General features: G+C 44.4%; 1 protein-coding gene across 1 annotated transcript; it reads right to left on the bottom strand.

Moving 5' to 3' along the window:
* Window positions 1-5,801: 5,801 nt before the first annotated feature.
* LOC124648474 (cysteine proteinase inhibitor-like) lies at window positions 5,802-9,837 on the bottom strand. The gene is given in 3 exon segments (XM_047188236.1): window positions 5,802-5,975; window positions 5,978-6,010; window positions 9,670-9,837. Coding segments are annotated over 3 exon segments (375 nt in total).
* Window positions 9,838-144,179: the final 134,342 nt, after the last annotated feature.

Here is a 144,179-nt window from a genome sequence, read left to right as displayed (position 1 = left end):
TAATTGTCAACATAGAGTAATATAACAAGTGCAATATGCAAGTATGTAGGAATCAATGCACAGTTCACACAAGTGTTTGCTTCTTGAGGTGGAGAGAGATAGGTGAACTGACTCAACATAAAAGTAAAAAGAATGGTCCTTCAAAGAGGAAAGCATCGATTGCTATATTTGTGCTAGAGCTTTTATTTTGAAAACATGAAACAATTTTATCAACGGTAGTAATAAAGCATATGAGTTATGTAAATTATATCTTACAAGTTGCAAGCCTCATGCATAGTATACTAATAGTGCCCGCACCTTGTCCTAATTAGCTTGGACTACCGGATCATCACAATACACATGTTTTAACCAAGTGTCACAATGGGGTACCTCCATGCTGCCTGTACAAAGGTCTAAGGAGAAAACTCGCATTTTGGATTTCTCGCTTTTGATTATTCTCAACTTAGACATCCATACCGGGACAACATGGACAACAGATAATGGACTCCTCTTTAATGCATAAGCATGTGGCAACAATTATTATTCTCATATGAGATTGAGGATATATGTCCAAAACTGAAACTTCCACCATGAATCATGGCTTTAGTTAGCGGCCCAATGTTCTTCTCTAACAATATGTATGCTCCAACCATAAAGGTGGTAGATCTCTCTTACTTCGGACAAGACGGACATGCATAGCAACTCACATGATATTCAACAAAGAATAGTTGATGGCGTCCCCGAAACATGGTTATCGCACAACAAGCAACTTAATAAGAGATAAAGTGCATAAGTACATATTCAATACCACTATAGTTTTTAAGCTATTTGTCCCATGAGCTATATATTGCAAAGGTGAATGATGGAATTTAAAGGTAGCACTCAAGCAATTTACTTTGGAATGGCGGATAAATACCATGTAGTAGGTAGGTATGGTGGACACAAATGGCATAGTGGTTGGCTCAAGGATTTTGGATGCATGAGAAGTATTCCCTCTCGATATAAGGTTTAGGCTAGCAAGGTTATTTGAAACAAACACAAGGATGAACGGTGCAGCAAAACTCACATAAAAGAAATATTGTAAACATTATAAGACTCTACACCGTCTTCCTTGTTGTTCAAAACTCAATACTAGATATTATCTAGACTCTAGAGAAACCAAATATGCAAACCAAATTAGCAAGCTCTAAGTGTTTCTTCATTAATGGGTGCAAAGTATATGATGCAAGAGCTTACACATGAGCACAAAAATTGCCAAGTATCAAATTATCCAAGACATTTTAGAATTACTACATGTAGCATTTTTCAATTCCAACCATATAACAATTTAACGAAGAAGAAACTTCGCCATGAATATTATGAGTAAAGCCTAAGGACATACTTGTCCATATGCTACAGCGGAGCGTGTCTCTCTCCCATATAGTGAATGCTAGGATCTATTTTATTCAAACAAAACAAAAACAAAAAAAAAAACCGACGCTCCAAGCAAAGTGCATAAGATGTGACGGAATAAAAATATAGTTTCAGGGGAGGAACCTGATAATGTTGTCGATGAAGAAGGGGATGCCTTGGGCATCCCCAAGCTTAGACGCTTGAGTCTTCTTAGAATATGCAGGGGTGAACCACCGGGGCATCCCCAAGCTTAGAGCTTTCACTCTCCTTGATCATATTGTATCATACTCCTCTCTTGATCCTTGAAAACTTCCTCCACACCAAACTCGAAACAACTCATTAGAGGGTTAGTGCACAATAAAAATTAACATGTTCAGAGGTGACACAATCATTCTTAACACTTCTGGACATTGCATAAAGCTACTGGACATTAATGGATCAAATAAATTCATCCAACATAGCAAAAGAGGCAATGCGAAATAAAAGGCAGAATCTGTCAAAACAGAACAGTCCGTAAAGATGGATTTTATTAGGGCACCAGACTTGCTCAAATGAAAATTCCCAAATTTAATGAAAGTTGCGTACATATCTGGGGATCACTCAAGTAAATTGGCATAATTTTCTGAGTTACCTACAGAGAATTAGACCCAGATTCGTGACAGCAAAGAAATCTGTTTCTGCGCAGTAATCCAAATCTAGTATTTACTTTACTATCAAAGACTTTACTTGGCACAACAAAACATAAAACTAAGATAAGGAGAGGTTGCTACAGTAGTAAACAACTTCCAAGACTCAAATATAAAACAAAAATACTGTAGTAAAAACATGGGTTGTCTCCCATAAGCGCTTTTCTTTAACGCCTTTCAGCTAGGCGCAGAAAGTGTAAATCAAGTGTTATCTAGAGATGAAGCATTGACATCATAGGCTCCCCCATCCGTAGTGGTACTAAGGGCTTTGTCAATTTTAGGCCTATAATAATATTTCTTTGGTTTAGGCACTTTAGAGACATACATAAACTTTTGCTCCTTTCCCACATAAGCTTTCTCTCTAAACTGTAAAGATGAAAAGGTTGAACCCAAGGTTCCCATAGCTTTTTCAAGTTCGCCAATCCTATTAATTTGATTATCATGGTCAACATGAGTTCCTAGGACACTAATTCTTTCATCAATTCCTCCTAAGGATTTATCAAGTTCATCAGTTTTATCAAGTAACATCTCCAACTTAGTTTCAACACTAAATTTTTTCTCTATGGTTTCCAATTTCTTAGTGCACCTATTATGGGCATCACTAATTCTATACCAAGCATCTTTTAAACATTCTCCCCCTTGTTGCTTAAATGAACGAACTTCAACTTCAGGATTACTCATTTTAGCAGTAGTAAATAAAACAAACTAGATAAAATAAATGCAAGTAACTAATTTTTTTTGTGTTTTTGATATAGCAAACAAGATAGTAAATAAAGTAAAGCTAGCAACTAATTTTTTTGTGTTTTTATATAATGCAGCAAACAAAGTAGTAAATAAAATAAAGCAAGACAAAAACAAAGTAAAGAGATTGGGAAGTGGAGACTCCCCTTGCAGCGTGTCTTGATCTCCCGGCAACGGTGCCGGAAAATATGCTTGATGGCGTGTAATTCACACGTTCGTTGGGAACCCCAAGAGGAAGGTATGATGCGCACGGCAGCAAGTTTTCCCTCGAGAAGAAACCAAGGTTTATCGAACCGAGGAGGAGCCAAGAAGCACGTTGAAGGTTGATGGCGGCGGGATGTAGTGCGGCGCAACACCGGGGATTCCGGCGCCAACGTGGAACCCGCACAACACAACCAAAGTACTTTGCCCCAACGAAACAGATGAGGTTGTCAATCTCACCGGCTTGCTTGTAACAAAGGGTTAACCGTATTGTGTGGAAGATGATTGTTTGCAAGAAAACAGTAAAGAACAAGTATTGCAGCAGATTTGTATTTCAGTATAAGAGAATGGACCGGGGTCCACAGTTCACTAGAGGTGTCTCTCCCATAAGATAAAAGCATGTTGGGTGAACAAATTACAGTCGGGCAATTGACAAATAGAGAGGGCATAACAATGCACATACATGACATGATAAATATAGTGAGATTTAATTGGGCATTACGACAAAGTACATAGACCGCCATCCGAGCCGCATCTATGCCTAAAAAGTCCACCTTCGAGGTTATCATCCGAACCCCTTCCGAGTATTAAGTTGCAAAGCAACAGACAATTGCATTAAGTATGGTGCGTAATGTAATCAACAACTACATCCTTAGACATAGCATCAATGTTTTATCCCTAGTGACAACAGCAATCCACAACCTTAGAACTTTCTGTCACTGTCCCAGATATCAATGGAGGCATGAACCCACTATCGAGCATAAATACTCCCTCTTGGAGTTAAGAGCAAAAACTTGGCCGAGCCTCTACTAATAACGGAGAGCATGCAAGATCATAAACAACACATAGGTAATAACTTGATAATTAACATAACATGGTATTCTCTATCCATCGGATCCCGACAAACACAACATATAGTATTACGGATAGATGATCTTGATCATGTTAGGCAGCTCACAAGATCCAACAATGAAGCACAATGAGGAGAAGACAACCATCTAGCTACTGCTATGGACCCATAGTCCGAGGGTGAACTACTCACTCATCACTCCGGAGGCGACCATGGCGGTGAAGAGTCCTCCGGGAGATGAATCCCCTCTCCGGCAGGGTGCCGGAGGAGATCTCCAGAATCCCCAGAGATGGGATTGGCGGCGGCGTCTCTGGAAGGTTTTCCGTATCGTGGCTCTCGGTACTGGGGTTTTCGCGACGGGGGCTTTAAGTAGGCGGAAGGGCAACGTGGGGGGCCACACGAGGGCCCCACACCATAGGTCGGCGCGGCCAGGGCCTGGGCCGCGCCGCCCTATGGTGGCGGCCCCTCGTGGCCCCACTTCGACTCCTCTTCGGTCTTCCGGAAGCTTCGTGGCAAAATATGACCCTGGGCGTTGATTTCGTCCAATTCCGAGAATATTTCGTTACTAGGATTTCTGAAACCAAAAACAGCGAAAACAAGCAATCGGCTCTTCGGCATCTTGTTAATAGGTTAGTTCCAGAAAATGCACGAATATGACATAAAGTGTGCATAAAACATGTAGATATCATCAATAATGTGGCATGGAACATAAGAAATTATCGATACGTCGGAGACGTATCATTGCTCATGTGTTAGCCCAAACCCCACTGAATATTAGTTTCAGACGTGCACTGCTGGGGAACAGATGGACTTTATGGTTGCAGTTATGCCAAAACCTAATGACGGTAAATTTAAATGATGAGAGTGATCGCTTTGTTTGGGGATTGACATCCAATGGTAATTTTACGGTAAAATCTATGTATGAAGATCTTGTGAGCGATCATACCCCATATTTGAGAAAATATTTGTGGAAGGTTAAAGTTCCTTTGAAAATTCGGATATTCATGTGGTTCCTTGGTAATAAGGTTTTGTTAACTAAAGACAATTTAGCTAAACGGCATTGAAATGGTTGTATGAAGTGTGTTTTTTGTGGTGAACAGGAAACCGTTGAACATCTCTTCATTCACTATCCTTTAGCTAAACTGCTTTGGCGTACGGTTAATTTCACTTTTGATCTTCCACCTCCAACCAATATTACAAATATGTTTGGAAATTGGTTAAATGGAGCAGATAGATAATCTAAAGCTTTCATCCGTGTTGGGATTTCTGCTTTATGTTGGTCTATTTGGAGGGCAAGAAATGATCTTATCTTTTAACAAAAAACAATCTTTTCATTATTTGCAGGTTATTCACATGATGGCTCACTGGGTTCAGCTATGGGCTCTCCTTTCACCGGAGGGCTTACGGGATGCCAAGGTTTCTGGATGCACACGGCTCCTGACGGTCGCTCAGGATATCTTGTGTCAGGCTGGTTGGCGTCATACTAGTAGCAATGATGTGTAGTTTTACTATGCTCTTTTTATTCCGCTGGTTGATTTTTGTATCAACTATAGACGATGTTTGAGATGTGTGAGGTGTAATACTTAATACTACTTTGATCTTAATAAAAGGCCGTGTGCATCATCATGATGCAAAAGCCGGGGTTAAACTCCCCATTTCGAAAAAAGAAAAAAAAATGATGAAGCAATTGTGCTAGTCGCGGTCCAAGAAATCTGAAGTTTTCCTCTGTTTCGTAGCTACTAGCTAGCATGGCAATTACAAAGACACTGCTCTGTTCAGCTACAACTGCTCGATCGACTCGTCTGTGTATGGTATGCGTTGTGGTGAACCGGCAATCGACACTGCACATTTCTCTGTGCGTATGTGCGTTGTGGAGTACTGGAGTACTAGCTAGTGAACACTGAAAATAGTAGGACAGTATAGTCGTTTCGAGTTTGGATCGTCTGAGTGAATTACCTGAGGCGTTGGTAGAGTGTGGTGTCCCCGACGGGCTTGAAGTCCTCGAGGCCCCTATACTTCTCCCACGCGCTCTCCCACACGATGGCCTTGTACAGCTTCCTGGCATCCCCTTCCTTGGCCTCGATGGTGAAGTAGTGCAAGCTCCCGGCCACCATCTGATGCCTCACACCTTCAGCAGCCTCTAGAACTCCACCGCCGCGTTCTGCACCCGTACACGTACGCATGCACGAGCAGATCAGCCGATTGAACGCATCATCTCGATCGATCGATCAGACGGCCAACTAAACTAGAGAAGTCATCGATCGATCGAGGCGTGTGCATTTTTTTTTTTTTTTGATATGGGAGCATAGCCCCGGCCTCTGCATCAATCGATGCACACAGCTATTTATTAAATAAAACGCCAATGTCAAGTACTTATTACATAAAGATAGACTGGTAGCCGAATAGAACTAAAGATATTAAAACAAAACATCTGTAGATGGAAAGTGTGCAAAAACTATCCATCTAGAATTCTGCTAATGTGCCGCCATCCAGTAGCCCGGAAATAGCAATCCTGAGTGACCTCCAGGAGCCGGTTGCATCCAGAAACCATGGTATCCCGCTGGTCCGCCAGGAGCAAATATGCCCATAGTTGTATCTAATGCGCCGCACGAAGAATAACATGCAAAAAATTTGTACCCTTTTGTTTATTAAAGATGATATCATTCCGGCTAGTCCAAATCGACCAACAAATTGCCGAAACACCAATTCGAATATATGTTTTATCCTTCTTATTCACTCCATTTAGCCAATTACCAAACATATTAGTTATATTGGAAGGAGGTGGAATATTATATGTAAAAAATATCATTCTCCAAACAATCTTCGCAAAAGGACAATGAAGAAATAGATGATCAACAGTTTCATCATTATTACAAAAACAACATTTTTGACATCCAGTCCATTTCCTCTTTGCCAAATTATCCTTAGTAAGCAATACTCTATTACTTAAGAACCACATGAAAATCTTAATTTTTAGAGGAACCTTAATCTTCCATAAGTATTTCCGTAAAAATCTTGTATGGCCATTCATAAGATCAAGGTACATAGATTTAACAGAAAATATACCAGATTCATTTAGGTTCCAAACAAACGTATCCGGTTCATTAGAAAGATGAATAGACATAAGCCTCTGACATAAGTGTAACCACAAATTGTATTTATAATCATTAAAAATTCGTCTAAAACCAATATTCAGCGGTGTATTTGCTAATACCGTAGAAACCAACTCATTTTTCCGTTGGACAATATTATATAAAGATGGATATTGTAAAGCTAGAGGACAATTACCCAGCCAAGTATCCTCCCAAAACCTCACTGATAGACCATTACCGACTTTGAACCTCCCCTCTTAAAGAACTCCGGTTTAACCCGCATAAGCCCCTTCCAAAAAGGTGAATCTGTGGGTTTAGCCTCTACCTGAGCCAACGTTTTGTTTTTGATATATTTATTGTGAAGTAATTGTTGCCACATCCCTTCCTCCTGCAGCAATTTGAAAAGCCATTTGCTTAAAAGACATAAGTTTTTCAATTCAAGCACCTCAATTCCCAAACCTCCCTGATCCTTAGGCCTGCAAACTATATTCCATTGAGATAATCTATACTTCTTCTTATCATTCTCCTCTTGCCAAAAAAACCGAGAACGATAATAATCAAGTCTCTTGCGTACCCCTTTAGGAATTTCTAGGAAAGATAACATAAACATAGGTAGGCTCGTAAGAACAGAATTTACAAGCACTAAGCGATCCCCATAGGACAACATTTTTCCTTTCCAGCATCCTAATTTTGAGGCAAAACGGTTCTCCATCGGATTCCATTCAGAATTACGAAGTCGTCTGTAGTGTATAGGAACCCCTAAGTAACGTAGAGGTAAAGTCCCAGATGTACACCCAAAGATAGTTTTATATTGATGCTCAAAGTCTGTAGCTTTACCGAAACAAAACAGCTCGCTCTTATAAAAATTAATTTTAAGACCAGATAATTGCTCAAAAATACGAAGAATGAGTTTCATATTAACAGCCTTAACTAAGTCGTGTTCCATAAACAAAATGGTATCATCAGCGTACTGCAAAACTGAAACCCCTCCCTCGACAAGATGTGGAATGAGGCTTCCAACCTGACCCTCCTCCTTAGCCCTAGCTATCAAAATAGCCAACATATCGGCAACAATATTAAAAAGGATAGGTGATAACGGATCCCCCTGCCTCAATCCTTTTCGTGTTTGGAAGTTATGGCCCACATCATCATTGACCTTAATCCCCACACTACCCCTCTCTACGAAACTTCTAATACGCTCACACCAAACGTTATTAAATCCCTTCATCCGAAGTACCTGCTGGAGGAAAGGCCATTTTACCTTATCATATGCCTTCTCAAAATCAATTTTGAAAAGGACTCCATCCAGCTTTTTACTATGTAATTCATGAATCGTTTCATGTAACACCACTACGCCTTCTAAAATATGTCTACCCGGCATGAAAGCAGTTTGGGATGGTCTCACTACCGTGTGTGCAACATCTGACACCCGGTTAGTAGCTACTTTAGTGAACATTTTGAAGCTGACATTTAACAGACAAATAGGTCTATACTGTTGAATTTGGACGGCGTTTTCTTTCTTGGGAAGCAACGTAATAATCCCAAAGTTTAATTTAAAAAGGGGGAAGCCACCATTTTGGAAGTGTCCAAACATGGCCATCAAATCCCCTTTAATTACATTCCAAAATCTTTGATAAAACTCCGCTGGAAAGCCATCAGGTCCTGGTGATTTATTGTGTTCCATCTGGTTGATGGCATTAAAAACTTCATCCTCTGTAAAAATTTGTGATAGAAGCTCATTTTCCTGAACAGACAACTGTGGGATATCATCATTGCGATCCTCCATCAAGGTGAAAGAATTCTCATCAGGTGCTCCGAAGAGCTTCTTATAATATTCAGTAATAAAAACTTTTAAATTGTCATCGCCGACAATGGTCCCTTCTTCCTGTTCAAGTTGGAAAATTTTCTTCTTTCTATGTTTTCCATTAGCAATTAGATGAAAATACTTCGTATTATTACCCCCCTCCTGTATATGTTTTATTTTAGCTCTTTGTGCCCATTTCGTCTCTTCATCTCTCCTAAGCTTATTTAATTGTTCATTTGCCTTCCTCAATTCAGCCCTTTCCACATCATCTAGAGGACAAGACTCAGCCTGAATATCTAGGAAATCTATTATATTAAGCAACCTTTCCTTCTCCTTCTTATACTTTCCACTTAAATTCTTTGCCCAGCCACGTAAAAATCTCCGTAAATGTCTTATTTTATTCTGCCAAGTTACAATTGGTGATTTTCCAGCGGAGACCGCCGCCCATTCCCTTTTAACCATATCATAAAAACCCTCTTGTTCGAACCAAGAAAGCTCAAAAGAAAATCTCGCTTTATTCCCAATACGAGCATGATTGCCCGAATCAATTAGAAGAGGGGTATGATCTGATCCGGCCCGAGTAAGAGCCCTAACCGAAACCAAAGAAAATTTCTGTTCCCACTCCACACTCGTGAGAACCCGATCAAGTTTTTCGAAAGTAGGATTAGCCCTTCTACTAGCCCATGTGAATTGCCTACCCGAGAGCACAATCTCCCTTAGATTCAAATTTTCAGTAATGGCATTAAACATAAAAGGCCACCTAGGGTTAAAACTATCATTGCTCTTCTCTTCTGGTCTACGAAGGATATTAAAATCTCCAACTAACAAAATTGGTTGAGTTTCATTATCACACAATCTCACTAGTTCCGATAAAAATTCCGAGGCGTGTGCATGTAGATTGGATTGGATCGATATATGTCTTACAGTCTTCCTGTTGTGCTCGTCGACGGCGAAGCGCGCGAGGTCGACGGCCTCGGGGTGGTCCTCGTATCCCGGCGGCATGGTGACCACGCCACCGCACCGCGGCTCATGCCGGTCGTCGCTGTCGTGACTGTGGGTGTGGTGCGGCACGTCCTCGTGCTCGTCCTCCATGGGGCGGCCGAAGACCAGCTCGCCCAGCACGACCTCCACAATATATATCGCCGCTATACTCCACGTGGGACAATCGACGCAAATTCATTGACATGTGAAGAAATTTATTTTGTTGACCATGCTATTCTTGTGAAGGCACCAGTGGAATTCTTTTGCTCAAAGTATGAAGCCTCAAATACGGGGAAAAGGTATTCTGTAAACTAGCCCAATAATAAGATGTTGCCATTCTACCTAATTTCCTGGCAGAAACGAAACATTGACAACAGATTATGCTAGGGGGGCGATTTTTTACTGCCTCGCTTGTCCGTGGAAAGTGCGCAGATGCTGAAGAAGTTGAGATCGATCCTTGCAGACTGGGAAGCTGCTATCTCTGATGGCACCGTATTGACAAGCAAATGAATATCGAAATGGACTGCTAGAAACTTTTATCAAGAGCACCTGACAAATCCGTTGTTATTGTTGAAATTCGCGATATGATCCGGGATGCGTGATCGCAATGCCTCGGCCTCTCTCATATATTAATACACAAATACAATTGCACATTACACGTATAGAAAGCATATTTAGCTAGGTTCCTTGGAGTGTACTACAAGATGATGGCCGGCCGCCTCCTTCTCTTTGAACAGAATGGTAGGTAGACCCTTGGTGAAAATGTAAGCACACGGTAATGTAGATGGAACATGTAATACACGAACAACGCCGACAACCACCTTCTCCCGAACAAAATAAATATCAAGCTCAATGTATTTGGTGCGTCGATGATGAACTGGATTTGCTGAGAAATAAACAGCGCTGACATTGTCACAATACACGATGGTAGCAATCTCGATAGGACGATGTAGCTCCTGCATGAGTTGCCGAACCCAGCAGGATTCCGCGGCAGCCGTAGAAACAACACAGCTACAACACTAGAACAAAAAACCATTGTCTTGCGGCGAGACGACCAGCTGTTCAAATTATCTCCAAGATACATGTAAAAACCCGACGTAGAGCGGCGAGTATCTGGGCACCCAGCCAGGGCCGGCTCTGGCCCTAGGCGACCATGGGCAACGTCTATGGGCCACTGCCTGGGCAGGGCCCCATCAGCACATCTCTATTATATACCTTTGTGCTGGAAAAAAATGTGAGAAAGGGCAAAAGGACCATGCGGGAACGGAAAGAAAAGAGGCCAGGACGGGAATGGACGGAAAGACACGGAAAGAATCAAAGAAGCTGTCGAACCGATCGCCTCTCGCTCGGCCTCTGCCTCCGTGTATCTCCCGAACCAATCGCCTCGATGCCTCTCGATCCTTCATCCGGCGATCGCCTCTCGCTCCGCTCGGCCTCGCCCAAGACTGGCCAGATCGCCAGCGGCCAGCGCATGCCGCCACCCGCCAGGCCCTGCAGGCTGCAGCTGCAGATCACCATATCCGTCTTCTTTTCGACCGACTGCTTGTCAGGTTGGAAATATCATCGGGCTGAAGAAGGGAAAGAGAGGCTGGTTGCCGAAGGGGTGGCCGAAGCGTTGTCGACTCGCCTTTCATCTCATTGCGTCGCCGCTCCGCCGTCTTCTTACTTACAGATCGGGAGGGATGGAATGCGAGGAGGAGACACGCACAAATCTTTTCTTCGGTATGAACACACCACAGTTGGCCTATGAGCAAACCCTCTCCTCATGGTAAAGCCCACGTTGGCCCGATCAAAGGATCAAAGGTCGCAAGCTCAGGTTAGCCCGATTAACCACATGACATAGGCCGGCCTGCGGAGTAGAATCCCATACATGTTGGATTGACCGTTTAGTGTGGTAAAGCATCGAAAGAGTTCTAACAGATGTTGTGGAAAGGTTAGGGTGATCTAAACCGTTTGTTCACAAGATCGGACGACTCCAAATGTCAAATCGTTGTGAGAGGGCCATGGTGGTTCCATTTTACTGGTACTCAATAATCGTGCCACCTTAATTCAGGTGTTGTAATGTATAATTATGCCACCTTACTTTATCTACCTTCACAATAAGGTTTGTTCATAGTTAGAAAGCCGCACTTTTCTACCTAGTCTACACTAGAATTATCGATCACGACATTTGTTAGACCGTACACATTACAAGCTTCCACCAAGATATTTAAGAATACAAAAATATATGTGGAAGCATGTATATGCATGCATTTCAATTTATGCAAGTACCATAAGTTAATCCATAAAGGCTTGTGATTGCTCCAATAAAAGTAATAAAGGTCGTATGCATCTTATCGATGCAGAGGCTGGGGTGTTTTTCCCCATTTCGAACAAATAAAGGCTTGTGATTTGCATTGAAGTAATTCAGTTCAAAGAATAATCCTTCCAAGGGCCAATGTATTGAAAAAAAAATACTCACATAACATTTGCCAATTTTTTTGATTTACATTAAATGTAGTTGTTTATAAAAATAGAAGCTGAAGTTCTTCAAAAAAAAAAAAAAATAGAGGCTGAACCGGCTAACAAATAACACCACAACGTAACATAAAATGTTTTGTTATTTTTTATGCTAACCAAGCAGTAGAAAAATACTATTTAACGAAAACTAAATAATAGGTTGATCATGTTTCTTTAAACTAAGGAGACGAGCGAATACATTACATGTTTCTCCCACACGCTAATGACCTAAACAGGTCAAAAACACACTGTGGGGTTCATGGATGTGTAGCTAAAACCGCCCCGGCAATTGGTGAACAGCTATTTTTTGGAGCGTCCGATATGTGTCTTCTGTCACAAATCTCCGCGTGTTGTGTCTGTTTTTTTTTTGTTTTTGGTTTGGGCTTAGTCAACGTACCTTTTTGGGGTCTTTTCTTTATTTCAGGAGAGAAGGGGAGCAAGCACGCGCCATGGTGGAGAGTTCAGCGGCAACCCCTCAGCCGGTGCGGCCAGCGACGTAGGGAGTGGTGCTTTCGCAGGCAGCCGCCACCGCCTTGGAAGGCACAGGTGTCTCCGCAGCCTGCTCGGGCGGCATCGGCAGGGGGCGTCGGGGAGCGCTGTGGGTCGGGAGGTTGTTCGATCCGTGCCGGAGAGACCAGCGATTCGCAACCTTCGAAGATAGTGCTGCTGCTTGCGAGACGGGTACTCCCGATTCCTGCTTTTTGTTCTACATCGGTGTCCTCTGATTTCAGTTTATCTCTAGCTCGATCATACGCGCTTTCATTTTGGGCAGCCAGTGATGATTCAGTGCCTTGTGGGTAGCTCGATCCGTGCCTTGAAGGATATAATTTTTGTGCCTTGTTGGCGCCAGATCTGCGTAGTCAATGATAATTTTGTGCCTTGTGGGTAGCTCGAATTTTTGTATGAGGTAGCATTGATGCTGTAGTTGGAGACCCGATGCCGCCATTCGCTTCACCATTATGGTAAGCATGTAGAGTGATGTGTTAAAGGCGGAGGTTGCTGTGGGGAGTAGGACGCCAAGCTCTATGGTTTCATGTTGAGGAGGTGACCGAGCTCGCTCAAGTTGGATTAGTGTTCATATTAGGGTCATCTGTTTTGTGTTCTCTGTTTGTGTGAGTTCCATCTGAACTTCAGATTTCAGGTATGGGTAAGATCGTCTCATTATATTAGGGTTTAGTTAATTTTCAGGGTATGTTATTGTTACTTTGCTTGAGCTAATTTTTCATGTCTTCTAGTGTGCTCACAGCTTGAATAAGTTAGGTTTTACTTCTGTGGTTTCAGCATAATTTTTTCGTGATGTATGTTTTTGTCACTTAGGTGATTGTTGTTGATTGTGGGTCAGTTCCACACGTTTATTATTATTGATATTTGTGTAGGTTGTGAGCATAGGTTGTCACTATTCAGCTACTAGATGCTCGTGTTGAGTATTTTGTTTCTTTTACAGGAGGATAGTGTTACCATTTTTTTTTCCCTTTTAGGAGTTTCAATGCTCAAGATCCTTGTTCTCCTTGGAACATTTTTTGATGAAGTATGCCTTATCGGTTCACAGAGGTTGTTAACAGTAACGCTGGAGAACTACTTTTGTTTATTCTTGTTGAGTATGTTGAAGAGCAGGTTGTCACTATTCAACAATATGTATATGATCACTATGAGGCAACATGGATCTTGTTTTTTAATCTTGTATCTTGTAGGTGTTTTGGTGGTGCTTTGGCTGGTGCTCATGTTGTTTGTTGTCCATTTTTGTTACTGGTTTTGTTGAATTTTGGGTTTTTCCTGTGGGGTGCGGTAGATGATCTTTTAATTCACTGCAATTTGTCGGTGCAGTTAGCTATGTGCTCCATTGTTTTCTCTATTTTTTTTTTCAATCACTCTGTTATCTTCATTCTTCTGTTCATTAGTTATTCATTCCTGCAATCCCTCAGACTCTCAGTTTCGCAGCGTCTTAGTTTCTCAATTAGCCTTTGTTTTTCAGCTATCAGTCCCTCTTTCTTTTGCTAGTTAGTTTGTCATTTGTTCAGTATTTTATTATTGCTATCTTTAATTCCATTAGTCCTCAGTTTTGTGGTCTTTCGGTCCATCTTAATTAGCTCATTCAATTTATTTGCTTAGGCCTCTCTCTTTCAGTCTATCGTATTAGCTCAGTCAAGTATTCTTTCAGTCCTCTTAATTACCTCTGTCATGCAATTTCTTAGTATATCTTATTAGTTCAGTCTTGTAGTCTTTCAGTCAATCTTAATTAGCTCTGTCAATGTTCATTTCTCAGTTTTGCATTCTCTTAGTCCATCTTATTAGCTCAGTATGTTACTCTTCCAATCTCAGTTTTTCCCCATTCTTTAGTCTTTCAGTTTGAATATCATTTCTGTTGTTCATTTCTTTTATTTTCTCTCAGTCATTCTTCAGTCCCGGTTCTTCTTTAGTTCCTGCTGATGTTCAGGTCCTTTCAGCAGTTCTCAATCCTATCCTTCATTATTTATTCTTCATTTTTCATTTTTTGATCATCCAGTTTGCAGCTGCCCAGTTCGAGTTATTTTGTTCTTTCTCGATCCTCTCGGTCTTCGGTCTTGTTCTTAAGAGTGTAGTGTAGTTGTTTCTTTTTTCGTTGTTCTTAAGACTCGTAGTCTTGTTCCTCTCTTTCTTGTTACTTTCTTCGGACTTTATTATCTACATGTTTTCCAGTCAATTTTCGTTAGTCATCTCTCAGTATCTTATTGCCTCAAAGTTCCTCAATTCTTCAGTCACTAAATCTTTGGCTTTTCTTTTTTCAGTCATATGTTGCTTTCTTCGGCCTTTATCTTCGGCCTTTCTTTCTTCTTTCTTCAGCTGAAGTGTTCGGTCAAAATGTTGCTATATTTTCTTATTCTCTTATTTCTTCTTTCTTTCTGTTTTTCTACTCTTCGTTCAGTTCATTTTTTCATGATCATTTTGTAAGTTCATGTTCATGATTTGTTCGTCAGTTCGTTCACATTTTACATTTTTTCAGTTCCTAAATATTATTTCCATTTTTTAGCTTGAATTCTCCACTTCTATTTCTTCAGTTTTGAGTTATATTTGTCCTCACTCTTCAGTTTTGTCGTAGAACGGTATCCTTGTTTTACATGCAGGTTCATTACACAACGGGTAATCCACGGTGGATCGAGGTGGCTGGAGCAGTGTCTATAGTGTGTTTACGTTAGTCTGATTCTTCCTCTAGATTAGTGTCATTCTGTTAGGAAAAATAAGCCAAGCAGCCTGATGAATGTTTCCAGCTTGCTCGTTGTGTTTGTTTTCCGGTAGAATAGGATGTCACTGTGATCATGTTGTGTGATGGCATGAGACAACGGGATCATGGTGGCTTAGTAGTGCGACATATGATTGAATTTTTGATGGTATTGTCCACTAACTCAGTCCTGGCCTGTTGAATAAGTAGTTTTGTAGTTAAGTCTGTAATATCACATCAGCATTTATTCAGTTCAGCTAAGTTTGCAGTTTCCCTTACTCTTTCAGTTTGCATTACTTTCAGTAAGTCTCTGAACGATTTTATTTGTTTCTACCTGCAGGCTTTTTACACACATGGGGGTTAATTCTCTCATTTGTTCAAAGAAGAGCAGCTTTGTTAAGCCAGGGGTGGAGTAATGTGGGTGGATTAGCGGCTGTAGCAAGTCAGTCTTATTCTTCTTTAGTGAAGATTATTATCAAGGTATCATTGTCTACTTCAAGTTCTTTTTTTATTCTGATGTGTTCCACATTTCAATGCTCATATCATTTTATTCAGTCAAAGCTGGGAATAAGAACGAAAGTTTTTGACACGCACATATATATAGGACGAATTCATATATCACGAGCACCACTTTATCCAGCAGAGCATCCGGGCTAGTAGTGTATATTGATGCTTCTTTACTTCTGCTTAGCACACTTTCGCTCTGAAATGCACTCTTAAAACGCCAAATACTGTCATTGCTTTCAGAAGATGATGACTAGCTCCTGCCTTTGTTGCTAAATCTGCCAACATGGATTTCCCCTACTCTTTTCTTTATATACAGTGTTTGCGAAGAGTTGATAGAGCACTATCTTAGCTGAGGTGGGTGGAGCCTTTCTGCCTATTGATGGATCGTCGTGGGTTCTAATCTGGCATATTTTTGAAAAAAAGGGTGGTGAGGGAACTTCAACGCGCGAGCTATTATTTAGCAACAAAGGCTTCAGCCACCTCAGCTAAAATAGTGTTATGTTATTTCTAGATAGACATTGTATTTAAGAAAGAATAGTGCATTTTCATTGGATATTGTGACGTCCCATGCTAAGGACATGTAAAATGGTGATATCTTAGCAGTGCCATGTAGGATAACGCTGAGTGGAGGAAAGAGAATGTAAAAAAAAGAGTTTGCCTTCTCTTAATTAAGAGATGATCTCTTAGCACATTCTCTTTCACCATAAATTTAGAATATTTGATTGCCGGACTAAAAAATAACCTATTGTATATTATGGTTTGTTTTATATCTAAATTATGTGGTAACTTTAAGATAAGAAGACTTTATCAACCATTGCACATGCCCTAAGGTGTTACCAAAACGTCCCTATGATCCGCGTGCCAAGTTGGCAATATTTGTAGCGTCATTGACAGATGCATACACTATTAAGCATAGCTTCTTTGCCACTGCGCTACTCAAAAAGGCAAAAGTCAGCAGAATTCTGTCGCCAGGAATTTGTTTTGTAAATTTGTTAAGCTTTTAGGTTAGTTCTGTGTGTTTCGCCTAGATAAAGCGGGGCCTAGCCCCCTACTAGCTACGTGAAGATGACCAGCACTGGTAGCTTTGTCAAACTCAGCTGGAAGGAGAAGAAGGTCGTTGGGAGGTGTCCATCGGCGACTAGTAGCTCCACACCTTCCGATGGAGCCGTCTCCGGCCGTCTACGTATGGCTCCAACCTCCAGGCCCCACTTCCGCGCGTAGAAGCCGACCCGGCGCTGTCACCCTGTCACGAATCGGTCTTTCCCCGGCAAGCAGCGACGTACTTCGTCGGGCAAAGTCGCGTCGTCCCCGACGGTGCCACCCCACCAAACTGCACCGAACAACCAGGGCGGCTTGGAGCTTTTCCACGCGCGCGAGCGTAGCTACGGGTCAACTCGGTCGGGTCGCGCTCGTATCGTAGGCAGGTTAGGTCGGTTTTGGCATGTGTTGCCAGGACGAGCAAGCGACCTTTGTTTGGCTCGTTATATGTGTTATTAGGAAATAAAATATGTGATCAATTGTGTATGGGAGGAATGCCTTCTAGGAGGTGTCTGTTGGGGAAGAGGTGTCTTCCCAACACACTCCTTCAGCCTGTATATAAGTGGATCTCCCACATTGCAATAAAACAAGAGAATCATTTGTTTCATTCCTTTGTGTCTCTTCTCTCTATCTTTTAATACGTTATCAGCACTACCTCTACCGAGAGCACGTAGAGATTGAAAAGAACGGAAGAAAAACGCACCAGGACAATCGATGGCGGCCGGCTCCACGCCAAATCCGCCGGGCGGCCGGTCCTTTTTCCGACGACAGCGGCTGCTGCGCTCCTCCGCCGTACAGTGACGGAGACGGCGGCCTCGCTTCACGCGCCGATTCAATAATTAGAGCATCTCCAGTCGCGTCCCCCAAACCGTCCCCCAAAGGGATTTGGGGCGCGCCGGATAAAAAAACGTTCCCAGCCGCGCGCCCCAAAGCCCATTTTTGTCCGGCGCGCCCCGATACGGTGTCCGGCGCCCCGAGCCCGTCCCCGTCCCACAGGGGACGCTCCGGGGACGCCGGACACAACGAAAAGCGAGGCCAACCGACGCGGGCCCGACGCGTCGCCGGCACGGAAGGCTAAAACCCCGTCGCCTACCTTTGGTCAAGCGACGTTAATGGCGTCCCTGTTTTCCCAGGCGACGCAGGGACGCGTCTCGTCGTGCATGGCCGCGTGGCCGTCCGCGCCGGAGTTATTGCATGCAACCACCCGCTGCCGCCGCTGTTTTAAGACGCCCTCCAGTTATCGCCGCTCATCATAATCCTTCTCGTCGCCGCCGCCTCCCCCTTCCCGGATCCTCTCCTCGCCGCTCAAAAATGTCGAGCTCGTCCTCCCGCAAGATCGCCGCGGCGAAGCGGCTTCGGCCGCGGCAGCCTCACCGTGGCGGAGGCGTGGGCGCCGTACCACGCCGGTATCCGGTCCCGCCGGACGTGCGGGCCGCCAAGCGGCGGCGGGCTGGAAGATGGCCGTGAACGGCATTGGCATCCCGCCGCCGCCGAAGCCAGACACGCAGCAATGGCGGGACGCCATCAAGGCCCGTCGGGCTCAACTCACCGCCGAGGAGCGGGCGGATCCGACATGGGCGGCCAAGGACAACGACGACTGGTGGACGACGTACTTCAAGGCCAAGTACGACGTCGAGATGCACAGCACCGACGGGCTCATCCGCGGGCCCAACAGCTGGAACGAGGAAGGCCGCGCCACGTTTCCGGGCGTTCGGGCGCGCCCTCGAGAACGTCATCCGCGGCCTCCGCAACGGCGCTCCGCGGCTGGAGATGCGCGTCGTCGCCGCCGCCGTCTCCTCAATGGCAGCCGAGGAGGACGACGTGCTCGTCCTCCTCGCACTCTTCTTCCTCGGGGCCGGCGCGATCGACGCCGTCGTCGTCGTACCGGTCGGCGCCGTATACCGTTCCCAAACGGGAGGTCAAGGAGGAGCCGGCGACGCCCGTCAACACGAGGCGTGGCGGTAGCGGCAGCGGGCGGCAGCAAGGGAGGCGCGGCGGCGCCCTCCTCATCCCGAAGCCGGAGGTGAAGGAGGAGCCGGAGGAAGCGTCGCAGGCGGCGCCGCTGGCGGAGTACGAGCGGCAGCGAGCGGCTCATCGCCGGCAGCGACGACCCCGAGGACTGCCCGGGGCTGCGGGCGGCGTTCCCGGCGTCCATGGACGACAAGGACGCCTGGAGGGGCAACCTGGACGCGGCGATCGCCATGTCCATCCGCGACTCCGGCAAGCCGCTGGTGGACCTCACCGACGACGGCGAGGCAGGACCAAGCGGCTTGGTGAAGGATGAGCCCGTGGACGAGCCCATCGACGAGCGCGGCAAGCAGGAGGTCGTCACCGACGAGATGTACAACTTCCAGCAGATGACTACGACGCCTCCGGCCGCCGCAAGCGGTTCTAGATTAGGTTTAGTTTTAAAGTTAGTCAAATTTCGTTCGAATCTATGTAAATTTGGACGAATCTAATCGAATCTAGTTAAGTTTAAAATTTGCGAAATTTTGTTTGGGGGACGCGACTGGGGAGCGACGTCCCCCAAACGCGGCACGAACGAAACACGTCCCCCAAACGCTCAATCCGGCGTGGTTTGGGGGACGGTTTGGGGGACGCGACTGGAGATGCTAACGCATCTTGTTCAGAGCACTATTGCTTGCATGCTATTTCATTAGCCAAGATCAAGAGAGAAGTAAATGGGCGTGGCGGCATCAATCTCGCCAAACCAATGAGAATCGATCCCTATTGATCATTTGGCATTCACCGTTTGGTGATTGCATGAGGCATATATACCTACATGAAGAATAATTGATCGGGAGATTGCGAATTTATTTTGTTCTTGCATTGATCAAAGAGAACTAACTGTTTTCTTTCCTATGCATGCCGATGCCTGGAAGGCGTGGCGTTCTGGACGCACGGCGAGCCCGTTCGCAGAGTTGTTCACGGCAACGTCGTCCCTCCTGCGCGCAGCGATATCAACCTCGGCAGTTGACTCGTCAAGGACGCACAAACAAGCACTACCTCACGTGCCGGTATTGCCGGCACATTTCTTGCCGGCACTTTAAAATATGCCGCTGATGCTAGTGATTAGAGGCACTTTTTTGACGAGTGCCTCAAATTATCATCTAATTACTGGCATATGTTAGGAAGTGCCGTTAATGTTGATGTATACTGGCATTTAGTAAAAATGCCGGCATTTTCCCCTCCCCAAATATTTTCTGAAGGGCCTAAGTGCAAAATTCGAACAGACTTTCCCGACCCAAATCAACTCCTCTCCCGCACCTACCTCTCTGTCGCGACCTTGGTTCCTCGGTCCCCGCCGTCTCTCGCCGTCGTGCCGTCCAACGCCGCCGCATCCTCCGCCTCCACGCACTGAGCAAACTTCTTCGTAGGCCCCTCCACCGGATACCTACCAGCGCCCCACCTTTACGCCCCGAGTGCGGCATGGCGGCTAACCCTAGGTGTGGGGTTCGGCACGGTCGCCGCCGCGGTACCGCGCCGCCGCTCCCCATCGACGAAATCGAAGCTTCCGGACCCCACGCACGCGGCGGCGACCCGCGCCGGGAGCGGAGGGCATGGCGGAGCCGCGGAGGGTCTCGTTCGGGGCGGCCGCCTCGCGTCGCGGAAGGCGGAGGAGGCTGGTAAGCGCAGATCCCTCGCTACCTCCATCAGGGCGCTAGCTCCTCCCGTTGCCTGATGGATTCACTCCCCCTGCTATGCTGTGGCTTTGAGATTTCCTGGCCTCGTTTTGGTTGGGGTTTGGATGGGTTTGCGCTGCGGCGAGCTGCAGGTCATCGCCGGGACGTTTCTAGCGGTAGTACTAGTAGTAATTTTTGGCGGACTGGTCGCGAGAATCGCGCGCGTGGGAGGTCGTAAATCACGGCAGTCCCCGGCGTGGTTACTGCGCGATTTGCTGAAATTAACTCCTGCTTTGCTTACTGCTTCTACTGCTACTATTGGTGAAATTAACTGAGTCCCCGGCGTGGTTACTGCGCGATTTGCTGCGCAGCTATATCTTTTCCTACTGCTTCTGTTGGTGAAATTAGAGCATCTCCAACAGGCGCGCTATATCGCGGCGCGCTAAAACCAAGAATCCGCGCGCGGTAAACAGATATGGCGCGCTGTGCCGTTTTTTCCTCCGCCGGGCGCGGCAAAATACAGCGCGTGCGCGCGCAGGAAAAATGGTCCTCCGCCAGGCGCTGCAAAATACAGCGCGCGCGGGCGCGGAAAACAGATTTCTAGTCTATTTTGCATTCACAATTCATGAAAGAAATGACACAATTCATGAAATAAATGACACAAAGTGCAACAACATCACATAGTTCAACAAGGACACACAAAATGACGTAGTTCAACAATGACACACGACATATGGTTCAAATGGACAAAGTGAAACAATGCATATCACAAATGCATATCACACTTCCGCATTTTCCAAGTCAACACCTTCTTCTTCGTCCTCTCGGATAGGTATGCATCTAAACCACAATTCGACAAAAAAGAAGTGTTTTTTACCTCTCGGGCATTTCACCATCCACCATATGTGCGCCCGCGCGGTTGCCGGACGGAGGCGTCGGCTGGGTCGGCGGAGGAGGAGGAGGAAAGGCGCTCGGTTCGGCGCGCGGAGGAGGAGGCTGTCGGCGGGGACGGGCGCCTTCGCTTTCTTCGGTGGCGCGACGGCGGCGGGGCCGGCGTGAGGCCGTTTCGTTGACGGCGCCTCCCCTCCTCGGCGCGGGCCGCGCGTTGCCGGTGCCTGCGCGGCCATCCGCGCCGCGGCGGCGCTGCGTGTAGTGCCCGCGCGGCGGGACGAACAGGCGCCGCGCAGCGGCGGCCGTTGGGTTCCCGGCGTCGGCGCCGCCGCTAGGGTTTGCGCCGGCGCGGCGGAAGTGGCGGCGGCGGCGGAGGGTGTGACAGAGTAGGGAGGGGTCGGCGGGTTGCCGGAGGGGTCGTCCATCGTCGGGATCGCCGGCGGCGCGCGGAGACGACGGATTGGGCTCGGGGCAGCGACGCGGGGAGGAAGTTTCAGCGCGGGGGATTTTTCGCGGTTGGACGAGCGATGCCGCGCGCTGCAGCCGACCGCGCCGGATATGCCGCTCCGGATTGTGCAAAACGCCGCGCGCCCTAAAAATTTTACAGCACCGCGCCGTTTACCGCGCTGCCTGGAAGCGCTCCGATTCTGTCCCGCGCGCGCTATATCGGACGTTTTTATGCCGCGCGGCCTATATAGCGCGCCTGTTGGAGATGCTCTTAGCAGTGTCGTACTCTACTTCTTAGCCGAATGTTCGATGCAATGTTTTTCTAGAGGATATTGTGGTCTGTGGCGCCCAGATTACCACACGGTTCGATGTGAGTTGAACCTCGATTCTTCAAAAAAAAAAAAAGTTTTTACTGTATTGTACTTCGGTTATTCCTGATACTGCCACTCTGTCCTGCTCCAAGCACTGAACATTCGTACACAGTAGAAGAGAGTGCAGGTTTAGTTTCGATGACGATACATGCTTTAATTTCTCAACTAAAAAAACTTTAACCAGCTTGTCCAGTTGGATAGTTCTACACTTCGTCTCTAATCCCAAAAAAAACACACACGCTCTTGCTGCTAGATTACTGCGTTTCCTTGCATATAAAGTCAATGCCATGTCCAATGTGCAGCAATTTGCAAATACTACATCAAGTCGAGGTCTGTGTAAATTTCTTTGGCTGATTCTACTTTTTTGTTGCTTTGCTTTCTGCAAGCATGGAGACGGCACCAGGCCGCAGCCACGAGCATCGTCCATTCCCATCGACGATGAGGGGCACTCATCATCTGGTGAGTCCACTAATGTGTTTGGGATTTGATGTTCAGTTGCATACATGGATTAGTCTTCAAATCTAGCCCCTATCGGGCAGTTCATTAGTTGATCCATTCAACTCTGATTTGGGGATAATTGTTGCCCACGATGTATTCGTTAAAATGCCTACACCCACCATTGATTTGTTCGTTAAAATTCCCATACCCACCATTGATATGTATTTATGTTCAAATGGTGTGATCTTGTTATCGAATTTATAGTTGCCATGAACATGATTCATTATTAGTTGATATGAGGCACAATCTCTAGTTGTTACAAACTGTATATGCAATATGTAGGTTTTGAAGAACAGTAAGCATTGCAGAGCGTGCTGATGGCTTTGATCAGCATTGCAGAGTAAGATACATTTTCATTGCTTGTGTATTCTTCATTGCTTGAGCATCACATTGAAGTATTTTAGTATTGCTTGACCTGGAATTGTCGCATTGTTCTCAGAATGTGTTACGTGGACAGTCTCTCATTATCTACTTTGCATCCAGTTGCAACAAAAGAAGCGTATGTGCTCGGCTTTCTACCGGTTGACTAATGATCTGTATGAGGAACACTATTATCTCTGTCTCATTCTTTCCTCTGAATCAAGAGAATACCATATCTCAGGCTATATCGGATTCGGTATCACTACTAAAAAGGGAGGCAACAAGGGCATTTTTTCTAAGCAAGCAGCAGATGTCCAACATTTGCTATCAAGGTAAACTATTCTCAGTTATATGGTTAAACTATTTTCAGTTATGTATCCATTATTGTGATGAACAAGTCAGTTTTCAGGATCTTAGTCTAAGCACTTCTACGATATTACCATAACAACGGTCAGGTTCGATTGGCTTATTTTTCTTTGGTGAGGGCTTCCATTGTTATTACCTAGATGGCTATTGTCAAGCTCTTATTTTTATTTATAGCAGTTTCTTCGGTTAGTAGCTTAGTATGTTTGTATACCTACCTATAAATATGACAGCAAGTTCCAGAATTTCCAAAAGCAATTTTAGTCCACGCCTTGATTATAAATTATCGATACCGACTTGTGTTGTTTATGTTGGGTTCATAGGTCAGGTGTTACAAACCTGCTCTTATCCAGTTCTCACACATCTTTTTCTGTGGATTTTGCTATCAAAATCTGTCCTCGTGGCCCTGGATTTCCTTTGTGTTTCTTTTATATAGGTGGCAGATGTTGAATTCAATATAGCCAGTGAGAAGTTCATGCTAAAAAGGTGTACGGGCTCTACATGTGGTATTGTTTACTCCCACTGGGACCTCAATTTACTCTTGGTCGCGATTTAGTGTGATACCAGCAGACTGAGTTGTATTTGTGTTTGGCTAAAAATGTGGAGTTTTCCTATGTGTTACTATACACAATATTGCAACTTTGGTTTATTCATAATTTTGGAAGTGGCCTAAAGTTCTTATACCTTGGACTTATTCCATGGGATGTTGTGTTGTCCGCTTGCGTAGAAGCTGTAAACTGAATTGTAGTGATTAAAAATGCCGGAATGAGTTCGATGCGGATGCAAGACCACGGAGGAGGCAAGCCAAGGGAACCCGTATTGGGCGTTGAATTATTTTTCATTGGACTGGGATTAGATCGCACATCTCTAGTGAGGAGGGAATGCAGTTGAGGTCGAAGAATGCCGTTGGAGAGACCGAGAGGTTGCCGTGGTGGTGCTTGCCGGAGATCACGGCGAGATGCTCTCTTGGGAGAGGAGACCTTGCCGGCGAGGTTGGGGACGAGCTGCTGGTTAAAGATCATGTAATGATTTTGTAATTTAGACGCTACTTGCAAATGTTGGTTCCATATCCTATAATTTAGATGTCTGGCTACAATTTTAATGCATGATCAGGTTACTTGTGTTTGATTAAAATACCAGTGCAATATGATAATCGCATATATTTGTGCAAGCACTATGATTATTGCTTTGTTTTGAATAGTGCATGTAAACATAATCAAAGGCATTGTTGAAAACAGCCTTCAAATCTAATATAAGGCATCATTGAAAAGTGTAGTCAATTTTTTTTATGGCATCTTGAAAAGTGCCACCAAAAAGATTCAATGGCATTTTAAAAAATGCCAGGAAAAAGATTTCGTGACATTTTTTGAAAAGTGCCGGCAAAAAGATTCTATGACATTTTCGGAAAGTGCCATCAAAAAGATTCCATGGCATCTTTCAAAAGTGCCGGCAATACTAACTAGCGGCATTTTTGGAAGTGCCTTAATATACAATTAGCGGCACTTTTTTTAAAATGCCGGTAAAGACCTACCTCGACTGGAATAAACGCATCACTTTTTTTTGTGCCTTGAAAAATCTTTGCCGGCACTTTTGGTGTCTTTACCGGCACTTTTTTGTGCCGGCAATCTGGGTACCTGACGCAGTGAAGCGCGCGGCGATGCGGAGCCAGTCGGACACGCGCACGACAGAACAACGGCGCCTGCGACCGCAACTGCCGGCATTATGGACGACGACTACCGACAGTGAAACGGTGCCATCCATCAGCGACGGCAGCCGTGATCGGAACTTCGCGAAACTTAAACCGTCCGTTCACTCCAGCCCGACGCGGCCTCATCTCCAAGAGGCACGCAGCGAGGCGATGGCGGACAGCAGCCCCGACTCGCGCTCTCCTGGCGCGGCGGTACCTCAAGTTCCTCGAGGCAGCGGCGGACGTCAGCGACCATCAGCCCAAAGGCGACGGCGGACGACGAGCTCCTAATTCGCATCTTTTTGATGCGGCTGCTCGTTGCCTATGATGTCGTACAGCCAACCTTGGTCGCTCCGTGCGGACTCACCGCAGCGACGCCTCGGCCTCATGCGTGTTGGCGGCGGTGACGACGATCCACGTACGGCGACTGGCGGCCAGCGGTGGAGTGGCCGGCAGCCACGGCCGAAGGGGATCGTGGGGGAGCGGTTTCCCTTATCCGTTCCCAGGTTCCCAAGAGCGGTGGGGCTGGGCTGGCCAAACCGGCCGGATGGGCCAAGGCCCATGTGCTGGCCTGCCTAAAAAAAAGCAGAATCGAAAAAGAGTGGCCCCAGTCATCGTATTGGGCTGTAAATTCGGCCCAGTATACTATATTTTTCGTTTTCTCTTTTCTGAATAAGCTTTCAGTTGTTCAGCTTTTGTATATAATGTGTTTGTTAGAAATTTCAAACACGTCGGCGGAACCGATAGCATCTCCGTTATTCGAATAGAATATGGAATTTGCTTGCAAGTTTGGGAAATATCAGGTAGCAAAGTGTATGATACCTGCATAACTATCTCAAGTTTATACTTGTGAATTAGAAGGTAATTGATAAGTGGCATCTACTACTTAACTGTAGATTATGCACCGTTACCTTGAGGTCTATATTGTGTCATTCAGACATAACGACCCCTTCAATTTTGCACACAACTTATGGATTGCATTACAAAGAGGATTAACTTCCTTCCCAACTGTGAGGTCTACGCCACCATGAGTGGTGATTACCTTCAATGTGTTTTAATGAACACAAGGTTGGAAAAACTCCATAAGACTGAGATCTACACTACTTAGTAGTGATTACCTCCATGTGTTTTAAGCAAAAGTGAAGGCACAATAGTTATGGCATGGGATCATAGAAACGGAATAATATTCGTTTAAAATTATGATGTCTACACATGTGGTGACTACCTTGATGAAGTTTTTCCAAATGCTTCGCAACTTCATAGTATTTGTCATTGGTTGTGACTTTAGTGTCACGTACTCCATCAAATGTGGAACCAAGACATTGGCGACGATAACAACACCATGTTATGCTATGAAGAGAACTATGCAAAATACTTGCATAATTTGGTGATTGCCTTCCATGCAAACACAACTTATGAGACGCCATCATAGCTACGAATTAATTTTCAGGCACAACTGAGAGGTTTAACACCATTTTGTGGTGATTACCTTCATGTGTTATAAATAGCATAAGGTTGTGGAGGCTATGATCGATGAGAATGTCCATAAGAGTGAGGCACCACTAGGTGGTTGACTACCTCCATGTGTTTGGAAATTAAAGGTTTATCCATTTTGAGGCGACTAACTTTAATTTGAAGATCTACACCACACTGTGGTGTTCTTATGGAAGGCTTGACCTATGGGTCATTAAGAATCACCATTTCCATGAATATGCTTAGCCATAGCATTTTCATCCTACCTAATTTACCGATGGTAAATTAATGCATATTTCATGCAATATATGGCTGACCTTTTCTCGAAAGGTAGTGCGATGAGATGACATTATGTGGGAGTAATCATCTAACATGGGTCCTGGACATTGATGATTTATGTCGACCCGTGGCCATGTCGCCACAGAAACTCCACATGTAGATAATACCATGGCTATTTATAAGATAGCATAATCGCAATGACTCGATTCTCAAATTGAGTATTTAAATGGATGGTGAATATCCATTGTCCCTTTTGGGACCCCCGTTAAGGAGATATATTGTTATAAGCATCACACGAATGACTATTGATTCGTGTTTGGGACCGCAAGTCCGTTAAGGCTTATAAGTCTTTTTGTCTATAAATCAACAATGGGTTGAGATTATATGATAAGGCAATTTTAGATACATATCTGATTGTAAGCCCTTACTGCACTTTACATTCTCCTATGATGGTAAATATGAATACCATTTTTTATTTCAGGGCGGAGATATGATGAACTTTTTATAAGGAATCGTCATGTTCAATAAGTGTTTTACCATTGCCTGAAATTCATGCTTGCGCTCTTAGTGCTAAGAAAGTTAGTGGTTAAAAACCATGGAGATTTGAATGTAAAGTGAAGACAAAATAACAAATAAAAATGGAGTATATATCTCAAAAGGGAATGAATCATTTAAGAGAAATGATCGCTATGACAACTCTCAAGTTTGTCAAAGGGGTGGTAGTACGAAATATCGTACCAATGGTTACCAATCTGTCAAGTATTAGATTGAACCATATCACCAACTCCTTATCGGAGAAGGCAAATGATTTCAATGGGATAATATTGAAGTTCAACTTCAAAGAAACAACCAGAAATATTCTGGTACTGTAGAAGGAAAATTAAGCTCCGCTACAGTGATGATATACTTGTGGATGGTTATTCCCAAGATGTCCTGGAGATCTCGTGTAGTCTCCTGGTTATCCCAAATATCATTAGCCTATAATTGTGCTACTACATGTAGTATAATTCGCAACATTATGTCCCGAGGACATGATAGTTGAGAAAATTGAGTGTATGAATCATTTCATACTCAATTTTGTTGCGTACACAATAAATTTTCCTCCTTTATCACCAAAGTATGGGAAATTGGAGAAATTATTGACAATTCTGTTGACCAATACTTAACTGTTGAAAATTCCCAACAATCATAAGATTTTATGTGCACTAGACGTGCCATAGGGGAATTAATTTTAAGGCACTCTCACCTTAAAATTCAGAATGAGCCACACATTACTCTTGAAAGCATTCAAGAATGTATGTGGATTACTCAACCATTGTGTGGGTTATGTTGGTGCTTCATGGTTGCACAGATGCATCTTGAAAATGGTCTTATGTGTGTATCATTCACACAAAACCATGTGAATACTAAATTAAGTGCTCAAATTGACGAATTTAGAGCAGAGTGTCCTAACGTGGGATAATGCCATTGGAATGGAATTATCGATGAATTTGGTTCATGAACATTCAATGGTAATATTCAGTATATTTTGTACATACCCACAATGGTTTGGCTAGATCTCTTCTGAAAGAGAGTCAAAGTTGCATGGCAAATATTACAGAATTGTGACTTGCCAACATTTTGTTGGTGGTAACATGCGGAATCACACGCTGCATGTTTAATACTGCGTCCCCTTGCAGTTTGTACGTGGAAATATGATTTCCCATCTGCGGGGAGTTAGGAGTCTATACGCTGATTGCTTTTGCAATAAGGACATTTTCTGGCATTAGGGGGAGATGTGTACCACACGGAATGCCAGGAAATGGCTAAGAAATGTCGTTGACATTTGATCCACGTACTTAAGAAACTGAACTAGAGGTTCAGGTTATGATTAATTTGCATTTTATTGCAAATAATCTGCCAATATATTTACTAGTGACAGAGGTGTTATTTTGGTCATGTATCGGATTGAGTGGAGGTACCTAATAAACCACTCGTCTCCCCATATGAGAGCAAGAGGGGAGAATTCGATCATATGAGACTAAGTTCTCTTTGTTTTTGTTGAAACAAAAGAGATGGTCTCCCAATCACTAAATGTGGTTCAACCTGAGGTTGAATGACACCTGAAGGATGTGTATCATCCAGGACCCAGCACAGTGCCAACACATTTTTGTGTGCTGGGACATCGAAACACCTTGACTCTGTTGTTATGGGAAGTCACAACGAGTTGAGAGGCACAATGAGAATTCCACAAATGATACTGATTCATGAGAATCGTATATGAGAAAGTATACATATGTCGACATATAAATCTTCCTGGAATTGCTAAAATCCTTTTGGGTCTGAACCAAAATCCATGGAGAGTGTTGTTGCACTTATATTGGTTCAAATGAAAGGAAGCAATTGAGGAAGAATAGCGCTCGCTCATCAGAGAGAGGTATTTACGATAGTAAAACCTTCTCCTCATAAGTATCTCCCATTAGGGAAGAGAGAATGAGGTGGTGATAAAGCGAGGCTTTTGTAGCACAAGGGTTCTTCGCAGAAACCCGACATCAGTCATCATGTGGTATACCATCTTGGTATGAGTGGACTTATGTTTCGATACTAAATGTCATTGGTAGTACAGATCCATGTGGTTGATGTATGTAATAGTACCTGTATACTCCCAAAGGTCACTCAAATTGGATTTATAGATTGAAGTCCTTGAAGGACTTAATATTCTGAATCCAAAGAAAAATCGCAACATGTGTGTGGGAAACTTCTGGAGTCATTCTATGACTTGAAGTAGTCGGAGATAATATTGTGGTACAACCGACTGTGTGAGTTATTCCATGATGAGGATAACTCTAATATCAATGATTGTTGATGTGTACTCATGGATAAATCCTTAATTGGATTTTACGTCACCTAAGTGATGTTGATGATCTTATTATCAATGTTTTTATGCGAGACATTTGAGATACACACAATCATTTTAAGACGGAGATTTGGGTCAAACCAAATTGTGCTTAAGTTTTAACTTGAGCTTGTTCCCCCAGGAATAAATGTATAACAGTCTTCATATATCCCAAAATATTGAATAAGTTCAATATGGATATATAATATCAGAGACATATATGGTCATATTATACCTAATATGGGATACCAATCCTTGGAAAGGTGGGAAGATGGTGAAGTGATAGATGGAGCTGAAGTTCTATATCTACCATCGGATCACTGAGATATCTTGCAAAATACGTCAGGCCTGACATTATGTTTGTTAGCAATTTATTGAGAGTGCAATCCCCCGAAAGGTATAAGGTTTGTGTATGGATTATTCTAAGATATATCCAAGGCAAAAAACTCTTGATTAATTCTAGTATGAAAATCAAGATGGGACCAATGTGTGATATATGATAGTGGCTAATTATTTGATCCCAACAGTGCTATATCAAAGACTGAATTTACTGGAAGGGTATTCAGAAGGAAGTCTTCAGAATAGACTCTAAATGAGTCCTTCTGGTGATCATTCTGCAGAAATTATATGAAACATCACAAGATGTGTATGAATTCGCAGAATGATTGGCCACATGTGAGTTCATGTGGAGATTCATTCGAATCACCCATCATTATCTACCAAGATAATGTCACTTGTATTGCTTATGAGTTATATTTATCCTCATAAATTACAGAAATGTAAGAGGGTAATTTGCAAACAAAATATTGTGATATTCACAGTATCTCTACCAATAGTTGTATTCCATAATTAAGTTTGTGGAATTGGTATGAGACAACTTTTAGGATTGCAATGTTGAGGGGGGGGGTAAATTCCTAGTTATAACTCATTGATGATCTTCCGATCACTGATATTGTACTCTTTTTTCCTTTATGAGTTTTTCCTAAGGTTTCTCATATAAGGTTTTTAACGAGACAATATAAATACAAGTGCGGACGTATGACACATGGCTTCTCCTTAATTTTTCCCACTGGGTTTTAAAGGAGTTTTCGGTGGCATATCGTTACAATATTTCTCCTCAATTTCCCCCACAGGGTTTTTTAGGAGGAGTCTTTGGATTGCAATATACAGACGACAAATTGATCAAGGGGGAGTGTTAGGAAATAAAATATGTGATCAATTGTGTATGGGAGGGATGCCTCCCAGGAGGTGTCTGTTGGGGAAGAGGTGTCTCCCCAACACACCCCTTCAGCCTGTATATAAGTGGGTCTCCCACATTGCAATAAAACAAGAGAATCATTTGCTTCATTCCTTTGTGTCTCTTCTCTCTATCTTTTAATAACTAGCAAAAGTGCCCGTGCGTTGCACCGGGTAACCAAATATTAAACGCTCCAAGAAACCATATGTGTGATATTTTTCCTCTTTGTCATCATCATCGATGGTGATCAGGTTTACTTCTATTCAATCAACCCGAGTAACCTGAGTAAAACTTTAAATTTTGAGAGGTTCATATTTTGCTCCAAATTTAATCAACCCGAGTAACCCCAGTCTCAGTTTGTCCTTTTGTTATCATTGAGAGATGTGCATGTATTAAAGCCCACTATGTTGAAATGATATCCACATGATCTTATGGTTCTGACTCCACTCCGCTCTCTATAGAGGAAAGTGATCTTACGAGATATAACCGTGCAAACAAAGAATATGTAATGAGAAATAGGCTAATAAAAATAATTTTGCTAACAACTTTTTTTCATAGGATGTGCTTTGCTTGGGTCAACCAACAAGTATTGATATGCATGTAACATCGGGTAATGCTTTTTCGCAAAACAAATCAGGTAATGCTCTTAGTAATATAATCGATCATCTCGTCGAACTTCTCCATCTGCCCCATCTGCGCCGGCAGCCTATCTGATGCACCAAAATTACCACTATCATCATCTCATCCTATCGATCATCTACTCCAACACCAATAAAGCTGAGACCTTTGTCGACAAATTTTCTAGACCACATGTCAAATGGATATTACTACTACATTTCATTTTAGACCCAATGTGAGTTAGGTTTCAAGTATAAATATTATGTTGTCATGTATGAGTGTCACATTTACTCAATGATCTACACATACGGAAGCTAAGAGCATCTTCAGTCGCGTCCCCCAAAACGCGCCAGATTGAGCATTTGGGGGACGTGTTTCATTCGTGCCGCGTTTGGGGGACGTCGCTCCCTAGTCGCGTCCCCCAAACAAAATTTCAGAAATTTTAAACTTAAGCGAGATTCGATTAGATTCGTCCAAACTTACATAGATTCGAACCAAATTTGACTAAATTTAAACTAAACCTAAATCTAGAAGTACATGCGGTGGCCGGAGGCGTCGTAGTACTGCTGAAAGTTGTACATGTCGTCGGTGACGATCTCCTGCTTGACGCGCTCGTCGACGGGCTCGTCGACGGGCTCGTCCTTCACCAAGCCGCTTGGTCCTGCCTCGCCGTCGTCGGTGAGGTCCACGAGCGGCTTGCCGGAGTCGCGGATGGACATGGCGATCGCCATGTCGAGGTCGCCCCTCCAGGCGTCCTTGTCGTTCATCGACGCCAAGCACGCCGCCCACAGCCCTGGGCAGTCCTCGGGGTCGTCACTGCTGGCGATGAGCCGCTGCTGCCGCTCGTACTCCGCCGACGAGCGCCGCTGCGCCGCTTCCTCCGGCTCCTCCTTCACCTCCGGCTCGGGATGAGGAGGGCGCCGCCGCGCCTCTCTTGCTGCCGCCGGCTGCCGCTGCCGCCACGCCTCGTGTTGACGGGCGTCGCCGGCTCCTCCTTCACCTCGCGTTTGGGGACGCTGTAGGGCGCCGAGCGGTACGATGAGGATGGCATCGATCGAGCCAGTCCTGAGGAAGAAGAGTTCGAGGAGGACGACCCTCGTCCTCCTCGGCTGCCATTGCGGTGGTACTCCTCGAGGAGACGGTGGCGGTGACGACGACGTCTCCAACCTTGGAGCGCCATTGCGGATGCCGCGGATGACGTTCTCGAGGGTGCTCCCCGGAACGCCCCAGAACAGGGCGCGACCGTCCTTGTTCCAGCTGTTGGGCCCGCCAATGAGGCCGGTGGTGTTGTGCATCTCGACGTCGTACTTGGCCTTGAAGTACGTCACCCACCAGGCGTCATTGTTGTTGGCCGCCTATGTCGGATCCGCCCGCTCCTCGGCGGTGAGTTGAGCCCGCCGGGCCTTGATGTCGTCCCTTCATTGCTCCGTGCCTGGCTTCGGCGGGGGCGGGATGCCAATGCCGTTCACGGCCATCTTCCAGCCGCCGCTGCTTGGCAGCCGCATGTCCGGCGGGACTGGATATCGGGCGTGGTACATCGCCCACGCCTCCGCCATGGTTAGGCTGCCGCGGCCGAAGTCGTTCGCCGCAGCGATCTTGCGGGAGGACGAGGTCGGCATTGTTTGGAGCGGCGAGGAGAAGATCTGGGAGGGGCAGCGGCGAAAAGAAGGTTTGGGAGTGGTGAGAGACGAACCGCAGGGCGTCTTAATGTACAGCGGCGACATCGGGTGGTTGCACGCAATAACGCCGGCGCGGACGGCCACGCGGCCATGCACGACGAGACGCGTCCTTGCGTCGCCTGGGAAAACAGGGACACCATTAACGTCGCTTGACCAAAGGTAGGCGACGGGGTTTTAGGCTTCCGAGCCGCTGACACGTCGTGCCCGCGTCGCTTTTCGTTGTGTCCGGCGTGACCGGTGCGTCCCCTGTGGGACGGGGACGGGCTCGGGCGCCGGACACCGTATCGGGGCGCGCCGGACAAAATTCGGGTTTGGGGGACGCGGCTGGAATCGTTTTTTGGTCTGGCACGCCCCAAATTGCTTTGGGGGACGCTTTGGGGGACGCGACTGGAGATGCTCTAAGGAGAGGCGATTGGTAGGTGACCACCAAAACCCATGTTGAGGCGACAACTACGTCATGAAGTCTGAATAAGGTCATCCCTGCTATATCCTATAGGATAACGTAGCATAGAAAACAAAAATTTTCCTACCGCGAACACGCAATCCAAGCCAAGATGCAATCTAGAAGACGGTAGCAACGAGAGGGTATCGAGTCTCACCCTTGAAGAGATTCCAAAGCCTACAAGATGAGGCTCTTGTTGCTGCGGTAGACGTTCACTTGCCGCTTGCAAAAGCGCGTAGAAGATCTTGCTCACGATCGGTTCCGGCGCCACGAACGGGCAGCACCTCCGTACTCGGTCACACGTTCGGTTGTTGATGAAGACGACGTCCACCTCCCGTTCCAGCGGGCAGCGGAAGTAGTAGCTCCTCTTGAATCCGACAGCACGACGGCGTGGTGTCGGTGGCGGTGGAGAACTCCGGCGGAGCTTCGCTAAAGCACGCGGGAGCTATGGAGGAGAGGGGGCGGCTAGGGTTTGGGAGGGGGTGGCCGGCCTCAAGGGGTGCGGCCAACTTGTGGCTTTGGTGTGGCCGCCCCTCCCCTATGCCCCTCATTATATAGGTGGATCCCCAAGAGTTGGTCTCCAAGTCTTCGAATAAGACCCGAACCAAAAACCTTCCATAGAGAGGGAAACCTAGCCTAGCTAGGACTCCCACCAAGGTGGGAGTTCCACCTCCCATATGGGGGGTGGCCGGCCCCCTAAGGGGAGTCCACTTGGGACTCCTCCCCCACTAGGGTTGGCCGGCCATGGAGGTGGAGTCCCATGTGGACTCCACCTTCCTTGGTGGTTTCTTCCGGACTTTTCTAGAACCTTCTAGAACCTTCCATAGAACCTTCCGCGACATTTTATTCACATAAAATGACATCCTATATATGAATCTTATTCTCGGACCATTCGGAACTCCTCGTGATGTCGGGATCTCATCAGGGACTCCGAACAAATATTCGAACTCCATTCCATATTCAAGTACTACCATTTCAACATCCAACTTTAAGTGTGTCACCCTACGGTTCGTGAACTATGCGGACATGGTTGAGTACTCACTCCGACCAATAACCAATAGCGGGATCCGGGAGATCCATAATGGTTCCCACATATTCAACGATGACTTTAGTGATCGAATGAACCATTCACATACGATACCAATTCCCTTTGTCACGCGATATTTTACTTGTCAGAGGTTTGATCTTCGGTATCACTTTATACCTTGTTCAACCTCGTCTCCGACAAGTACTCTTTACTCAGTACCGTGGTATGTGGTCTCTTATGAACTCATTCATATGCTTGCAAGACATTAGACGACATTCCACCGAGAGGGCCCGAGTATATCTATCCGTCATCGGGATGGACAAATCCCATTGTTGATCCATATGCCTCAACTCATACTTTCCGGATACTTAATCCCACCTTTATAACCACCCATTTACGCGGTGGCGTTTGGTGTAATCAAAGTACCTTTCCGGTATAAGTGATTTACATGATCTCATGGTCATAAGGACTAGGTAACTATGTATCGAAAGCTTATAGCAAATAACTTAATGACGAGATCTTATGCTACGCTTAATATGGGTGTATCCATTACATCATTCATACAATGATATAACCTTGTTATTAATAACATCCAATGTTCATGATTATGAAACTAATCATCCATTAATCAACAAGCTAGTTAAGAGGCATACTAGGGACTCTTTGTTGTTTACATATCACACATGTATCAATGTTTCGGTTAATACAATTATAGCATCGTATATAAACATTTATCATAAACATAAGATATATAATAACCACTTTTATTATTGCCTCTTGGGCATATCTCCAACGATCTCCCACTTGCACTAGAGTCAATAATCTAGATTACATTGTAAGGAACCTAACACCCATGGCATTCGGGTGTTGGTCATGCTTTGCCCTAGGGAGAGCTTTAGTCAACGGATCTGCTACATTCAGATCAGTGTGTACTTTGCAAATCTTTACTTCTCCATCTTCGATGTACTCGCGAATCGAGTGGTAACGCAGCTTGATATGCTTCGACCTCTTGTGTGACCTTGGTTCTTGTGCATTGGCGATGTCACCCATGTTGTCACAGTATATGACTAGTGGGTCCAATGCACTAGGAACCACACCGAGCTCTACAATGAACCTCTTCATCCATACCGCTTCGATGAAGCATCCGAAGCCGCTATGTACTCCGATTCTGTTGAAGACTTCGCCACCGTGCACTTGCTTCGAGCTTGCCCGACTCTACTGCAGCACCATTCAATATAAACACGTACCCGGACTGTGACTTAGAGTCATCGGGATCGGTGTTCCAACTTGCATCGGTGTAACTTGTTACAACGAGCTCTTGGTCACCTCCATAACAAAGAAACATATCCTTAGTTCTTTTCAAGTACTTCGGGATATTCTTAACCGCTGTCCGGTGTTCCATTCCTGGATTACTTTGATATCTCGCTAGTCAAACTAACGGCATGCGCTATATCCGGTCTTGTACATAGCATGGCATACATAATAGAGCCTACTCGCCGAAGCATAGGGGATCTGATTCATCCTTTCTCTTTCTTACGTCGTAGCCGGTCCTTGAGTCTTACTCAAGACCTTGCACAGTAACATAGGTAAAAACCCTTTCTTACTTTCGTCCATTCTAAACTTCTTTAGAATCTTGTCCGAGTATGTACTCTGTGATAGCCCTATTAGGTGTCTTGATCTATCTCTATAAATCTTGATGCCTAATATATATGATGCTTCACCAAGGTCTTTCATTGAAAAGCTGTTATTCAAATAACCTTTTACCTTTGCTTAATAGTTCTATATCATTCCCAATCAATAATATGTCATCTACATATAATATCGGGAATGCTACTGAGCTCCCACTCACTTTCTTGTAAATACAGGCCTCTCCATGACACTCGTATAAACCCAAAGTCTTTGATCACTTTATCAAAGCGTCGGTTCCAACTTCTTGATGCTTGCTTCGAGTCCATAGATTGAACGCTGAAGTTTGCATACTTTGTCGGCATTTTTAGGATCGACAAAACCTTTGGGTTGTACCATATACAACTCTTCCTCAATGTCTCCATTAAGGAACGCCATTTTGACATCCATCTGCCAAATCTCATAATCGAAAAATGCAGCTATTGCTAACAAAATCCTCACAGATTTTAGCTTCACTACGGGTGAGAAAGTCTCATCGTAGTCAACTCCTTGAATTTGTCGGAAACCCTTTGCGACAAGTCGAGCTTTATAGACAGTAATATTACCATCAACATCTGTTTTTCTTTTGAAGATCCATTTATTCTCTACAGCCTTTCGGCTATCAGGTAAGTGTACCAAAGTCCATACTTTGTTATCATACATGGATCCCATTTCGGATTTCATGGCTTCTTGCCATTTGTTGGAATCTGGGCTCATCATCGCTTCTTCATACGTCGCGGGGTCCTCATCATTGTTATCCACAATCATGACATTTAGACAAGGATCATACCAATCAGGAGTGGCACGTTCCCTTGTCGATCTGCGAGGTTCGGTAGTTTCCTCGTTCGAAGTTTCATGATCATTATCATTAGCTTCCTCTGTTGCCGGTGTAGGCGGTACAGGTACAACTTCCGGTGCTGCGCTACTCTGATCAACGAGTATAGATTCATTAATCTCATCGAGTTCTACTTTTCTTCCAGTCACTTCTTTAGTGAGAAATTCTTTCTCAAGAAAGGTTCCGTTCTTAGCAACAAAGATTTTGCCTTCGGATCCGTGATAGAAAGTGTACCCTATAGTTTCCTTAGGGTATCCTATGAAGATGCATTTCTCAGCTTTGGGTTCTAGCTTGTCCGGTTGTAACTTTTTTACATAGGCTTCGCAACCCCAAACTTTAAGGAACGACTGACTTAGGTTTCTTATTAAACCATAATTCATACGGTGTCGTTTCTACGGATTTTGATGGTGCTCTATTTAAAGTGAATGCGGTTGTCTCTAATGCATAACTCCAAAAAGATAACGGCAAATCAGTAAGAGACATCATAGAACGAACCATATCTAAGAGAGTTCGATTACGACGTTCGGACACACCGTTTCGTTGTGGTGTTCCCGGCGGTGTCAATTGTGAAAGTATTCCGCATTTCTTTAAATGCATGCCAAACTCATAACTCGAGATATTCACCTCCGCGATCAGATCGTAGAAATTTAATCTTCTTGTTACGTTGATTTTCTACTTCACTTTGGAATTCCTTAAACTTCTCAAAAGTTTCGGATTTATGTTTCATGAGATAGATATACCCATATCTACTCGGATCATCCGTGAAGGTTAGAACATAACGATAACCACCACGCGATGCTACACTCATTGGTCCGCACACATCGGTATGTATGATTTCCAATAAGTCGGTAGCTCGCTCCATCATACCGAGAAAATGGAGTCTTAGTCATTTTTCCCATTAGACATGCTTCGCATCTATCAAGTGACTCAAAGTCAAGTGATTCAAGTAATCCATCGGTATGGAGTTTCTTCATGCGCTTCACTCCAATATGACCAAGACGACGAGTGCCACATAAAAGTAGAATTATCATTCAATTTAATTCGCTTAGCATCAATGTTATGTATATGCGTATCACTACTATCGAGATCTAACAGAAATAAGCCATTCTTTTCGGGTGCTCGACCATAAAAGATATTATTCATAAAAATAGAACAACCATTATTCTCGAGACTTGAATGAATAACCGTCTTGCATTAAACAAGATCCAGATATAATGTTCATGCTCAACGCGGGTACAAAATAACAATTATTTAGGCTTAAAACTAATCCCGAAGGTAGATGTAGAGGAAGTGTGCCGACAGCGATCACATCGACTTTGGATCCATTTCCAACGCGCATCGTCACTTCATCTTTCGGTAGTCTTCGTTTATTCTTTAGTTCCTGTTTCGAGTTACAAATATGAGCAACCGAACCAGTATCAAATACCCAGGTACTAGAACGAGAACCGAGTGAGATAAACATCTATAACATGTATATCGGATATACCTTCTTTCTTCTTCTTGACAAGGCCGCTCTTCGGATCCGCCAAATACTTGGAGCAATTACGCTTCCGGTGTCCCTTCTCCTTGCGGTAATAGCACTCAGCATCGGGCTTAGGGCCGTTCTTAGGTTTCATAGGAGGCGTGGCAGCTTTCTTGCCACCCTTCTTGAATTTTCCCTTAGACTTGCCCTGTTTCTTGAAGCTGGTGGTCTTGTTGACCATCAACACTTGGTGCTCTTTCTTGATCTCAATCTCGGCAGCTTTTAGCATGCCAAAGAGTTCGAGTAACTCCTTGTTCATGTTACGCATATTGTAGTTCATCACAAAGTTCTTGTAACTTGGTGGCGGTGATTGAAGGACACGATTAATCCCCGATCTGTTAGGAATCACTATTCCCAAGTCACGAGTTTCTTTGCATGCCCGGTCATGGCGAGCATGTGCTCACTAATGGAGCTGCCTTCTTCCATCATACAGGTTGAAGAAATGTTTCGATGCTTCATAGCATTCCACGGCCGCATGAGTCTCAAAAATAGCTTTCAGCTCATTCATCAACTCATGAGGATCGTGGTGCTCAAAACGTTTTTGAAGATCGGATTCCGAGACAGCACGAGGATGGCACACCGAACTTGAGAGTACCGAGTTTTCCGAGTCTCGTAAACAGCTTTTACTTCATCGGTTTTAGTTTCGCGGGAGGGTCACCTAGCGGTGCATCAAGCAAATATAGCAGATTTCCGCCGGAGAGGAAGATCCTCACATGACGGAACCGATCGGTGAAGTTGCTACCGTTGCTCTTAAGCTTTTCTTTCTCTAGGAAGCTGGTTAAAATTGATTGGGGACGCCATCTCTACAACATATATTTGCAATAGTTTAGACTAAGTTTATGACAAATTGAGTTCAAATTTTAATTCAACATAATTAAAAAATCTAGGTGAACTCCCACTCAAAACAATATCCCTCGCATTGTCTTAGTGATCACACGAACCAAATCCACCACACCATAGTCCGATCATCACGAGACAAGGTGTAATTTTAATAGCGAACACTCAAAGTGTTCATCATATCAATCATATGATTCATGCTCTACCTTTCGGTATCACGTGTTCAGAGACCATGTACGTACATGCTAGGCTCGTCAAGGCCACCTTAGTATCCGCATGTGCAAAGCGGCTTGCACCCGTTGTATGCACTTGTTGATTCTATCACACCCGATCATCACGAGATGCTTCGAAGCGACAAGTCTTGGCAACGGTGCTACTAAGGATGAACACTTTATTATCTTGAGATTTTAGTGAGGGATCATCTTATAATGCTACCGTCGCGATCTAAGCAAAATAAGATGCATAAAAGGATTAACATCACATGCGGTTCATATGTGATATGATATGGCCCTTTTGTCTTTGCGCCTTTGATCTTCATCTCCAAAGCATGGACATGATCTCCATCATCTTCGGGCATGATCTCCATCATCGTCGGCGAAGCACCAAGGTCAATGGCGCCGTCTTTATGATTGTCCTCCATGTAGCAACTATTACAACTATTTTGAAATACTACTCAACATGAAATTTAAAGACAACCATAAGGCTCCTGCCGGTTGCCACAATACAATAATGATCATCTCATACATATTCATCATCACATTATGGCCATATCACATCACCAAACCCTGCAAAAACAAGTTAGACGCTCTCTAATTTGGTTTGCATATTTTACGTGGTTTAGGGTTTTCGATATACATCTAATCTACCTACGAACATGAACCACAACGTTGATACTAATGTTGTCAATAGAAGAGTAAATTGAATCTTTACTATAGTAGGAGAGACAGACACCCGCAAAGCCTCTTATGCAATACAAGTTGCATGTCGAACGAGGAACAAGTCTCATGAACGCGGTCATGTAAAGTTAGTCCGAGCCGCTTCATCCCACTATGCCATAAAGATGCCAAGTACTCAACTAAAGCTAACAAGAGCATCAACGCCCACAAACCATTGTGTTCTACTCGTGCAACCATCTATGCATAGACACGGCTCTGATACCACTGTAGGATAACGTAGCATAGAAAACAAAAATTTCCTACCGCGAACACGCAATCCAAGCCAAGATGCAATCTAGAAGACGGTAGCAACGAGGGGGTATCGAGTCTCACCCTTGAAGAGATTCCAAAGCCTACAAGATGAGGCTCTTGTTGCTGCGGTAGACGTTCACTTGCCGCTTGCAAAGCGCGTAGAAGATCTTGATCACGATCGGTTCGGCGCCACGAACGGGCGGCACCTCCGTACTCGGTCACACGTTCGGTTGTTGATGAAGACGACGTCCACCTCCCGTTCCGGCGGGCAGCGGAAGTAGTAGCTCCTCTTGAATCCGATATCACGGCGGGCGTGGTGTCGGTGGCGATGGAGAACTCCGGCGGAGCTTCGCTAAAGCACGCGGGAGCTATGGGGGAGAGGGGGGCGGCTAGGGTTTGGGGGGGGGTGGCCGGCCTCAAGGGGGTGCGGCCAACTTGTGGCTTTGGTGTGGCCGGCCCCCTCCCCTATGCCCCTCATTATATAGGTGGATCCCCAAGAGTTGGTCTCCAAGTCTTCGAATAAGACCCGAACCAAAAACCTTCCATAGAGAGGGGAAACCTAGCCTAGCTAGGACTCCCACCAAGGTGGGAGTTCCACCTCCCATATGGGGGAGTGGCCCGGCCCCTAAGGGGAGTCCACTTGGGACTCCTCCCCCACTAGGGTTGGCCGGCCATGGAGGTGGAGTCCCATGTGGACTCCACCTTCCTTGGTGGTTTCTTCCGGACTTTTCTAGAACCTTCTAGAACCTTCCATAGAACCTTCCGCAACATTTTATTCACATAAAATGACATCCTATATATGAAGCTTATTCTCCGGACCATTCCGGAACTCCTCGTGATGTCCGGATCTCATCCGGGACTCCGAACAAATATTCCAACTCCATTCCATATTCAATTACTACCATTTCAACATCCAACTTTAAGTGTGTCACCCTACGGTTCGTGAACTATGCGGACATGGTTGAGTACTCACTCCAGACCAATAACCAATAGCGGGATCTGGAGATCCATAATGGTTCCCACATATTCAACGATGACTTTAGTGATCGAATGAACCATTCACATACGATACCAATTCCCTTTGTCACGCGATATTTTACTTGTCCGAGGTTTGATCTTCGGTATCACTTTATACCTTGTTCAACCTCGTCTCCTGACAAGTACTCTTTACTCGTACCGTGGTATGTGGTCTCTTATGAACTCATTCATATGCTTGCAAGACATTAGACGACATTCCACCGAGAGGGCCCGAGTATATCTATCCAGTCATCGGGATGGACAAATCCCACTGTTGATCCATATGCCTCAACTCATACTTTCCGGATACTTAATCCCACCTTTATAACCACCCATTTACGTAGTGGCGTTTGGTGTAATCAAAGTACCTTTCCGGTATAAGTGATTTACATGATCTCATGGTCATAAGGACTAGGTAACTATGTATCGAAAGCTTATAGCAAATAACTTAATGACGAGATCTTATGCTACGCTTAATATGGGTGTATCCATTACATCATTCATACAATGATATAACCTTGTTATTAATAACATCCAATGTTCATGATTATGAAACTAATCATCCATTAATCAACAAGCTAGTTAAGAGGCATACTAGGGACTCTTTGTTGTTTACATATCACACATGTATCAATGTTTCGGTTAATACAATTATAGCATGGTATATAAACATTTATCATAAACATAAGATATATAATAACCACTTTTATTATTGCCTCTTGGGCATATCTCCAACATATCCTTACTCCGGTGGTGCATCTGGCGTCACCAGAGGGCGCGTGGAGTCATATGTCCAACAGATCTCGTGGGATAGGTTGGTTTTCATGTTTGGTGTGTTTTCAGTCCAGTCTCTTTCGATCTACGGTTGTCATCAATAGCGATGGTTGTTGCTCTCGTGTGATGTTCCTTCGTGGCCTTAGCCCGACGACTTGCCGTCTGTCTATTACAATAAACTCTACTACAACAAGGTTTGCCCGATTTTGGTGATGAAGGGGCGATTACGGCGACATGCCTTCGGCTTGCGCTAGTGTCAATTTGTAGTCATCGCTAGGTGGTCCAAAGATCTATTTGTAATTTCTATTACTTTTAGATCTCTTTGTACTATTGTTGATGATTTTTAATTAGATCGGTGTAATTTGGCAAAAACAAAAATACTACCCTATCTATCTGGTTTTACTCATGCGTTCATGCTAAGAACAATATCTGACACAGCAATAGTAAAATAAACGTCTGGATATTTAGTTGCTTCAAATTTTAGTTCGGCATGTTCTACTGAAAACAAAATACAATGTACAGGCTGTAGTGCAGCAACTGAATAAGGGGCACGATTTCAAGAGTGCCTGGAACAGCGATCTAGTATGCTAAGAGCATGTCTAGTAGAGCCCCTAAACCCCTAAATCTGTAAAAATAACCGTTTTTTGACATTTTTTGACGAAAAAATCGCAAAGACTAGAGCCCCTAAAACTGTAAAACTGTAAAAAAATTCCCAGGTCGGACCTGGGAATCCCTTCTTGGCCTGTAGAAACGAGGGTTGGGCAATCCAACCCGTCCCCGACCTGTAAACGTCTCGGACACGCGCGGGAGGGACATTTCAGCTCGTTCCCTCGGGTGCCCTCTTCCTCCCCCGATCCCGCCGCCGCCGCCGCCCTCCAGCCCCGCCGCCGCCGCCCTCCAGCCCCGCCGCCGCCGCCGCCCTCCGCCCCGCCTCCGCCGCGTCCCGCCTCCGCCCCGCCTCCGCCGTGCCCCGCCTCCTCCGCCCCGCCTCCGCCGCGGCCCGCCTCCGCCATGGCCTCCTCCCGCCCCGGCCTCCTCCCGCCCCGGCCTCGCCTCCGCCGCGCCCCGCCTCCGCCCGGCCTCCTCCCGCCCCGGCCTCGCCTCCGCCGCGCCCCGCCTCCGCCCCGCCCTCCGCCCCGCCTCCGCCCCGCCCTCCTCCCGCCCGCCCTCCTCCCCGCCTGCCCCGCCGCGCCCCGGCCTCCTCCGCCTGCCCCGCCGCGCCCGGCCTCCTCCGCCCGGGTATGTTCTTTTTTTCTTCTTTTGTTTCATTTTTTTTGTTTCATTTTGTAGCACTAATTGATGGTTGATTTTTTTGCAGATGGAGATGAACAACAACGTTGTCATGGACTCGATGTCGGATTCGTCGGATTGGTCGACATCCGACGATTCCGACATTGATGAGTTGTTGCAAGACGATGATGTCGAGATGATGAGCCTCCTCGTCGAGGTGCAATCGTTTGAAGACCGCGCGAAGCTGATGGATCAGAGGAGAGGGTCGACGATGGGGCGAACCACCATCTACCGGAACCGCGCTCTCGGACACGAGCATTGTTTTATGTGAAATGTGATGATATTTGTGATATGTGAAATGATGATATGTGATGAAATCTGTGATATGGCATATGACAGTTTTAGGGGTTGGGGTTGAGCCAAAGACTAGAACCCTCAAACTGCATTATTTAGGGGTTTAGGGGTTCTACTCTTTACCCCTGTTTTTCAACCTGTAAAAATGCACAAAAATGGCTATTTCCAACCTGTAAAACTGCTATAGAGGTTTGAGGGTTTAGGGGCTCTACTAGACATGCTCTAATTGTAGTAACATCAAGACCAGTCCTTACTGAAAGGTGTTCACTCCGCACAAAGCCTCCCGGACGGCGAACATTGAGAGGCTGACAGGCTGCCGACAGCCGTGCCGTGTCCAGCACACGGCCGCGGAGGGCAAGGGCCTCCGCATCAATCCCCTCTGAGCATCACATAGATGCCGCACTTGCATACCTCGTGGCTGCACGTCGAGGCACCCACTTACTTGCAGCGATTGCCGCCGGCGGGGGAAATCCCAGCTCCAAGCTCTGCCGCCGCGTGCGCTCCTCTGTAGCCACCTCCCCGCACCCGAAATCCACTACTCCTACCCGATTTAGTGCTGCTCGAGGTCGCAGCGGCCAATTGACCGGAATTCCGTCTGCACCGCTTCCGCGGCTGCACAGTCCCACTGCCTCCGCCGTTCCATCAAATTCGCCCCTCCCCGGCGGCTGTCTCCTCTGCTCCCTCAGCCTGTGAATCAGCCATCCGTACTGCTCCTCTTGGGATGTATCCCTTAGCCTTTATTTCTGAAGAATAACAACGCCAGCATCGGATAGATCCAATTCCGGCCCCAAAAAAACTGCAAATCAAGAAGTGCTCGTTGGATAAGCTATCCTGCAGTTTTCAGGCTGAATTCTCCGGCGGCGGCAGCGGAGTTACCCGTATTTTTCTTATCGTGGCGATGGAAGAGGAGATCTTGTGCCAGAGCTTCGGGAGGATGGGGCGGCGCGGAGAACCTTCTTTGTGGTACCGCTAGTAATTTCGCGGATGCCAGCGGCCAGCGGCCGACATGCTAGGAGGGTCGAGCGTTCGAGCCACCCCTCCACAGGGTCGTCGCCCGGGAGGTCCCGAGGTGGAGCCGAAGGGCAGGGGAGGCGCGTGGTGCGGCACGGAAGAAGAGGGTAGCGGCGGAACAGGGCAGGTGTGTTACTGTATTTCATTTGACCGGTACATGGCATCTGTCCGTATTATGTATTTCGGTGGGAGGGCAAAATCGTTCAGAACAGAAAGTTGGACGAAATTTTTGGCAGAAACCTTAGCTCCTTTATTATTAGGTATAGATATAGATATGCACAACACCGTCCCCTAGCGTGCCTGCACCACGCCTACAGCCGACAGCCCCACCCCATCGCGATGCCGTTGGTACAATGCTTTGGTCCCGTATGTTTATCCTCGAGGCGCATATATACCTCATACTAGTAATTCTTTTCGTACGTTGTGCAGTACGTGGAGATTTTCTGTATACACAAAAAGGTTGTCGACGTCGGCAGGCGGCAGATTGGCTCATGTCCTGTCCTCGATGGAAATTAAAGAAAATCCAGCGGTCAGGGTGTCAGCTATTTTGTAAAAGAGGTAATTGCACACCAGTACACAACCTTGTTATTCAGGTGCAGATTATTAGTACTCTCTAATTCAAATTTATTGCCTCCTCTTTATCTAGATACGGAAGTATCTAGATACATCTATATCTAGATAAAATGAAATTAATTAATTTGAATCGGTAGGAGTATAAAAACTTGTCACGCGTGTTACCGTGGAACACCAACTTGTGTTTCGCATGCATTTTATTTACAAAACAACCACAAGAAGACACATGGCGGTGCCACGTTGGAAAAAGAGAACGGTCTGGCTCGTGGGAGTTCTGCAAAAAAGTTCCAGTCTTCTTCTTTTGCTTGTCCGTGCTCCCAACACACCGGTGTATGGAAGCCAGCCCACGAACTGCGCGGCGTGGCTGATTTCTTTCCTTCTCTCCACCTTTACTCTGTATAAGAGCATCTCTAGTGGAAGGTGCAAATTTGGACGTGTGTATCTCTATATACACGTTTATATACACATTGCTAAATTTAACATCTCCCAGTTTTTCAGTGGAACGTGTATCAGGACGTGTAAATCAGGACGTGTATATTCGAACGGCTATATTTTCAAACAGCTATATTCCAACGGCTATATTTTCAACGGCTATATTTTCAACGGCCATATTTCTGGTCTATATAAACCACCCCGACCACCTCTCTTCGAGCATCTCTACATGTGACTTATCTTCTCACTCTTAGATTTCTTTATCGTCTCTCACGCAACACAATGAACACATCCTCTTGGGACATGAGTTCTTCGTCATCTTCATCTGGCAACGATGAACTCATACTTGCAGCATTTGCCGAGCGCGAGGAGGAAGAGAGGATGAACGCTCGACGCCACGGCGGTTCAAAGCATGGACGTCGAGCAATCGATCGAGGAAGAGATGCTGGATTTGTTCTTCTGTGGGACGACTACTTCAAAGAAGTTCCTCGCTATCCCGAACATTTGTTTCGATGAAGGTTTGTAACTAGTACACTTCTCTGCGTTCGCCCATTTTTCATTTCCCCGTCTCATTTACTTTTTATACACAGATTTAGGATGTCCCGTGATTTGTTCAACCGCATAGCTGATGGTATACTTGAGCATGACTATGATGGTTATTTTACGCAAAAAAGAAGTGCTTCTGGAGCTCTTGGGTTACATCCTCTGCAAAAGATGACCGCGGCAATGCGGATGCTAACATATGGAATAGCAGCTGATGGTGCTGATGAGTACATCCGGTCCGCTGAGGCTACTAATTTAGAGTCTTGCAAGAAATTTGTGATCAAAGTTTGTGAAGTATTTGGGGAAAGGTACCTCAGATCTCCAAATGAACAAGACATTGATAGGTTACTTGCAATAGGGGAGGAAAGAGGATTTCCTGGTATGTTAGGGAGCATAGATTGCATGCACTGAGGTTGGAAAAATTGCCCCAAAAAATGGCATGGCATGTTTAAAGGCCATGTGAACGAGCCAACTATGATCTTGGAAGCGGTTGCATCACAAGATCTTTGGATTTGGCTTGCTTATTTTGGTTTACCAGGGTCTCTCAATGATATAAATGTTCTTCAACGTTCTCCTGTATTTTCAAAGCTAGCCGAAGGTCAAACTCCTGCAGTGAATTATAGCATCAATGGCCATCAGTACACAATGGATATTACCTTGCAGATGGTATCTATCTACGGTGGGCAACATTTGTGAAGAGCATACCAGCTCCAGATACAAGAAAGCATAAAACTTTTGCGAAGAATTTAGCGGTCTCTCTGTTAATCAATGTGTAACGGCAATTTATTGCATTGGCATTACGCTCAGGCCATGATGATTCCTTGTGTGCGTTGTAGTACTATGAAATTCTAGCCCAATAAGTTTCTCGGTTTTGATCTGTCCCGACAATATCCATACTTGTATTTGCCCATGCTGCTATGAGAACCTTATCCTCATCACTAGACCAATTTTTACCTTTGTTGGATTTTCCTTTCTCTGTTATTGCAGAACGCTGCGTTAATGGTGTTGCTTGATGCTGAGTTGATGGGGTTGCTTGCTCTCCAATTGGACTTCAGGTTGTGTTTGTGAGAAACCAAAACCAACCGTGTCCAAGAAACTTTGGTCACCATCCATCTGCAAACAATGAACACATAGCCAATCTCTATATATCAGACCACAACGTAGCAATTTCTACATAAATCAAACTCTATATATCAAAAAATTGACACTAGCAAATCCCCAATTCCTTGCACGCAGCCACCAGCAACCAGCAATCCAACTCGTCCCGCACGCTGGTGACCCGCTCGTCCTCCACTCTCCAGGCCTGGTGACCCTTGCGTCCAAGCCGTGCGCCGCCCCGAGCCCCTCCCTCCGCGGCGGCCCCTGTCCAGGCCGTGCGCCACCGCCCGCCGGGAGATCCCGCGCCCCCAGCCGCCCCAGCACTCCCCCTCGTCCTCCCCTCTCCAGGCCGGGTGCCGCCCAACTCGAGGCCGCCCCGAGCCCCTGTCTCCGCGTCGGCCCCTGTCCAGGCCGCGCGCCGCCGCCGGGAGATCCCGACGACCTGCGGCCCGACGACCTGCCGCCCCAACCAACAACGGGAAAAAAGGGGGCACAGGAGTGCATACCGGAGGAGGGAGAGGGAGAGGGCCCTGGCCGCCGGCGAGCTGCGATGGCCTCCGGCCGGGCGCGGGTCGAGGGACTTGTCTCCTTTTCCTCCGTTCACAAGCGTGGCTCGCTCGTGTTTACTTCCACGCCGGGTACCCACGTGGATAGGAGGTGTAAATATCCATGCCGTTATACACGAGCCGTTGGGAGGCGTTTTTGGACTCAAACCGTGTATATTTGGCATACACCTCCATATACACCTCCCACTAGAGATGCTCTAACTGATGGAGGTCGCGACGCGAGGATGGCATAGTTGGACGTCGACGTAGGCAGCCATGGCCGACGATCCGCACCTCTGGAGATGGAAGGAAGATCCTCCGCATTATGATGAGTCGAACCCCCTTTTCCTCTGTTGCTTTTTAGCTTGCCTCATCCGTGCCCGCGCCGCTTCTGTCGACTGCAAGGTTACGGTTCATGGGTTCATGATCTCGGACATGGAAGGCCATGAACTCGAATGTTAGGTGATTAGGAATGGTTTTGGTGGATTGGGAGGCATGATTGCTTCGATTTTGAGGTTGTCCAGTTTCGATGTCCGCTAGTTTTAGTCAGAAAGGGACGCATTTTACTGGATGATCGAGTGAGTTTTAAGCATTGGCTTATGAAGCAGCGCAAGTGTATGTATTATGTTTGATGCATTAGTGGAAAATTTCCCATGATTTGGAAACTTTACCATAGAATTGAAGACATACAAGTTCGTTGGGTAAAGTGTGTCACAATCTTAACTCGAGATGTCACTATCAGTTACACTCGCTAATTATGAAGTTGTACATGAACTTGAAATTTGCAGTATTGTTTTAGGTAGTGAAAGGTAATATGAGTATTAATTTAGAACATTGCATACTCTTGTTAACATGAACATCTGCAGTAGCGACAAGCTTGACTGCAATTTGTGAAAAAAAATCGACAAATGCTAATTATTTTCCTTTTTGTGCAATGTAGATGATCCTAATTAATGGAGCATAATGCTTTGTTGTGTGGCCTGCCTATGAACTCGTGATATGTTAGTGGCATAGCAAGATTATTTTGACAAATGAACATACATACAATTTTCAGTGTACTACTGCAGTACATATTTTCTATATAAAAGGCTGCCGACCTCGACAGGTGGGAGATCGGCTCTTGTTCTGGATGGAAATGATGTTTTTCCTAGAAACGCGTCGAAGACTCCAAGTACCGTGCTTTCTTGTCCCTCTTTGTTCCGATGGAATTGCTATGTTATGAAGTTGTACATGAAGTTAAAATTTGCAGGATTGTTTTAGGTAGTGAATAGCAAAAGTGTCCGTGCTTTGCGACGCATCTAAAAATAAATTAAATATTTTATATTTGAACTGTACCCTGATTTCGGTTGTATCATTGGTTTTGAAATATGTTTGTTTTCACCCAAATGACTTAGATGCCCCCTATACTACAATTCCGACAAAAGTATTTCAAGAACTCACCACTTAGTTTTTAATTTTCTTTACATACATCATGTGTATTCAATTACGAAATCATCGTGCAGAAAATCACTTATTAAATTACGTGAAAAGACACTGAATTAATTAAATCTTGTTTAATTGCTAAATAATTGGATTACATGGAAAAACCCATTCAATTATTAACAAACTCGAAAATCCAAATAAGAAGATCAAGGTTGCATATGGTTACATGTTTTAGCCGGTCTACGTTGCATGATTATTAGGTATTGTAGCCTCTTAACTTCAACAAATTTGCAGAGATGGAAATAACGCTGAAGCTATATCTTAGACACATCTACTCAAAGAACCGAAGGTACCTAGGCCTCTTGTAATGCAGCAGGTGTTTGTTCACCATAGAAGGAAATATATCAAAAACAATTAGCCTTTCAAGTACACATAAATTCATTCCAGCAACGGGAAAATTGATTCAAAGAAGAAAACCAGAACACGGCCAATTCAAGTAGGGCGCGTCTGGTTGTCTGGGCCGAAATCGTGCACCACTAGCGCAGCGAGATGGGCTCTCCTGCGCGTTGCGGACGGGCCACCGACCACGTTTGCCCCCTCGTTTGGTAGCCTGTGCTGCACCGGCCCGAACAGAGTTGCAAATTGTTTGGAACAGCATTCCATCTCTGTTCAGCCACAGCACATGTGTTTAGTTGTCATTTTGGGCACCATGCCAAGAGCTTCTCCACACCATATTCAAATATGGTGACATTACCATCATATAACGGCACACAAACAGCTTAAACACGATCATAATCACAACAGACACTTATACACAACGAACGGAGTACTTCACAGGTCCTAATCTAGCGTCAGAGTGGTAGGACGCTTGCCTAAACCTAGGGGCAGACTCCCCGGGTCCAAAAGCAGTGTTCAAACGTCTCCTAGAGGCCAGCACAACAGTGAGATATGCACAAAAGTAGTGTTTATCAGCCTCCTAGAGGCCAGTACAAGTAACATGATCAGACATAAACATAGGCAGCGATGGAGCAGCAGCACCTTAATGGCGAGGATCAGCAAAAGGGCCCTCGCGGTGCCTCTTGCAGCCGAAGACACTGGAGCAGGATGTCTCCTTCCTGAAGACGGCGACCTTGAAGCCTTCGTCCTGAGGGGTGAATACGAGCGTGTCGTCGACGTGCAGCAAAATCCTGGCGCAGAACTCGCTCCATGACTTGATGAACCCGACGCGCTGCCATGTCCACTGCAGCTGCACCTCCCACTCGCAACGGTCGCCCAAGTACAAGCAGACTTTCACAGGGGGCCATTGTTCTTGAGCTTGTCCTTCCTGATGAGGGGCTGCTCCATGTACGGCGGGACAGCAAGGACACGAAGGTCCTGGCTCTCCACCTGGACGAAGAACGCCGGCAGACGCGGATTGGCAGCGTGCCCCAGGTCAGCAGGACGGCCGGCGTGGCGCCTCGGCTCTGTGATCTGCTGGTGGGCTTCCATGAATGCTTGGGATCACGCAGCTGCACACGGACGGCATAGTCGATAGCGTCCAGTATGGGCCCGTCCGAGAAGTATTCCAGGAAGGGCCAGTTCTGCACAAGCACAAGGAAGCAATATCAAGCTCAATCAGGGAATGGCATGGACAAGCACAAGCAAGCAATGGCATGGACAAGCACAATCAGGCACTGGCATGCACAAGCACAATCAGGCAATGGCATGGACAAGCACAATCAGGCAATGTCATGCACAAGCACAAGCAGGCAATGGCATGGACAAACACAAGCAGGCAATGGCAGTGGCATGCACAATCACAATCAGGCAATGGCATGCACAATCACAATCAGGCAATGGCATGCACAATCAGAATCATGGTGCTTGAGCTTGGCATTGCCAGCTGCTTGACCTTGGCATTGCCAAGCTCAAGCAATGTCATGGACAATGGAAATGCCAAGATCAAGCAGTGTCATCGACTTGACACTTTCAAGTCCATGATGGTGGTTGAGCTTGGAATGGCAAGCATAAGCACATTGCAATTAATCCTATGTACATTCACATCTACAATGTCATCTAGTCGACGTAAACAAGCGACAAGGAGATTGAGTCAAGGTACTTACGATTGGGTGGATCGTCAGCGCCCCCGCTCTGAGGAGGAAGAGGAGAAAATCCCGGTGGAGGAGGAGGCGGTGTAGCCGGTAAGTAGGTCCTCAGCTCCGGCTGCGGTGCAGCGGTCGGGAAGCGGGGCGCCGATGGTGCTGTCGTCTAGCGCCGAGCATGAGGTCGGGTGAACCCAGGCGGCGGCGGGGCGGGAGGCGCGCCATAGGGGGCAGGTGGACGCGGCATGCCCCATGGCATCACCGCCTGCATCGGGGTGGACGCGAACCCTGGTGGGGGCTCCATCTCCCTGCTGGAGCCCGGTGCACCGCCCGCCATTGCGGCCGCCCTCGCCGTCGGAAACCCTAGTGGGGACGGGGCAAAAAAAAACCGTCCCCGATTGATTCGTCGGCTGAATCCCGGCGGCTTGAAGAGCGAGGACGGCGGCGCTCAGGGTTGCGACGCCGATGGGCCTCGTGCTCGCGAACGGCGATGGTCGATTCATCACCGGAACGCGATCGACATCGATTTGCGCGCCGAATCGCCGCCTTCGGCCTCGTACTCGCGATGACGGAGGCGGAGACGGAGGAGGCGAGGAGGCCATGGCGGCGGTTGATGGGACAGGGCGATGTTGTCTGTGCCAGGAGTGAATGGGGAGAGAGAAGAGCGAAGCGGTGAGGGGAAGTGGGGAGCGAGGACCAAGACTACGCGCTGTCTCCCGCGCTTCTCCACGCGTGCCACCGTTGAACGCAGGTGTGCCAAATGGCACAACAACAGGCCTGGCCCGGAGAAACTGCCGATTCGGGCATTTCTCCAGGGCCTCTCCCAGGGGTGCTTTGAGAACCGGTTGGGCCAAAAAGCGGACCTCTTACAGGCAACTAAACGGATCAATTTTTGCTGGGCCGATGCGAGCCAAAGGCCTCACCAAACACGGCCGTAGCAGCAGCAGCTCAGCTCTGTGTTTTACCAGCAGGTGGCGAGCTTGACACGTCCTTCTGTGGCTGAACGCTCGCTGTTCAGCCTCACGCGTCCTGTTGCTACCTATCGACCTCTCTTGGTCTAGCAGCTATAGGCCTCCCCGAATTCTGGGTTCTTTTCTCTCTCAAAAAAATATCCTCGGGGTTCTTTCATGCACATCTTCTTTCTGCTTTCAACCCCATGGTATGATCCCCATCTGAATAATTTGCAACCGATGTCGTGGACGGTGTCGCGTCGCGGATGCTTGGACTGTAGAAGAAGCCGAGGTGCTCATGCGAGGTGATAGCCCTTGTGCCGATGTCGAGGTAGCCGAGAGCGTGGGTGCTGCAACCATGGTCGGGGTAGCCGCGCGAGGGGATGCTGTGGTCGATGTCGTGGTCGGGTGCCAGTGTCGAGGTAGTCGCACATGAAGCCGCAAGCGCGTAGTGCGCGAGGAGAGTGACGGAGACGCGTCGAGGCAGTCGTGGAGGTTGTCGATGCCGAAGTCGATGCAGTCCGAGTCGTCGAGGACGAGATGCTGCCCTAGTATTGCCAGAACTAGGCGCACATCGGGGACGAAGGCATACTCCGGTTTTGCCAGAACCGAGTACGCAAGACGAAGTCGGTGACGCAGTCAACGCAGTCGTAGAAGAGTCGATGCCGATGAAGATGTTGTCGAACCCGATGAGGATGAGGCGCCGATCCGAGCTTGCCAGGCCCGGGGACGCATCGGGGACGAAGACACGTACCAGTGTTGCCAATACCGGGCGTGCGAGGGCAGGGACCATCATGGACGGAGACGTAGAAGGCGGCGGTCGCAGCAGCGGCCTGGAGTGGTCATGCTTGACGCCTAGATGGGCGTGGAGGTGGTCGGTGGGACCCGCAACGGCCAGCAGTGGCCATGCTGGTTACCTGTGGAGACGCGGCGGCGGTACTCGAAGTAGGCGATGAAGAACCCGGCGGCGTGACGAAGACCATACGCGGACGGAGGCGACCCGCGCCGAAGGGGAGGCGCGGTAGTAGCCTGGAACGTCGGTGCGCAGGGAACGGCGAAGTAGACTGGCGCCGCGGTGACGTCACGGCCCAAGGGCCCGGCGTAGCTGCAGGGCGCGAGTCGGTGCAGCGGCGGGAGGCCACCAGCAACGTACACGGCTGGAAGGCGCGTCGGAGGCCAGTGGCGTGGACCGAAGGCGGCGGCGCTGCGGGCCAAAGGGCGATGCAACGGCAGCCCGTAGCTCGATCGGTGGTAGGCGCGTGCTCGGGGATGTGCTTGGCGGAGACGTGCGTGCGGTCGTTTGATCAGACCGACGGCGGCGCTGTGCGCGCCATGGCGTGGACGACGTGCCGCAGATTGGAGACGTTGGCGACGTTGTCGGTGATGTCCCGGGCGATGACGGCGAAGACGGACCAGCGATGGAGACCGCGTGGGCGAGACAGCCTGCTGCATCGCACGTCGGCGTCCCGTGTGTGACGCATGCGGCTGTGCCGCGCGGTTGATGAAGATGGCCGGTGCAGTCGACGCCGAGGTTGGAGTAGAGGCGCGTGATGACGACGGCAGTGGGCGACTCAATCCGATCGATGATCGGCAAAACCAAAAAAAAAACGTCGGTCGAGCGACCGATGGAGCAAAAAGAAAACCAATCTACGGATTGGAAAAAAAAGACTCGAGAGCAGCGGATCAACGGATCGGCAGACGAACACTCATACGGATTGCGCGGCCCCCGGAGTAGATCATGGAGATCGACCTCCCCGGGGGCGGCGCGGCGCGGAAGCTTGGGCGGCGGCTAGGTTAGGATCGGCGCCGCTCTGATACCATGTAGAATTATAGAGAGGGAGAGAGATTGGTGGAATATGTTCGATGATATTATTGAGCCTCATGGACGAGTATATATAGGCGTACAGGGATCATCTTGAAGTGCAAGACAAGACACGAGAGTTCTATCTCTATCCTAGACTATCCATTTATACGTACACGGAATATATCTCTAACGATGCAGCGAGGACGGGCTCACGCGGCATGGGGTAGATCGGTAGATGCGGGGAAGACTGCCCTCGCCGGCCGCCGGGTCGCTCATGTAGTCCTTGCCTTGTTCAGGGAGATTCCACGCAAAACAAAATCAGGAGCAAGATCCGAGAATCGGTACTGCGTGACCTACATACTGCGAACCAACGACTCGAGGACGGGTGCTTTTGCAACTGAGTCGACGGCTATCTATATGTTTTATAAAGCAAAATCTCACTAGAAGATCAGTCAAGTTGTCTATCTCAACATGCAAGCTATTCACATCATCCATTCGGTTAGCCATCCATTCATTAATACTCTACATACAAGTCACATCATCTATTTTTTAAGCCATCTAATTATCCACATCATCTACTTTTAGCAGCCAACTACAAAACCATTTCAAGTCAGTTTTTATAAGTTAGCCTCTTGAATATTTACGCATCCTGCATGTTTCTACAAATAATATCATATTCCAATCAACTTATACCTTTTGTTTTTTACAAAATAGAGTTATCGGAGAAATTCCCGCTGCAACGCGCGGGGTATCCTTCTAGTTTTATAGATGATGGATGGATGAGGCAGGAGAAGCATATCAAGTTATCAACGCGTCTATCCAGCGGTTTTTAAAGATTTTAACTTATGGGTGGTAGTGATGGGTAATTTGCACCAACTTTTAGTGCAGTTTTGAATTGGACGAACAACCAAAGAAGAAATCCTTTTGTTTTTATTATTAGGTAGTGATAATTGGTGTAATATAAGTATTGATTTAGAACATTGCATATTCTTGTTAACATGAACATTTGCAACAGTGTTCTTTACTGAATTGGATCGCATGGGTTGTTCTTTACTCAACTTACAAGCCTAACTGCAATTTGTAATTTACTAAGCAGATCATAGAAACAGCAATTTACAAAGCTGAAATGATTTCCATAACGAGCTGACTCGTGGGCTCACTAATGGCCTCAAGTTCAAGGATGTCATGCATGGCCTCAACGTGAGTTTGAGTGGCTTCAAGTACTCAAATCCATCAGGACTCGCCCCGCTTGATTTCAGAGTACTGATAAATATATTTTGTTCATGTTCGTGAAAACAAAAGTTCGGACTCAAGAGGGTGACGCCAATTTTAATATCTTCGGGTTTTTATTGGATGTAGATGAGCTGCAGCCCAATAAAACAGTCCATATAGCTTCCAATAAATCAGTTCATATAGCTTACAATTTCTGAAATCTCAAGACCCATCACATTGGCAGGTTGAGGATAGACTTGGGAGACAAAGTTTAGTCCCACATTACTAGCTGGGAGAGAGTTGGAGTGGTTTATAAGGGTTGCTCTTCTAGTCCTTCCAAGTGAGTGAGAAGAGAAGGAATCCTTGCCCACTCGTCCTCTCCGCCGCCCACGTCGCCTCGTTCTACTTCGTTGGTTCGACTGCTTCCTCGAGAAATCTAACTACACCATGTGCGACATCAACGGCATCCATGGTTGTGGTGCTGCTGGAGCAACCTTTCCAGTCGCGATGTATGTGTGTTTTTCCTCTCGTATCTTGCATTGCTACTTGTTTCATGTTAAGATCTGATGCCTGTGCTCAGTATGATGTGTATGGTTAAGTATTGCTAGTGCATCTGTAACGTTATTTTCGGTAATTAAATTCACTTGGAAATTTCCTAATATTCTAACTATTTCATGAAGGTCACCACACCGTAGGGCCTTAGGTCCTGGCAGTCATCGCATAGCTAGATACAACGTTGTCTGTTAAGAGTTTTGTGACCAGTTCACCACCTCCCTTTGAGCATCCACTTGGTGAATGTATGGGAGTAGTCCCCAATCTATGTTTGGGTGCTTGCCGCCGATCATAGGTTCAGAAATTTTTATCCGAAGTTTTTTTAACTCAAAATTTCTTTTGTCGACTAGACTCTTCTTAACCCAAAGATTTTTTTCCTTCCGCGCATGACGTCATTGCTACCGCTGATGCCGTGCCAGAGTTCGTCTGAAAAGACTTTGATTTGATGCAGCATATGTGGGGCCTTGAAGCAGTATGACGAACGCGTGCCAACGCCCACGATAGTTGATTTGACCACAGAACCGCATGAAAAACAAGGTGCGTGACTACGACGGGATGGGGATCCCTCCCGCGCTGAGCCTCCCATCAACTGGTGTGCACATGTCTCACGGGACCATGTACCCCGCCTAATACAGCACACGGTCTTCCCCTTCGTGCAGGGTGCAGTGACCAAAGTCGTTCACGGCGGCGCCATCTCACTCGTACCGCTCAACCATGGCATGGTCTGGTGGCAGTTTTGGTGGGTATTTGGTAGAGAAGGCGACGGGGTCGAGGCTGGAGCGATGAGAGATCGGTTGGGGTAGAAATAGAGAGAGGGGCAGGAACGGGCGGGGACCATGTAGAATATGCGCGGGAACGAGCGGGTGGCAGCACATTGACACTATCGCGTGCCATTGATGCGACGAGACGCCTGCTCCTCTGTCGCCACTAGAAAGGTGCGGGGTGCGGGCGATGAGGCATGGACGATGACTCTCTATCACTACCAAGTGGGACCCACCGTGGACGTACGTCTAGCCGGTGGCCCCGCTATCCCCCAAACCCGTGGCTTGGGTGCATTCTAGAAGCATCGGATGTGAAACCGACCATAAATTGGGGGGTGGCCTGGCGTGATTTTTTTTCCAACCCTCGCCCACCCAAAGCCGTTTGGGGGTTGATGAGCGCAGATTGCACACCGTTGGAGAACCCAAGAGGAAGGTATGATGAGCACAGTAGCAAGTTTTCCCTCAGTAAGAAACCAAAATTTAATCGACCAGTAGGAAAAAGGTGTGACTTCTGAAGGTGTTGCTAGCTGACTAGTGGCAGGGCGCACAACCAGCGTCAGCAACAACGTGGAACCTGCACACAACACAACCAAAATACTTTACCCCAACTTACAGTGAGGTTGTCAATCTCACCGGTTACACAGTACACAAAGGATTAAATGGATCGAGTGGAAGGACATGTTTGCAGTAAATAAAGAGAACAAAGCTTACAACAAGTAAACAGAGCAGGATTGCAGTGGTTGAATTTATCAGTGTAAAGAAAAGGACCGGGGTCCACAGTTCACTAGAGGTGTCTCTTCATAAAGATAAATAACATCCTGGGTGAACAAATTAAAGTTGGGAAATTGACAGAATATCGACCATACATGACAAGATGATTACTATGAGATTCGTTTAAGCATTACAACATAATACATAGACCGTAATCCAACTGCGTCTATGACTAATAATCCACCTTTCGGTTATCGTCCGAACCCCTTCCAGTATTAAGTTGCAAGCAATAGATGATCGCATTAAGCAATGTGTGTAAAGTAAACAATGAAATTACCCTTGGATAAAACATTGTTGTTTTCTCCCTAGTAGCAACGGCACATCTACAATCTTAGAAGTTATTGTCACTCTTCCAGAAAACTAGAGCCATGAACCTACTATCAAGCATAAATACCCCCTTTTGGAGTCACAAGCATCTACTTAGCTAGAGTATTTACTAGCAACGGAGAGCATGCAAGATTACAAATAACATATGACAACAATATTTAATCGATCTCAACATAGCAGTAAATATTCATCGGATCCTTGCAAACACAACATGTAGCATTACATAAGGATGATGTTGATCATGTAGGGCAACTCACAAGGTCTAAACATGAGGCACAAATTGGAGAAGACAATCATCTAGCTACTCTATGGACCCATAGTCGAGGGATGAACTACTCACGCATCACTTCGGAGGCGACAATGGCGATGTAGATGCCTCCGGCGATGATTTTCCCCTCCGGCAGGGTGCCGGGAAGAGCTTCAGAACCCTCCCAAGCTAGGGTCTGGAATGGAGGCCGTGACGGAACTTTTCGTAGATGGAGGCTCGGCTATTTAGGTTTTTCCCGAGATCGTGATTAAATAGGCAGAGAGGCGATGTCGATGGAGACCAGGGGGGCCACACCACCCCTAGGAGCGGGCTAGGGCCAGGCCGCGCCTAGGGCTAGCGTGGACGCCTTGTTGCCTCTCTTCGACCCCCCTCTGGACTCTGTCTTCGTTACGGACAAATATTTACCTCGCCATTTGTTTCGTCCAATTCCGAGAATATTTCCTTTACAACTTTCTGAAATACAAAACAGCAGAAAACGGGAAACTGACACTGTGGCATCTTGTTAATAGGTTAGTGCCGGAAGATGTATAAAAGTGCAACGAAGCATCAGGAAAACATATATAAATTGGTGTAAAACAAGCATGAAACATCAAAAATTATAGATACGTTCGAGACATATTAGGGGTGGCCTAGGAGGGGTGTGTGTGGAGATGCTCCAATGAAGCAAATAGTGTGACCCTAGCTAGGAACGGACCATATATTTTTATATTTGTGCCAAAAATCACTCACTAATTAAAAAAATTATGTTATTTTTCGACAACTCCGTACCTCATGTCAACAAACCTTCTGTAAGTCTGATTCCTAAATCGGTGAGTACATGCCTCCGATGGATGACATTTTTGGAGGTAGTGATATCTGATGTTGTGTACTTCCACTAGATATGTTGTGAATATATGTGCATATGTTGCGAAAGTACATGCAAGATGTTGTAATGTTTACCTGAGCGGTTTAGCATAAGTTGTTTTTCCTCTATTTTGAATGTTACAGAAGTTATTTAAAAAGTAACAAACTAGTATTAGTTATGTTGGGACATCATACGCGAGGTGGTGCAGTGTTATTTTGGGTGTTTACTACAAGTCGTGTTTTCTCAGCTTTTTTTTAAATGATGCAAACACATTTTGTGGTTGCAAATGTTTCTGATTTTTGTTAAAATGGTTGATTCTTTTTGTTAAAATTGTTATTGGAATATGAGTGTTCCATGTAAAAAAAGGATCATGTAATTGATAATTATCATTTGTTTACATATAATCATATACTTCCTCTTATTCATATTAATTGACTCTAATATGAATGGATTTAGACATATTTTAGTTCTAGATACATCCATACCAAAGTCAAGTAATATGAATCGGAGGGAGGACTAGAAAGCCCGTTCACCATATATATTTTTTAGAACATACACTACATTAGAAAAACTTCTACTAAGATATTTAGGTTTACTAAAATATATCTGGACACATGTATATGTACTATAATATATGCGAGTATTATAAGTTATTACGTAAAGGAATGTGAATTTTCATTAAAGGGGTTCGGTTAAATCATGATCTTTCCAAGGGACAATGTATCCACAAGATATACTCACATAACCTTTGCCAAAAAAATATGATTCTTTTCAATAGGAGGGTCTGAAGGGTATAACAAAGAACACCGCATCTAAATATCTAGCGACATTTTTTGTTTGTTTATTACACTAACAAAAGCAACAGAAAAATAAACCGCAAAAAAAGAATAGGTTGAACATGAACTATAGAAAGTATAAAAGTTTTATATAAAAGCTATTTATTTAAACTAAGGGTCCAAACCAATATATTAACTCACTCTGTTTTATGTTGCTAACCAAAGTGGGGGGGAAGGATACAAGTACATTCACGAATGTCCTGGTAAAGATGGCTTCACAAAGAGCGAGTAAACCGATGACGATGTGCACGACTACACTTAGGGTCTCCATCTTCATTCAGCGCGCATGTTCTTCATTATGTTTCAGTTGTGTTGTAGATAAGCAAAAGTAATATTGCATGACATCGGTAATTTTCTTCACCAGCATGTCGAATAACCGAGTGTGTTCTTTAGATGAAGCAAAACAGTCCACAACCATGCGTGTAAGTACAAAACTATTACCTAGCAAACCAGTTTGTTATTTTTTAGATGAAGCAAAATAGTTTGTTAGCGTTACATATTAACGATTTGAAGCAAACTTCGGGCCGAGAAGGGAAAATATGGGCCGCTAATGAGAAATAGCACTATTTGATTGGCCTGGTTTTCCCGTTTTTGGTGCTATACTAGCTCTCGCAGTGGTGATGTAATCCATGATGTTGGTGTTATACTAGCTCTAGCCGTTTTTGGTGCTATACTAGCTCTAACCGTGGTGATGTAATCTTAACGTGAACGAACGGCGATGTATGTATTTTCTTCTGTTAATTTTCACTTGACTTCTTTCATTCAGATTCTGTTAATCTAGCTTCCAGTTTTTTTGTATTTGTTTATTAATGTATTTTTTTCTTCAGATTGTTGTAATGTCCAAGCTGATTATGCACCGTGATAAAGATAGACAAGGAATCGTTTGGTGTCATCAATGAAAAGTTGTTGTCCCTAAGAAGGAAAAAATCCCTTGGTGTCTGCTCTGGAAACCTATTGTCCGTGAGAAAGAATCGGTTGGTTCCATCTCCGAAAATCCGTTGTCCAAGTCTTATGTGTAGTTATGTTTAGTTTTGTTGATTATACCTATGAACTTTGCTCTCCATCTCTGAATTTTGATGCAATTATCTTGGTCATCTCTTCTTTAAGTCTTGTTGCATGTGGTCCAAGTCCATTGTTATTCAATTTTGGAGAAATTTGTTTGGCTCATGAACTAGTGTTGGAATCAAAGAATGCTTTTGTGATTTGGAGAATCAACTTGTTTGTCATCATTTGCGTTAGAATAGAAGAATCTTTTGTCATTCAGAGATTTATCAATTGCATTTAATTTTAAATGTAATGATGTATGCCAAACAACGAGCTTTTTTAGGCGCTTAAGAGGAGGAGGAGAGAAAGGAAACTAAGAGCATCTCCAACATAGCCCATAAACACGCGAACTGAAAACATCGAGTTCAGTTCACCGAACTCGTGTTTACGGGTTGGAAAATTGCTGGCGCATAATAGATCCCGTAAAACAAAACTTTCAGCTTCTTTTTTTCTTTTTTTTCCTTTTTTACCTTTTTTTTCCCTTAATCTTCTTCTTCCCAGGTTGTTTCTTCCCAGGCCCGAAGCTCGCTCACCCCACGCCGCGCCGCCCCACGCCACGGCCCGCCCTGTGTCGCCCCACGTCGGCCCACCCCACCCCGCCCCGCGCCGCCCTGCTGAGCGCAGATTGCCGTGGGAGTTGGCAATCTCTTTGGTGTAACTTTTCTTTAGTTCCCCCGCAACGGCGCCAGAAAATCTTGATGGTGCTCTGGTGATGGCGCCAGACAATCTTGGTGGAGGTTGTTGTGGAAGCGGTTGGGAAACCCCAAGAGGAAGGTGTGATGAGCACAACAACAAGTATTCCCTCAGTACGAAACCAAGGTTTAATCGACCAGTAGGAAAAAATGTGTGACTTCGGATGGTGTTGCTAGCTGACTAGTGGTAGGGCGCACTCCCAGCGTCAGCAACAACGTGGAACCTACACACAACACAACCAAAGTACTTTGCCCCAACTTACGGTGAGGTTGTCAATCTCACCAGTTTGCCGAACACAAAGGATTAGACGTATCGAGTGGAAAGAGATGTTTGCAGTAAGTAAATAGAGCATGATTGCAGTAGATGAATTTATCAGTGTAAAGGAAAGGACCGGGGTCCACAGTTCACTAGAGATGTCTCTCCATAAAGATAAATAGCATGTTGGGTGAACAAATTACAACTGGGCAATTGACAGAATATCAACCATACATGACAAGATGATTACTATGAGATTTGTTTGGGCATTACAACATAATACATAGACCGTAATCCAACTGTGTCTATGACTAATAATCCACCTTTCGGTTATCGTCCGAACCCCTTTCAGTATTAGGTTGCAAGCGACAGATTATCGCATTAAGCAATGTGTGTAAAGTAAACAATATAATTACCCTCGGATAAAACATTGTTGTTTTCTCCCTAGTATAAAGAACACATCTTCACTATTCCAGAAAACTAGAGGCATGAACCTACTATCGAGTATAAATACCCCCTCTTGGAGTCACAAGCATCTACTTGGCCGGAGTATCTACTAACAACGGAGAGCATGCAAGATCACAAATAACATATGATATGAATATATAATCGACATCAACATAGTATACAATATTCATCGGAATGCAGCAAACACAACATGTAGGATTACATAAGGATGATCTTGATCATGTAGGGCAGCTCACAAGATCTAAACATGAGACACAAATTGGAGAATAGAACCATCTAGCTACTGCTATGGACCCATAGTCCAGGGATGAACTACTCATGCATCAATTCGGAGGCGGGCATGGCGATGTAGATACCTCCGGCGATGGTTTCTGATACGTCCCAAACGTATCTATAATTTCTTATGTTCCATGCTACTTTATTGATGATACTCACATGTTTTATACACATTATATGTCATTATTATGCATTTTCCGGCACTAACCTATTGACGAGATGCCGAAGAGCCGATTCTGTCGTTTTCTCGCTGTTTTTGGTTTCGGAAATCCTAGTAAGGAAATATTCTCGGAATTGGACGAAATCAACGCCCGGGGTCCTATTTTTCCACGAAGCTTCCGGAAGTCCGAAGAGGAAACGAAGTGGGGCCACGAGGTGGCCACACAACAGGGCGGCGCGGCCCAAGCCCCGGCCGCGCCGGCCTCATCGTGTGGGCCCCTCGTGACGCCTCTCGACCTGCCCTTCCGCCTACTTAAAGCCTTCGTCGCGAAACCCCCGAGCACCGAGAGCCACGATACAGTAAAACCTTACAGAGATGTCGCCGCCGCCAATCCCATCTCGGGGGATTCAGGAGATCGCCTCCGGCACCCTGCCGGAGAGGGGAATCATCTCCCGGAGGTCTCTTCATCGCCATGATCGCCTCCGGATCGATGTGTGAGTAGTCCACCAATGGACTATGGGTCCATAGGAGTAGCTAGATGGTTGTCTTCTCATCATTGTGCTATCATGTTAGATCTTGTGAGCTGCCTATCATGATCAAGATCATCTATTTGTAATCCTTCATGTTGTGTTTGTTGGGATCCGATGAATATTGAATACTATGTGATACGTCTCAAACGTATCTATAATTTCTTATGTTCCATGCTACTTTTATGATGATACTCACATGTTTTATACACATTATATGTCATTATTATGCATTTTCCGGTACTAACCTATTGACGAGATGCCGAAGAGACAGTTGCTGTTTTCTGCTGTTTTTGGTTTCAGAAATCCTAGTAAGGAAATATTCTCGGAATTGGACGAAATCAACGCCCAGGGTCCTATTTTTGCACGAAGCTTCCAGAAGACCGGAGAGGAAACGAAGTGGGGCCACGAGGTGGCGACACACCAGGGCGACGCGGCCCAAGCCCTGGCCGCGCCGGCCTGTTGTGTGGGGCCCCCGTGACGCCCCTTGACCTGCCCTTCCGCCTACTTAAAGTCTTCGTCGCGAAACCCCCAGTACCGAGAGCCACGATACGGAAAACCTTACAGAGACGCCGCCGCCGCCAATCCCATCTCGGGGGATTCAGGAGATCGCCTCCGGCACCCTGCCGGAGATAGGAATCATCTCCCGGAGGTCTCTTCATCGCCATGATCGCCTCCGGATCGATGTGTGAGTAGTCCACCCCTGGACTATGGGTCCATAGCAATAGCTAGATGGTTGTCTTCTCCTCATTGTGCTATCATGTTAGATCTTGTGAGCTGCCTATCATGATCAAGATCATCTATTTGTAATCCTACATGTTGTGTTTGTTGGGATCCGATGAATATTGAATACTATGTCAAGTTGATTATCAATCTATCATATATGTTATTTATGTTCTTGCATGCTCTCCGTTGCTAGTAGAGGCTCTGGCCAAGTTGATACTTGTGACTCCAAGAGGGGGTATTTATGCTCGATAGTGGGTTCATGCCTCCATTAAATTTGGGACAGTGATAGAAAGTTCTAAGGTTGTGGATGTGTTGTTGCCACTAGGGATAAAACATCGATGCTTTGTCTAAGGATATTTGTGTTGATTACATTACGCACCATACTTAATGCAATTGTCTGTTGTTTGCAACTTAATACCGGAAGGGGTTCGGATGATAACCCGAAAGTGGACTTTTTAGGCATAGATGCATGTCTGGATAGCGGTCTATGTACTTTGTCGTAATGCCCTGATTAAATCTCATAGTACTCATCATGATATATGTATGTGCATTGTTATGCCTTCTTTATTTGTCAATTGCCCAACTGTAATTTGTTCACCCAACATCTGTTTATCTTATGGGAGAGACACCACTAGTGAACTGTGGACCCCGGTCCTATTCTTTACATCTGAAATACAATCTGCTGCAATTGTTCTTTACTGTTCTTCGCAAACAAACATCATCTTCCACACAATACGTTTAATCCTTTGTTTACAACAAGCCGGTGAGATTGACAACCTCACTGTTACGTTGGGGCAAAGTTCTGTGATTGTGTTGTGCAGGTTCCACGTTGGCGCCGGAATCCCCGGTGTTGCGCCGCACTACACTCCGCCACCAACAACCTTCAACGTGCTTCTTGGCTCCTACTGGTTCGATAAACCTTGGTTTCTTTCGAGGGAAAACTTGCTATCGTACGCATCACACCTTCCTCTTGGGGTTCCCAACGGACGTGTGTTAACTGCACGCATCAAGCTCTTTTTCTGGCGCCGTTGCCGGGGTGATCAAGACACGCTGCAAGGGGAGTCTCCCACTTCCAATCTCTTTACTTTGTTTTTGTCTTGCTTTGTTTTACTTTATTTACTGCTTTGTTTGCTCTTATATCGAAAACACAAAAAAATTAGTTGCTAGTTTTACTTTATTTACTGTCTTGTTCTCCATATTGAAAACACAAAAAAATAGTTACTTGCATTTACTTTATTTAGTTTGCTTTATTTACTACTGCTAAAATGGGTACTGTTGAGAATACTAAGTTGTGTGACTTCACTAGCACAAATAATAATGATTTCCTATGCACACCTATTGCTCCACTCGCTACTACGAGCAGAATTCTTTGAAATTAAACCCGCTTCACCGAATCTTGTTATGAGAGAGCAATTTTCCGGTGTTATATCCGATAATGCTCGCTGCCCATCTTAATAATTTTGTTGAACTATGTGAAATGCAAAAGTATAAGGATGTAGATGGTGACATTATAAAATTAAAATTGTTTCCTTTCTCTTTAAGAGGAAGAGCTAAAGATTGGTTGCTATCTCTGCCTAGAAATAGTATTGATTCATGGACTAAATGCAAGGATGCTTTTATTGGTAGATATTATCCTCCCGCTAAAATTATATCTTTAAGAAGTAGCATAATGAACTTTAAGCAATTAGATAATGAACATGTTGCTCAAGCATGGGAGAGAATGAAATCTTTGGTGAAGAATTGCCCTACCCATGGACTGACTACTTGGATGATCATCCAAACCTTTTATGCAGGATTGAATTTTTCTTCGCGGAACCTATTGGATTCAGCTGCTGGAGGTACCTTTATGTCCATCACTTTGGGGGTGACAACAAAGCTTCTTGATGATATGATGATAAATTACTCTGAATGGCACACGGAAAGAGCTCCACAAGGTAAGAAGGTAAATTCTCGTTGAAGAAACCTCCTCCTTGATTGATAAGATTGATGCTATTATGTCTATGCTTGTGAATGGTAGATCTAATGTTGATCCTAATAATGTTCCTTTAGCTTCATTGGTTGCCCAAGAAAAACATGTTGATGTGAATTTCATTAAAAATAATAATTTCAACAACAATGCTTATAGGAATAACTCTGGTAACAACTATAGGCCATATCCTTCTGCTAATGGTAATAGTTATGATAATTCTTATGGGAATTCTTACAACAATAATAGGAGTGTACCCCTGGTCTTGAAGCCATGCTTAAAGAATTTATTAGTACACAAACTTCTTTTAACAAATCTGTTGAGGAAAAGCTTGATAAAATTGATATTCTTGCTTCTAAGGTTGATAGTCTTGCCTCTGATGTTGATCTTTTAAAATTGAAAGTTATGCCTAATAAGGATATTGATAATAAAATTGTTACTACAGCAAATGCCATCCAAGTTCGAATTGATGAGAATATTAGATTGATGGCTGAATTGCATGCTAGGTGGGAAAGAGAAGAAAATGAAAAACTAGCTAAAGAGAATAATGTAGCTAAAGTTTGGACTATTACCACCACTAGTAATGTTAATGATTCGCATGTTGCTACATGATACGTCTCCGACGTATCGATAATTTCTTATGTTCTATGCCATATTATTGATGATACCTACATGTTTTATGCACACTTTATGTCATATTCGTGCATTTTCTGGAACTAACCTATTAACAAGATGCCGAAGTGCCGTTCTCGTTTTCTCGCTGTTTTTGGTTTCGAAATCCTAGTAACGAAATATTCTCGGAATTGGACGAAACAAAGACCCGGGGGTCTATTTTTCCACGGAGCTTCCGGAAGACCGAAGAACACACGAAGTGGGGCCACGAGGTGGCGACACCACAAGGCGGCGCGGCCCGGGGGGCCCGCGCCGCCCTATGGTGTGGCCCCCTCGTCCGGCCCCCGACTCGCCCTTCCGCCTACTTAAAGCCTCCGTCGCGAAACCCCCGATGCGAAAAACCACGATACGAGAAAACCTTGCGAGACGCCGCCGCCGCCGATCCCATCTCGGGGATTCGGAGATCTCCTCCGGCACCCTGCCGGAGAGGGGATTCATCTCCCGGAGGACTCTACACCACCATGGTCGCCTCCGGAGTGATGAGTGAGTAGTTCACCCTCGGACTATGGGTCCATAGCAGTAGCTAGATGGTTGTCTTCTCCTCATTGTGCTTCATTGTTGGATCTTGTGAGCTGCCTAACATGATCAAGATCATCTATCTCGTAATTCTATATGTTGTGTTTGTCGGGATCCGATGGATAGAGAATACCATGTCATGTTAATTATCAAGTTATTACACATGTGTTGTTTATGATCTTGCATGCTCTCCGTTTCTAGTAGAGGCTCGGCCAAGTTTTTACTTTTAACTCCAAGAGGGAGTATTTATGCTCGATAGTGGGTTCATGCTCGCATTGACACCTGGACGAGTGACGAAAGTTCTAAGGTTGTGTTGTGTTGTTGCCACTAGGGATAAAACATTGGCGCTATGTCCGAGGATGTAGTTGTTGATTACATTACGCACCATACTTAATGCAATTGTCCGTTGCTTTGCAACTTAATACTGGAGGGGGTTCGGATGATAATCTGAAGGTGGACTTTTTAGGCATAGATGCAGTTGGATGGCGGTCTATGTACTTTGTCGTAATGCCCAATTAAATCTCACTATACTTATCATGTCATGTATGTGCATTGTTATGCCCTCTCTATTTGTCAATTGCCCGACCGTAATTTGTTCACCCAACATGCTTTTATCTTATGGGAGAGACACCTCTAGTGAACTGTGGACCCCGGTCCATTCTTTAATACTCGAAATACAAATCTGCTGCAATACTTGTTTTTACTATTTTCTCTCGCAAACAATCATCCTCCACACAATACGGTTAATCCTTTGTTACAGCAAGCCGGTGAGATTGACAACCTCATCTGTTTCGTTGGGGCAAAGTACTTTGGTTGTGTTGTGCAGGTTCCACGTTGGCGCCGGAATCCCGGTGTTGCGCCGCACTACATCCCGCCGCCATCAACCTTCAACGTGCTTCTTGGCTCCTCCCGGTTCGATAAACCTTGGTTTCTTTCTCGAGGGAAAACTTGCTGCTGTGCGCATCATACCTTCCTCTTGGGGTTGCCCAACGAACGTGTGAAATACACGCCATCAAGCTCTTTTTCCGGCGCCGTTGCCGGGAGATCAAGACACGCTGCAAGGGGAGTCTCCACTTCCCAATCTCTTTACTTTGTTTTTGTCTTGCTTTATTTTATTTACTACTTTGTTTGCTGCATTATATCAAAACACAAAAAAATTAGTTGCTAGTTTTACTTTATTTAACTGTCTTGCACGCTATATCAAAAACACAAAAAAATTAGTTTACTTGCATTTACTTTATCTAGTTTGCTTTATTTACTACTGCTAAAATGGATACCCCTGAAAATACTAAGTTGTGTGACTTCACTAGCACAAATAATAATGATTTCCTATGCACACCTATTGCTCCACCTGCTACTACAGCAGAATTCTTTGAAATTAAACCTGCTTTACTTAATCTTGTCATGAGAGAGCAATTTTCTGGTGTTAGTTCTGATGATGCTGCTGCCCATCTCAATAATTTTGTTGAACTATGTGAAATGCAAAAATATAAAGATGTAGATGGTGACATTATAAAATTAAAATTGTTTCTTTTCTCATTAAGAGGAAGAGCTAAAGATTGGTTGCTATCTCTGCCTAAGAATAGTATTGATTCATGGACTAAATGCAAGGATGCTTTTATTGGTAGATATTATCCCCTGCTAAAATTATATCTTTGAGGAGTAGCATAATGAATTTTAAACATTTAGATAATGAACATGTTGCTCAAGCTTGGGAAAGAATGAAATCTTTGGTTAAAAATTGCCCAACCCATGGACTGACTACTTGGATGATCATCCAAACCTTCTATGCAGGACTAAATTTTTCTTCGCGGAATTTATTGGATTCAGCTGCTGGAGGTACCTTTATGTCCATCACTCTTGGTGAAGCAACAAAGCTTCTTGATAATATGATGGTTAATTACTCTGAATGGCACACGGAAAGAGCTCCACAAGGTAAGAAGGTAAATTCTGTTGAAGAATCCTCTTCCTTGAATGATAAGGTTGATGCTATTATGTCTATGCTTGCGAATGATAGGACTAATGTTGATCCTAATAATGTTCCATTAGCTTCATTGGTTGCCCAAGAAGAACATGTTGATGTAAACTTCATTAAAAATAATAATTTCAACAACAATGCTTATCGGAACAATTCTAGTAATAACTATAGGCCATACCCTTATAATAATGGTAACGGTTATGCTAATTCTTATGGGAATTCTTACAACAATAATAGGAATACACCCCTGCACTTGAGGCCATGCTTAAAGAATTTATTAGTACACAAACTGCCTTTAACAAATCTGTTGAGGAAAAGCTCAATAAAATTGATATTCTTGTTTCTAGAGTTGATAGTCTTGCCTCTGATGTTGATCTTTTGAAATCGAAGGGTATGCCTAATAGGGATATTGAAAATAAAATTGTTACTACAGCAAATGCCATCCAAGTTAGAATTAATGAGAATATAAGATTAATGGCTGAACTGCGTGCTAGGTGGGATAGAGAAGAAAATGAAAAACTAGCTAAAAAGGAAAATGTAGCTAAAGTTTGGACTATTACCACCACTAGCAATGTTAATGATTCATATGTTGCTGCACCTCCTACTATCAATGGTAGAATAATTGGTGTTGGCAATGCTTCTACTCCTAGTGCAAAGCGCGCAAAATTACCTGAAACTGCTAAAACTGCTGAAACTGCTGGTGATAAAACTGCTGAAATTTTTCCAACCTTGGGGATGATAATCCCATTGCTTTAGATTGTAATGATTTAGATTTTGATGATTGCCACATCTCTGAAGTTATAAAGTTCTTGCAAAAACTTGCTAAAAGTCCCAATGCTAGTGCTATAAATTTGGCTTTCACAAAACATATTACAAATGCTCTCATAAAAGCTAGAGAAGAGAAACTAAAACTTGAAACTTCTATTCCTAGAAAGCTAGAGGATGGTTGGGAGCCCATCATTAAAATGAGAGTCAAAGATTTTGATTGTAATGCTTTATGTGATCTTGGTGCAAGTATTTCTGTTATGCCTAAAAAAGTCTATGATATGCTTGACTTGCCACCATTGAAGAATTGTTATTTGGATGTTAATCTCGCTGATAATGCTAAAAAGAAACCTTTGGGGAAAGTTGATAATGTTCATATTATGGTTAAAAATAACCTTGTCCCCGTTGATTTTGTTGTCTTGGATATTGAATGCAATGCATCTTGCCCCATTATATTGGGAAGACCTTTTCTCCGAACCGGTGGTGCTACTATTGATATGAAGGAAGGTAATATCAAATATCAATTTCCTCTCAAGAAAGGTATGAAACACTTCCCTAGAAATAGAATGAAGGTACCTTATGATTCTATTATTAGAACAAATTATGATGTTGATGCTTCATCTCTCGATGTTACTTGAGTTACACTTTCTGCGCCTAGCTGAAAGGCGTTAAAGAAAAGCGCTTATGGGAGACAACCCATGTTTTTACTACAGTATTTTTGTTTTATATTTGTGTCTTGGAAGTTGTTTACTACTGTAGCAACCTCTCCTTATCTTAGTTTTGAGTTTTGTTGTGCCAAGTAAAGTCTTTGATAGAAAAGTAAGTACTAGATTTGGATTACTGCGCAGTTCCAGATTTCTTTGCTGTCACGAATCTGGGTCTATCTCCCTGTAGGTAGCTCAGAAAATTACGCCAATTTACGAGCATGATCCTCAGATATGTACGCAACTTTCATTCAATTTGAGCATTTTCGTTTGAGCAAGTCTGGTGGCCTAATAAAATCCATCTTTACGGACTCGTTCTGTTTTGACAGATTCTGTCTTTTATTTCGCATTGCCTCTTTTGCTATGTTGGATGAATTTCTTTGATCCATTAATGTCCAGTAGCTTTATGCAATGTCCAGAAGTGTTAAGAATGATTGTGTCACCTCTGAACATGTGAATTTTTATTATGCACTAACCCTCTAATGAGTTGTTTCGAGTTTGGTGTGGAGGAAGTTTTCAAGGATCAAGAGAGGAGTATGATGCAATATGATCAAGGAGAGTGAAAGCTCTAAGCTTGGGGATGCCCCGGTGGTTCACCCCTGCATATATTAAGAAGACTCAAGCGTCTAAGCTTGGGGATGCCCAAGGCATCCCCTTCTTCATCGACAACATTATCGGGTTCCTCCCCTGAAACTATATTTTTATTCCGTCACATCTTATGCACTTTGCTTGGAGCGTCGGTTTGTTTTTGTTTTTTGTTTTGTTTGAATAAAATGGATCCTAGCATTCACTTTATGGGAGAGAGACACGCTCCGCTGTTGCATATGGACAAATATGTCCTTAGGCTCTACTCATAGTATTCAAGGCGAAGTTTCATCTTCGTTAAATTGTTATATGGTTGGAATTGGAAAATGATACATGTAGTAACTCTAAAATGTCTTGGATAATTTGATACTTGGCAATTGTTGTGCTCATGTTTGAGCTCTTGCATCATATACTTTGCACGCATTAATGAAGAAATACTTAGAGCTTGCTAATTTGGTTTGCATATTTGGTTTCTCTAGAGTCTAGATAACATCTAGTATTGAGTTTTGAACAACAAGGAAGACGGTATGGAGTCTTATAATGTTTACCATATGTCTTTTATGTGAGTTTTGTCTGCACCGTTTATCCTTGTGTTTGTTTCAAATAACCTTGCTAGCCTAAACCTTGTATCGAGAGGGAATACTTCTCATGCATCCAAAATACTTGAGCCAACCACTATGCCATTTGTGTCCACCATACCTACCTACTACTCCCTCCGATCTTTTTTAATTGACTCAAATTTAGTATAAAGTTGTACTAAATCTGAGTCAATTAAAAAGGAACGGAAGAATACATGGTATTTATCCGCCATTCCAAAGTAAATTGCTTGAGTGCTACCTTTAAAATTCCATCTTTCACCTTTGCAATATATAGCTCATGGGACAAATAGCTTAAAAACTATTGTAGTATTGAATATGTACTTATGCACTTTATCTCTTATTAAGTTGCTTGTTGAGCGATAACCATGTTTCTGGGGACGCCATCAACTATTCTTTGTTGGATATCATGTGAGTTGCTATGCATGTCCGTCTTGTCCGAAGTAAGAGAGATCTACCACCTTCATGGTTGGAGCATGCATATTGTTAGAGAAGAACTTTGGGCCGCTAACTAAAGCCATGATTCATGGTGGAAGTTTCAGCTTGGACATATATCCTCAATCTCATATGAGAATAATAATTGTTGCCACATGCTTATGCATTAAAGAGGAGTCCATTATCTGTTGTCCATGTTGTCCCGGTATGGATGTCTAAGTTGAGAATAATCAAAAGCGAGAAATCCAAAATGCGAGCTTTCTCCTTAGACCTTTGTACGAGCGGCATGGAGGTACCCCATTGTGACACTTGGTCAAAACATGTGCATTGCAAAGATCCGGTAGTCCAAGCTAATTAGGACAAGGTGCGGGCACTATTAGTATACTATGCATGAGACTTGCAACTTGTAAGATATAATGTACATAACTCATATGTTTTATTACTACCGTTGACAAAATTGTTTCATGTTTTCAAAATAAAAGCTCTAGCACAAATATAGCAATCGATGCTTTCCTCTTTGAATGACCATTCTCTTTACTTTTATGTTGAGTCAGTTCACCTATTTCTCTCCACCTCAAGAAGCAAACACTTGTGTGAACTGTGCATTGATTCCTACATATTTGCATATTGTACTTGTTATATTACTCTATGTTGACAATTATCCATGAGATATACATGTTACAAGTTGAAAGCAACCGCTGAAACTTAATCTTCCTTTGTGTTGCTTCAATGCCTTTACTTTGATTTATTGCTTTATGAGTTAACTCTTATGCAAGACTTATTAATACTTGTCTTGAAGTACTATTCATGAAAAGTCTTTGCTTTATGATTCACTTGTTTACTCATGTCATTACCATTGTTTTGATCGCTGCATTCACTACATATGTTTACAAATAGTATGATCAAGGTTATGATGGCATATCACTTCAGAAATTATCTTTGTTATCGTTTTACACTCGCTCGGACGAGCGAACTAAGCTTGGGGATGCTTGATACGTCTCCGACGTAACGATAATTTCTTATGTTCTATGCCATATTATTGATGATAACTACATGTTTTATGCACACTTTATGTCATATTCGTGCATTTTCCGGAACTAACCTATTAACAAGATGCCGAAGTGCCGGTTCTCGTTTTCTGCCGTTTTTGGTTTAGAAATCCTAGTAACGAAATATTCTCGGAATTGGACGAAACAAAGACCCAGGGGCCTATTTTTCCACGGAGCTTCCAGAAGACCGAAGAACACACGAAGTGGGGCCACGAGGTGGCGACACCACATGGCGGCGCGGCCAGGGGGGCCCGCGCCGCCCTATGGTGTGGCCCCCTCGTCTGGCCCCCGACTCGCCCTTCCGCCTACTTAAAGCCTCCGTCGCGAAACCCACGATGCGAAAAACCACGATACGGAAAACCTTACCGAGACGCCGCCGCCGCCGATCCCATCTCGGGGATTCTCGGAGATCTCCTCCCGGCACCCTGCCGGAGAGGGGATTCATCTCCCGGAGGACTCTATACCGCCATGGTCGCCTCCGGAGTGATGAGTGAGTAGTTCACCCCTGGACTATGGGTCCATAGCAGTAGCTAGATGGTTGTCTTCTCCTCATTGTGCTTCATTGTTGGATCTTGTGAGTTGCCTAACATGATCAAGATCATCTATCTCGTAATTCTATATGTTGTGTTTGTCGGGATCCGATGGATAGAGAATACCATGTCATGTTAATTATCAAGTTATTACACATGTGTTGTTTATGATCTTGCATGCTCTCCGTTTCTAGTAGAGTCTCCGGCCAAGTTTTTACTTTTAACTCCAAGAGGGAGTATTTATGCTCGATAGTGGGTTCATGCCTCGCATTGACACTCGGGACAAAGTGATGTAAAGTTCTAAGGTTGTGTTGTGCTCGTTGCCACTAGGGATAAAACATTGGCGCTATGTCCGAGGATGTAGTTGTTGATTACATTACGCACCATACTTAATGCAATTGTCTCGTTGCTTTGCAACTTAATACCGGAGGGGGTTCGGATGATAACCTCGAAGGTGGACTTTTTAGGCATAGATGCAGTTGGATGGCGGTCTATGTACTTTGTCGTAATGCCCAATTAAATCTCACTATACTTATCATGTCATGTATGTGCATTGTTATGGCCTCTCTATTTGTCAATTGCCCGACCGTAATTTGTTCACCCAACATGCTTTTATCTTATGGGAGAGACACCTCTAGTGAACTGTGGACCCCGGTCCATTCTTTAATACTGAAATACAAATCTGCCGCAATACTTGTTTTTACTATTTTCTCTCGCAAACAATCATCTTCCACACAATACGGTTAATCCTTTGTTACAGCAAGCCGGTGAGATTGACAACCTCACTGTTTCGTTGGGGCAAAGTACTTTGGTTGTGTTGTGCAGGTTCCACGTTGGCGCCGGAATCCCCGGTGTTGCGCCGCACTACATCCCGCCGCCATCAACCTTCAACGTGCTTCTTGGCTCCTCCTGGTTCGATAAACCTTGGTTTCTTTCTGAGGGAAAACTTGCTGCTGTGCGCATCATACCTTCCTCTTGGGGTTGCCCAACGAACGTGTGAAATACACGCCATCACTACACCTCCTACTATCAATGGTAAAATAATTGGTGTTGGCAATATTTCTACTCCTAGTGCAAAGTGTGCAAAATTACCTGAAATTGCTGAAACTGCTTGTGATAAAACTACTGAAATTTTTCAAAATATTGGGGACAATGATCCCATTGCTGTAGGTCATAATGATTTAGATTTTGATGATTGTCACATCTCTGAAGTTATAAAGTTCTTACAAAAACTTGCTAAAAGTCCTAAAGCTAGTGCTATAAATTTGGCCTTTACAAAACATATTACAAATGCTCTCATAAAAGCTAGAGAAGAGAAACTAAAACTTGAAACCTCTATTCCTAGGAAGTTGGAAGATGGTTGGGAGCCCATCATTAAGATGAGGGTCAATGATTTTGATTGTAATGCTTTATGTGATCTTGGTGCAAGTATTTCTGTTATGCCTAAGAAAATTTATGATATGCTTGACTTGCCACCATTGAAAAATTGTTATTTGGATGTTAATCTTGTTGATAATGCTATAAATAAACCTTTGTGGAGGATTGATAATGTCCGTATTATGGTTAACAATAACCTTGTCCCCGTTGATTTTGTTGTCTTGGATATTGAATGCAATGCATCTTGTCCCATTATATTGGGAAGACCTTTTCTTCGAACTGTTGGTGCTACCATTGATATGAAGGAAGGTAATATTAAATATCAATTTTCTCTCAAGAAAGGTATGGAACACTTCCCTAGAAAGAGAATGAAGTTACCTTATGATTCTATTATTAGAACAAATTATGATGTTGATGCTTCACCTCTTGACAATACTTGATACACACTTTTTGCGCCTAGCTGAAAGGCGTTAAAGAAAAGCGCTTATGGGAGACAACCCATTATTTTACTTCTGCGCTTTATTTTATATTTGAGTCTTGGAAGTTGTTTACTATTGTAGCAACCTCTCCTTATATTTATTTTATTGCACTGTTGTGCCAAGTAAAGTCTTTGATAGTAAAGCCAATACTAGATTTGGTTACTGCGCAGGAACAGATTTCTTGCTGTCACGAATTTGAGCAGTAGTCTCTGTAGAAAATTTAAAAAAATCTTCCAATTTACGTGCGTGATTCTCATATATGTACGCAACTTTCATTCAATTTGGGCATTTTCATCTGAGCAAGTCTGGTGCCTCTTTAAAATTCGTCTTTACGGACTGTTCTGTTTGACATATTCTGCCTTTTATTTCGCATTGCCTGTTTTGCTATGTTTGATGGATTTCTTTGTTCCATTAACTTTCAGTAGCTTTGTGCAATGTCCAGAAGTGTTAAGAATGATTATGTCACCTCCGAATATATGAATTATGCACTCGACCCTCTAATGAGTTTGTTTTGAGTTTGGTGTGGAGGAAGTTTTCAAGGGTCAAGAGAGGAGGATGATACAATATGATCAAGAAGAGTGAAAAGTCAAAGCTTGGGGATGCCCCCGTGGTTCATCCCTGCATATTTTAAGAAGACTCAAGCGTCTAAGCTTGGGGATGCCCAAGGCATCCCTTCTTCATCGACAACTTCTCAGGTTCCTCTAGTGAAACTATATTTTTATTCCATCACATCTGATGTGCTTTACTTGGAGCGTCTTTTTTTTTGTTTTTTGTTTGAATAAATTGGATCCTAGCATTCTTTGTTTGGGAGAGAGACACGCTCCACTGTTTCGTATGAACACATGTGTTCTTAGCTTTATCTTTAATGTTCATTGCGAAAGTTGGACTATTTCCTTCATTGTTATATGGTTGGAAATGGAAAATGCCGCATGTGGTAAATGGTTTAATGTCTTGAATAATGTGATACTTGGCAATTGTTGTGCTCATATAGATCATGTTTAAGCTCTTGCATCATGTACATTGTACTCATTAATGAATAACTACATAGAGCTTGTTAAAATTTGGTTTGCATGATTGATCTCTAGAGTCTAGATATTTTCTGGTTGAGGTGTTTGAACAACAAGGAGACAATATAAAGTCTTATAATAGTTACAATATGTTCATATGTGAGCTTTGCTGCACCTTTTATACTTGAGTTTGCTTCAAACAACCTTGCTAGCCTAGCCTTGTATTGAGAGGAATTCTTCTCGTGCATCCAAATCCTTGAGCCAATTACTATGCCATTTGTGTCCACCATACCTACCTACCACATGGTATTTCTCCGCCATTCCAAAGTACATTACTTGAGTGCTACCTTTAAAATTTCTATTCTTTGTCTTTGCAATACATAGCTCATGGGAAAGTAGCCTTAAAAACTATTGTGGTGAAGAATATGTACTTATGTGTCTTATTTCTTAATAAGTTGCTTGTTGAGCGGTAACCATGTTTCTGGGGACGCCATCAACTCTTTTACCTTTGTTGAATATCATGTGAGTTGCTATGCATGTTCGTCTTGTCCGAAGTAAGAGCGATTTTCATGATCATATGGTTTGAGTATGCATACTCGTTAGAGAAGAACATTGGGCCGCTAACTAAAGCCATGATCCATGGTGGAAGTTTCAGTTTGGACAATCAATCCTCAATCTCTTATGAGAATATTAATCGTTGTTGAATGCTTATGCATTAAAGAGGAGTCCATTATCTCGTTGTCTATGTTGTCCCGGTATGGATGTCTAAGTTGAGAATAATCAAAAGCGAGAAATCCAATGCGAGCTTTCTCCTTAGACCTTTGTACGAGCGGCATAGAGGTACCCCTTTGTGACACTTGGTTGAAACATATGCTATGCAATGATAATCCGTGTTAATCCAAGCTAATTAGGACAAGGTGCGAGCACTATTGGTATACTATGCATGAGGCTTGCAAATTATAAGATATCTTATACATAACACATATGCTCTATTACTACCGTTGACAAAATTGTTTCTTGTTTTCAAAATGAAAAGCTCTAGCACAAATATAGTAATCAATGCTTCCCTCTGCGAAGGGCCTATCTTATACTTTATTGTTGAGTCAGTTTGCCTATTCTTTCTATCCCAGAAGCAAACACTTGTGTCAACTGTGTGCATTGATTCTTACATGTTTACTTATTGCACTTGTTATATTACTTTGTGTTGACAATTATCCATGAGATAAACATGTTGAAGTTGAAAGCAACCGCTGAAACTTAATCTTCCTTTGTGTTGCTTCAATACCTTTACTTTGAATCTATTGCTTTATGAGTAACTCTTATGCAAGTCTTATTGATGCTTGTCTTGAAAGTATTATTCATGAAAAGTCTTTGCTATATGATTCATTTGTTTACTCATTATCTTCATCATTGCTTCGAATCGCTGCATTCATCTCATATGCTTACAATAGTATGATCAAGATTATGATAGCATGTCACTTCAGAAATTATCTTTGTTATCGTCTACCTACTCGAGGGCGAGTAGGAACTAAGCTTGGGGATGCTTGATACGTCTCAAACGTATCTATAATTTCTTATGTTCCATGCTACTTTTATGATGATACTCACATGTTTTATACACATTATATGTCATTATTATGCATTTTCCGGCACTAACCTATTGACGAGATGCCGAAGAGCCGATTCTTTGTTTTCTGCTGTTTTTGGTTTCAGAAATCCTAGTAAGGAAATATTCTCGGATTGGACGAAATCAACGGCCAGGGTCCTATTTTTGCACGAAGCTTCCAGAAGACCGGAGAGGAAACGAAGTGGGGCCACGAGGTGGCGACACACCAGGGCGGAGCGGCCCAAGCCCTGGCCGCGCCAGCCTGTTGTGTGTGGCCCCCGTGACGCCCCTTGACCTGCCCTTCCGCCTACTTAAAGTCTTCGTCGCGAAACCCCCAGTACCGAGAGCCACGATACGGAAAACCTTACAGAGACGCTGCCACCGCCAATCCCATCTCGGGGGATTCAGGAGATCGCCTCAGGCACCCTGCCGGAGAGGGGAATCATCTCCCGGAGGTCTCTTCATCGCCATGATCGCCTCCGGATCGATGTGTGAGTAGTCCACCCCTGGACCATGGGTCCATAGCAGTAGCTAGATGGTTGTCTTCTCCTCATTGTGCTATCATGTTAGATCTTGTGAGCTGCCTATCATGATCAAGATCATCTATTTGTAATCCTACATGTTGTGTTTGTTGGGATCCGATGAATATTGATTACTATGTCAAGTTGATTATCAATCTATCATATATGTTATTTATGTTCTTGCATGCTCTCCGTTGCTAGTAGAGGCTCGGCCAAGTTGATACTTGTGACTCCAAGAGGGGTATTTATGCTCGATAGTGGGTTCATGCCTCCATTAAATGCGGGACAGTGACGAGAAAGTTCTAAGGTTGTGGATGTCTTGTTGCCACTAGGGATAAAACATCAATGCTTTGTCTAAGGATATTTGTGTTGATTACATTACGCACCATACTTAATGCAATTGTCCAGTTGTTTGCAACTTAATACCGGAAGGGGTTCGGATGATAACCTCGAAAGTGGACTTTTTAGGCATAGATGCATGCTTGGATAGCGGTCTATGTACTTTGTCGTAATGCCCTGATTAAATCTCATAGTACTCATCATGATATATGTATGTGCATTGTTATGCCTTCTTTATTTGTCAATTGCCCAACCGTAATTTGTTCACCCAACATCTGTTTATCTTATGGGAGAGACACCACTAGTGAACTGTGGACCCCGGTCCTATTCTTTACATCTGAAATACAATCTACTGCAATTGTTCCTTACTGTTCTTCGCAAACAAACATCATCTTCCACACAATACGTTTAATCCTTTGTTTACAGCAAGCCGGTGAGATTGACAACCTCAGTGTTACGTTGGGGCAAAGTTCTGTGATTGTGTTGTGCAGGTTCCACGTTGGCGCCAGAATCCCTGGTGTTGGGCCGCACTACACTCCGCCACCAACAACCTTCAACGTGCTTCTTGGCTCCTACTGGTTCGATAAACCTTGGTTTCTTTCTAAGGGAAAACTTGCTACTGTACGCATCACACCTTCCTCTTGGGGTTCCCAACGGACGTGTGTTAACTGCACGCATCACTATGTCAAGTTGATTATCAATCTATCATATATGTTATTTATGTTCTTGCATGCTCTCCGTTGCTAGTAGAAGCTCTGGCCAAGTTGATACTTGTGACTCCAAGAGGGAGTATTTATGCTCGATAGTGGGTTCATGCCTCCATTAAATCCGGGACGAGTGACGTAAAGTTCTAAGGTTGTGGATGTGTTGTTGCCACTAGGGATAAAACATCGATGCTTTGTCTAAGGATATTTGTGTTGATTACATTACGCACCATACTTAATGCAATTGTCTGTTGTTTACAACTTAATACTGCAAGGGGTTCGTATGATAACCTGAAAGTGGACTTTTTAGGCATAGATGCATGCTGGATAGCGGTCTATGTACTTTGTCGTAATGCCCTGATTAAATCTCATAGTACTCATCATGATATATATATGTGCATTGTTATGCCTTCTTTATTTGTCAATTGCCCAACTGTAATTTGTTCACCCAACATCTGTTTATCTTATGGGAGAGACACCACTAGTGAACTGTGGACCCCGGTCCTATTCTTTACATCTGAAATACAATCTACTGCAATTGTTCTTTACTCGTTCTTCGCAAACAATCACCATCTTCCACACAATACGTTTAATCCTTTGTTTACAGCAAGCCGGTGAGATTGACAACCTCACTGTTACGTTGGGGCAAAGTACTTTGATTGTGTTGTGCAGGTTCCACGTTGGCGCCGGAATCCCTGGTTTTGCGCCGCACTACACTCCGCCGCCATCAACCTTCAACGTGCTTCTTGACTCCTACTGGTTCGATAAACCTTGGGAAACTTGCTGAGGGAAACTTGCTGCTGTACGCATCACACCTTCCACTTGGGGTTCCCAACGGGCGTGTGCTTTACGCGTCATCCAGCTAAATTTCTGGCGCCGTTGCCGGGGAGATCAAGACACGCTGCAAGGGGAGTCTCCCACATCCAATCTCTTTACTTTGTTTTTGTCTTGCTTTGTTTTATTTTATTTACTGCTTTGTTTGCTCCTTATATCAAAAACACAAAAAAATTAGTTGCTTGTTTTACTTTATTTACTGTCTTGTTCTCTATATTGAAAACACAAAAAAATTAGTTACTTGCATTTTACTATTGTTACCATGTCTAGCTCTGCACCTGTTACTTCTTCACCTGAGGAATTAGTCTTCACTTTTAAACAAGGGGATGAGGAGAGTTTTAAAGATGTGTGGTCTAGAATTTTTGATTCTTATCGTAAAGTTGAACCTCAAATGACTCTAAGTTTGCTTCTTAGTAACTTTTATTTTGGGCTTATGATTCGCTATAGATATGCCTTGGATGCTGTAGTGGGAGGAGATTTCCTTCATTGCAATGGGGATCAAGCTTTTAATGCCATAAAAAAATTGGTTGCATCACATAGTTCAGCTAATAACTTTGATTCAGCTCTTATTAGCATTTATAATAGATTAAACACTCTTGAGACAAGTGCATCTTGCTTGAAAGAAAATTATAGTTATGTTCGTAACCGTCTTGACCAAGTTTTAGTGAACTCTGAACCTTCAAAATGGGACTCTACTATTAAAGTTGTTATTGGTGGTGAAACTTTTCATGCCCATTGTGATATTATGTCTGAATTTTGCCTTATGCCTAAGAGTATTTATGAATCTTTGACACTTTGGGGACTCGTTGAAGGGGGAGAAGGAATAACTCTTATTGATAACTCTGTTATAATTCCTAATGGAATAGCCGAGGGTGTGCATACAACCATTCTTGGTAGAACAAGTATCCACCGATTATCTTGTTATTGAATGTGTAGGAACAGGGACAAATCACACTTGGAAGATCCCCGCCGAAACTATTGGGAGCAGTCATAAATGTGGGAGAAGGCACCCTAAAATTCACCTCTACACCGGGAGGTAGACATGTATTCCCTAAACCAAAGAGTAAGAAAAAGAATAAGAAGGGTATGCATAAAGCCCGAGGTAATGTTGATGCTTCATCTCTTGATAATACTTGATTCACACTTTCTGCGCCTAGCTGAAAGGCGTTAAAGAAAAGCGCTTATGGGAGACAACCCATTATTTTACTTCTGCACTTTTGTTTTATATTTGAGTCTTGGAAGTTGTTACTACCGTAGCAACCTCTCCTTATCTTTATTTTATTGCATTGTTGTGCCAAGTAAAGTCTTTGATAGTAAAGTCAATACTAGATTTGGATTGCTCGCGCAGAACAGCATTTCTTGCTGTCACGAATTTGAGCAGTAGTATCCGTAGACAATTTATAAAAATCTGCCAATTTACGTGCGTGATCCTCGGATATGTACGCAACTTTCATTCAATTTGGGCATTTTCATCCGAGCAAGTCCGGTGCCTCTTAAAAATTCGTCTTTACTTGACCGTTCTGTTTTGACAGATTCTGCCTTTTATTTTGCATTGCCTGTTTTGCTATGTTTGATGGATTTATTTGTTCCATTAACTTTCAGTAGCTTTGTGCAATATCCAGAAGTGTTAAGAATGATTATGTCACCTCTGAATATATGAATTATGCACTGACCCTCTAATGAGTTTGTTTTGAGTTTGGTGTGGACGAAGTTTTCAAGGGTCAAGAGAGGAGGATGATACAATATGATCAAGAAGAGTGAAAAGTCAAAGCTTGGGATGCCCCCGTGGTTCATCCCTGCATATTTTAAGAAGACCCAAGCGTCTAAGCTTGGGGATGCCCAAGGCATCCCTTCTTCATCGACAACTTATCAGGTCACCTCTAGTGAAACTATATTTTTATTCCGTCACATCTTATGTGCTTTACTTGGAGCGTCTGTTTGTTTTTGTTTTTGTTTTTGTTTGAATAAAATCGGATCCTAGCATTCTTTGTTTGGGAGAGAGACACGCTCCGTTGTTTCGTATGAACACATATGTTCTTAGCTTTATTCTTAATGTTCATTGCGAAAGTTGAACTACTTCATTCATTGTTATATGGTTGGAAACGGAAAATGCCGCATGTGGTAAATGGTATAATGTCTTGAATAATTTGATACTTGGCAATTGTTGTGCTCATATTGATCATGTTTAAGCTCTTGCATCATGTACCTTGTACCCATTAATGAAGAACTACATAGAGCTTGTTAAAATTTGGTTTGCATGATTGGTCTCTAGAGTCTAGATATTTTCTCGGTTAAGGTGTTTGAACAACAAGGAGACAATGTAAAGTCTTATAATACTTACAATATGTTCATATGTGAGTCTTGCTGCACCATTTTATACTTGAGTTTGCTTCAAACAACCTTGCTAGCCTAGCCTTGTATTGAGAGGAATTCTTCTCGTGCACCCAAATCCTTGAGCCAATAACCATGCCATTTGTGTCCACCATACCTACCTACCACATGGTATTTATCTACCATTCCAAAGTACATTACTTGAGTGCTACCTTTTAAATTCTATTCTTTGCCTTTACAATACATAGCTCATGGGAAAATAGCCTTAAAAACTATTATGGTGAAGAATATGTACTTATGTGTCTTATTTCTTAATAAGTTGCTTGTTGAGCGGTAACCATGTTTTCTGGGGACGCCATCAACTTTTACCTTTGTTGAATATCATGTGAGTTGCTATGCATGTTCGTCTTGTCTGAAGTAAGGGCGATTTTCATGATCAAATGGTTTGAGTATGCATACTGTTAGAGAAGAACATTGGGCCGCTAACTAAAGCCATGATTCATGGTGGAAGTTTCAGTTTGGACAATTAATCCGCAATCTCTTATGAGAATATTAACTGTTGTTGAATGCTTATGCATTAAAGAGGAGTCCATTATCTGTTGTCTATGTTGTCCCGGTATGGATGTCTAAGTTGAGAATAATCAAAAGCGAGAAATCCAATGCGAGCTTTCTCCTTAGACCTTTGTACAGTGCGGCATAGAGGTACCCCTTTGTGACACTTGGTTAAAACATATGCTATGCAATGATAATCCGTGTTAATCCAAGTTAATTAGGACAAGGTGCGAGCACTATTGGTATACTATGCATGAGGCTTGCAACTTATAGGATGTCTTATACATAACACATATGCTTTATTACTACCGTTGATAAAATTGTTTCTATGTTTTCAAAATAAAAAGCTCTAGCACAAAAATAGTAATCCATGCTTCCCTCTGCGAAGGGCCAATCTTCTACTTTATTGTTGAGTCAGTTTACCTATTCCTTCTATCTTAGAAGCAAACACTTGTATCAACTCGTGTGCATTGATTCTTACATGTTTACTTATTGCACTTGTTATATTACTTTGTGTTGACAATTATCCATGAGATATATATGTTGAAGTTGAAAGCAACTCGCTGAAACTTATATCTTCCTTTGTGTTGCTTCAATGCCTTTACTTTGAATTTATTGCTTTATGAGTAACTCTTATGCAAGTCTTATTGATGCTTGTCTTGAAAGTACTATTCATGAAAAGTCTTTGCTATATGATTCATTTGTTTACTCATTATCTTCATCATTGCTTCGAATCGCTGCATTCATCTCATATGCTTTACAATAGTATGATCAAGATTATGATAGCATGTCACTTCAGAAATTATCTTTGTTATCGTTTACCTACTCGAGGGCGAGTAGGAACTAAGCTTGGGTATGCTTGATACGTCCCAAACGTATCTATAATTTCTTATGTTCCATGCTACTTTATTGATGATACTCACATGTTTTATACACATTATATGTCATTATTATGCATTTTCCGGCACTAACCTATTGACGAGATGCCGAAGAGCCAGTTGATGTTTTCTGCTATTTTTGGTTTCAGAAATCCTAGTAAGGAAATGTTCTCGGAATTGGACGAAATCAACGCCCAGGGTCCTATTTCTCCACGAAGCTTCCAGAAGTCCGAAGAGGAAACGAAGTGGGGACACGAGGTGGCCACACAACAGGGCGGTGCGGCCCAAGCCCTGGCCGCGCCGGCCTACTGTGTGGGCCCCTCCTGACGCCTCTTGACCTGCCCTTCCGCCTACTTAAAGCCTTCGTCGCGAAACCCCCAGTACCGAGAGCCACGATACAGAAAACCTTACAGAGACGCCGCCGCCGCCAATCCCATCTCGGGGGATTCGGGAGATCGCCTCCGGCACCCTGCCGGAGAGGGGAATCATCTCCCGGAGGTCTCTTCATCGCCATGATCGCCTCCGGATCGATGTGTGAGTAGTCCACCCCTGGACTATGGGTCCATAGCAGTAGCTAGATGGTTGTCTTCTCCTCATTTTGCTATCATGTTAGATCTTGTGAGCTGCCTATCATGATCAACATCATCTATTTGTAATCCTTCATGTTGTGTTTGTTGGGATCCGATGAATATTGAATACTATGTCAAGTTGATTATCAATCTATCATATATGTTATTTATGTTCTTGCATGCTCTCCGTTGCTAGTAGAGGCTCGGCCAAGTTGATACTTGTGACTCCAAGAGGGAGTATTTATGCTCGATAGTGGGTTCATGCCTCCATTAAATCTGGGACGAGTGACGAAAGTTCTAAGGTTGTGGATGTGCTGTTGCCACTAGGGATAAAACATCGATGCTTTGTCTAAGGATATTTGTGTTGATTACATTACGCACCATACTTAATGCAATTGTCTCGTTGTTTACAACTTAATACCGGAAGGGGTTCGGATGATAACCTGAAAGTGGACTTTTTAGGCATAGATGCATGTCGGATAGCGGTCTATGTACTTTGTCGTAATGCCCCGATTAAATCTCATAGTACTCATCATGATATATGTATGTGCATTGTTATGCCTTCTTTATTTGTCAATTGCCCAACCGTAATTTGTTCACCCAACATCTGTTTATCTTATGGGAGAGACACCACTAGTGAACTCGTGGACCCTCGTCCTATTCTTTACATCCGAAATACAATCTATCGCAATTGTTCTTTACTCGTTCTTCGCAAACAATCATCATCTTCCACACAATACGTTTAATCCTTTGTTTACGACGCAAGTCGGTGAGATTGACAACCTCACCGTTACGTTGGGGCAAAGTACTTTGATTGTGTTGTGCAGGTTCCACGTTGGCGCCGGAATCCCCGGTGTTGCGCCGCACTACACTCCGCCGCCATCAACCTTCAACGTGCTTCTTGACTCCTACTGGTTCGATAAACCTTGGTTTCTTACTGAGGGAAACTTGCTGCTGTACGCATCACACCTTCCACTTGGGGTTCCCAACGGGCGTGTGCTTTACGCGTCATCAGTTTCCCCCTTCGGCTAGGTGCCAGGAAGAGCTTCAGAACCCCCCGAGATGGGTTCTGCGATGGCGGCCACGATGGAACTTTTCGTGGATGGAGGCTCGGGTATTCAGGGTTTTCCCGAGATCGTGAATAAATAGGCGGATGGGCGATGTCGGTGGAGGCCAGGGTGGCCCACACCAGCCCTAGGTGCGGGCTAGGGCCAGGCCGCGCCTAGGGCAGGTTTGGCCGCCCTGCTGCCCCCCCCCTTCGACTCCCCTCTGGACCCTGTCTTTGTTACAGTAAAATATTGACTTCGGCTTTTCTTTTGTCCAATTCCGAGAATATTTCCTGTACAACTTTTCTGAAATACAAAAACAGCAGAAAACAGGGAACTGGCACTGTGGCATCTTGTTAATAGGTTAGTGCCGAAAAATGTATAAAAGCGCAACGAAGTGTAAGAAAATCATATATGAATTGGTGTAACACAAGCATGGAGCATCAAAAATTATAGATACGTTTGAGACGTATCAAGCATCCCCAAGCTTAACTCCTGCTCGTCCTCGAGTAGGTAAGTGATAACAAAATAATTTTTGAGGTGATATGCATCCAACACAATCCTGATCAAGCATTGTAGAGCATTGTGAGCTAGGATCAAAGTACTCTAAACATAGACATGATAGATAAAATTATAACAATAGAACTTAGCAACTATGTTATAACATGAAGAGTAACTCAAACAAAGGATCATGAATAATAGTGCATTGAAAGCAACTGTTTGTTTATGAGCATAGATTAAACATAACAAAGTGGTACTCAACTTGTCCTTTATGAAGTAGCAAAACTTAAATGATAGGACACCTTTAAAGTTCAAAGAGTGACTAGATACAAGTAATTTAAGAACAAGCAATAGCACAATCATGAATCAAACAATAATAATTTTGGGACTACGCACATTGCACTAAGAATGACAATTATGCTCTCTTAATTGGTGCATAAAGAATAAGATGAAGACTCAACATAAAATTAAAAGAGAGACTCTTTATAGAGTAAGCAAAATAAACAAGTTTTATAAACCTTCCAAAAAGTATGGTACTTATTAGCTTTGAGCTATCATTGCCCCTATCATAAGCATCTTGAATGGTTAAAGTTAATGTGAATCAAATATGAGCTATATGCTTGCAAATGACAAGTTGAAAATCTCATGCCCCTTGAGTGCGAGTACCTAAACCTCATGCTACTCAACCTAGGTCCCAAATAATTTCTTGTCATTGTAAGTATACATGTATCATTGAGAACCTCCAACGGGGTACCTCTTGCCCAATGATGTGGAGGTACTCTTGTAGGAGCAATACCATGCCAAAATGACAAGACAAACGGACGATGAGCATCTCAACATTTTTTTATTTACTATGGGTATAGCTTTTTGTTGCAAATGCTTCATAGATTGCTCACTATGGTTCGATGTGAATTTCCACCATGAATGATGCATGGCTTAGATTAGCAGCCCAGGAGTTTCTCTAACTCATATACAAACTCCATGGACTTACAAGTTTCCATTTTATTTCGCACCACTAGGCATCTATAAACAAAAGAACATGACATCAACTAAATATGAGTGCAATGTAGAAAGTGTTCCCCATGAAAGCATGGTTATACTAACTCCCAACTTGCAATTTGCAAACATATAAACTTCATAAGATAGTCACAATGATCAAGTTTATTAAGTGAAAGAAAGTAAGACATCAAGTTCTTGAGACCTAATTTACTGACTAATTTTCTCATGCAAAAAAATTAATTTGGAAGATAAATGAAAACATGATGAATTACTTGGAATAGCAATATTGCTAGTAGGTAGATATGCTGGACACAATTGGTAAAATTTCGTTTATGGTGGTTGGATGCACGAGTAGAGTTCATACTCAGTACAAGCGAAAGCTAGCAAAATACTGGGAGCGACCAACTAAGAGAGCAGGAATGGCCATAATTATGCATAGCGACAAAACATTATCAATCAAATCATAAAGTGATATTACAAGTCAAAACTAAATGATCATAGTCTTTAGTGGACTGGTTATAGTCATAACATGGTATAAGCATGTGCGAAGTCGGCCCAATAAAGCATCAAAGGAGAATACCACAATATTATGATTTTATGAAGGAAACAACACATGACTCTTTCAATGACACATTATGCATTCTCAGCCATTTGAGACAAGTCATGCTACAACAATAAATACTAAGCATATGACAAGAATAACATCCAACATGACATGCCAAAGTCTATGCCACAGTCTAGACAAGCTTCCTTTTGCATCACAGGCATGAAACTTTTTACTCGTATCCAACACCAACCAACTTATTTGAAATAACTCTGAGAGATGAAATACATTATGGACCAGAGATATAATCATACAAATAAATAATACTAACGAGCTCTGAACAAAATTCAAGTGAAAGAACAAGAGCTAACCGCAGTACTAGAAAACTAGAACACTCGCGGAACAATAACAACGAAAACTAGAGCGTTCTATATATGGAATTAAAATGGAGCGGATATTTCTCCAAAACAAATGTGCCGGAATCCAACATATGCTACAGCAAACAAAACAAAACAAAAATAAAGACGCTCCAAAAACAACATATAGTGTATGAAGCGATAAAAATATGCGCATAGATAGATGACATATTGCTTTGTTGATGAAGAGGGGATGCCTCAAGCTTTGACGCTTGTACCTCTTGAATATTTATTGGGGTGCAGGGGCATCCCCAAGCTTGAGCTTTTGTCCATTCTTCATCTCATCTGATCACATCATTCTTCTCTTCCTACACTTGAAAACTTTCTTCATATAAAACTTCACACAATTCTTTATTAGCAGCATTAGTACAATCAAAATAAACAAATCTACTTGGGTTCAGTGATAACATATATCAAATATCTATTAAAACATTAGCTACTGTAGCAACCTTTCAAAAAGCTCTTTGATCAAAAGAACTAAAAAAGAAAGAGATTTAAGAGGCAAATGCAAATAGTGCAGAAATCTGTCAAAACAGAACAGCAGGTAAAGATCGATTTTTTAGAAAATCCTCTGTTGCTCATCTCGAAAAGTGGTCAACTAACGAAAGTTATATAATAACCTGGGGCATATGCATAAACCATGGCAGCTCAAAATTCCGCTCTAGATATTTTTACGAATTTTTATGGTAACAGCACAGAATCTGTTTTCAGGACAGCAATTTCCCCAAATCTCACTTTCTGCCTATTAGAGGATATTCTTGGCACAAAAACGAAATAAAAATGATAAGGAGAGGTTATTACAGAGGTAATAACTTCCAAGACTCACCAAAAAAATTACAGTAAATAAACATGGGTTATCTCCCAAGAGTATTTTTCTTTAACGCCTTTCAGTTAGGCATAGAAAAAGAGCGAGCATCAAGAATTATCCAGTAAAGAAGCATCAAGATCATAATTGGCGGGAGCCATGCACCTACGCCTCCTACCTTTGCGCTTTTTCTTAGGAAAACAATGATAACTACCTGGTGAGGAGGTGAAAGTCATGAGACCTTCCCAACATCAAACCTTGCTCCCAGGAGTTTTAGCAGTGATCGCTCAAGCGTGATTTGTCATTTTCCTACACATTCAATGACAAGATAAGAAGTGGATACCATTTTTCCTAGGATTTTTGTACGCACTCCTTCAGCAATTCCAATGGGTAATATAATAGCATTGTTGGTAAGATATATTTCTTCCCCCCCCCCCCCCCCTCGGAAAGTCCCCAACACCTATATCAACTTTTATTGAAGGGAGCAAACTTGAAGGTTCACATTTATTGGTGAAAGTGCATGGAGCCCCCATGTGTGGTTTTGGTAATTAATGACAATCCCTATGGACTAATGTTTGCATTGAGTTATATTTGTAGGAGTTGTCCATAGGCAATTCTTGAACCATATGTTGGCTTCAAGGTTGCAATAAGAAGAAATTGATGAAGGATATCAAGTGTCAAGTATGTCTTGAAGATGAAGATGTAGTGAGCCCTCAAGTTACTTCAAGACATCAACATGATGAAGAATGAAGAAATGTAGTGCAAGTTCAAGATGAGCCAACTCGAAGAGTTCATAAGCTTGAAGCTTGCCATGGAGAAATGATGTGCAAGTTCAAGATGAGCCATCTCGAAGAGATCCTTTGCTTGAGTCTTGCCATCCATATGATGATCATGGATATGTGAAGATGCACCGAAGAAGAAGCTCTCCCATGGTGGATTATGGGGGAGCAATCCACATTGTGGTCATGGTTATGCGAAGATGCGCCGAACAAGAAGCTCTCCCATGGTGGTTTATGGGGGAGCAATCTACAAGACTTCGTCAAGCAAGCACAAGCAAGAAATGCGTTCCATCTTGTTGAGGTCAAGATCGTCGTCATCAAGCTCAAGTGGAATGCGCAAGTATAAGGTTTGCTCTTGATAGGGTTTCTTTCTCACCGGTCTCATAGTGTAGTTGGAGACCGGTTTATAGTTTAGTTGCCGTACTATCAAGAGGGCTCTCGAGTGAGTAACTCGATCGTATCGTTCGGAGAGAGAGCTCAAACCTTTGCATCCTTGCATCATCTTTCTTGGTTGTCATTTGGACCTTATCCATGTGATGTTTTAGAGCTTGTGCTTATTCTCATGACAAGCTCTAGTTCATCGAAAACGGATTTCGCATAGATCACTTGTTGCGTTTTCGAGTTTGGTTCATCATCTTTCTTGGTTGTCATTTGGATCTTATCCATGTGATGATTTAGAGCTTGTGCTTATTCTCATGACAAGCTCTAGTTCATCAAGAATGATTTTTGCACGGGCAACTTGTTGCATTTTCGAGATTGGAGGTTTTACCGGTATGTCTTTTTTAGATAGGTCAAACCTTTCATCATTTGTTTCTATCCTCCCTTGTTGTACTATGATGGTTTCCTGCATGATCTTGTAGAGCTTGTTCGTAGCTTCAAAACAAGCCCAAGATCATCAAAATCGGAGTCCGGATGCTAAAGTTATGCCCGTTTTAGTTTTGGTGTTTCTGCAGTTTACTTGGGCCGGATATTTCGGAAATATCCGGGCCGGATTATCCGGATATTTCGGAAATATCCGGCCCCCTCGAAATCGACTAAGGACCTGGGGAATTGCTGCTCAGTACAGGGGCCGGATTTTTGGCCGGATTTTGACCAGGTTTTGTCCCTGAGGCCGGATTATCCGGGGGCGGATTATCCGGCCCCAACTTAGGCCGGATTATCCGGCCCTCGAAAGTCTGCAACGGCTCGATTTTCTTCGGGGGGTATAAATACCCCCTTCTTCCTCCTTGGGCTGTTGCTTCTTCCACTCTCTCTCTCTCCTCCATTGTTGTTCTTGAGAAGCTTGCCCTATCTCTCTATCCCTCCATGATTCTTGCCCCATTTTGAGGGAAAAGAGAGAGGAGATCTAGATCCACACTTTGACCAAACCAAATCATCTCTTTGTGAGTGAATCTTTGGGATCTAGATCTTGGAGAATTTTGTGTTCTCCTCTTTGTTCTTCCTCTCTTATTCCCCCAATAGCTTTTGTAGCTTTGTTGGAATTTGAGAGAGAAGGACTTGAGCATCTTTGTGGTGTTCTTGCCATTGCATTAGGTGCATCGGTTTGAGTTCTCCACGGTGATTCGTGGTGGTGAAAGCAAGAAGGTTGTTACTCTTGGGTTCTTGGAACCCTAGACAGATTCTAGGCCTTTGTGGCGGTTTGTTGGGAGCCTCCAATTAAGTTGTGGTTGTGTGCCCCAATCTTTGTGTAAGGCCCGGTTTCCGCCTCGAAGGAAATCCCTTAGTGGAACCGTGACCTAGGCCTTTGTGGCGAGGGTCACCGGAGATTTAGGTGAGGCGCCTTCGTGGCGTTCGGTGTGTGGTGTGAGTACCGCATCTTGGGGTGAGGCCTTTGTGGCGTTGGTGTGCATCGAGCAACCACACCTCAAGGTGAGCCTCTTGTGGCGTTCGGGAGCACTAAGCAACCGCACCTCTCCACCGGAGATTAGCACTCGCAAGAGTGTGAACTCCGGGATAAATCATCGTCTCCGCGTGCCTCGGTTATCTCTATACCCGAGCTCTTTACTTATGCACTTTACCTTGTGATAGCCATCGTGCTTGAAGTTATATATATCTTGCTATCACATACTTGCTTGTATTGCTTAGAATAAGTTGTTGGTGCACATAGGTGAACAATGGTATATAGGCTTTGGGCTTGACAAAATAAACGCTAGTTTTATTCCGCATTTGTTAAGCTCATCTCGTAAAAGTTTTAAATCGCCTATTCACCCCCCCCCCTCTAGGCGACATCCGTGTCTTTTCAATTGGAACATCTTCATACTTCTCCTGGAGCATATTATAACATTCTTTCAATTCAGTTGTACTTGTCTCAAAAGTATTTAATCTATAAAAAATTCTCACAGGGGGATGGATCAAAATTACTAGGTGGGCTATATGTTGCAATCAACTTTTTTATGGCATTAAAAGCTTGATGTCCGTCACAATGAAGGAAATCTCCTCCAGCTACTGTGTCCAAAGCATATCTATAACGTAGAATAATACCAAAATAAAAGCTACTAAGAAGCAAGTCTAGAGTCATTTTAGGTTCAGTTTTATTATAAGAACTATTAATTCTAGACCAAGCTTCTTTAAAACTCTCCTCACTCCCTTGCTTGAAAGTGAAAATCATTTCCTTAGGCGACATAGCAACATGAATAGACATTTAAGCAAATTAAAACTAAGCAACGGAAATAACAGCTATAACAGAAACTATTTTTTGTGTTTTTGATATAATAAATCAAACAAAACAAAATAAAGTAAACTAAGCAAAACTATAACAAAGTAAAAAAATATTGGAGATGAGAGACTCCCCTTGCAGAAATCCTATTTCTCCCCGGCAACGGCGCCAGAATATCTTGTTGAGCGCAGATTGTTGTGGGAGTTAGAAATCTCTGTGGTGTAACTTTTCTTCAGTTCCCCGGCAACGGCGCCATAAAATCTTGATGGAGCTCTGATGATGGCGCTAGACAATCTTGGTGGCGGTTGTTGTGGAAGCGGTTGGGAAACCCCATGATGAGCACAGCAACAAGTTTTCCCTCAGTAGGAAACCAATGTTTAATCGACCAGTAGGAGAAGGCGTGACTTCTGAAGGTGTTGCTAGCTGACTTGCGGCAGGGTGCACTACCGGCATCGGCAACAACATGGAACCTGCACACAACACAACCAAAAGACTTTGCCCCAACTTAATGTGAGGTTATCAATCTCACCGGTTTCCTGAACACAAAGGATTAGACGTATCGAGTGGAAAGAGATGTTTGAAGTAAGTAAACAGAGCAGGATTGCAATTGATGAATTTATCAGTGTAAAGAAAAGGACCAGGATTCACAGTTCACTAGAGATGTCTCTCCATAAATATAAATAGCATGTTGGGTGAACAAATTACAGCTGGGCAATTGATAAAATATCGACCATACATGACAAGATGATTACTATGAGATTTGTTTGGGCATTACAACATAATACATAGACCGTAATCCAACTGCGTCTATGACTAATAATCCACCTTCCGGTTATCGTCCGAACCCCTTTCAGTATTAAGTTGCAAGCAACAGATTATCGCATTAAGCAATGTGTGTAAAGTAAACAATAGAATTATACTCGGATAAAACATTGTTATTTTATCCCTAGTAGCAACAATACATCTACAATCTTAAAAGTTATTGCCACTCTTCTAGAAAACTAGAGGCATGAACCTACTCTCGAGCATAAATACCCCCTCTTGGAGTCACAAGCATCTACTTGGCCGAAGTATCTACTAGCAACAGAGAGCATGCAAGATCACAAATAATATATGACATGAATATATAATCGGTCTCAACATAGTATACAATATTCAATGGATCCCAAACATGTAGGATTACATAAGGATGATCTTGATCATGTAGGGCAGCTCACAAGATCTATACATGAGGCACAAATTGGAGAAGACAACCATCTAGCTACTGCTATGGACCCATAGTCTAGGGATGAACTACTCCGTAGGCGGGCATGGCAATGTAGATGCATCCGGCGATGATTTCCCCCTCCGGCAGGGTGCCGGGACGAGCTTCAGAACCCCCCGAGATGGGTTCTGCGATGGCGGTCGCGACAGAACTTTTCCTGGATGGAGGCTCGGGTATTCAAGGTTTTCTTGAGATCGTGAATAAATAGGCCGAGGGGCGATGTCGGTGGAGGCCAGGGTGGCCCACACCACCCCTAGGCGCGGACTAGGTCTAGGCCGCGCCTAGGGCAGGTGTGGCCGCCCTGCTGCCCCCTTCAACTCCCCTCTGGACTCCGTCTTCGTTACGGTAAAATATTGACTTTGACTTTTGTTTCATCCAATTCCAAGAATATTTCCTGTACAACTTTTCTGAAATACAACAATAGAAGAAAACAGGGAACTGGCACTGTGGCATCTTGTTAATAGGTTTGTGCCGGAAAACGTATAAAAGTGCAACGAAGTGTAAGCAAAACATATATGAATTTGTGTAGAAAAAACATGGAGCATTAAAAAATATAGATACGTTTGAGACGTATCATGCCCCACGCCGCCCCAACCCGCCCCACGCCGCCCACGCCGCGCCCCACGCCCCACCCCACGCTGCCCCACGTGTCAGCGAGCTCTCCCCGCCCCACCACGCGCGAGCTCACGCCGCCCACGAGCTCGCCCCACCCCGCGCTGCAGCATGCCGCCACGAGCTCACCGCCCTGCGTCGCCCACGAGCTCGCCCTGCCCCACCTCATTGCGAGCTCGCCGGAATTTGGTTGGATTCTGGCAACATTACCGACGGAAGCGGCTGGCATGATCTGAAATTTCAGCGCCACGAGGAGAGGTTTGTGTTCTGTTCGGTCTTTCAGCCCCTACAAATACGATCCGAGTTGGGTTTTCAGGTGCGACTTTTAATTATTTTTTTCGGACCGGACGTGTTTACGGTTATTGATTTGCGCCATTTTCTAAACTGAACCGGTAAGTCGGCAGTTATTTTTCTGTTTTCATACTTTTACGGGCACTGCTAGAGTTGATCTAATACGTCTTGAAGAAGAGTCTACAATTACAACGGAGCCTCCAATTCAAGCGCTTGTTTCACTAGCAAACATGGTTCCGATTCTCTGGCCGCAAGCCTAATTATAGCGAAGTTTTTGGTGGAGATTTTTTGCATCGATGCTTTTTATTATGCGAATTGCGAATAAAAGTCAAACGTTTGTATATAAGAGATTACATTGTAGATGTCAAAATGGAAATTTCTAAAATACAACTACTGTGATCCGAAGTTCCAAAATACCACCCAGTTCCTGCTTTTCCATGCCAAAATAGCACCAGTGTGCTCTGCATTTTGCCCTCCATTTTGGATGAGGGACGGTAGATATTTGCTTACTGTTGAGTTTCCCTCGTTCGGGAAAGTAGATCTGGCCATTATTTCACTTATCCACCACGCTCCCTATTTTTCCTCGCTTTTCTTTTGGATAGTACAACACACTTCCGCAGAGGAAGAACCTGTTCTCTTTTGCCAATCTTTCATTGATCATTGTGGCTCCTAGGGGTAGAGTTAGGAAGAGGCGTGGTGCTTCCAATCCGGAAGCTTCTCGTCATGTCCTCTTTGCCCGGGTGTCTTCTGATGACCTAGCGCTGGAGGCCAGGTCCGACCTATCATTGAGGGAGAGGCTGTCGAAATTCGACGACATGTCCTCATCCAATCGTCCGCGGAAACATGCCCGCGAAATTGTTAGTTTAATTGCTTGTTGCATTCTATTTCTTTCACGAACGTTGATCATATTCAGATTCCGACGCCATCTTTTCTCAATATTCAGAGGACGGGTCGAGACATGTGTCGCACCAAGACTTGACAAGGAGATGGAAGCGGCAGATACACAGGATATAGAGGAGATCTACATAAACTCAAGGAGGATTGATGCCACTAACTCGGAATTGCTGCCCGAAGTACTTAATTGTTTCTAAGGGCCTCTTTGATTTAAAGGAATATGGAGCACATAGGAATAGGAAAGGATGGTGGGTGCAATCCTTGACTAGTTCCTTGTGCATAGGAACCAAAGAATGAGGTGTGAGTGCATTAAAACTGAGGTTCAAGGAAAAGTTCCTTTGATTTTCCCATCCATCATTCCTTTGAATTAAACGTGTGAACAGTAGTGCTCAGGAAAATTTCCTATTCCCCTTTGTTTCCTTCATATTTCCTTCAAATCAAAGGAGCCCTAAACATGGGAATGGATTTCGGAGTGCCTTCCTGTTTTTCAAATTGAGAGACAAATTGATGCACATACTGAACGTTGTTTAATACCCTCATAAATGATTTATTTGTGTGGACCACCCAAGCACCCCCTCAATTTAGTTGACGCGCTTTGGTCAGATCTGTTCTCGATACACATTTATCTAGACTCGCTAAACCGTGTAGGTTCCGACATTTCTGGGGGGAAAAGCCGCGTCTAAAGATTTGGAATGTTGGTTACTTACTTTTCTTGAAGAGAATATTACCTATCTCGGGCTTATGGTGTTTCTCTGTTTTATTGCACTCCATCGCCAGCACCTGGAGGGTTCAAGATAATATTACCTATCTCAGGCATGACCTAGATGAAATTGTTGGGTGCGCTAATTTCTATAGGCAAGAGGCGAACAATCTTCGCGTGGAACGCAACATGCTGGGTTTGGAGATTAACAAGTTGTCCAAAATTCGGGAGGAGAACATCGCGAGGATGGAGAGAGATAAGACTTTCATCCAAGACCTCTGCGAACAGAATGTCGACGTTGTTGGCAAGTGGAATCAGGCTATGATTGATCTTGTGTCGGCACGCAGGGACCTCAATGAGGCACTCGAAGGAGTCCAACACAGAAGTAAGATCCGCCTTATGATGTCAATGTGCGGATAATGAGGATCGAGGACCTAAGCGCCAGCAACCCGTAGAGGAGGACGTTGATGGTACTGTCGAGTAGATGAATTGTTTTTCTTATCAAGGCTTCGGTTAGCCACCTCTTTCCTGGCACATAATGTTTCCTTCCTCGTACGTGATGTAAGGGCTCATTGTAGTTGCGATGTGTCTTTTCTCGATACTTGAAGTCAAATGTGTTGGTAGTAGTTCCATAATTTAAACATTTATTATGTGAAATGTTTGTTATGCTGAGGTGGAAAATTTTAAAGAATTATGTGCATTGGAGTAAAGTTTGAAATACATGATCTGCACCATATATATAAAAGTACACCCAGTTCATTTGGTTACGAAGTAATAGGTCTTTTTTTAGAAAGGGGAGAATACGAAGAAATAGGTGATAGACCTTTATCGACCGTTGAACACAAAAGTATATTCACTTTCTTCGGATAACAATCCCAAACTGGCCCAAGCAAAAGGCGGTCTTTATTTCGCTGTACTGTAGTTCATTTGGGTCCAAGAGTGAGGTGTCGACCAAACTAAATCTGTAAAGGTATGGCTAGAGGGGCCTAAAGCAGGCCATACTAATTTAGCAAAATATGCTTTTTATTGTCTTCTAGTCTTCTAGCCTGAAACTTGGAAACCTAATTCTTTTGTAGGTTCAGGCTAGCAAGATTTAGTTATTTCGGCCCAGCCGGTCAAAAGGAGTAAAGAAGTGGGCCTGGACATGCAAGTTGAGCCTCATGTTCGACACATATAAACTGACATATGGGGTCCACCTTGGCGATACGATAGGTGGTCCAGCTCTGACATGCGGGGTCACACGTCTAGAATTAACACATCTCCATGTGGGCCGACGGGAATGGCACCTGGACCCACGTAGACCCGACATATTATGTAGGCCCACTAAGCTCTGACATGCGGGGCTAGGCGTGCAGAATTGGTGGCAGACACACACTTGTAATCGCACGTGCGCAATTTTTTTTTGGCATGGCAACTAATATTTGGAGAGCGCATGTTGGTCCTACTGTCCACTTCACATGCTGGGAAGCTGTCGGAACGGGCCGCCCCATGCAGGATTGTCGTGTCGGTACTAACATGTGGGCCCGAGTGTTGCAGGTTGGGTACATGTGTGCAGACAGTGGTTGTCTCCCCTTATAAATATGGGTCCTAGTGTTGTAGGGCTTTGACACTTGTGCGGGCAGACAGAAATGTACGTGAACAGAAGCGTGCAGAGGGTGGGTCAGGTGTGTCCAGCGGTCCGAATTATAGCTCTTGTGACGCCTCCCCCTCTGAATCCGCATTCGGGCCGCCCACCTCCCGCGACACTTATTTCGACCTTTAGAGCTCGTCCGTCACGATTTTTCGGGGCCGAGCAGCGCAAAACGCCACCTGTGACGCAAAAACGTTGTACTGTCACAAAAAAAACATTCGCTTACGGGTGGATTTCTCAAACGACGGCTCTGTTCCGTCATTGAAGCTCCAGTTTCTTGTAGTGTTTACATGATTTCGCGCAAGATTAGCGTCATGTACTGTTTAGCCCTAAATGTGCACAGATTTAGCAAGAGAGCGTTGGATTTGCTTTAGCGGCGTTGTAGTTTGTGTTACTTAATGTATTTTGCATGCAACACAACCGCACAAGACGAAGAGAGTTGTACGGACAGTAGTGGCCGATGAAGGAACGGGAACCTGCAGTTTTCTTATGCTTCATAGCTACTAGCTAACTAGCATGTGATTTCAAGGACACTGATGAATGTATGGTAGTGCGGTAGTGCCTCCCATCCACAAGGCGTGCTCGATCGAGTCGTGTGTGTATATATGCTGTGCAATGTGGTGATCGATACCGCATATATCTGTGTGCGCTTGTGCAATGTGCTTGTACTAGCAGTAACTGAAAAATAGGGTTAGGTGTACGCCGTGAGGGAGGATAGTAGAGTCGTTTCGAATTTGGATCGTCTGAATTACCTGAGACGTCCGTACAGCGTGGTGTTCCCGGCCGGTTTGAAGTCCTGGATTCTCTTGTACAGCTTTGTACAGCTTCCTGGCCTCCCCTTCCTTGGCCTCGATGGTGAAGTAGTGCAGGTTCGACCCGCCGGCACACGATCCAACATCAAGATGGCACACACCGGCGTAACATAACATAAAGCACCCCTGCCTATCCTTGGAGAGGAGATAGCTGTAATAACTCGGCTAGAAGAAGAGAAGAAGAAAAAGGTCGTCGGAACTTTGAAGGTGTGCCCATCCACCACGAGCCGTCCCCGTCCACACATTGCCCACTTCCGCACGTAGAAGCCGACCCGGCCCTGTCACCGAATCTGTCTTTCCCCGGCGCGGCTGTCAGCGACGTATCTATCCGTCGGGCAAAGTCGCGCTCGTCCGTCCCCTCCCTCGATCGACGGTGCCACCCCACCAAACTAAACTACACCGAACAACCAGGGCGGCTTGGAGCTTTTCCACGCGCGCGAGCGTAGCTACGGGTCAAACTCGGTCAGGTCGCGCTCGTGGTTAGGTCGGGTTTGGCATGTGTGCGAGAGAGCCAGGACGAGCAGAGCGACCGCTCGTTTTGACTCGTTATGCACGACACGGTCCCCTCTCGCGTGCCTGCGCCACGCGTAAAGCCCACAGCCCCACCCCACGGCTCAGCCGTTGCTACTGTACAATGTTTCGGCCCCGTATGTATATCCTCGATCCAGGCGCGTATACGTCATAATTCTGCTACGCCCTGCAGTACTTCGCGATTTTCTGTACAAAAAGAAAAGCTGCCGACGTCGGCAGGCGACAGATCGGCTCCTCTACTGTTCCAGATGGAAAACAAAATCCAGCGGCCGGTCAGGGTGTCAGCTATTTTCTGCGTTTCCACGAAACTGGTCAGTGCATTATTTTGTTACAGGGGTAGGTACACAAACTTGTCATTCAGGCGCAGATTAATGGTTACAAAAACTTGCCAGACGTTCAGAGAACGTACAATAAAACCTAATCATACAAAAACTTGCAAGATGTTCCTGGGATGCAAGAACTTGTATTTCGGGTGCATTTTCTTACAAAATCGTTGCAAGACCAACACTTGGCATTGGCACGCTAGAAAAAGGTGTGGGCCCAACTTAAAACATTTAGCAGAAAACCTCTCCATTTATTTCAATGCATAAAAAACCCTACGTGAATTAGAAGAGGAAATCACAAATCCCCTCTGTTGTGACCAAAGCCCTAAGGACGAACCGGTTCGCACGTTCCTGCAGTGGGATCATATGGTCAAAGACAGCGGCAGATCTACATGTAGCTTAAGGGGTGCACAGGATACCTCTAGAAAAAAATTCCTTTGCAAAATAGCATTTTTCACCACACATTCATCCCCTAAAAAATGTTTAAAATCTGTTGGTGCACCCACTAGGCACCCTGGTTCCAGATGTTGTAGCTCCTCCACTGGTCGAAGAAATGTACAAGGAGGAGCTCTGCGCGGAGATGGAGTCGACCAACTTGTCATTAGAGAACACCAGCAACGGCAAGCACGGCAAGGTCGACAAGGCGGCATGCTTGGAGGACTAGGAGCGCGACGAGTTCTAGAGCATGTTGAGTGCCGCTGCGTGGAACGTCGGTGCAATGTAGATGGTGCTGATAAATTCACTGTTTCAATGGAGCACAATGGTTTCTTTTGTGGTATGCCTTGTGCTATGTTACTGATATTTTAACAATTATAACATATTTTTTTAGTGTACTATTTTTTTGATAAAATGAATACATCAAAATCACAAATATACCAATTACATTTAGGATAAGCAACAACACAACACTATACTAATATTACGGATGCATTTCAGCGTTAGAGATTTTCAGTAAAAAAATGTTGCCGACGTCGGCAGGCGGGAGAACGGCTCTTGTTCTCCATGATGGAAGAAAGAGGAGTCCGGCATAGGAGGGTGTCAGCTATTTTGTGTGTTTCCTGGAAACGCGTCAAAGACTCCAAGTACAGTGCTTTCTTGTCCCTCTTTTTTTCCCGATGGAACTGCATTGATTTTTTTTTTGAGGGAAACATACTTTATTAATCAAATAATAGATACATCATCGATGGAACTGCATTGATTTCTGGCTGGGATCCAGGCTGAAGCTCCGCTATATTTCGCCAGCATGCGCGTGCTTCCTGCATGCTACATTTCTTTTCCCGTTTCATAAGTGGACCAAGTGGGTGTATATATGGTTAACATATACAGGCTCAGTTATACATCCCCGTATTTCAGATATGGATAGATACCCTGAATATCTTGTGTTCTAACGGTGTGACCAGGTACGAAAAGCACGAGCGATACACGCCCGCCTGCGCCTAAGGGCATCTCCAGCGGGTCGACGCATTTAGGACGTCCGAAATGTCTGTTTGCGTCGGCCCGCGGACGCCGTGTGGTCCAGGACGATCGTTTGCGTCTGGGGTACCTCCAGCGGTGCGGACGCATTTTTTAACCGGGGACAACGTCAAGCTCGCTAATGGCGTTTTACGTCCCGTCGAGGACTGCCGCCGGCGATTAACTGTTCCCGCGCGACGACGTTCGTTCCCGTGCGTGCCCAATACATTGGCAAGTTTCGTCGGCGTTTCGCGCTCGCGGGAAACCACCTGCTCGCGAACGCCATTTCCCGCCCCGCCGTGGCTATATATGGTGGACACCGGCGGGGACGACGGGCACACCTCAAGCTAATCCATCCATGGCCGGGCAGAACCTTAGTTGGGAGCACGTTGTTCAGATGTGCCGCCACCTCCACCCGGAGGAGGAGGAGGAGGAGGAGGTAGCCGCCGCCGGCGTTGAGGCCCAGCAGCTGGACCTGGAGGCGGCGGCGGAGGTGGAGGTTGCGGAGGCGGTGGCGGAGGCGGCAGAGCGCGCGGAAGGGTGCCTCGCGGCGACCAGGGCGGAGATCCCCTGGCTGGGAACGCCCAGCGCCGTCAGGCTTGGGTGGCGGAGGAGGAAGCCCACAGCTATGCGATGGCCATGGCTCGGGGGTTAATGTGCTCCGACCTGGACTCGCTCCAGCTGTTGGAGATATGCCCAAGAGGCAATAATAAAGTGGTTATTATAATATCTTTGTGTTTATGATAAATATTTGCATACCATGCTATAATTGTATTAACCGAAACATTGATACATGTGTGTTGTGTGAACAACAAGGAGTCCCTAGTAAGCCTCTTGTATAACTAGCTTGTTGATTAATGGATGATCATGTTTTCGTGATCATGAACATTGGATGTTATTAATAACAAGGTTATGTCATTAGTTGAATGATATAATGGACACACACCCAAATGAGCGTAGCATAAGATAAAGTCATTAAGTTCAAATTGCTATAAGCTTTCGATACATAGTTGCCTTAGTCCTTCGACCATGAGATCATGTAAATCACTTACATCGGAAGGGTACTTTGATTACATCAAACACCATTGCGTAAATGGGTGGTTATAAAGATGGGATTAAGTATTCGGAAAGTGTGAGTTGAGGCATATGGATCAATAGTGGGATTTGTCCATCCTGATGACGGATAGATATACTCCGGGCCCTCTCGGTGGAATGTCGTCCGATTAGCTTGCAAGCATATGATTGGATCATAAAGAGATGACATACCGCGGTACGAGTAAAGAGTACTTGTCGATAACGAGGTTGAACAAGGTATGGAGATACCGATGATCAAACCTCTGGACAAGTAGAATATCGTGTGACAAAGGGAATTGGCATCGTATGTAAATGGTTCAATCGATCACTAAAGTCATCGTTGAATATGTGGGAGCCATTATGGATCTCCAGATCCCGCTATTGGTTATTGCTCGGAGAGGAGTCTCGACCATGTCTGCATAGTTCGCGAACCGTAGGGTGACGCGCTTAAGGTTCGATGTCGCATAAGTAGATTTGAATATGGTATGGAGACGAAGTTTGTTCGGAGTCTCGGATGTGATCCAGGATGTCACGAGGAGGTCCGGAATAGTCCGGAGAATAAGATTCATATAAGGGAAGTTGATTTCCGGGTTTCGAAAAGTTCGGGATTTTTCCGGTGGTTGACTGGAAGGTTCTAGAAGGTTCCGGAGGGGTCCACCATGGGGCCCACGACCTAGGAGGGCTAGCATGGGCCGAGGAGATGCTCCCTGGCCTATTGGGCCGGGGGCACATGCCCCCCAAGGCCCAGGCCGGCCAAACCCCTAGGGTTTCCTAGGGGGGATCAACTTGGGGGAGGGGAAAGCCCTCCTCCCCCCTTTGGCCGCCGCCCCCCCTAACCCTAGATGGGATGGGGGGCCACCCCACCGACCTGGTGAAAGGACACGGATGTCGCCTAGAGGGGGGGTGAATAGGCGGTTTAAAACTTTTACGAGATGGGCTTAACAAATGCGGAATAAAACTAGCGTTTACTTTGTCAAGCCCAAAGCCTATATACTATGGTTCACCTATGTGCACCAACAACTTATTCTAAGCAAAGGTTCACCTATGTGCACCAACAACTTAAGCTAATCAATACAAGCAAGTATGTGATAGCAAGATATATATAACTTCAAGCACGATGGCTATCACAAGGTAAAGTGCATAAGTAAAGAGCTCGGGTATAGAGATAACCGAGGCACGCGGGAGACGATGATTTATCCCGGAGTTCACACTCTTGCGAGTGCTAATCTCCGGTGGAGAGGTGCGGTTGCTTAGTGCTCCCGAACGCCACAAGAGGCTCACCTTGAGGTGTGGTTGCTCGATGCACACCAACGCCACAAAGGCCTCACCCCAAGATGCGGTACTCACACCACACACCGAACGCCACGAAGGCGCCTCACCTAAATCTCCGGTGACCCTCGCCACAAAGGCCTAGGTCACGGTTCCACTAAGGGATTTCCTTCGAGGCGGAAACCGGGCCTTACACAAAGATTGGGGCACACATCCACAACTTAATTGGAGGCTCCCAACAAACCGCCACAAAGGCCTAGAATCTGTCTAGGGTTCCAAGAACCCAAGAGTAACAACCTTCTTGCTTTCACCACCACGAATCACCGTGGAGAACTCAAACCGATGCACCAAATGCAATGGCAAGAACACCACAAAGATGCTCAAGTACTTCTCTCTTAAATTCCAACAAAGCTACAAAAGCTATTGGGGGAATAAGAGAGGAAGAACAAAGAGGAGAACACAAAATTCTCCAAGATCTAGATCCCAAAGATTCACTCACAAAGAGATGATTTGGTTTGGTCGGAGTGTGGATCTAGATCTCCTCTCTCTTTCCCTCAAAATGGGGCAAGAATCATGGAGGGATAGAGAGATAGGGCAAGCTTCTCAAGAACAACAATGGAGGAGAGAGAGAGTGGAAGAAGCAACAACCCAAGGAGGAAGAAGGGGGGTATTTATACCCCAAGAAAATCGAGCCGTTGCAGATTTCTGAGGCCGGATAATCCGGCCTAAGGTAGGGGCGGATAATCCCCCCCCGGATAATCCGGACTCGGGGACAAAACCCGGTCAAAATCCGGCCAAAAATCCGGCCCCTATACCGAGCAGCAATTCCCCGGGTCCTTAGTCGATTTTGAGGGCCGGATATTTCCGAAATATCCGGCCCGGATAATCCGGCCCGGATTTTTCCAAAATATCCGGCCCAAGTAAACTGCAGAAACACCAAAACTAAAACGGGCATAACTTTAGCATCCGGACTCCGATTTTGATGATCTTGGGCTTGTTTTGAAGCTAGGAACAAGCTCTACAAGATCATGCAGGAAACCATCATAGTCCAACAAGGGAGGATAGAAACAAATGATGAAAGGTTTGACCTATCTACAAAAGACATACCGGTAAAACCTCCAATCTCGAAAATGCAACAAGTTGCCCGTGCAAAAACCATTCTTGATGAACTAGAGCTTGTCATGAGAATAAGCACAAGCTCTAAATCATCACATGGATAAGATCCAAATGAAAACCAAGAAAGATGATGAACCAAACTCGAAAACGCAACAAGTGATCTATGCGAAATCCGTTTTCGATGAACTAGAGCTTGTCATGAGAATAAGCACAAGCTCTAAAACATCACATGGATAAGGTCCAAATGACAACCAAGAAAGATGATGCAAGGATGCAAAGGTTTGAGCTCTCTCCGAACGATACGATCGAGTTACTCACTCGAGAGCCCTCTTGATAGTACGGCAACTAAACTATAAACCGGTCTCCAACTACACTATGAGACCGGTGAGAAAGAAACCCTATCAAGAGCAAACCTTATACTTGCGCATTCCACTTGAGCTTGATGACGACGATCTTGACCTCAACAAGATGGAACGCATTTCTTGCTTGTGCTTGCTTGACGAAGTCTTGTAGATTGGTCCCCCATAAACCACCATGGGAGAGCTTCTTCTTCGGCGCATCTTCGCATAACCATGACCACCATGTGGATTGCTCCCCCACAATCCAACATGGGAGAGCTTATTCTTCGGCGCATCTTCACATATCCATGAACATCATATGGATGGCAAGACTCAAGCAAAGGATCTCTTCGAGATGGCTCATCTTGAACTTGCACTTCATTCTTCATTCTTCATCATATTGATGTCTTGAAGTAACTTGAGGGCTCACTTCATCTTCATCTTCAAGACATACTTGACACTTGATATCCTTCATCAATTTCTTCTTATTGCAACCTTGAAGCCAACAAATGGTTCAAGAATTGCCTATGGACAACTCCTACAAATATAACTCAATGCAAACATTAGTCCATAGGGATTGTCATTAATTACCAAAACCACACATGGGGGCTCCATGCACTTTCAATCTCCCCCATTTTGGTAATTGATGACAATCTCTTTGAGAGGGTTTATATAAGGAATTTAAGTAACAAATAAGTTGAATATATAAAGCAAACTCCCCCATAATATATGCATGTGTGAATGATCTTGACTTTCATTGCATATATTGGCATTCAAAGCCTAGTGGAGTTTCCTCTAAATATTCAACTATGCAAAGCAACAAGATGCAATGCAATAAAGGCACATGCTTAAGCACAAAGCAAAGACATAACCAAATTCCCTTAAACCCTCCAAACTTCTCCCCCATTGGCACCAATTGCCGAAATGGGTGAAAAATTTAGAAGGACAATATAGTGAGAGTTCCTCCATAGTGTGTGCATTTCTCATAATTTGAGTGGAATCAAATGCACATATCCAATGACGAATATTCGGAAGGAATCACACTATAGATAGGATCAAAGATTGCAAAAAGATAACAAAGTCTAGAAGCTTCAACAAATGAAGCAAGCAACCAAATGAACCACAAAGAAGATACCAAAAGAAAGATAGATATTATGATAAGATCAAGAAGATTACTCTAAATAATATGAGGAAGTTCCCCAAGGTTTGTGCACAAAACTAGACAACTTGCATTGGAGTATAAAGTGCACAAACATGGAATCATCACTCCCATAATATCATTAAAAAAACAAAAGATACCAAGTGAATCAAACTCTAATGATCACCAAAAGATAGTGCTCTAAATCAGATGAGGAAGCTCCCCAAGGTACATGCATAAATTAAAATGTTGTATTTGAATACAATATGCATAACATGGAATCCTCACTCCCTCATTTAAAACACAAACATTTGCAATAGATCATAGATAGAAAATTAAGCTTACCACTTGCAACAAACAAATGGTTGAGCAACAAGTAAGAGGCACCATAATAAAAGGCTCAACCAAGAGGATATGTGAAAGGCATGATAAAGCATATTATAAGACTATTACAAGGATGAGCAAAAAGCATCATCATAGTCTTCAATGAATTATATTGCTTAGCATGACCAATCAACACGCAACAAATAAATAAGATATCGAATGGAGATGTATCATCTCTTATGTGTATAAGTTTCTCTAAGTGAGCAATATCACAAAGATATTTATCCACAAAGAAATATGCACACATAAAATAGATACACAAGAAATATAGCATGATATCCAAGACAAAGTCATGCAATATACCAATAAGAATTTTTGCTTAATAGCATGGCCAAAGGCTCAATTTTTTCTTATTGTACATTCATGAACTTCAACCACAAACAACTAAAATACATCACAAATATCAACAAGGGATAGAAGATAGTTGGGATGCATTTGAGAAAGGCAACAAGTATCACAAACGAGGATACCAAAAGAAGTAACTAAATTTGCACTTTCATCTATATTGCACATGTGAGAGCCTTGAGGAATTGATATGCAACAAAATTGCTAGATAGACATAGTTGGGATGGATGAATCATGAGCATGATTTAAAATACTTACCAACAAATGCACTCATCTCAAATTACTCACATTCACAATAAAGAGGTTTCATAAAGACTTTTGCAAGAAGCACAACATTTGCAAATCAAGAGATTCATGCCAAGATGCAACCATAAGGTTGGATACAAGAAAAGTATGCATGAGAAGATACTTGTTACCAAAATAGCATTGGTGTGGATGTAGTAGATATGTGTTCGTTGACCATCCTAGCTTGCCTCAAGTTACCATTGAGTCACCACTTCTTTCCAAGAGTGAGACAAGCATCCAATGCATATCCATTGTACCTAACACAAAGGTAAGTACAAAATGGTCCCCAAACTAATTGGGTCCGAAGTAGTTAGACACACTACAACATATAGGACAAACTCCACAATACTATGTGCATATAGATATGAAATTGAATTTCATGCACATCTTAATCAAATTAGGATTTGATGGAGTTTACCCTATATATTGGATCAAAGAAAGTAACACATGTCATAAGATATACATATATTAAATATGCATGCACAATACTTTCAAGAACCAAAGGAAGATACAATTTGGACAAAACACCAAATAAATCAAGAGACAATGGTTGCCCAAATTATATCAAAGGATCAAATCAACACAAGATTTACTCCAAAGACTTATCTCATAATAAGAAGCTAATTAAGCCTAAACACAAAGGAATGAGATAACCAACTCCCAAGAGAGCAAGGTTCCAACAAATAAACCAAACCCTCGGACACTTTTTATGATGGCACAAAGTACCAAAAAGAAAATTTATGTCTCCCAAAACCAAATTTTTGATAATGATCAAGAGAAGTTTAAGCATTATAAAAAATATAGGAGAGCTCCCCCAAGATTAGTGCATTATCTAGGATTTAGAATATGGATACAAAATGCACAAAACTAGGATCATCACGCTACCTATATCTACTAAAAATGCTAAGAAAGTTTGAATAGACAAATTAGATCCATGAGATGCAAGGAAGACACATGGGAGTCAAAGCACAACAAATTCATGGCAATGAGTAAGGCAATTTAAACACAAGAGCCAATGTAGATATGATCAATAAATATCTACCTCATAATTGATTACCAATTGTCCTAGGACAAGAGGTATTAGGAAATATTTCCCGGTGGTAGTTTGTAAGTATACATAAGATCATATTTACAACGAACAAAGCATATGGTAAAAGATAAGAGTTAACCATCATGCAAAGATAGTTTCTTGATAGCTTCATTTAGTCATACCAACATGCAAGGCAATTAATAGTATTCATACCAACATGCAAAGCAATTAATAGTATTCATACCAACATGCAAAGCAATTAATAGTATGACTTGAAGCACATGGTTTTCCAAAAATGTATTGAGGGACACGTTGTGAAAAACCATGCCAAGAAAAACTTTCACAAATAAGATCCATAAAGATATTAGCAATGAAGCCATTTAAGCAAGTTGGAGCTTGTTTGAGCAAACATGCCACATAGGAGAGAGATAATTTACGGTATCAATTCTATGTGACACAACCTCAAAAGTTCACATTTTCTAGGCTTGTAATATGCACAAAGCTTATTACTCCCCCATAATGTGATAAGGAATTTATTTTCACAAGAGGCAAATAAGATCCAAGTAGAGATATTAATGGACATTAGAATTTGAATTTCTCATGAAGATGACATACCACATAGCGACTAGATAATCTCGCAATATCATTTCTAAGTGATATTCCTCATGTACACACATTGTTTAGGATCATGAAATTCCCAAAGGAATATCACTCCCCCAAAATGGGATTGTCCATTAATCGCTCATAAGAGCCATATAAGATACAACAAGATGCAAAGAGGCTCCAACACAAACACAAATACATGGCGTGCAACCCAACATGCATAGACTTAATTTCTCAAGAAAAGCAAGTAGGAAGCACAACATATACAAACACATGTTAGGAACAAAACTAACACATGCAAAGGGGCGAGTAACTTTCAATATAAATGAGTTGAGCACATGTTACCGCAACGAGGAACATTGATCATATGATAGAAGCAAGATAACCAAGACTTGGCTTGAGATAATATAAATGATGAAGATCCCTTAATTCTTCATGATGTAGCCAAGTCTCCAATGCCCTCCAACAAGCACCTATTGATCAAGTTTTGGATTGTTGGTCCCCAACTAAGTTGGGTCCTAAGAGGTTAGTCACAATAGGCTTGGCAACCCAAATGGTTCTTTTCTTGACACCACTTTGAGCACCAACATATTTGGCAAACACATTGCCACCCTCATCCTTACGAAGAGAATAAACATCATCAATGGAGATAGAGTTGGATGAGGTACCAATAGTGCAAAAGGAGGAGATGTGGCCCTTCTCACGGCATATGTAGCAAGTTCTTTTCTTCTCCTTCTTCTCACTAGATTTCTCCACAATGGGAGCATTGGCTTGATTCTTCTTGGGAAGTGGAATTTCTTCAACTTGAGGTTGAATATGAGTTTGAGCTTGAGGCCGCTTCCCTTTTTGCTTCTTCTTCAAAGGGCAAGATCTAACATGGTGCCCTTCAATTTTGCACTTGAAGCAAACAATCTTGGCCGGGTCTTTGACTTGTACTTGGCACTTCTTCTTGTTGTTGTTGTTGGACTTGAATCCAAGTCCACTCTTGTCATTGGGGGATTGTTGCACACTTAACATCGTGTCAAGTTTGCATTTCCCTTCATGACTCTTTACCAAGTCATTCTTCAAATAAGTGACTTGAGCCTTGAGCTCTTTGATTTCCTCTACATGGTTAGTAACAACACAAGTACTAGAGGAAGTAGAACCTTCATTGTTAGAGCAACAAGGCAAGGAAGATAATTCATCACAAGATTTAGCAATACTATGAGTGGATGAATTACTAGGACTAGCACATGGCAATATAGCATTTTGGGTAGTAGTGCTAGTATCCACATGAGGCTCACAAGGTGTTTCCTTTGATATGATAGCCTCATGAGCTAACTTTAGCCTATCATGAGAAGCTAGAAGATCCTCATGGGAGCTAGAAAGCTTTCCATGATTTTCTTCCAATTTCCCATAATTTCTAGTTAGCAACTCAAGTTGAGCCCTTAGCTCAACATTCTCCTTCAAGATAGATGCTTCACAAGAAGTAGAGTTAGTAGCACAAGCATCATCACAAGACATATTAAGAAGAGAGGGTAACATAGCATGCTCTTTTAAATATGAAGCTTGTAGTTGCTCATATGACTTGGTGAGGATAGAGTGTTCGCTCTCCAAGGCCTTGTGGGCCTTGTCTAGATCATCTAGATCCTTAACAAGTTTATCATGACCAACACCAACTTTGGACTTTTCATTTTGAAGCAATTTTAATTTAGCTTTAGCATGGTCTCTTTCTTTAGTGAGTTTAGCAAATATTTCATTTTGAGACACCTCAAGGGTTTCAAGTTGCTCCTCAAGAGAGGCTACTGCCTCTTGTTCTTCTTCAAGGTCATTCTTTAAGGATGCTACATCATCAGCATACTCTCGTTCAAGAGCACCCTTTTTATCAATGGTGTTCTCATGCATCCAAATAAGTTTTTGGCTCTCAATAGCGGTAGTCAAGATTTCAAAGAAGTGAGAGCTAGCAATTTTATCTTTGTAAAGAACCTTGAATACACTCTCACCTTTATCGCGTAGAGAGACAACCCAATCCTCTTCTTCATATTCATCCTCATCCTTATCACCACGAGAAATATTAGGTTCCATGGTAGGAGGTACCGTGGAACCCTTGGCCATAAGGCATATATGAGGACCGTGAGATAAAGATGAGGAGTTACTTGAGGCTCCTTTCAAGATCTTGTCTTGACCAATAGAATCTTTGGTTTCCTCTACATTGTTAGCCACACAACAACTAGAGGAAATAGAAGCATTTTTATCATGGCCACAAGACAAATCAAGCATATCATCATGAGATTTATTCAAGCAACTTACACATGATATGCAAGGACTATCAACACAAGCATGTAAATCATTTCTAGTGCTAGATGTGTTTAAGTCCAAAGATGAAGCATTGCAATGAGATAGAGATGAAGAATCATCAATAGTAAGCTCAATATCAACATTGCAATTTTCATCACCACTCACCATATCTTTACCTTGTGTCTTACCACACTTTGGTGAAGTGGATGAAGATGAGAACTCATCACGGCCGGAAGTGGAAGCAAAACAATCATCCTCAATGATATTGGACACATCATATTTATCTTGAAGCTTTGTCCATAATTCATGAGCGCTCCCAAAAGGCATGATTGAAGAAGTAACTACATTGCTCACAACAATGGAAAACACATGAGAAGCAAGAGCATCGAGGCAAGAGTTTTTCTCCTCCTCAAGAGATAAATTTTGAGGATCCTTAGGAGAAGAAAAACCCATGTCAAGAAATCGCTCCATGTCCGGGGACATACGCCGCAAAATATTAAGCACATAAATTTTCCATAGATCATAATTTGTGCCATCAAATATAAACAAGTTATTGTGCGCTAATCCCCTAACCGACATCTTTACTCTCAAGGCGGTGAAGCCTAAGAATGAGAGACCTTGCTCGATACCAATTGAAAGGACACGGATGTCGCCTAGAGGGGGGGTGAATAGGCGGTTTAAAACTTTTACGAGATGGGCTTAACAAATGCGGAATAAAACTAGCGTTTACTTTGTCAAGCCCAAAGCCTATATACTATGGTTCACCTATGTGCACCAACAACTTATTCTAAGCAAAGGTTCACCTATGTGCACCAACAACTTAAGCTAATCAATACAAGCAAGTATGTGATAGCAAGATATATATAACTTCAAGCACGATGGCTATCACAAGGTAAAGTGCATAAGTAAAGAGCTCGGGTATAGAGATAACCGAGGCACGCGGGAGACGATGATTTATCCCGGAGTTCACACTCTTGCGAGTGCTAATCTCCGTGGAGAGGTGCGGTTGCTTAGTGCTCCCGAACGCCACAAGAGGCTCACCTTGAGGTGTGGTTGCTCGATGCACACCAACGCCACAAAGGCCTCACCCCAAGATGCGGTACTCACACCACACACCGAACGCCACGAAGGCGCCTCACCTAAATCTCCGGTGACCCTCGCCACAAAGGCCTAGGTCACGGTTCCACTAAGGGATTTCCTTCGAGGCGGAAACCGGGCCTTACACAAAGATTGGGGCACACATCCACAACTTAATTGGAGGCTCCCAACAAACCGCCACAAAGGCCTAGAATCCGTCTAGGGTTCCAAGAACCCAAGAGTAACAACCTTCTTGCTTTCACCACCACGAATCACCACGGAGAACTCAAACCGATGCCCCAAATGCAATGGCAAGAACACCACAAAGATGCTCAAGTCCTTCTCTCTTAAATTCCAACAAAGCTACAAAAGCTATTGGGGGAATAAGAGAGGAAGAAAAAATAGGAGAACACAAAATTCTCCAAGATCTAGATCCCAAAGATTCACTCACAAAGAGATGATTTGGTTTGGTCAAAGTGTGGATCTAGATCTCCTCTCTCTTTTCCCTCAAAATGGGGCAAGAATCATGGAGGGATAGAGAGATAGGGCAAGCTTCTCAAGAACAACAATGGAGGAGAGAGAGAGTGGGAGAAGCAACAGCCCAAGGAGGAAGAAGGGGGTATTTATACCCCCCAAGAAAATCGAGCCGTTGCAGACTTTCGAGGGCCGGATAATCCGGCCTAAGTTGGGGCCGGATAATCCGCCCCGGATAATCCGGCCTCAGGGACAAAACCCGGTCAAAATCCGGCCAAAAGTCCGGCCCCTATACCGAGCAGCAATTCCCCAGGTCCTTAGTCGATTTCGAGGGGCCGGATATTTCCGAAATATCCGGCCCGGATAATCCGGCCCGGATTTTTCCAAAATATCCGGCCCAAGTAAACTCGAAACACCAAAACTAAAACGGGCATAACTTTAGCATCCGGACTCCGATTTTGATGATCTTGGGCTTGTTTTGAAGCTAGGAACAAGCTCTACAAGATCATGCAGGAAACCATCATAGTCCAACAAGGGAGGATAGAAACAAATGATGAAAGGTTTGACCTATCTACAAAAGACATACCAAGTAAAACCTCCAATCTCGAAAATGCAACAAGTTGCCCGTGCAAAAACCATTCTTGATGAACTAGAGCTTGTCATGAGAATAAGCACAAGCTCTAAATCATCACATGGATAAGATCCAAATGAAAACCAAGAAAGATGATGAACCAAACTCGAAAACGCAACAAGTGATCTATGCGAAATCCGTTTTCGATGAACTAGAGCTTGTCATGAGAATAAGCACAAGCTCTAAAACATCACATGGATAAGGTCCAAATGACAACCAAGAAAGATGATGCAAGGATGCAAAGGTTTGAGCTCTCTCCGAACGATACGATCGAGTTACTCACTCGAGAGCCCTCTTGATAGTACGGCAACTAAACTATAAACCGGTCTCCAACTACACTATGAGACCGGTGAGAAAGAAACCCTATCAAGAGCAAACCTTATACTTGCGCATTCCACTTGAGCTTGATGACGACGATCTTGACCTCAACAAGATGGAACGCATTTCTTGCTTGTGCTTGCTTGACGAAGTCTTGTAGATTGCTCCCCATAAACCACCATGGGAGAGCTTCTTCTTCGGCGCATCTTCGCATAACCATGACCACCATGTGGATTGCTCCCCCATAATCCAACATGGGAGAGCTTATTCTTCGGCGCATCTTCACATATCCATGAACATCATATGGATGGCAAGACTCAAGCAAAGGATCTCTTCGAGATGGCTCATCTTGAACTTGCACTTCATTCTTCATTCTTCATCATATTGATGTCTTGAAGTAACTTGAGGGCTCACTTCATCTTCATCTTCAAGACATACTTGACACTTGATATCCTTCATCAATTTCTTCTTATTGCAACCTTGAAGCCAACAAATGGTTCAAGAATTGCCTATGGACAACTCCTACAAATATAACTCAATGCAAACATTAGTCCATAGGGATTGTCATTAATTACCAAAACCACACATGGGGGCTCCATGCACTTTCACCTGGCCCCCTATATAAAGAGGGGAGGGGGTGGCCGGCCACCCTACCCCATCATTGCCCCCTCTTCTGGCCGCCTCTCCCTCCACCATACTCTGCTCCGGCTTAGGCGAAGCCCTGCAGTTTTCTTCCTCCACCTCCACCACCACGCCGTCGTGCTGCTGGAATTTGGAGGAGATCTACCACACCTCCGCTGCCCGCCGGAACGGGAGAGGAAGGAGCTTCATCGACACCGTACGCGCGACCGAGTACGGAAGTGCCGCCGGATTGCAAGCATCGGGGACGATCGTCTACACCAACAACGAGATTAATCTCGTAGGCTTTGGAATCTTCGAGGGTTAGTCTCATCTCAATCTCGTTGCTTCGATATTGTAGATTAGATCTTGGGTGTTCCATAGATTAGATATGTTGGTTTTATTCGTCTTGCGGTAGGAAAATTTTTGTTTTCTATGCAACGAACCCCATCAGTGGTATCAGAGCCAGGTTTATGCATAGATGTGTTGCACGAGTAGAACACAATGGTTTTGTGGGCGGTGATGCTTTTTTTGCTTTAGTTTGTGTACTTTGCTTCTTGCGGGATGGTGGGATGAAGCGGCCCGGGCTAACTTTACATGACCGCGTCTCATGAGACTTGCTCCACGCTTGACATGCAACTTGTATTGCATAAGTGGCTTTGCGGGTGTCTGTCTCTCCCACCATAGTGAAGATTGCAATTTGCACTTCTATTGTTAACACTAGTATCACCGTTGTGGTTCATGTTCGTAGGTAGATTGGATCTTACTCGAAAATCCTAAACCACGTAAAATATGCAAACCAAATTAGAGGCGTCTAACTTGTTTTTGCAGGGTTTGGTGATGTGATATGGCCATGATGTGATGATGATTATATTTGATGTATGAGATGTTCATGATTGTATTATGGCAACCGGCAGGAGCCTAATGGTTGTTTTTAATTTTTGTTAAAGACTCGCGTGTCTATTCATCATGTAATAGCTTTATTTCAAGTAGTTGTTATAGTAGCTATAAGTGATGGACAACCATGAAGGGGCGCCACTGACCTTGACGCCATGCTGGTGATGATGGAGATCATGTCCGTGCTTTGGAGATGGAGATCAAAAGCACAAGAAAAAAGGCCATATCATATCACACATTATGAATTGCATGTGATGTTAATCCTTTATGCATCTTATTTTGCTTAGATCGCGACGGTAGCATTATAAGATGATCCCTCTCACTAAAATATCAAGATAATAAAGTGTTCATCCTTAGTATGCACCGTTGCTAAGACTTGTCGTTTCGAAGCATCACGTGATGATCGGGTGTGATAGATTCTACATGTGCATACAACGGGTGCAAGCCAGTTTTGCACACGCGGATACTAAGGTTGCTTTGACGAGCCTTGCATGTACAGACATGGTCTCGGAACACGGGATACCGAAAGGTAGAGCATGAGTCATATGAATGATATGATGAACACTTAGGTGTTCGCCTTTGAAGCTACATCTTTTCTCGTGAAGATCGGACTTAGTGTAGTGGATTTGGTTCGTGTAATCACTAAGACAATGCGAGGGATGTTGTTTTAAGTGGGAGTTCACCTAGTTAATTTAAGAATTAAAATTGAACTCAATTTATCATAAACTTAGTCTAAACTCTTTGCAAATATGTTGTAGATCATGGCGTCCCCCTCCATCAATTTTAACCGAGTTCCTAGAGAAAGAAAAGCTTAAGAGCAACGGTAGCAACTTCACCGACCGGTTCCGCCATGTGAGGATCTTCCTCGATGGTGGAAATCTGCAATATGTGCTCGAAGCACCGCCGGGTTCCCCACCACCTCCTGTAGTATCCGAGGACGTAAAGAATGTTTACGAGACTCGGGTCATTCGGTACTCTCAAGTTCAGTGTGCCATCCTGTGCAGTCTGGAAGCCGATCTTCAAAAACGTTTTGAGCACCACGATCCGTATGAGCTGGTCAATGAGCTGAAAGCTAGTTTTGAGACTCATGCGGCCGTGGAATGCTATGAAGCATCGAAACACTTCTTCAGTTGCATGATGGAAGAGGGCAACTCCGTTAGTGAGCACATGCTCGCTATGTCCGGGCATGCGAAGAAACTCGGTGACTTGGGGATAGTGATTCCTAACAAGCTGGGGATAAATCGTGTCCTCCAATCACTGCCACCTAGTTACAAGAACTTCGTGATGAACTACAATATGCGGAACATGAACAAAGAGTTACCTGAACTCTTCTCCATGCTGAAATCTGCTGAGATTGAGATACAGAAAGAGCACCAAGTGTTGATGGTCAACAAGACCACCAGTTTCAAGAAAGAGGGCAAGCCTAACAACAAGGGCAACTTCAAGAAGAGCGGCAAGAAAGCTGTCGCGCCTCCTGTGAAGCCTAAGGCTGGCCCTAAGCCTGATACTGAGTGCTATTACTGCAAGGAGAAGGGGCACTGGAAGCGGAATTGCTCCAAATACTTGGCTGATCTGAAGAGCGGCCTTATCAAGAAAAAGAAAGGTATATTTGATATACATGTTATTGATGTCTATCTTACTCGGTTCTCGTAGTAGTGCCCGGGTATTTGATACTCGGTTCGGTTGCTCACATTTGTAACTCGAAACGAGAACTGCGGAATAAACGAAGCCTGGCGAGGGACGAGGTGACGATGCGCGTTGGAAATGGATCCAAGGTCGATGTGATCTCCGTCGGCACGCTCCCTCTACATCTACCTTCGGGATTAGTTTTAAACCTCAATAATTGTTATTTGGTACCTGCGTTGAGCATGAACATTATATCTGGATCTTGTTTGATGCAAGACGGTTATTCGTTTAAGTCAGAGAATAATGGTTGTTCGATTTATATGAGTAATGTATTTTATGGCCATGCACCCGAGATGAATGGTTTATTCTTGTTAAATCTCGATAGTAGTGATACACATGTTCATAACATTGATGCTAAGCGAATTAAATTGAATGATAATTCTACTTACATGTGGCACTCGTCGTCTTGGTCATATTGGAGTGAAGCGCATGAAGAAACTCCATTCCGATGGACTTCTTGAGTCACTTGACTTTGAGTCACTTGATAGATGCGAAGCATGTCTAATGGGTAAAATGACTAAGACTCCATTTTCTCGGTACAATGGAGCGAGCTACAGACTTATTGGAAATCATACATACCGATGTGTGCGGACCAATGAGTGTAGCATCGCGCGGTGGTTATCGTTATGTTCTAACCTTCACGGATGATCTGAGTAGATATGGGTATATTTACTATATGAAACATAAGTCCGAAACTTTCGAGAAGTTTAAGGAATTCCAAAGTGAAGTAGAAAATCAACGTAACAAGAAGATTAAATTTCTGCGTTCTGATCGCGGAGGAGAATATCTGAGTTATGAGTTTGGCATGCATTTAAATAAATGCGGAATACTTTCCCAGTTGAGACCGCCAGGAACACCACAGCGCAATGGTGTGTCTGAACGTCGTAATCGAACTCTCTTAGATATGGTTCGTTCTATGATGTCTCTTACTGATTTCTCGTTATCGTTTTGGGGTTATGCATTAGAGACAGCCGCATTCACTTTAAATAGGACACCTTCTAAATCCGTTGAAACGACACCGTATGAATTATGGTTTGGAAAGAAACCTAAGTCAGTCGTTCCTTAAAGTTTGGGGTTGCAAAGCTTATGTAAAGAAGTTACAACTCGACAAGCTAGAACCCAAAGCGGAGAAATGCGTCTTCATAGGATACCCTAAAGAAACAATTGGGTATACTTTCTATCACGAGATCCGAAGGAAAAATCTTTCGTTGCCAAGAACGGATCCTTTCTTGAGAAGGAGTTTCTCACTAAAGAAGTGATCTGGAAGAAAAGTAGAACTCGACGAGGTTATTGAACCTTCTCTCATAGATCGAGTAGCGCGAGTGTCGGAAGATGTTCCTGCGCAGCCTGCACCGATATGAGAGGAAGCGAATGATCATGATCATGAAACTTCGAACGAGGAAGCTACTGAACCTCGCAGATCGACGAGGGAGCGTACCACTCCTGATTGGTATGATCCCTGTCTAAATGTCATGATTGTGGACAACAATGATGAGGACCCTGCGACGTATGAAGAAGCAATGGTGAGCCCAGATTCCAACAAATGGCAAGAAGCCATGAAATCCTAAATGGGATCCATGTATGATAACAAAGTATGGACTTTGCTAGACTTACCTGATAGCCGCAAGGCTGTCGAGAATAAATGGATCTTCAAGAGAAAAACAGATGCTGATGGTAATATTACTGTCTCTAAAGCTCGACTTGTCGCAAAGGGTTTCCGACAAATTCAAGGAGTTGACTACGATGAGACTTTCTCACCTGTAGCGAAGCTAAAGTCTGTGAGGATTTTGTTAGCAATAGCTGCATTTTTCGATTATGAGATTTGGCAGATGGATGTCAAAACGGCGTTCCTTAATGGTGACATTGAGGAAGAGTTGTATATGGTACAACCCAAAGGTTTTGTCGATCCTCAAAATGCTGACAAGGTATGCAAACTTCAGCGTTCCATTTATGGACTGAAGCAAGCATCCCGGAGTTCGAACCTACGCTTTGATAGGGTGATCAAAGACTTCGGTTTTATACGGACTCATGGTGAGGCCTGTATTTACAAGAAAGTGAGTGGGAGCTCTGTAGCGTTCCTGATATTATATGTAGATGACATATTATTGATTGAGAATGATATAGAACTATTAAGCAGCGTTAAAGGTTATTTGAATAAGTCTTTTTCAATGAAAGATCTTGGTGAAGCAGCGTACATTTTAGGCATCAAGATTTATAGAGATAGATCAAGACGCCTAATAGGCCTTTCACAGAGTACATACCCGGACAAGATTCTAAAGAAGTTTAGAATGCATGAAAGCAAGACAGGGTTCTTGCTATGTTGCCAGGTAAGGTCTTGAGTAAGACTCAAGGTCCGGCTACGGCGAGATGAAAGAGAAAGGATGAGCAAGATCCCCTATGCTTCGGCGAGTAGGCTCTCTCATGTATGCCATGCTTGTGTACTAGACCGGATATCGCACATGCTTTGTTAGTTTGACCAGCGAGATATCAAAGTGATCCAGGAATGGAACACTGGACAGCGGTCAAGAATATCCTGAAGTACTTGAAAAGAACTAAGGATATGTTTCTTTGTTATGGCGGTGACCAAGAGCTCGTTGTAACCAGTTACACCGATGCAAGTTGGAACACCGATCCTGATGACTCCAAGTCTCAGTCTGGGTACGTGTTTATATTGAATGGTGCGGCGATAGAGCCGGAGCGAGTTCCAAGCAGTGCACGGTGGCGAAATCTTCAACAGAATCTGAATATATAGCGGCTTCAGAGGCTTCATCGGAAGCGGTATGGATGAAGAGGTTCATTGTTGAGCTTGGTGTGGTTCCTAGTGCATTGGACCTATTAGTCATTTATTGTGACAACACGGGTGCCATCGCCAATGCAAAGGAACCAAGGTCACACAAGAAGCTGAAGCATATCAAGCTGCGTTTTCATTCGATTCGTGAGTACATCGAATATGGTGAAGTAGATATTTGCAAAGTACACACAGATCTGAATGTTGCAGATCCGTTGACTAAAGCTCTCCCTAGGGAAAAACATGACCAACACCAGAATGCCATGGGTGTTAGGTACCTTACAATGTAATCTAGATTATTGACTCTAGTGCAAGTGGGAGATCGTTGGAGATATGCCCAAGAGGCAATAATAAAGTGGTTATTATAATATCTTTGTGTTTATGATAAATGTTTGCATACCATGCTATAATTGTATTAACCGAAACATTGATACATGTGTGTTGTGTGAACAACAAGGAGTCCCTAGTAAGCCTCTTGTATAACTAGCTTGTTGATTAATGGATGATCATGTTTTCGTGATCATGAACATTGGATGTTATTAATAACAAGGTTATGTCATTAGTTGAATGATATAATGGACACACACCCAAATGAGCGTAGCATAAGATCAAGTCATTAAGTTCAAATTGCTATAAGCTTTCGATACATAGTTGCCTTAGTCCTTCGACCATGAGATCATGTAAATCACTTACATCGGAAGGGTACTTTGATTACATCAAACGCCATTGCGTAAATGGGTGGTTATAAAGATGGGATTAAGTATTCGGAAAGTGTGAGTTGAGGCATATGGATCAATAGTAGGATTTGTCCATCCTGATGACGGATAGATATACTTTGGGCCCTCTCGGTGGAATGTCGTCTGATTAGCTTGCAAGCATATGATTGGATCATAAAGAGATGACATACCGCGGTACGAGTAAAGAGTACTTGTCAGTAACGAGATTGAACAAGGTATGGAGATACCGATGATCAAACCTCGGACAAGTAGAATATCGTGTGACAAAGGGAATTGGCATCGTATGTAAATGGTTCAATCGATCACTAAAGTCATCGTTGAATATGTGGGAGCCATTATGGATCTCCAGATCCCGCTATTGGTTATTGCTCGGAGAGGAGTCTCGACCATGTCTGCATAGTTCGCGAACCGTAGGGTGACGCGCTTAAGGTTCGATGTCGCATAAGTAGATTTGAATATGGTATGGAGACGAAGTTTGTTCGGAGTCTCGGATGTGATCCAGGATGTCACGAGGAGGTCCGAATAGTCCGGAGAATAAGATTCATATAAGGGAAGTTGATTTCTGGGTTTCGGAAAAGTTCGGGATTTTTCCGGTGGTTGACTGGAAGGTTCTAGAAGGTTCCGGAGGGGTCCACCATGGGGCCCACGACCTAGGAGGGCTAGCATGGGCCGAGGAGATGCTCCCTGGCCTATTGGACCGGGGGCACATGCCCCCCAAGGCCCAAGCCGGCCAAACCCCTAGGTTTCCTAGGGGGGATCAACTTGGGGGAGGGGAAAGCCCTCTTCCCCCCTTTGGCCGCCGCCCCCCTAACCCTAGATGGGATGGGGGGCCACCCCACCAACCTGGGCCCCTATATAAAGAGGGGAGGGGGTGGCCGGCCACCCTACCCCATCATTGCCCCCTCTTCTGGCCGCCTCTCCCTCCACCATACTCTGCTCCGGCTTAGGCGAAGCCCTGCAGTTTTCTTCCTCCACCTCCACCACCACGCCGTCGTGCTGCTTGGAATTTGGAGGAGATCTACCACACCTCCGCTGCCCGGCTGGAACGGGAGAGGAAGGAGCTTCATCGACACCGTACGCGCGACCGAGTACGGAAGTGCTGCCGGATTGCAGGCACCGGGGATGATCGTCTACACCAACAACGAGATTAATCTCGTAGGCTTTGGAATCTTCGAGGGTTAGTCTCATCTCAATCTCGTTGCTTCGATCTTGTAGATTAGATCTTGGGTGTTCCATAGATTAGATCTGTTGGTTTTATTCGTCTTGCGGTAGGAAAATTTTTGTTTTCTATGCAACGAACCCCATCACCAGCGTAGGGGCCCTTCTCCCGCGCGGGTCGAGCAGGAGAACCGGGAGCTGGAGGCCGCCATCGCTGCCAGGGACGAAGCGGTGGCGGAGGCGGTTAGGGACAGGGCCCGCTTCATCGCCGACGTGGGGGCCATCCAGGCGGTGGCCCAGGCGAATGAGGACGCGGCGGCGGTCCAGGCGACGGCGGAGGAGGAGGCGGCCCAGGCGGCCCAGGCGGCGGCGTTGGCGGCGGCTACCCAGGTGGCGTTCGCCCAGGCGGAGGCCCTGTGGCACAGCTCTCTGGCCGAGGCCCTCGAACGGCGCAGGTGGCAGAACGAGATGTCCGTTCGCCGGCGTGCGCGGCACGCGTGCGCGAAGCGCTCCCGCTTCAACGGCGCCAGCCCTTCCGGCGGCCAGTAGTAGGCCACGCGACTGCGAGTAACCGAGGTCGGTGTAGGCCGCGCGACGGCGAGTAGGTACGTTCGTCGTAGTTTTAGGTTAACTCGACTAACCATCTCTGTAAAGATGGTCCTTTCGGCCAATCAATAGTAATGAAAAAATCTTTTGCTTACCTTCTCACTACCAACCGGGTCCGGATGTACCCAACGCGGACAGTTTCCGTGACCGCCGAGCGTCCGCGGAGACGCAAACCTTGCGCATATTTGGGCCAGGTTTGCGTCTCCACGGACGGCCCGATCGCTATGCGTCGCGCCGCTGGAGGTGGTGCCAGACGCATTTCCGGTCACGGCGGACACAAACGGTCGCTCAGCGTCTGTTTACGTCCCGCCGCTGGAGATGCCCTAACATGTGAGCGACTGAGCGACGACTGTCGACTGTGTAGGTACGGAGATTTAGGCTTAACAGTGACAACCTTTCTTCCATCCAATAATTGCTGCTAATATTCCGCGAAGAACGATTGATAGTACTAACTAGTAAGTACACGTCGTTGTCACTGGCTCACTGCATCCCAAATCTTCCAAATACATCCAAGCCTGTGCGTTTCAGAGGCTTTGATGCGTTCTCAACAGGTAGTATTCATCAAATCAAAACTTCACGAATATATCAAGAGGTCGACCCACCGACTGGCCGACGCGCCATTGCCTCATGCAGAACATCTGATTCATTCTTCTTCATGGGTAAATCACGCCGTCCAAGCTGCTCACCGTGCAAAGATTCTAGTACTGTACTATTAACTGACAACGGTTTTGAACACCGATACGGCGAGAACGTCGTATTTCGGGTGTCAACGCTAGCACGTGACAGGCACGCACATCGCATCGCTCCAGCGACGACTTGCGCGTTCGTTGACTAATGTCCGGCCTTGGCACAGGTTTTATAAAAAGAAATTTATATATTTCTCAAAAAATATATAGCATTTAATTTTTTGGGCTTATTGGTTACTTTTTTTTTGGCTAATTGGCTAATGTTTTCTTTTCTCATCTCTTCTGAGATCCGAGGTACAACTTGCTTTTCAATTTTACGTCAAAAAAAAAAACTTGCTTTTCAATCTAATCATATTCCCCACTTCTTCATTAATCATGGTGGAACTGAAAATGGTCACTGGTACGGACTTGCTTGCTACTCCCTTGACCAGTTTGTTCTTCAACCTACTATTCGCCTCTCAAATTATAGAACGCTTTGGCCAACTTGTTTAGCCTATCAAAACATCTTATAATTTGAAACATAGGAACTAAGTTGGGATGAAAAGAGTCCATCTTATTTCATACTTGAAGAAATGACACTAGAAACGTTGGGAGAGGCTCACTCCGACATCGAACTCTTCTTCGTTTTATCCTAGAAATATTCTTCTCGTCTTGTAGATTTTTCATTGGGAAAATAAAATCCTAGGTTGAGGAAGAAGTCGTGATCGATCAGGATGAAGCTGACTTCCATCCTTCTATATATTGGCACTGATAGATGGAGTGACACCTTGCAGCGAGATGTGAACGCAAGAAGGGAAGGGGAGAAGAATGAAGGAGGACTAAGAATGGAGGGACGCCTCTATCATGCACAACGTTAATTTTTTTCAGGCAAAAGTTTTGCTCCAACCTATTAATTAAGAAGAGATTTGCCTAGTTAATTTAATTACAAAAAATGGGGAAAACAATTACAACAGGAACACATGAACTTCACCAAAAGCCTCAAACTCCATGACGACCTCAAGGGACCAACAAATGCACCCCACACGTTACAACCTCAAACCCCTGACAAGTGGATCAACACCGCACCAAGGAAACCCACTGAAAGAACAACAACAAGGACATCAGACCCATCACACACGGCGGTAGTTTGAGTTGGCGCTAGCAGAGGTAGTGATCTTGGGCTACGAGCAAAGGAAAATGGTGGTAAAGATATATCTTATTAAATCGGATATGACATTCAGTTCATCTATATGTCTGTTGACGTCAGAAACCCACTGGCGGGCAGCGACAGGCAACACAGTAGAGCCGGGAACAACTAGGGCTGCGGCTGGCCCCAGTCCCTCAGAGCGACGGCCCGCAAAGTCTCATGGTCACACGTCCGATGCTATCGCAAGGGCGTGCCACCTGACCTATACCCGGTCGGGGAAGGTGTTGGATGATGCCTCGCTTAGTTTCCTGCATGGCATACACGTAAACATTAAATACGAGCCTCGATCGGCTCTCGAGTTATCTCGTGAATCGGCTCAAAGAGCCGATCCACCCATGATTCGTCCAAGGTGTCCGAATATATGGTGGTCCTGCTTGATCAAGATAAAGCTAATGAGATCTACGACGATTTAGGGTTTTCACCACATAATCGGATCATCCTACTCACGATTGGGCCTCGCGCTCGCGCACGGTGACCGTAAGCCGATCCTAGACGGGGCCTAAAAACCAACACGAGGTTGATCCCCGGAACATCCTTTCTAGGGCTAGCAAACGTCACCCTACACGCCGCTGGATCCTCCAACCCTTTGTAGGGCCTAACTAATGCGGATGTTAAACTAATCCTTGCAGAACAAGGAGCAACCGTAACGGATCAGATCTACTAAACTATGATCAAGCGGGGTGCCGCCCCTACACCTGAGATAGGTGTAAGGGCGGCAAGATGCATAAGGGTCGCACTACGACAGCATATGATACGAAGAACAATGCTAACCCTAACACATCTAAGATAACTACGTTGCTCGCCATCAAAAAGGCTTCAGCACGAGCAACGCATGAACAACGTGGGTAGGCTTGTCTTTGCCTAGATCGCAAGATGCGATCTAGGCGAGCATGGTGCTTACCGGAGAAACCCTCGAGACGAAGGAGTTGGCGATGCGCCGAGATTTGTTTGTGTTGAACGTTGGTTGTTGTTTATTCCATAAACCCTAGATACATATTTATAGTCCAGGGGACTTTCTAATTTAGGCGTGCACCTAACCGTGCACGGGTAAAACTCTAACTAACCGAACGGGTATCCTAATATGTTACGGATACACGGGCCAACTAGCCCACATTTTGCATATAAAGGCCGATTCACATATTTCTCCCATGTATATTCTTTAAATCCATCTTGATCGCAGCCCACCTCTGACCTGGTCAAATTCCGGTGATAACACATGCCCCCCTGGTTTTGGAATTAACAATTCCAAAATCATCCTGTTTTCCTCTTCGTCGGGTCATGTCATGATAGAGCAGAACCGTCGCAGCATTTCTCATCATGATGCCCTGTTCTGGCCATCGGCACCCCAAAACCCCCAATCTCCCATAGCCATGTCCTCCCCTTCTTCCTCCTCCACCTCATCGGTCTCCTCTGATTCTTCCTCCTCTCGCGAGCCGACGCCGGAGTGGGGCTCGTTGGCGGCGCACGACATCCTCGCCTCGACGTCGTGGGACAAAGAGGAACATAATTCCTCCATCTGGTCGGAAGATGACAAATCCCTGACCGATGAAGAGGGCGACCTTCAATTCCTCGTCGAAGGGGAAGAGGAGGCAGAAAGCGAGGACGACCGCTTCTCCTGGGACGATTTTACCTCCTCCGAGGAAGAAGCGGAGGAGGACGACGATGACTCCCTTGAAGGTTACCCACCAGCAAAGCGCCTCCGCACCTGGTGGGACGACGACAGCGATGACGATGGTGAGGAAGATGAAGCTCCCGTATAAGGCCACGGAAGCTTTGATGAAGAGCATATCAGCAATTGCGCCGGAGGCAGCGACGACGAGGGCAATAATGGCCCCTGGATTAGGGATCAGTAGTAGTAGTTGGCTTTTGCCCTCTTCTCCCCCGAGCAATCGGCTCTTCGCTTGCAAGAAATCCCTCTATTAATGAAGAAAATATTCCTCCTCAATCAATTTCGCCTCCTTGTTGACTTTGCCGATCGTCGAATGGGGTCGCCGCACGGAGAGCCGACAGCAGGACATCGGCTCGCATTGCAATCTGGGGCCAAGCTGTCGCTCACCCATACAGTCCAACAGGTCTTACTAGGCCTAAACCTCGTCCAAACCATCAGCTTGAACTCTTCATCAATCTCGCATAGAACCGATTCCATTAACTTGTTAATTTGAGCCTATTCCTCTAGAGTCGATATCAACGTATCGGCTTTGTTATTCTGAAGTCGATGTCTGCGCATCGGCTGTGGGATTCATATCTCTTTTTTTTTTACCGGCCGATTTAAAATCGGCCTCCATACCTTACTGCCCATCATCCCACATGCTTGGGAAATACTTCTTGAGGTGTTGACCATTGACGGCTCATCGGGAACTTCTGTCCATCCAATTCTTCCAACATGTATGCATTACCCTTCAAGGCACAGACGACTTTGTACGGACCGTGCCAATTAGGAGACCACTTGCCATATGCCTTGTCTCTGGTTCCTAACGGTAACACAGCTTCCCATACTAGATCACCAACTTGAAACTCCTTTGGTCTAACCTTCTTATTGTAGGCACGAGCTACCCTGGCTTTGTTCTCCTTAATCTTCTCTAATGACCAAAGCCTAAGTTCGTCGCGTCCTCAATAGTGTCACTCATCAAAGCTGCATATTCTTCCGTCGTCGGATCATTCCGAAACGTGACACGTCTTGATCCAGCCGTAATTTCCCAAGGTAATACGGCTTCACCGTCCATAGACAAGCTGGTACGGCGAAGTCTTTATAGCTCCATGGCACGACATGCGGTAGGCCCATAATGCTTCGATAACTTCTCATGCCAATCCCTAGGGTTCTCGTCAATCTTTCTCTTGGTCGGCTTGATTAAGCTCGATTGGACGCTTCGGCTTATCCATTAGCACTGAGCATAGTACGGAGATGATCGGATCGGTTTAATCCCCATGTCATCGCGGAATTTCCTGAATTCTTTAGAAACAAAGACCGAACCTCCATCGGTCGTGATGGTTTGGGGAATCCCAAACCTATGAATCACGTGTTCTTTCACAAAGCTGAATCACATCTTCTGATTTCACCTTCTTCATAGGGACGGCTTCCACCCACTTAGTGAAATAGTCTGTGATGGCCAAAATCCATACATGTTTTTTACTCGACGCGGGATGGATTTTGCCGATCATATCCATGCCCCACCCTCGGAACGGCCAAGGCTTGATGATAGGGTTCATCGCCGATGCTTGGTACCATCCGAATCTTCCCAAACATCCGGCATGCTTGGCACCCCTTGTAGTAATTGAAGCGGTCTTCAAGCATGGTGGGCCAATAAAACCCCGAGCGCCCGACTAGCCACTTCATCTTGTGAGCCGGCGATGAGTTCCACGAGCGCCTTCGTGCACTTCATGTAAGAGCCGATTAGACTCGGTTGGTCCCGAGCACTTGAGTAGTAACCCTTCCAACGTCCTGTAGAACATATCGTCTCCTATGAGGACGTACTTCATGGCTTTGTATCTTATCCGTTTAGGTGCCACCCGAGCCGAATCTTTTAAGTAATTGAAGATCTCGGCTCTCCAATCATCCTGTTCCAGGAATTGCACTCGGACTTCCGCCCCTTCGGGTATATCTATGTAGCCGGACGCCATTTGTGCGAGATTGTTGACCTCGGTGTTTTGGGCTCTTGGGACCCAATTAAAGTTGATGTACCGAAGCTGTGTCATCAACTCACGGCATTCCATCCAATATGGGAAAAGCGATTCACTCTCGCACTTGTATTCATCCGTGAGCTGGTTAATCACCAACTTGGAGTCTCCAAAAAGCTCTATCTGCTCCGGCTTCTAATAGCAACTCCATCCCCTTACGTACTGCCTCATATTCTGCCACGTTGTTAGTGCAAGGGGTAGATAATCTGATGGAGAAAGAGTACTCTGCCCCCCGAGGCGACACGAGCAGAATGCCGATGCCACAACCATCGTCGCAAGCCGATCCATCGAAGAACATAGCCCATGCACGTATGGATAGTGCTGCTATATTGGTACTGATTCGCTCAGCTATGAGATCGGCCAACGCTTGCCCTTTGACTGCTTTCGCGGCTGGTACCGGAGGTCAAACTACGACAACGCAAACATCCACTTACCCGGTCGGCCCTTCAATACGGGGGCCGACAGCATGTGCTTGACAACGTCGACTTGCATATGACGAAGATTTCTGCTGTCAAAAGGATGTGATGCAGCTTGGTGCGAGGTAAAGAACGAGAGCAGAGGCACGGTTCTCGACCTCGGGATACCTCGTTTCCGCGTCCAACATCCTTCGCTGAGGTAAAGACGACCTTTTGAACGCCTTCGTAGAGTTGCACCACCACCGAGGCGATGGACGTGTCGGCCTGCGACAAGTAGATGTAGAACGTCTGTCTTCTTCGGGGCGGAACTAGCACGAGCGGCGTCGTCGAGATGCCGTTTAATTTCATCAAACGCTGCTGTCGTTCTCGCCCCCGGTGAAATTCGTCATCGAGACTTAGTCTTCACCAACGCCATGAACGGCTCTATCCGTCCCGACGGGTTAGAGATGAATCGGCGGACGAAGTTGATCTTGCCGATAAGACGTTGGAGTTCCTTCTTCGTGGTGGGCGGCTACATGGTACGCACTTGCCTCCCCGACTTTTCGGGCCGATCTCAATTCCTCGCTCATGAACCGGAAATCCTAGGAACTGACCGGCCGTCACACCAAAGGCACACTTCTTTGGGTTCATTCTCGGTCCGAACTTCCGAGTTCGGTCTAGGACGCGTCGCGAGATCTCCCAAGTGTCCCTCCATGGAGACGGACTTGACTACCACGTCATCGATGTAGATTTCCACTAACTTGCCGATCGGATCGTGAAATATATAATTCATGGCTCTTTGATATGTTGCACCGAGCATTCTTCAACCCGAAGGTCATGACCACATATTCAAACAAGCCCACTGCCCCTGGTACTCTGAATGCGGTCTTGTGTATATCTTCTGGAGCCATGAAGATCTGGTTATAGCCGGCGTTGCCATCCATGAAGCTTAAAACCTTGTGGCCCGCAGCTGCATTGATCAATGTCTCCGCCACAGGCATTGGATACTCATCTTTTGGAGTGGCTCGTTAAGATCTCGGAAATCGATAGCCACACGCCACCGGCTGTCCTTCTTTTCTACGGGAACGATGCTCGGAGATCCATTCGAGCATACTCGCATGGCTCGATGAACCCGGCGGCCAACATCTTCTCGATCTCTTTCTTGACCTCTTCCGAGATTTCGGCCTTCATCCGACGAGCTCGTTGTTGGAACGGCCGAAATCCTTTCTTAAGGGGGAGCCGATGTTCAATGATGCTCCTATCTAACCCAGGCATCTTTGTATAGTCCCATGCAAAGCAGTCTGGGTATTCTTTCAATAGAGCAATCATCTGACTCCTGAGCTGTGGGCCTAACTTCCTGCTGATAAAAGTTGGCCGAGGCTTGTCCCCAGGGCCGATATCGACTTCCTCTAGCTCGTCAGCCGAGGTGAACCCATACCCCAGTTTTCCGTCACCTGTGAGGTCGACGCCGAATACTGGGAGAACCGGTGGCGCGGATAATACGGTCCGATCGCTAGAATCGGCCTCCATCTTGATCATCACCAGGACCTTGTGGCAGTGCCGGGGCCGGTTGCGTGGATCGGCTCCCTCTTCATTCTTGCTATGATAGCAGCTGCCCTCATTGCTACCCTTACCAGGGCGGTACCCGAGTTCTATCATGTTGATGCTGATGCGATGGGAGCGGGTTCTGTGGAAAGAGCCGATGAGTTCGGCTTCGAGGGTTGCCTTGATCTCGTCATGTTTCTTCTTGAGCTCATCAGGCAGATCCTCGTACTTGACCGGAGTGCTTTCCGCCATCTCGGATGTAGATGGCGATGTGGTGGATGTCGAAGGTTGTCCCACCGTGCGTGCCGAGAATGTGTTGACGTCGAAACCCACCGGCGGGCAGCGACGAGGCAACACGAGTAGAGCCGGGAACAACTAGGGCTGCGGCTGGCCCCGATCCCTCGCAGCGACGGCCCGCAAAGCCTCCTGGTCACACGTCCGATGCTATCGCAAGGGCGTGCCACCCGACCTATACCTGGTCGGGAAGGTGTTGGATGATGCCTCGCTTAGTTTCTCGCATGGCATACACGTAAACATTAAATACGAGCCTCGATCGGCTCTCGAGTTATCCCGTGAATCGGCTCAAAGAGCCGATCCACCCATGATTCGTCCAAGGTGTCCGAATATATGGTGGTCCCGCTTGATCAAGATAAAGCTAATGAGATCTACGACGATTTAGGGTTTTCACCACATAATCGGATCATCCTACTCACGATTGGGCCTCGCGCTCGCGCACGGTGACCGTAAGCCGATCCTAGACGGGGCCTAAAAACCAACACGAGGTTGATCCCCGGAACATCCTTTCTAGGGCTAGCAAACGTCACCCTACACGCCGCTGGATCCTCCAACCCTTTGTAGGGCCTAACTAATGCGGATGTTAAACTAATCCTTGCAGAACAAGGAGCAACCGTAACGGATCAGATCTACTAAACTATGATCAAGCGGGGTGCCGCCCCTACACCTGAGATAGGTGTAAGGGCGGCAAGATGCATAAGGGTCGCACTACGACAGCATATGATACGAAGAACAATGCTAACCCTAACACATCTAAGATAACTACGTTGCTCGCCATCAAAAGGCTTCGACACGAGCAACGCATGAACAACGTGGGTAGGCTTGTCTTGCCTAGATCGCAAGATGCGATCTAGGCAGCATGGTGCTTACCGGAGAAACCCTCGAGACGAAGGAGTTGGCGATGCGCCGAGATTTGTTTGTGTTGAACGTTGGTTGTTGTTTATTCCATAAACCCTAGATACATATTTATAGTCCGGGGGACTTTCTAATTTAGGCGTGCACCTAACCGTGCACGGGTAAAACTCTAACTAACCGACAGGTATCCTAATATGTTACAGATACACGGGCCAACTAGCCCACATTTTGCATATAAAGGCCGATTCACATATTTCTCCCATGTATATTCTTTAAATCCATCTTGATCGCAGCCCACCTCTGACCTGGTCAAATTCCGGTGATAACAATGTCCAAAGTGACATAGAATAGCACATAGTTTTATTTGTGGCGTCCACGGATAACCAAAAAATCCAAACAAATGACTAGCATGCATTTTTATTAATATTGTGTTGGTCGAGTCTTGAAGATGTTGTGAAAGTGCATGCAAGATGTTGTAATGTTTACCTGAGCGGTTTGGCATAAATTGGTTTTCCCTCTATTTTTCATGTTGCATAAGTGATTTTAAAATGTAACATATTAGTGTTAGTTATGCTGTTAAAGCATACTGACATGGTTTCAATTTTATCTTGGGTGTTTACTACAAGTGTTTTCTCATATATTTTTTAAAATGCTGCAAACACACTTTATTGTAAATGTTTCTGATTTTTGTTAGAATGGTTGATGACTTCTGTTAAAATAGTTCATGAAATATATAGGAGGGTTCCATGTAAAAAACACGTAATCGATAATTATCATTTCTTTACACATAAACATATACTAGAAAACCCGGTCACCATATTTTTTTACACCTTACACATTAGAAAAAACTACTACTAAGATATTTAGGGTTACTAAAATATATGTGGACGCATGTAGATGTACTATAATTTATGCAAGTATTATAAGTTATTTCGTAAAGGCATATGATTTTCCTTAAAGGGATTTGGTTTAAATCATGATATTTCCAAGGGACAATCTATCGACAAGAGATATACTCACATTACTTTTGCAAAAAAGTATGGTTCTTTTTCATAATAGAGGAAAAAGGGTATAACAAAGAACAATACATCTTATTATTTAGAAATGATTTTTGTATGTTTGTTACACTAACCAAAGCAACATAAAAATAAAATGCAGAAAAGCAATAGGTTGAACAAGAACTATAGAAAGTATAAAAGTTTTATATAAAAGCCATTTATTTAAACTAAGGGTCCGAACCAATATATTAACTCGTCCGGATATGAGGAGAATTATGGTTGTGCTAGTAAAGACGGTTTTACAAAAAACAAGCAAATCTATGGTGATGGCCGCTATTACCACGAGAAATCAAGTTTACCTTTTTGCGCTAAAAGTGCATAGTTTTTTAGTGGGAGAGCGTTGTAATCTCTTTAATGACGATGTAGTTTGTGCCATGTAATATTATGCATGCAACACGATCGCACAAGACGAGAACACTAATGGGCTCTGAATAAACGTGGGAGAGCGTTCGATTCGCTTTAGCGACCCTGTAATTTGGGCTACGTAATATCTTGCATGCAACACGGCTGCACAAGATTAAAAGAATTGTACGGACACTAGTGGGCTATGAATAAACGAAACCTGCATCTTTCTTATGTGTCATAGCTACTATCTAGCTAGCTAGCATGTGATTTTAAGGACACTGACGCACTGCTGCGATCAACTAAAATGTATGGTAAATTGGTAGCTAGTGTGTTAGGGTATCTCTAGCAGCACGACACAAACAGAGGACGACACAAACAGACGTAAAGTGATTGTTTGTGTTCATACGGTTGATAAATGGGTCTGCACCCTAACCGGTTAGCGGCCCGCAAAAATGTCCAGCCTATCCGCGGGAATGCAAACGCGATCCTAATTTGCTCCACGAATGCTTCTGCACGGACGCAACTCACGACCTCGTATTCGTATTCGTAGGTGGCCCCGCACGCCAGGGACAACAAAACATGCCTTCGTTCGCGTTTCCCGCCGGCGTGGGCCAAGGACGAACCCAATCCAAGGGGGCGCCGCAGAAGATCAACCGTCAGAATGGCAATCGTGATGATCGAGGCGCCTTATCAAGCACAGAAAACTCCGTGGAGGAGGAATCGCCGCCCTCTTTAATTTTTGTGCCGCCTCCTCAGCTTCTTGCCACATGTCAATAAAAGTAGTATGTCTATGCGGTTGGATTTCCCATCGGCCACCACCATTCATCTCTGCGATTACCATCGTTGCCATGAGCAACCTTTCTTTGCCATCGAACTCCGACAACGAGGGCAAGTCGTCGGGATGGCGACATTGGTGGGAAAAAGCTGACACACTAAGTAGCTCCAAGCGGCGGCCATTACGATGCGCATGACGCCGTCGCTGGCGATGACCACGAGGAGGAGGAGGAAGAGGATGAAGAGGCCATGTGGGAACGGCTGTAGGCAGAGGAGGCGACACAGGAGGAGGCGGCGGAGGAGGTGGCGGCTGCGAAGAAGAATGCAAAAGCCCGAGCGAAGGCGGAGGCACGGGTGGCGTACACCGATTACGAGGAAGACCCAAAGGGCGACTCATCATAGGGGAATACGAGCTCGTCAAACACGACAAGCTCGTTCGAATAGGTGAAAAGCAGGAAGCGCCGCCGTGACGATGGCGAGATGGAGCCCTCTAAGAATTAGATTGTTTATGTAATTTATTTAAAAATTAGTTTGAACCTTATGTGTAATGTGATCAAATATTGTACTATTTTGGTGAAATTTTAATTATCAATGTGTGATGCGTTGGGTAGAATGCGACGGGCATCCGTCCATGGCCGCAATCGTTTTACTTTTGCGGTTCATGCCACCACAGTACAAACAGGGACGTACGGCTCTGGACTGAAGCCGATCGTATCGGCTGCGGTGGTCGCTTCACGCGTGGTGGCGCCGGTGCGACTCGCCCACGTAAAGCGCCCCCCCCCCCTACCTACTAGCTAGGAGATGATAGCTGTAAATCTGTAATACCTCGATCAGCCGGAAGAAGAGAAGAAGAAGAAGAAGGTCGTCGGAAGGTGTCCATCCACGACGACGACACGAGGCGTCTCCATCCACACCTTGCCCACTTCCTCACGTACGCCCGACCCGGCGCTGTCACGAACCGGTCTTTCGCCGGCGAGCAGCGACGTCCGCGCGGCCGCCAGCGACGCATCCATCGGGCAAAGTCACGCTCCTCCGTCCCCGATCGATCGACGCTGCCACACCACCAAACTGCACCCCAACAAGTCGAGCTTTTCCACCCCGGCCGGTCAAACTCGGTCGATCGGGTCGCGCTCGTCCGGTTTCGCATGTGTGCAATGCGACCGCTCGTTTGACTCGTTATGCACATCAATTCTAACCCCACCACACCACCATGTTTTGGTCACGTATGTAAATCTTCGACGCGCGTATATATACGTCGTAATCCTGGTTCCATACGTGCGTGTCCTACTGCGGTCGAGACATTTATTGTTTCTTTAGATGCGGTCGACATTTTTTCTGCAAGAAAAGGTTGCTTGCCGACGTCGGCGGGCGGCAGATCTCGGCTTATGTTCGTCTGTTCTGGGTGGAAACGAAACGATCATTCACGAGTCAGCTATTTTTTGCGTTTCCTGGAAACGCGGCAATACAGTGCTTTCTTGTCCCTCTTATTTTCCCCGATGGAACTGCACTGATTTCTGCCTGTGATCCAGCCTGAAGCTCCGCTATATTTCGCCACTATATGCGCGTACTTCCTTCATACCACATATTTTTGACCAAGTGGGTGTTAATTAAGTTTGGCATGCAGATATTGTCAAAAAAAAATAGGTTTGCCATGCATAACGTGTAGTATGGATAGCATATACAGGCTCGGTAATACATCCTCATATTACGGAGTACAGATATATACATACACTGAATATCTTGCGTTGCAACGGTGACCATGTAGGAAAAGGACGGACGATGCAGGCCTGCCTGCGCATAACATGTGACCGACGACTGTCGACTGTGTTGGTACGGAAATTTAGGCTTAGCAGTGACCATTTTTTTTCGTCCAATTATTGCTGGTAATCTTCCGCAAATTATCATTGATGGTAAGTACACGTCATTGTCACTGCCTCACTGCATCCAAATCTTCCAAATACATCCAACCCTGTGCGCTTCAGAGTCTTTGACGCGTTCTCAGCAGGTAGTACGTATTCATCAAATCAAAACGTCACGAAAATATCAAGACGTCGACCCACCGACTGGCCCAGGCGCCTCCTGCGGAACATCTGATTCATTCTTCATCCTAAGTAAATCACGCCGTCCAAACTGTTCACCGTGCAAAGATTCTTATTAACTGACAACGGTTTTGAACACTCCTTACGGCGAGAACGTCGGGCGTCAACTCGAGCACGCGACATGCACGCACATCTCGCCACTACCTCGTTGAATAATGCTCTGTCTCCGTACCAACTTATAAAAGGTTAGCTTATGCGAAAAAATTAGTACCATTAATTTGGTTAATAAAATTATATATGTCCTAAAAAGTAGACCAATGGATTTATATTTAAAAGGTTGTCTCTAATGATATGATTTTTCTAACATCTAATTCATATTTTGTTGATAAAAGTTAGGCCAACGTTAGGTATCAGCCAGCTGTTTCTACAACAGGTTATGGTACAAAAATTTCTATCAATGTTATAGTTTTTTCTAAATGTAACATTTTTTCATGTGTGTAACATTTTTGAAACTGATACATCATTGTGCAACATTTCTCTACAGTATATACAACATTTTTTCTCTCATGCCTAACATTACAGGAACACGTATGTAACATTGGTGTAATCTCTCTGTACCATGCATACAGAAATTATTGTATCACTTTGCACGCGCTTACACAGCAAAAACAAGTAGCTCATGTAGCAGATTATGACACCGTATGTAACATCGAAAAATCCCCCGTAAAATGGTCATCTCTACCGACAATGGGGGCAACACCATGGACGAATCGAGCTCACCGATCACCAATCACCCACCGTTGGTACCGCCGGAGACCATTTTGGAGGCAGATCAGGAGTCGCGGCCACCATCGGTGTAGTCATCGAGCTTGCAGCTAACGACGGCGTTGGGCGTGCGCACGAAAGAGGAGGCGAGGCAAAGTTGGGCAGCGGCCAACCATCATTGGGCCTCATGGGGCCGAGGAGCTATGGCGGCGAAGGGCTAGTAGCGGGGACACGCTGCGGCCAACGAGCAATGAACCGCGCAACGCACAAACGCGTGCGGTGGCCGGAGCACACACCTAGGTGCAGTGCATGCAATAGTTGCTTGGAGCGGGGACGCGGCGGCGCTCATCGATGTAACATGAGGCGACAACGACACTTAGCCTTTGACGTGGAGGAGCACCGGCGGCGTGCCTGTGGAGGTGCAGAGGTGGTCTTGGCAGCAATTCGCGTGAAGGAGCAGCAGGGACGCCCGCCTGCGAGGAGAGCAGTAGCCTAGTGAAGGGCAGTAGAGGCGGGTAGCATCGGCGGCAACTTGGGATATAGTCGCGAAAGTGAAGGCTCGAAGCTTGCACGGATGAATATACCGGTTGTAGCTATAGGTGACTGTTATATAGTATTTTCCTAAAAGTTATGGTTAAACATTTTGTAAGACTACATGGACGTACATCTCAATATTCTATGTGCTTATAAAGTCGTTTCCGAAAAATCAACATTTTTTGTGTCCTGTACACAAAAATTCAAAATATAGTGCTTAATATTTTTTTCATGAGACATTATTTATCTATTTTAGACAAGACAAATAAAATCAATTTTCTGGGAAACTTGGCATGCACACCTGTAATGTCGACATATACGCCATATGCTCTCAAGTTCAAAATTGAATTAACGAATCGTGTAGTAACCCTTATGAAATTGTATGGAGGGAGTACTCAAAATAACACCGCGGTAATTTAGCGCCAAACCCTTTCAAAGAATCTCTTTTTGTTTCTTTTTTATCCCACAAATGTTCATTTCGTCTCATAGATTTTTCATTTGGAAAATTAAATCCTAGGTTGAGGAATGATGGCGTGTATGTCACACGTTCGTTGGGAACCCCAAGAGGAAGGTATGATGCGCACAGCAGCAAGTTTTCCCTCAGAAAGAAACCAAGGTTTATCGAACCAGGAGGAGCCAAGAAGCACGTTGAAGGTTGATGGCGGCGGGATGTAATGCGGCGCAACACCAGGGATTCCGGCGCCAACGTGGAACCTGCACAACACAACCAAAGTACTTTGCCCCAACGAAACAGTGAGGTTATCAATCTCACCGGCTTGCTGTAACAAAGGATTAACCGAATTGTGTGGAAGATGATTGTTTGCAGAGAAAACGGTAAAAACAAGTATTGCGAGCAGATTTGTATTTCAAGTATAAAAGAATGGACCGGGGTCCACAGTTCACTAGAGGTGTCTCTCCCATAAGATAAAAGCATGTTGGGTGAACAAATTACAGTCGGGCAATTGACAAATAGAGAGGGCATAACAATGCACATACATGTCATGATAAGTACAGTGATATTTAATTGGGCATTACAACAAAGTACATAGACCGACATCCAACTGCATCTATGCCTAAAAAGTCCACCTTCAGTTTATCGTCCGAACCCCCTCCAGTATTAAGTTGCAAAGCAACAGACAATTGCATTAAGTATGGTGCGTAATGTAATCAACAACTACATCCTCGGACATAGCGCCAATGTTTTATCCCTAGTGGCAACGACACAACACAATCTTAGAACTTTCCATCACTTGTCCCAGTGTCAATGCGGGCATGAACCCACTATCGAGCATAAATACTCCCTCTTGCGGTTAAGAGCAAAAACTTGGCCGAGCCTCTACTAATAACGGAGAGCATGCAAGATCATAAACAACACATATGTAATAACTTGATAATTAACATAACATGGTATTCTCTATCCATCGGATCCCGACAAACACAACATAGAGTATTACGGATAGATGATCTTGATCATGTTAGGCAGCTCACAAGATCCAATAATGAAGCACAATGAGGAGAAGACAACCATCTAGCTACTGCTATGGACCCATAGTCCAGGGGTGAACTACTCACTCATCACTCCGGAGGCGACCATGGCGGTGTAGAGTCCTCCGGGAGATGAATCCCCTCTCCGGCAGGGGCGCGGAGGAGATCTCCGAATCCCCCGAGATGGGATTGGCGGCGGCGGCGTCTCCGGAAGGTTTTCCGTATCGTGGTTTTTCGCATCGGGGGTTTCGCGACGGAGGCTTTAAGTAGGCGGAAGGGCGAGTCGGAGGGCCGACGAGGGGCCCACACCATAGGGCGGCGCGGGCCCCCTCCGGCCGCGCGGCCCTATGGTGGCGGCGCCTCGCCGCCCCATTCGTATCCCTTTCGGTCTTCCGGAAGGTTCGTGGCAAAATAGGACCCCGGGACTTGATTTCGTCCAATTCCGAGAATATTTCGTTACTAGGATTTCGAAACCAAAAACAGCGAGAAAACGACAGCGGCACTTCGGCATCTTGTTAATAGGTTAGTTCCGAGAAAATGCACGAATATGACATAAAGTGTGCATAAAACATGTAGGTATCATCAATAATATGGCATGGAACATAAGAAATTATCGATACGTCGGAGACGTATCAAGCATCCCCAAGCTTAGTTACGCTCGTCCCGAGCGAGTAAAACGATAACAAAGATAATTTCGAAGTGACATGCCATCATAACCTTGATCATACTATTTGTAAACATATGTAATGAATGCAGCGATCAAAACAATGGTAATGACATGAGTAAACAAGTGAATCATAAAGCAAAGACTTTTCATGAATAGTACTTCAAGACAAGCATTAATAAGTCTTGCATAAGAGTTAACTCATAAAGCAATAAATCAAAGTAAAGGCATTGAAGCAACACAAAGGAAGATTAAGTTTCAGCGAGTTGCTTTCAACTTGTAACATGTATATCTCATGGATAATTGTCAACATAGAGTAATATAACAAGTACAATATGCAAGTATGTAGGAATCAATGCACAGTTCACACAAGTGTTTGCTTCTTGAGGTGGAGAGAGATAGGTGAACCGACTCAACATAAAAGTAAAGAGAATGGTCCTTCAAAGAGGAAAGCATCGATTGCTATATTTGTGCTAGAGCTTTTATTTTGAAAACATGAAACAATTTTGTCAATGGTAGTAATAAAGCATATGAGTTATGTAAATTATATCTTACAAGTTGCAAGCCTCATGCATAGTATACTAATAGTGCCCGCACCTTGTCCTAATTAGCTTGGACTACCGGATCTTTGCAATGCACATGTTTTAACCAAGTGTCACAATGGGGTACCTCCATGCCGCTTGTACAAAGGTCTAAGGAGAAAACTCGCATTTTGGATTTCTCGCTTTTGATTATTCTCAACTTAGACATCCATACCGGGACAACATGGACAACAGATAATGGACTCCTCTTTAATGCATAAGCATGTGGAAACAATTATTATTCTCATATGAGATTGAGGATGAATGTCCAAAACTGAAACTTCCACCATGATTCATGGCTTTAGTTAGCGGCCCAATGTTCTTCTCTAACAATATGCATGCTCCAACCATAAAGGTGGTAGATCTCTCTTACTTCAGACAAGACGGACATGCATAGAAACTCACATGATATTCAACAAAGAATAGTTGATGGCGTCCCCGAAGCATGGTTATCGCACAACAAGCAACTTAATAAGAGATAAAGTGCATAAGTACATATTCAATACCACAATAGTTTTTAAGCTATTTGTCCCATGAGCTATATATTGCAAAGGTGAATGATGGAATTTTAAAGGTAGCACTCAAGCAATTTACTTTGAAATGGCGGATAAATACCATGTAGTAGGTAGGTATGGTGGACACAAATGGCATAGTGGTTGGCTCAAGGATTTTGGATGCATGAGAAGTATTCCCTCTCGATACAAGGTTTAGGCTAGCAAGGTTATTTGAAACAAACACAAGGATGAACGGTGCAGCAAAACTCACATAAAAGACATATTATAAACAGCATAAGACTCTACACCGTCTTCCTTGTTGTTCAAAACTCAATACTAGATATTATCTAAACTCTAGAGAAACCAAATATGCAAGCCAAATTAGCAAGCTCTAAGTGTTTCTTCATTAATGGGTGCAAAGTATATGATGCAAGAGCTTAAACATGAGCACAACAATTGCCAAGTATCAAATTATCCAAGACACTTTAGAATTACTACATGTAGCATTTTCCAATTCCAACCATATAACAATTTAACGAAGAAGAAACTTCGCCATGAATACTATGAGTAGAGCCTAAGGACATACTTGTCCATATGCTACAGCGGAGCGTGTCTCTCTCCCACAAAGTGAATGCTAGGATCCATTTTATTCAAACAAAAAAAAAACAAAAACAAACCGACGCTCCAAGCAAAGTGCATAAGATGTGATGGAATAATAATATAGTTTCAGGGGAGGAACCTGATAATGTTGTCGATGAAGAAGGGGATGCCTTGGGCATCCCCAAGCTTAGACGCTTGAGTCTTCTTAAAATATACAGGGGTGAACCACCGGGGCATCCCCAAGCTTAGAGCTTTCACTCTCCTTGATCATATTGCATCATACTCCTCTCTTGATCCTTGAAAACTTCCTCCACACCAAACTCGAAACAACTCATTAGAGGGTTAGTGCACAATAAAAATTAACATGTTCAGAGGTGACACAATCATTCTTAACACTTCTGGACATTGCATAAAGCTACTGGACATTAATGGATCAAAGAAATTCATCCAACATAGCGAAAGAGGCAATGCGAAATAAAAAGGCAGAATCTGTCAAAACAGAACAGTCCGTAAAGATGGATTTTATTAGGCCACCAGACTTGCTCAAATGAAAATGCTCAAATTGAATGAAAGTTGCGTACATATCTGAGGATCATGCACGTAAATTGGCTTAATTTTCTGAGCTACCTACAGGGAGGTAGACCCAGATTCGTGACAGCAAAGAAATCTGGAACTGCGCAGTAATCCAAATCTAGTACTTACTTTACTATCAAAGACTTTACTTGGCACAACAAAACTTAAAACTAAGATAAGGAGAGGTTGCTACAGTAGTAAACAACTTCCAAGACTCAAATATAAAATAAAAATACTGTAGTAAAAACATGGGTTGTCTCCCATAAGCGCTTTTCTTTAACGCCTTTCAGCTAGGCGCAGAAAGTGTAACTCAAGTGTTATCGAAGGGTGGTGCATTGATATCATAAGCTCCCCCATTTGCAGTGGTACTAGGGGCTTTGTCAATTTTAGGCCTATAATAATATTTCTTTGGTTTAGGCACTTTAGAGGCATACATAAACTTTTGCTCCTTTCCCACATAAGCTTTCTCTCTAAACTGTAAAGATGAAAAGGTTGAACCCAAGGTTCCCATAGCTTTTTCAAGTTCGCCAATCCTATTAATTTGATTATCATGGTCAACACAAGTTCCTAGGACACTAATTCTTTCTTCAATTCCTCCTAAGGATTTATCAAGTTTATCAGTTTTAACAAGTAACATCTCCAACTTAGTTTCAACACTAAAATTTTTCTCTAAAGTTTCCAATTTTTTCATAACATCCTCAAGGGAGGTTTCAATTTTAATTTCATTAACAGGTGGTGTTCCAAATAAACTCTCAATAATGCAACTAGCTTCTAAAGCGGGAGCACCTAGGAAGTTACCTCCCGCGAGACAATCAAGAACATATCCGTTCCAGCTAGAGATACCAACATAAAAATTCCTGAGTAGGATAGTGGTGGAGTGTTTCTTAGTGCACCTATTATGGGCATCACTAATTCTATACCAAGCATCTTTTAAACATTCTCCTCCTTGTTGCTTAAATGAACGAACTTTAACTTCAGGATTACTCATTTTAGCAGTAGTAAATAAAGCAAACTAGATAAAGTAAATGCAAGTATACTAATTTTTTTTGTGTTTTTGATATAGCAAACAAGACAGTAAATAAGGTAAAGCTAGCAACTAATTTTTGTGTGTTTTGATATAAGTGCAGCAAACAAAGTAGTAAATAAAATAAAGCAAGACAAAAACAAAGTAAAGAGGTTGAGAAGTGGAGACTCCCCTTGCAGCGTGTCTTGATCTCCCCGGCAACGGCGCCGAGAAAATATGCTTGATGGCGTGTATGTCACACGTTCGTTGGGAACCCCAAGAGGAAGGTATGATGCGCACGGCGAGCAAGTTTTCCCTCGAGAAAGAAACCAAGGTTTATCGAACCAGGAGGAGCCAAGAAGCACGTTGAAGGTTGATGGCGGCGGGATGTAATGCGGCGCAACACCAGGGATTCCGGTGCCAACGTGGAACCTGCACAACACAACCAAAGTACTTTGCCCCAACGAAACAGTGAGCTTGTCAATCTCACCGACTTGCTGTAATAAAGGATTAACCGAATTGTGTGGAAGATGATTGTTTGCAGAGAAAACAGTAAAAACAAGTATTGCAGCAGATTTGTATTTCAGTATAAAAGAATGGACCGGGGTCCACAGTTCACTAGAGGTGTCTCTCCCATAAGATAAAAGCATGTTGGGTGAACAAATTACAGTCGGGCAATTGACAAATAGAGAGGGCATAACAATGCACATACATGTCATGATAAGTACGGTGAGATTTAATTGGGCATTACGACAAAGTACATAGACCGCCATCCAACTGCATCTATGCCTAAAAAGTCCACCTTCGAGGTTATCGTCCGAACCCCCTCCGGTATTAAGTTGCAAAGCAACGGACAATTGCATTAAGTATGGTGCGTAATGTAATCAACAACTACATCCTCGGACATAGCGCCAATGTTTTATCCCTAGTGGCAACGAGCACAACACAATCTTAGAACTTTACGTCACTCGTCCTAGGTGTCAATGCGAGCATGAACCCACTATCGAGCATAAATACTCCCTCTTGGAGTTAAGAGCAAAAACTTGGCCGAGCCTCTACTAATAACGGAGAGCATGCAAGATCATAAACAACACATATGTAATAACTTAATAATTAACATAACATGGTATTCTCTATCCATCGGATCCCGACAAACACAACATAGAGTATTACAGATAGATGATCTTGATCATGTTAGGCAGCTGTTATCACCAGAATTTGACCGGATCAGAGGTGGGCCGCGATTGGAGATGGGCTTGAAGAATATATATAGAAGAAATACATGAATCGGCCTTGTGTACCAAGTTTGGGCTAATTGCCCGTGTATCTGTAACATAGTAGGATACGTGTCGTTTAGAAGTTAGAGTTTAACCCGTGCACGGTTGGGTGCACGCTTGAATTAGAAAGTCCCCCGGACTATAAATATGTATCTAAGGTTTATGAAATAAACAACAACCAACGTTCACCACAAACCAATCTCGGCGCATCGCCAACTCCCCCGTCTCGAGGGTTTCTTCCGGGTAAGCACCATGCTGCCTAGATCGCATCTTGCGATCTAGGCAGCACAAGTTTATTCGTCTTCCATGCGTTGCTCGTACTGAAGCCTTTTTGATGGCGAGCAACGTAGTTATCATAGATGTTTTAGGGTTAGCATTGTTCTTCGTATCATATGCTATCGTCGTGCAACCCTTAGGCATCTAGCCGCCCTTACGCTTGTCACGGGTGTAAGGGCGGCACCCGCTTGATCATTATTTAGTAGATCCGATCCGTTACGGTTGCTCCTTGTTCTTCAAGGATTAGTTTAATATCTGCAATAGTTAGGCCTTACAAAGGGTTGGAGGATCCGGCGGCGCGTAGGGTGTCGTTTGCTAGTCCTAGACAGGGATGTTCCGGGGATCAACCTCGTGTTGGTTTTTAGGCCTTGTCTAGGACCGGCTCACGATCACCGTGCGTGGCCGCGAGGCCCAATCGTGAGTAGGATGATCCGATTATGCGGTGAAAACCCTAAATCGTCGTAGATCGCTTTAGCTTTATCTTGATCAAGCAGGACCAGCATCCGATCGTACACCTCGTACGTATCATGGGTGGATCGGCT

The sequence above is a fragment of the Lolium rigidum genome, chromosome 4, assembly GCF_022539505.1.
Source record: "Lolium rigidum isolate FL_2022 chromosome 4, APGP_CSIRO_Lrig_0.1, whole genome shotgun sequence".
In the NCBI taxonomy this organism is placed as follows: Eukaryota; Viridiplantae; Streptophyta; class Magnoliopsida; order Poales; family Poaceae; genus Lolium; species Lolium rigidum.
The sequence above is the reverse complement of the archived record's forward strand: the minus strand, read 5'-3'. Positions and strand labels throughout refer to the sequence as shown.